This window comes from Amia ocellicauda, chromosome 23, assembly GCF_036373705.1.
Source record: "Amia ocellicauda isolate fAmiCal2 chromosome 23, fAmiCal2.hap1, whole genome shotgun sequence".
NCBI classification, from domain to species: Eukaryota; Metazoa; Chordata; class Actinopteri; order Amiiformes; family Amiidae; genus Amia; species Amia ocellicauda.
This window is the reverse complement of record NC_089872.1, coordinates 1,040,657-1,184,835: the sequence shown is the minus strand read 5'-3', so window position 1 is coordinate 1,184,835 and position 144,179 is coordinate 1,040,657. Positions and strand designations below refer to the sequence as shown.

The following is a 144,179-nucleotide window of genomic DNA, read 5'->3' as shown; positions in this document are numbered from 1 at the left end:
GCTGCATGCTCACACAAGAGCCAACCGAACCACGATCAAAGACGACGTAGATACGTAATACATTGTAACACATTTTCCCCAAGCCATATGGGCCTTTTGCTGGCTCGAGCCTTGGTAAGCCCTTGCATTAATTAGGGCCTGTGTATACATGCAAGCATTTTTATGTATGTATGTATGTATATGTATTTATTTATTTATTTATTTAAAAAATGTATGTGCATACATAAAAGTTCTAGAACACCTACATTTTTCCAGTTTTCATAGAATTTTACGCAGTTTATTGTCTCAATGTCTCAGTGTTTACGGTGTACTAATACACAACAATTTTACATAATTGGATCTGAAGTTCTCTTTGCTTGACAGAACATATAATATACTGGATTAATCGTTAGGTTGTTCTGAACAAAACAAGCCTATTTGCAAAGAAATCCGATCAAAACTGAGTGATCTGTGACTGTCTGAATGTGACCCCCCCAAACACAGCGCGTTTACCCCCCGGGCTCTGAATGATGGTGGGCGACACAGGAACTGTAAATCGGATACGCTTGATAATGAAATGTGCTGGTAGCCAAGAGAATAAGCTTTCAAACAATGTGCGCGTTGTAGGAATATAGTGTTACTTCTATGCACAGGAGTTGCATGTAACACTGTCAAATAATGCTTAAGAGGGTGTAGTAACACAATGTATAACTCTCAAATGTACATTATTTTTCAGCTTTTGGTAACCTAAACCTAACCTATGTTACCTTTTGGAAGTTTACCACTTACCTTTGTACCACTTCAGGTTATTCACTGGACTGCTTGAATTTCAATACAAAAATTGTACATGGGGGTGATCTAAAGCTTTTGACCGGTAGTGTACATATAAACATAATTACTGTGTCATCATTTCCTTTTATGAGAAAGGGTGCTGTTTATAACATTAATTAGATCTGATTTATTGGAGCCAACAAACATAGACTATATAGCCTGTGTGCAGTCTATTTACCATTTTAGGCTAATTCCTCTCCAGTTATTATGTCAGAACTGGTTCCTTTGGACGTGTACAGTTGTTAGTGTCATATTTAATACCTGTAAGGGTTGCACCATCAAATTTGCAATCCCATTATGGTGTCTGTGTTGCCATGGATACTCCCAATGTATGCAGAGTGAATATAGATAATAACCCTCACCTTTACATATTTCAACACACTTATATTTCATGTAGAAATGTCTATGAAGTCATGTTGTACCCAGGGCAAGCATTAGTCAAGATCGTAATGGAGTTTTCTGTTTTACCACAGGATGGCTTCGCAAGGCAGCTGAAATTGATATCCTGGTTTTGGCAGGTATACATTTAAGAGGTATATGATAATGCAATGAGTATCTGAAGCCTCGCTAAGAGGCCTGGGTAAGGTCATAGTGTGGCACAGGAGAATGAGGTTCAAGCCCCCAGTCCCCACCATTGCTCCCCCCAAAGTATTACAATATTAAATTCTACAGGAACCTATTTGCCATTCTTTAAAGGGGACAGACAGACTAGCAAACAGAATTATACATTTTACAGACCTTTGATTACTCTCAGCAACAGCACAGTATTAATATGTGCTGCATTCCAAGTGGTAATTCAAAGTGATGAATGAACTCAAAATGTTGACCTTTCATCTACACATTTACACATTTTGTACAGTATAACCTGTGATGTACATCTGATGGAAATTAATCCATCCCAAAGTATCCTGGTGAAGACAAGGCCATACTGTCACTAAGTAGACAAATCCTGTGCTCTATTTATAGGCATAGGTTTAGGGGGGACAGGGGAGACACGTCCCCCCCAATGTTGAGAGAACGTGAAATTGTCCCTCCCAATATTGTATGCTTGGGTCCATAGGCGTAGTGGTGGCGTTGCATTATTTTGAAACCCACTCCTTCAGCAGGGAAGCTACACCCACGCAAGCCCACAAATGCCCACAAAGGTTTCAAAACACTGGTATTGGTCATTGAGTAACTGTCAATCATATTGCATGCAATCAATCACTTTGCATCTCAATAATTTTTGTATGCGTCCAATCACCTGCAGAGGGAACTTGTCAGTACATTTCTTATTTGGCCAGTCACCTTGTTCATTTATAACAGTAAGGCAGGAGAAAAAAGAAGAGCAAATGTGTCTCCGTGGTGTATTTCTAATTAAAAGTTGGCATTGCTGTTAGTAAATGGATAGCAAGTAGTTTTGAGTAAGTTAGCTGTAAGCAAGGCTAGTTTGATTGAAAAGCATATTAACCTGGAAGGTATTGACCTCCTTTACAATGAGATATTCAGTAAGCATACTTGACCTGCCATTAGCATTAGCCCCAAAGAAGAGGCAATAAACCCAGTGATATCTTTACAGGAGAGCTCTAGGTTTAAATCCCTAAAGAATAACAAATATAAAGACAATTCATTTTTTGGATTAGTTTTAGGGGTAATGGTGTATATCACTCAGCTCTGTTGATGTAAGTTGGATACTTTTGTGGTGACAATGACAGAAAGTCATATATTGAACTGCTGAAACTTGTCTGCTTTATGTAATATATAGACAAATAACTTAAATCACTGAACTTTGGCTTTGAAGGCATTCCTAATAAGTGGCTAAAGATCATGTTAAACTTGACTAATTTAGCCAGTAAGTGCTTCGATTAAGTAATTCAGCACTTGGTTTTCCCTGTAACTCACCAGGACCAGTGTTGTAGACCTCTGCCTTAAATGTATTAAAAGGCATACATTAATAAATGGCTCTGTTAAACCAGTATAACAAAAGAAAATTTGCCTATAGACATTGTCATCTCAGGGATCCCTAATATGCACCCAATTCCTTTGAAATTTAAGACAGTCAGTAGCTTTTTAATGATTTAAAATCCTAACCTAAGCAGAAGACAACACCGCTGTTAAAAAGTACTTCAAGGATATGAATATGGTAAGTTATAATAGAGGTTCAGAACAGTGAAACATCACAGTGTTAGTTATAGTTCAGGAGGTTATTGAAAGTCTTTTCTTTTCTTTTTTTAACTCCTGCCCCTTATTACATACGCATGTTATCACATCTATGTGTAAGACGATACAACTGCACATGTAATAATTGAGAGACAGGAAACACATGTGTAAAAGCATCTGATTAATTTAATACATTTGTGATTTAATGAATCTGTGCCCATAACAGCATTGTGCAAAACTGGGTACACATAGAGACAGTAACCCTCTTCTGACAGTGTCTCAGCAGCCCATGTCCAGGTCCTGGTTTACCACTGATCTCATTCACCTTCTAAAGAGATACTTCAGAGTGCACCCATTTTGAACCGGCGCCAGTACAACAGAAGCACCATACGGATCATCAAAATCCTGGTCTCTGCTGTCTATCAACGTTACTTTCTCCATAATGTCAATTACATTATCTCTGCTAATTATGTAATAATATAGTGCCCAGAGGGGGTTCAGCCACAGGCCTAGGAGAATATTTTTTTCTCTCCCCCATGCCTGCAGGCTATATATTAACACCGTATTGCGTATTGTAACAGAGATGGAAAGGCAGAGCCGCCACTCTTGATTAATATGTGGCCATTTCTGTAAGGGCTGCTGGGAGATGAGTAAAAGGACTGTAAAAATGTATTTAAGTGCTTGTTAATTGTTGTGTATTGATTATGTTCTGTACCATTGTGTACTGTTGTTGGATGTCTCCTGTTCCTGTACATCTGATTTGTCTTTGGTTTTCCCCCCTGTGCTTGAATAATTGGGCTCTGAAAAGCCCCAGCGTTTCTCCTGCAGTTTTTCAGTTCTTTCCACTGTTAGTGCTGACTTAATTTGTGTGAAATTATTGTGCAAGTGTAGATAAATGTGGGATTCATACAAGCAGTCTGTATAATATCATTATCCATTATTCTCCACTTGCATGTATGTCCTTTAAGAAAACAATGATCGCAGAGATCATGTATTTAGGTATTTTAAGGTGAGTCTATTAGTACTATCTGGTGATGAAAGGATGCATCATGTGACTGAAAACCCATAATGGAGACCTATCCGAGATCAATAGCACCAGGCAACAGCTGGTTGAGACTAGGGTGCAAAAATAAATGTTACTAGAACTGTATATTAGGTCTGCATAGACACACAGTTTTCTGCTGTAAAGCTTCTACTCCCTTCTGCAGTATACCCTTAACAGAAACAAACCATATATTTTAACTTCTGGATTGCTGTTAAGCTGTAATGACTCAGAGGACAGCAGAGGTGGACCCAAGTGCAAGCTCACAAACAGAGGAAGCACAGCTAACAATACAAAGGGGAAATTCAAGAGACAAGGTTGAAAGACCAGGAGTCAATAGATGGGGCAAACAAGGTGAAACAGGAAATCCAAAGGGGTGGTGAAAAAGGAAAGGCAGGAGGTCAAGTACACAAGGAGGTCAATAGCCAGGGGTAGTGCTTAGAAATGCTACAATGAAGGAGACAAGACTTAGCAGTGACTGAAGGACACACAGGGGTTTACGTGCAGGGCAAAGTGGAGTCAGTGGAGCTGGTAGGGGGAGGTAGAACCAATGAGTGTAGAGGGTTATTGGGACACATGGTATGAAGGAATATTAATTGGATGATTGCAGGGTTAGTATTCAGGGGATGATGGCCTCTGGTGGTGAATAGTGGCTGACAGGTGTGATATAAGCAAGCTCTTTGCTTGAATCATGAACTCAATAGATTACAGGTCACTTTGAAATCGAGTAGCTTTAGGGAGTTTCCCTAAGATGAAAGAAAGTAATGCATACATTGACTATTAAATGGTAAATGTCTAATAATTACTACTTAGCTGATGTGTATGAGTGTGTGCAAATAAGGGCCATACAGTCATTTACAAGATATAAAGTACATTTTAAATGTGGGTAATGGCAACATGTAATTATATAGAGAGAGATAGAGAGATATCAATATAAATCTCAGACTGCGTTTATTTCTGGAATTGCATAAAAGACTAATGTAGTGTCATGATACCTTCTGGCAAGAAAGCCACAATATCAGTTTAGCATGGGTTTACTTTCCAATTTACATTCAGCTTAATTGCAAGGTTAAAAACCTGTCCTATCTCAAAGTGTCCTGAAATGATGGGATCAGGGAATAACGCTGTACAGTGGCTCTCAAAAGTATTCACCCCCGTTACAACATTAAATCAGAATTGTTTTAATCAGGAGTTTTTGCCACTGATCAACACAGAAAATGTCCATATCAAACTGAAAAATATAACCTGCAAATTGTTATAAATTAATTACAAATACAAAAACAGAAAATACTAGAATGAATAAATAATCACCCCCTTCAGTCAATATTTGAGAGGCACCTTTGGCAGCAATTACAGACATGAGTCTATGTGGATAAGTCTCTACCAGCTTTGCACATCTGGACACAGTAATTTTTGCCCATTCTTCTTTGAAAAGCTCCATCAATTTGGAAGGGGAACAGCAATTTTGGATTGAGGTCTGGGCTTTGACTGGGCCACTCCAGGACATTGACCTTTTTGTTTTTAAGCCATTCCAATGTGGCTTTGGCTGTATGTTTGGGGTCATTGGCCTGCTGGAAGTTTAATCTTCTCCCAAGTCCCAGGTCTCTTGCACATTTCAGCAGGATTTCTTCCAAGATTTCTCTGTACTTTGCTGCATCCATTTTGCCCTCTATCTTTACAGCGTTTCCAGGCCCTGAGAAGCAGAGAAGCATCCCCATAGCATGATGCTGCCACCACCATGCTTCACGGTAGGGATGGTGTTCTCAGGATGATGTGCAATGTTAGGCTTGCACCAAACGTAGCGCTTAGCATTGAGGCCAAAAAGCTCTATTTTGGTATAATCAGACCATAGAATCTTCCTCCACTTGGTCTCAGAGTCTCCCACATGCCTTCTGGCAAACTCTAGCCAAGATTTGATGTGAGTTTTTTTCAACAATGGCTTTGGTTTTGCCACTCTACCATAAAGGCCACTTTTGTGAAGCACCAGGGCTTTGTTGCAGTAGCACAGTGTCTCCCAGCTCATGGAAGACTAACTCCTTCAGAGTTGCCATAGGCCTCTTGGTGGCGTCCCTGGCTAGTGCCCTTCGCACCCGGATACTCAGTTTATGAGGATGGTCTGATCTAGGCAGATTCACAGTTGTGCCATATTCTCTCAATTTCTTAATAATAGACTTTACTGTGCTCTGGGGGATATTCAATGCCTTGGAAATGCCAAATGCCATCCCTGATTGGTGCTTCTGAAGAAGCATATTCCAGATTTGCATTGAATGTTCCTTCATCTTCATGATGTAGTTTTTGTTAGGAATTGTATTTATTAACTGTGGGACCTCCCAGAGACAGCTGTATTTAACATGAAATAATGTGACACACCTTAATTGCACAGAGGTGGACTCCATTAAACTAATTACATGACTACAAGACAATTGGTTTCACCACAGCTCAATCAGGTGTGTCATAGCAAAGGGGGTGATTACTTATGGATTGAATTTATTTCTGTTTTGTATTTGTAATTCATTTAGAACAATATGCAGATCATATTTTTCACTTTGACATTATGGACATTTTCTGTGTTGATCAGTGGCAAAAACTCCTGATTAAATCCATTCTGATTTAATGTTGTAACACAATGAAATGTGGAAACGTCCAAGGGGGGTGAATTCTTTTGAGAGCCACTGTAGTGTTACAATTGTACAACTGTATTATAATCTGAATTCCTTTGCCGGTCTCTGTTTGATGGACTGAAAAGTCTTTGTTACCAATTCTTCTAGCACAAGCTAAGAACCCTAATCTTGGATTTGTAACATTAGCCTACCTTTGCTCTTGGATTACTTTCCCAGTTGCCTAGAATGGGAATTGTCTCCCATAAGCACAGTGGTACTGTTGGCAACTTGTCTTCGTACAGCAGTGTCATTATGGTCTTGAATGACTTTAGAACCATCAGCTTTGAATTCCATGGAGTGGAACTCACCTCTCCCACTCACCTCTTCCTTCTAGTTCTCTACCGTCCACCCGGTCCATTCGCCTCCTTCCTGGATGAACTCGACTTTCTTCTCTCCTCCCTCCCCTCGCTGTCCTCACCTACCATCCTCCTGGGAGACTTCAACATCAACCTCTCCAACCCCTCCCACTGTGCCGGATTTCTTCCTCTCCTTCACTCCTTTAACTTCTCTCTCTCCCTGTCTCCCCCTACTCACAGAGCAGGCCACCAGCTAGACCTCATCTTCTCTAGAGGCTGCTCCCCTTCGACACTCTCCGTGTCAGCCCTGGACATCTAAGACCACCACTTCATCTCCTTCTCCCTTTATCTCCCCTCACTCCCCACCCTACCCACTCTTTCTGTCAGCTTCCGCCGTAATCTCTGCTCCGTCTCCCCCTCCACCCTTGCCTCCACTGCTCTCACTCTCTTACCTTCCATTGACTGTTTTTCCCATCTATCTGTCAACTGCGCTACCTCCTCTTTGTTCTCCTCCCCCACCTCCTCCCTTGATTCTCTCTGTCCTCTCACATCTCGTCCTGTCCGTCCCTCCCCTCCTCAGACTTGGATCTCTTCCGTTCTACGCTCAACCTGATCCAGTCTGCGTGTCGCTGAACAGAAGTGGAAAAGGACCAAACTTCCAGCTGCCCTCGAACTCTACCGCTCTCTACTGTCTACAATCTCCTCCTCACTCCCCTCAGCCAAGAAGTTTTACTTCCAATCACTCTTTGAATCCTCTCTCAACAACCCCCACAAACTGTACTCTACCTTCTCCGCCCTCTTCACCCCTCCTCCCCCTCCTTCCTCTCTCACTGCAAATTATTTTGATTTGATGATTCCTCCAAGATCCCAGACATCCGCAAGCTCTTCAACAGTTTCCCCTCCCCTCCCATCACACTCAAACCTCCCAACGATCAAGCTTCCTTTTCTTCATTCTCACCTCTCTCGGACTCTGAAGTTTCCTCTCTCCTCCTAAGTCACAAACCTACAACGTGCGCCCTGGACCCTCTCCCTACTCGCCTCCTCCAAGCCACTGCTCCTGATCTACTCCCCTTCATCTTCTCTCTCAACTCCTCACTCCACTCTGGCTGTTTCCCATATCCATTTGAACAAGCTGCTGTCATCCCACTCCTCAGGAAACGTACCCTTGATCCCACCTCTCCTCAGAACTACCGCCCTGTCTCCCTACTCCCCTTCCTCTCAAAGACCCTCAAGTGTGTGGTCCACCGTCAGCTCTCTGAATTTCTTTCCCATCACTCACTTCTTGATCCTCTGCAATGCGGCTTCCGCACAGCTCACTCCACTGAGACGGCTCTCCTGGCAGTCACTGACTCCCTCAGCTGTGCTTGGGCAGCCTCCCTCTCCTCAGTCCTCATCCTCCTTGATCTCTCCGCAGCATTTGACACTGTCGATCACTCCATCCTCCTCTCCTGCCTCGCTGACCTTGGAATCTCTGGAACTGCTCTCACCTGGTTCTCCTCCTACCTCAGCGACCGGACCTATCAAGTGACATGGCCAGGTTCCTCATCCACCCCCCCCAAAGGCTCCGTCCTGGGCCTCCTCCTGTTCTCTCTCTACACTTGCTCCCTGGGCCCCCTCATTGCATCCCATGGTTTCTCCTACCACTTCTACGCAGATGATGCCCAGATCTTCCTGTCTTTTCCCTCTTCTGACCCTCTCATCCCCTCTTGCATCTCTTCCTGTTTGTCTGCTATCTCGGCCTGGATGCACTCACACCACCTCAAGCTCAACCTCTCAAAATCAGATCTCCTCTTTTTTCCCCACTCTTCCTCACCTTCTGCTGATCTTTCCATCTCAATCCCCTTGGAATCCACAACACTCTCTCCTTCTTCCCCTAAAAACCCAGGAGTCACCCTCGATCCTGTGCTCTCCTACACCCTATCACCACGCTGACACGAGCAACATATGCCAAATCCGTCCTTTCCTCACCAACTACTCGACTCAGCTGCTTGTCCAGTCATTGGTCCTGGCTGGCCTGCTTGCAACTACTACCCACCTGCTCCAGCTCATCCAGAACTCTGCTGCTTGTCTGGTATTCTCTCTGCCCCGATTCGCACACACTACTCCACTGCTCTGCTCCTTCCACTGGCTCCCGATACCGGCACACATTCAGTTCATGACATTGACCCTCGCCTAATGCTGTCTCCACCACACTGCACCAAGCTACCTTCAGTCCATCGTCTCCCCATACATCCCCTCCAGACCGCTGCGGTTTTCTGTTGCCAGAAGACTAACTCTGCCTCCTCTCCACTCCCTTTCCTCCAGAGCCCGCTCCTTCTCATCCCAGGAGTGACCTTGTGGTGGTGGAACGACCTTCCCACTGAAGTCAAAACAGCAGAGTTCTTGACCTCCTTCTGGCGCTTACTCAAGACACATCTTTTCAGACACTACATGTAATTTTAGTCCTTTACACTCCTGTAGGATAGCACTTTACAACGTTTTAACATGCTTCTTGCGTTACTTGTACTCCTATTATTTTGATTTCCCCTTTGCTCCCTTTGCCGTACCCCTTGACTGTGACCTAACATCTTGTCCGCACTTAGCTTGTACAGTCCAGGATGTAAGACCTCATTTATTGTATTCACTTGTGTAAATTGGAATTTGTATTATGCTTTGAATTGCTTTGTATTATTTAAATCTGAATTGTATTTTTGCACTTTGTAATGCACTTATGTTTTGTAAGTCGCCCTGGATAAGGGCGTCTGCCAAGAAATAAATAATAATAATAATAATGATGTCCTCTTGCACTTTTTCAAATTTCTGTTTTAATGACTGTCACTGCCACAGGTTCAATAACTTCAAGGTAACATTCTAACATGTAGCATGTACTTGCAAATGCAGTATGTGTCTTGCAAATAATTATTCAATAATTATCCCAGTCTAATTGACTCTGCATCACACCTGAACCACGCTTTCCTGATCATGAGCCATATTATTTAAACCCTTCTATCTCACTCACTTTTGCTAAGTTTTGTCTTGCCATTCCAGCAGCAACTCCAAGCCTTTCTTGAATACTTACCTCCTGAATCTCCGTGTCGTGAGTCTAGCCTGTCCTTTGTTTACCGTTCTCCGGATTGCCATGTCTGTTTGGTTTGCCTGATCGATTGACCTGTTGCCTGTTTCTTTGACTACGCCTCTCACCTCAGCCCTCTTGTTAAGTCCGCTATTGGATCCTACCTTCCCTGTCCCTTCTGCACCTGACAGTCTAACATGTTTTGGGGAGGGATGATTTAATCACCTTTGACAGAAGTACAGGTATGGGGAAGTCTTTACCCTGGAATGTGTGAAAGTGGATGAGGGTTCCATTGTCACCTTGTATTCCAATAAGCAGCTGCTATTGGCTACTCTGAGTGGGGTGGTAACCCTGGAAGGTGGAGAGGAGGTTCAACTTCTAAAAGATTTATATTGTTTATCAAGTCTTTGTAATACTGTTGCCTTGCTGTACCAATTGTACTTACATGATCTACTCTATCATAAATCACATTTAACCTGAATTGTGTTTGGGTGATGCCTGTAAGTTGACATGTATTGTATTGCTGTTGTTATTCTGTTGTTTTCATAATAAACAGGAAACCTGAATTATTTCTATAATACTGACTTGTAACTAACAGGAGGTGTTTCTAATTCAAGGTTCCTGGCTGTTCCTGTATCAAAACTTTGGCTTGGCATAACTTTTTCTCCACCCACAAGTTTTTGCAGTTCACATTGCACAATGGGATATTGCTAGGGAGTTTATGTTTAAATTACACAACTTATTTATTTCTTCTCATGATCAGCAGTTATACAAATATTATATTAAACCAATTTTAAACATATAGTATGATGCATGATACAACAATGGTGTATTGTATCCTATGGAGAAGTATCATGATTAATCAACACACAATTGTCTCACCCCTACTTATTCCTCTTCCTAGAACAAAGAAAAAGACAGTTGGATACTCACATGCACTGCTTTAAATATATTTATTTGAAATCTAAAACACTCCCACGCTTTGGCACAATAATGCATTTTCAGGGTAAAACAAACTACCTAAAACATGTAATAAATGCTTATAGCAGTAGGTGAGCACAATTAAGAGAGAATTACATAACATTAGACAACCTAAACTTATTATATTACAATTATCACAGTGTATCCCACTTATTGTTCTGAATTCCTTTCATAGGCCATTTTCATTTGTGTTCCTGGCTCCCTGGATTGTCATTTTATTATTCAACACCAATTTATTATTCAGTTCATGAATGATGTTGAATTTGAGATCTCTATAGACCTAGAGATATTCTGGTTGCTCTCTGTTCAACTGTCTCTAGAGCATTGATTTTGGTAACTAGAAGAACATAATAATGCTAAGTATGTATATATACACTCACCTAAAGGATTATTAGGAACACCATACTAATACTGTGTTTGACCCCCTTTCGCCTTCAGAACTGCCTTAATTCTACGTGGCATTGATTCAACAAGGTGCTGAAAGCATTCTTTAGAAATGTTGGCCCATATTGATAGGATAGCATCTTGCAGTTGATGGAGATTTGTGGGATGCACATCCAGGGCACGAAGCTCCCGTTCCACCACATCCCAAAGATGCTCTATTGGGTTGAGATCTGGTGACTGTGGGGGCCAGTTTAGTACAGTGAACTCATTGTCATGTTCAAGAAACCAATTTGAAATTTTTCGACCTTTGTGACATGGTGCATTATCCTGCTGGAAGTAGCCATCAGAGGATGGGTACATGGTGGTCATAAAGGGATGGACATGGTCAGAAACAATGCTCAGGTAGGCCGTGGCATTTAAACGATGCCCAATTGGCACTAAGGGGCCTAAAGTGTGCCAAGAAAACATCCCCCACACCATTACACCACCACCACCAGCCTGCACAGTGGTAACAAGGCATGATGGATCCATGTTCTCATTCTGTTTATGCCAAATTCTGACTCTACCATCTGAATGTCTCAACAGAAATCGAGACTCATCAGACCAGGCAACATTTTTCCAGTCTTCAACTGTCCAATTTTGGTGAGCTTGTGCAAATTGTAGCCTCTTTTTCCTATTTGTAGTGGAGATGAGTGGTACCCGGTGGGGTCTTCTGCTGTTGTAGCCCATCCGCCTCAAGGTTGTACGTGTTGTGGCTTCACAAATGCTTGGCTGCATACCTCGGTTGTAACGAGTGGTTATTTCAGTCAAAGTTGCTCTTCTATCAGCTTGAATCAGTCGGCCCATTCTCCTCTGACCTCTAGCATCAACAAGGCATTTTCGCCCACAGGACTGCCGCATACTGGATGTTTTTCCCTTTTCACACCATTCTTTGTAAACCCTAGAAATGGTTGTGCGTGAAAATCCCAGTAACTGAGCAGATTGTGAAATACTCAGACCGGCCCGTCTGGCACCAACAACCATGCCACGCTCAAAATTGCTTAAATCACCTTTCTTTCCCATTCAGACATTCAGTTTGGAGTTCAGGAGATTGTCTTGACCAGGACCACACCCCTAAATGCATTGAAGCAACTGCCATGTGATTGGTTGGTTAGATAATCGCATTAATGAGAAATTGAACAGGTGTTCCTAATAATCCTTTAGGTGAGTGTATATATATATATATATACACAATTCTATGTCCATCACACAACAGTCCCTGTCCCATCTGCTACTACAATAAGAGCCTGTCTGTCTAGTTTTAATAAAGTTTGATGCTGCCTCTAGAACATATTTACAGTTAATTCCCATCCACATGTACAAAGGCGGCGAGTTCTGTCTGAAAGGACAGTCCCAGGTAATAAACGTGTAATAAGACATTATATTTTCCAATAATAAGGTAGATGACACGGGGAAACTATCCAAATAAACACCGTATTAAAGAGTTAACAAATGCATACCTTTGTGTTCAAAAGTGTCTGAAAAACCCTATTTACAGTGGAGCTGCATTCACTGACCCACATCCTCATGGCCTGCAGTATGATACAGAAACGCTTTTGAGAGTGATAGGCAAAAGTTCTCTTCAGACATCTATGGCAGACAATAGCGAAACAGTCCAGATTTCGTTTGACCTCAGGCACCAAATGTGATTTTATTTAGTCCTCTTAGTCTAACCTCCCCAAATCCATGTTCACATCTTCTCTTAATATAATAATAATATTGAGCCTGAGGGTCATGTTTTATTTGAGTACCACAATACTGACATACTGAGATCAGGGGGTTCAGTTTATTATTCTCTTTTCTTGCTTCAGCAACACCTTATTAATAAAAAAATGAATTCACTAAGTCTCTGTGGATTATTATGGATGCACATATTTCAGGAAAGTTATTTCAGTCAACAGAGATACACTGATCAGCCATAACATTATGACCACTGACAGGGGAAGTGAATAACTGATAATCTCATTATCATGGCAACTGTCAGTGGGTGGGATATATTAGGCAACAAGTAAAGATTTTGTCCTCAAAGTTGATGTGTTAGAAGCAGGAAAAATGGTCAAGCATATGGATCTGAGCGACTTTGACAAGGGTCAAATTGTGTTTCCTAGATGACTGGGTCAGAGCATCTCCAAAACTGCAGCTCTTGTGGGGTGTTTCCGGTCTGCAGTGGTCAGTACCTATCAAAAGTGGTCCAAGGAAGGAAAAGCGGTGAACTGGAGACAGGGTCATGGGCGGCCAAGGCTCATTGATGCACGTGGGGAGCGAAGGCTGGCCCGTGTGGTCCAATCCAACAGACGAGCTACTGTAGCTCAAATTGCTGAAAAAGTTAATGCTGTTCTGATAGAAAGGTGTCAGAACACACAGTGCTTCACAGTTTGTTGCATATGGAGCTGCGTAGCCACAGACCAGTCAGGGTGCCCATGCTGACCCCTGTCCACTGCCGAAAGCACCTACAATGGGCACGTGAGCATCAGAACTGGACCACGGAGCAATGGAAGAAGGTGACCTGGTCTGATGAATCACGAGTTCAAGGTGTTGACTTGGCCTCCAAATTCCCCAGATCTCAATCCAATCGAGCATCTGTGGGATGTGCTGGACAAACGAGTCCGATCCATGGAGGCCCCACCTGGCAACTTACAGAACTTAAAGGATCTGCTGCTAACGTCTTGGTGCCAGATACCACAGCACACCTTCAGAGGTCTAGTGGAGTCCATGCCTCGATGGGTCAGGGCTGTTTTGGTGGCAAAAGGGGGACCTACACAATATTAGGCAGGTGGTCATAATGTTATGGCTGATCGGTGTACATACAGTATAACCTACATGTAGCCTATTTACCATTTGATTCTGATTTCTTTCCAATTATTATGTTATAATTGGTTTCTGTGAACATGTAAGATTTTCAGTTTTTTAATAAATGCCATTATTAATAAATGTGTTTGGTATTTGTGAAGCTGTGCCAGCGGCTTCGTAAAGAGACCGCACTAGGAGGCAATGCCCTTCCCGGGATCCTGGGGGATGCAGACTGAGAGAAGCAGCATTTTATGGGCTGCTTTCCTGTGAATGGCTCCCTGCCATGATAAAGCAGGAAGTGGCTGGTTTCCTGGTGTGGAGTGCAAGTGGTGTGGAGAGTGAGACCACTGCAAGACAGAACTCAAATGGGAAGATTAGGATAAAAAACTTAGGACATGAAGTCAGGACAACTCATGTGATAACATAAGAACATAAGAAAGTTTACAAATGAGAGGAGGCCAATCGACCCATCGTGCTCGTTTGGTGTCCATTAATAACTAAGTGATCCAAGGATCCTATCCAGTCTATTTTTGAATGTTCCAAATTGTCGCTTCAACCACATCGCTGGGGAGTTTGTTCAGATTGTGACAACTCTCTGTATGAAGTGTCTCCTGTTTTCTGTTTTGAATGCCTTGAAGCCCAATTTCCATTTGTGTCCCTGGGTGCGTGTGTCCCTGCTGATCTGGAAAAGCTCCTCTGGTTTGATGTGGTCAATGCCTTTCATGATTTTGAAGACTTGAATCAAGTCCCCATGTAGTCTCCTCTGTTCCAGGGTGAAAAGGTTCAGTTCCTCAGTCTCTCAGCAGGACATTCCCTTCAGACCTGGAATAAGTCTGGTTGCTCTCCTCTGAACTGCCTCTAGAGCAGCGATATCTTTCTTGAAGTGTGGAGACCAGAACTGTACACAGTATCCAGATGAGCTCTAACTAGTGCATTGTACAGTCTGAACATTACTGCCCTTGTTTTAAATTCTACACTTTTGACAATATTATTGTAGCACATGTTTATTAACGATGTGCTATAATTATTTTACATTATCTTGTGGCTTTGGCCTCACCCTTCATAGGGGCCCCTCCTTCACTGGTAATTTTGCAACATTATCATGCATGACCAGCAGCAACCCGAGAGAAGGTGGCAGCGTAGTGCCACATCCCCTTTAGCAGGAAAGTCAGAACGCAGGTGAAGGCTGGGGAGGGGTATTCAAACACACGGCGGGGGATGCTGTTTCATTGGAACAGCAGCTGGTATTGGTATCCTGGTTTTGAACGGACAACATTTAGCTTATGATTAGGCTTAGGCTTACGATTATGTAAAGTGTATTTGTATAATATAGATAGGTAAAAATATTAAATTCTATAGAAACCTCAATGCCATTTTCTTAAGAGGACAGATGGACCAACAAGGCTCATAGTAATATATAGTAAATGTACAGACTTTTAATTGCTCTCAATAACAGCACAGTATCTATGCATATATTCTGGTGACTGAACTTTTATCTCAAAATGTGGATCTGCCATTTGCACATATCTTTAGCATTGTTCCAGTGTTGTTCATCTGATTGAAATTAAAACAACCTCACTCACCTTTTCTCTTCAAGTACTGACACAACACTGTCAAACCATTTTTGTATCTGGACTAATGTGGATTTTATATTGTGGTATACACACTCAAAGATACATAGTACATGGGGTTTTGATACAGATGTCAGTATATAAAGCATGTCCCTGTATTTCAGAAAATATTTGGATTTGACAAATATTTGGCATGGGCACATATGTTCAATGAAAAGCACTTTTATTTGAGAAAGAGCATACAATTAGACCTTTTAAAGAATGTTATATATTCATAGATTTCCATTTGGGATGAAAAGCTGAATACACTTGATAGAAATTCACCTGTAGCTTTATTTCAGATTTCTTCTCCCACTTCTTTTCCAAAACTATGGGAATTTCTTATTAAACTATAGTTACTGGTCTGTTATTAGGAAGAATCCTCATTATCATTAAAATTCAGCTGAAGTGGCCAGGTCTTCCAATTGCACCAATCAACTGATGCAATTAATGAGCATTTCATCCAGCAGGGCCTCCTGAAAATAATTATCCTTACCAAGTAAATCCAATTAAAACTATAATGACAACAGGAGTCAAAACACATCCAAAAAAATAAAAAAGAAGAACAAAACAAATCTCAGGTTTTTGAGTCTCAATTTGTCTCAGTTAAGAAAACAGCACTTCAATATCAGCCAAGTATGAGGATAGTTACATAGCTGATCCAAGGTAGATGGAGATTAGAAGGTTAAAATGTCTTTCTGTGAGCACAAAATACACTGTAATTATGTTGCTCATGCTGCTGAGTGAAGCCTCATCTATATTAACACTTTTCATTTTCAAGATAACATTACCTGAGGGATAAATCACAATAATGGAGTGCATTTTGTTCATCTGCATTGCACTTCATATTTTATTTTCTATCATTTTTTTCTATTATTGCTTATCTATACATTACATTACAGTGAATCAAATTAGGTATAAGATAATTTGAATGGTTGACAGATGTAAACTAAAGAGATGTGTACTAAAGAGTGTATTATTGCACTTTGTATTGCGCTTATATTTTGCAAGTCGCCCTGAACAAGGGTGTCTGATAAGAAATAAATAATAATAATAATAATAATAATAATAATAATAATAATAATAATAATAATAATAATAATAACAATAATCACCCTGAAAATAATCCACATATAAAGATTACTACAAATATTAAGCAAGTCTTCGGTAAATTCAGTCATTTCAAAATAATTTGGCACAAAACACCTGGTTAACCTTCAGCCTTCATGGACCAGAGTTTGGTTAAATGAGCAAGTGACTAAGTAAGTAATGTGTGTTCTCTGCCATTAGAACTGGTTGAATTGGCATGTCTTATAAAACTAAATGGATTAGGTCTCTTCAGGGCCAGGGTTGTAGACAAACTTAGCCCCATCTTAGAATCATATAATTCAGTACTGAGTTACTTTCCAATACTGAGTCCTTCCACGTAGGGATTCGTCTTTTTAAAAGTGGTTTCTGCTGGAGGAAAATAACCATCTAGAAAATTAAACAAAAGCAGAGAATAACTAGAAAAACAGGACATGACAAATAAAATGCAATAACGGAAAAAGATGGACCACATATTTATAGAAATGATTGGAAAAAGAAGTGTGCAATTTGTAATGTGTTTTTTAAATTTATACTGGGTTGACTAATGTATGTTTTTTTTAGGTGAAATGTGGAAGATAACACAGACTTTACTGAAAGACACTTGTCAAGGCCTGATTTCGAAGAGCTCTAAATCTCAATTGTTGGGTCAAAGACAATTCCACATGAAGGAAATGGACAAATCAACAGCTTCAAGGCAAATCAGAAGACTTACTGTTTTCTAGTGATGTTACGTACAATACTCGAAGCGTGTGTCGAGTACGTAGGACAGTCTCTGCTGAAGCCCCACTTAGAGACTTGTATTGTTTTCAGAGAAGCACATGACCAATGACAAACGAGGCCTCGCTTTCTGTAGAACCACATGATCGGTTTGTGTTGAGTGTCGGGTTGTATATAAGGAAGCAAACCCACCCTTACTTCATGAGTTGTTGTTGGTTGGTTGTTGCAATATTGTTTTTTGGAGGAGATTTTTTGATGGATTTTTAAGAAGGATCAAATGAAAGATATGTGCAATGGACAGTTGTACAGTCATAAATTATTATAAATATCAGGGATATGTACAGCTAGAGTGCAAATGGAGCGTTAGGTACAGTTATATATAAATATCAGATATGTACACTTAAGAGTAAATGTACAACTGGTCAAAGAGTAGGGATGTGGGAATGGACCTTATTTGTGAGGGTTATGGCTTGGGCAAGGACGTTGCAACGGGGTAGGCAAACCAGGCAATTGCCTGGTGCCCCGAGCTGGAAGGGGGCCCCCAAAGACTAAAATGGGGACCCCGAGGTGCAACTAAACGGAATCCACAGTAGCGACCGCAACACAAACAGAAAAAGTCCGCTACCGGACAAAACACCTTTAGCACCCCCCTGCTCTCACAGGAGAATATACGCCGTCAGCATATCCCGGCCCCCCCACTCTCACCGGAGAAAACACCACACACCCAGGAAATATTCTGCCTAGGGCGCCTACAGACTCTAGAATCGCCACTGGGCCTGGGGAAAAAAGCTGTGCAGGTGGCAGTTGTGATTCTTAGTATATTACTATATTGTTCTTTACCACTCTTTACCACTTGACTTCCCTATAGTGACATTAAGCAATGGAAATAAATAATATGACATATGATTATAATACAGTATTATTAACTATGCCACAGCATGCATTACTACAGGCTTTTCAGATTAAATCCAAATATTATTATTATGGCATTAGCGACAATGTAGTGTCTGAGCCAAGTTAAATACTTGAAATGAATACAGTGAGCAGCCCTCTACAATGTGAATACACAGGTTCACATAGCCTATACATAAAGTTACTAAAGTAAGGAATGCACATATAATGCTTACTTTCAACTGACTATTCACAACTGAACATAAAAATCATACTATTATAAACAAACCGATTCCCTTGTACGCAATTATTTACTAGGGCAAATTATACTAAACGGAAAGGTTTCCATGGGATCATCCATGGGATCATCTCCAGTGTGCTGCTTTCAGTTCGTTGCAACTGACCCTAAATGTTCAATACATTATTTAGCATATCATTTTTTTATCAAAGCAAAGAATAATCAAACTGGATGGGCACCAGCTTCACTGTGGACTGGCAATGCCCCCAAGTGCCCCCCATGGCACCGGCCATGATATTACTAATTACTTTCTTTAACCTAGCCAAATGATAATTATTACTATAGGTTATGAGTATATTATAAAGTGATATCACAAGAATCCTTATTGGTTACTGTGGTAGTACTTGTACCTACAACATGTCAGTAATGTTTCTGCACTTATCTATAATGATTTAGCTGCTATAAATTATTTTTACAAGCAGGTGTCACTAGTGTACATTGTGTTGGATGAGGACTCGAGGAATGTGTGATACAATTGGCTAGAAAGCCTCAGTGCTTCACAAAGCCTCATTTAAAAATCACTGCTGTTGTCTACAACCTCCATTCTCTGAAAGAAACCCCAAATACTTTTTAAACAAGCTTTAGTGCTCCCCAAACCCAGTCCTCAAGGGCCCCTGTCCGACAGGTTTTGTAGGTATCCTTTAATCAGCAGTCTCTTAACACCTGGAACAACTTCAATATGATCAATTAAGCATGTGATTTGCAAAATGACAATGTAGAGATCTGGTGTGAAGAAATTGAATTACCCTTTTCAGCCCTCAGTGACCAGAGTTCCCTTAATTGAACAAGTTATTTCCCTAATTGATCAATAACATGTGGTCCCAGTCTGTCAAATTTAGCAATTTATGGTGACTGACAAAACTGACTGGATAGGGGCTCTCCAGGATCATGTTTGGGCATCACTGATCTATAGAAATACCAAAAGAACCCATGTGAGGCTCCAGGTAAACAGGACTGCCAAACAGCAGGGACTGTGTTTTGTTTTGTTTCTTTTCTTTTTAAAATCTGAGTATCATAAAATACACATACCTAAGTGCATCCAAAAATAATTTAAGTAATTGTACACACAGGGAACTACCTTACCATATCATTCAGTATTACACTATGTGCTGATGTACTTTCAGAGATGGGAAGGCTCACTGAACATCAAAAAACAAAGGTTAACTGAATGACTCACCTCCCTTCTGAGTAGGATACCTTCCAAGTTAATGGGTTAGACAGGATGACTTTGTCACAACAAAAGGTGCATGCCTGTGCTGCATAATGTATCACAGACAGTAAAAATGTCTCTAGCTTCTTGTTAAATTTAGCAAATATGCTGTCCCCTGGAGCTGTGTGCTCTGAGCATGAATCTTTTTGCTTCTGACATTGTTTCAAAACCTTGGCTACTCAATGGAGAACAGTAGCAACCACCACTAATTGTATCTTTCTTCAGGCTTGATCACAAAAGCTTTTTGAGTTGATGTTTTTTGAGTTTTGGAGTGAGGAGATTAAGCCCAGTACTTATAGAGTATTATAGAGAGAGAATGATTATATGTCACGGCAGACACCCTTATCCAGGGCGACTTACAATTGTTACAATATGCCACATTATTTTTACATACAATTATCGATTTATAAATACAGCTGGGTTTTGGCTGGAGCAATCCTCTGAAACATACTGTCAAAGCCATTTGCCTTTCTTCACAGTGTATGCCCAGAATGCCCACTGCCTGCCAGTATTACACCAATTAGAAGTCTTCATATAGCCTAAACAATTCGAACCTGCGGATACCAGAGAAGTCATGGGGAGTTGCTGGTGTGTGAGGATTGGCCAACTGACTTCTACCCACCTTACCTAGGCAGTGCACAACCAATTGTGCATCAACCATTGGAAGGTTGCAGATAAAGCTGCATAGTGGGGTTTGATTCAGACAACAGGACAGATCTCACTCCAGGCAGTGCCGTTTGAGAGCATGTCAATTGTTCCCCGTCGATTCGCCTCACGACAATGGCATTCAACTGAACTAACAAGCCTCTATGAAAAGCATTTGTGCAGCTTGTTTAGTTTGGCAGCACACTGTGGATACTCCAAAACAACTCAGGCCTTTTCAGGGTTTACCCTAACCAAACCCAAACCTTCTCAAGAAGTGGTCAAAGGGACTGTATCTGATTTCTCTTTTTTGTGTAATATGAATGCACAGCCATCAAAGGTCCTTTTCTATGTGAACCATCCTGAGCAGTGGTGTTTATTTTTATGTGGCCCTTAACTTTAAAGAACACACAGGTGTAAAAAGACTCATTGTGTAGATACATAAGTCTGGTACAGTGATAACATTCCCCAAGACTGGAAATAGTGTTCAATTGAGGAGCCAGTCTTTGTACAGACCAGGTGCTCGGAGGTGTGCCCTAGATGGCTTTTCAAATCCAAGCAAGGTCATAATGAAATGTGAAAAAGAAATCTCTATTCTCTACAATTACATTGAAGGAACATGGATACCCTACCCTGGCTATACTTTGGACCCAATAAGAAACAGGCTAATATACTAAAAGAGGGGCAAAATGCATATAGGCACAAGAAAATGCAGATGTCAGTGGCAAGCACCATTTGTTTTTTAACAATTCCCTTTCCAAAAACTGATGTGAATGCAAAAGGAACAGAGTTCATCTGAATGCTGAAGTGACACACCAAAAATAATTGTCTGCTTTAAAGCAAATTCAATTCTTCAGCACAGAAGGACATTATTTTTACCCTAAAGGTATTTTCAAGTGAACTGAGCTTGGTTAGCTATGAAGAACACTATATGAGAAACAGATCTCAAACTATGACAACGTCTTCCAAAGTAGACTTCCTGCTTTATAGCACTATTAGAACGTTTGGAAAAGCTTTGAAAGCTTCCAGCTAAAAAGATGTTTTGGAGCTTCAAGATTAATCTGGTTTGCTTTGCAGCTACACCCGTCTGGACTGTGGCCAGGCAAGAATAAAAGCTGGCCATGTGTTTCTCTCAGATACTGTTTTCAAGAGTTAAAATAACTTTTCAAAAGCCATGGATGCACTGCTGCACAGCTAATAAATTGCACAACTAATAAACAAGAATGCTGCATTGCCACCTGGGACCCATTGTCTTAAATCAGTCATATCCATTTCTAGTCTTTTTCTCTTGCTAAAAAAGTAATTACCTGCAAAATAACTCTCATAGGATAGAATATCAAAGAATCAATCTGGTTTACTGGAAAGACAGATAGGATTGTGAAAGATCACATCTATTCCAGATGGTATCCTTTTTAATAACATTGAGACAATGTCCTTCAGAATAATACAGGTAGGGCGGTTTACGTTTTTAGAAAAGTGTGTGAAGCAGTAATAATGTCATAGAAGGGCGACTACTAACAATAATCCTGCTGAAATAAGATATCCCAAGTTTTTGAAAATAAAAATGGAATGATTAAATTAAAACATTTAATTTAGGAAACGAACAGGCTGTGTTTGTTACTAACTTGTGTGTATCTATATATATGTACGTACGTACATACATACATACATGTATATATAGTAACACCATGTGGGGTTGCCACAGTGCTGGGCTGGGTCTAGATACACAAAGGCAAGGAATACAGTGCAAAGTGATCATTTATAAACAGTACCAGGTGAAAGTGCAGGACAAAATAGAACCAAACCAAAACCCTAGCTCCTTTCTTAGCCTTCCTTTATTTCTCTCATAGGTTCCTCTCTAAGTCAAGGAGATAAGCTGCTATTGACACACAAACAAACAAACAAACAAACAAACACACAGACAAATGGAGCCAACAAATAGTCTTGAAATAAATCACAGCCCAAGGTGGTGCTAGTTTTCTTTTCCCGAAGGTAGCACTTGAAATCTGACATACTGAGAAAACAATAATATATACACATACAAAAATTGATTTCTGTGCATAATACAAATACAGCTAGAGCTCATTTGTATGCCTGCCAGCATTCAATATTAATGTCCGCCCTCTATCCACCTTCGAAATAATAATTACAAATATTTCAAAACATCTCTCTCTTACTTAAATAAAGGCTTACCAAGAATTCCAACAAAACTATAGTATGTGTCCAGCTGTTGCTTAGTTTTCATTCCACAAGAGAATGGTTTCCCTACACATTACACTTAATGTTATATTTGGCAAATAAAACAAATACATAAATATGACATTATTTGGGGCTTGCTCCTGAGGACACCATTTACATTGGATATCAGACAGCACTGCACTTTTTTGGAGCAATGAAATTGTGCCTCATGAAAAGAGGACAATTTATATTGACTGGTTTCTTTTCATGTATACAAGAGAGATACTTAAATGCAAGTGATTTGGTAGGAATTAACATGGCAAGATAACAGCCCTATTTGTTTTCCTATAAAAGACAAGAGGGTGGGCACGCTCTTGTCCATTACTCTGTATTAGTATTTCGGTCAGACTTTACAATAGGGGTCAGTGCTTATACATGTGATCAACACCTGAACTCAGTGGAAGTGCATGAGGCATTCATATGTTATTCCTAGGGGATTCATACATTAATTCATTACAAAATGGTGTCCATTATTGTAAAGTGTAAACAGAATTTCAGAAGACTAGAATGGAATGGAATTACATTCCATAATAATACATTTTTGTCATACAACAAATGTAGTAGAAGGCACTACAAGCCTTTACCTTCAAATTATTCTTTTTTTTTTCTTGTTCTTTCAGAATTTCAGAAGACTATTTCCAATTCAAATGGATTCATGTTACGTACTAAAACATTTCTGTAATATAATTAATGTAGTAGAAGACACTCTTAGCTTAGTACAGTCCTCACCTGCTTTGCTTTATCACTGTACATTTGACTGTATTATCCATATGGTTTAAATTGTGTACTACTAGATTCAAGATTCTCTCAACATACGCAATTTGTTTTAGTTTCTAGCAAGTAGAAAAAGATTAAACTACTATTCACTAAAGTGAGTTTTAAACTGAAAAACGGGATAATAATTGTAATATTTTGATAGTTATCCATCAATGCTGATAATTCATTAACTAGTTTTGCCGACACATATCTTACAAAGAATAATGTCTTTGAGGGGAGGGGTGCCTTAAAAGCTAAGTCATCTGAATTTGAAAGCATTGTAAACATCCAGATGGAGACAGACCCTCCACAGCATTCGTCAACTGAACAGCACATGGCTGCTGTTACTGGGAATCAATGCGCTTGCATGTAAACATTACTGAACACCGGGCTCCTTTATCTCATAGATGATGGATTCGTCGCTGTCTAAATTGCGCTTGTCACGGAGCCCAGGGGAAATTATCAGTGCTCCCGGTGACAGCCAGCGATGCAGAGAGATTTCCCTTTAACAGCTGCTTCTAGTGGCTTATCACCGCAAACATGTCAGACACCTTATTTACTGTCTCCCTTTACCACCATCATAACTCCTAATTAAAAACCCTTCTATGTCAATCCTTCTGGTCCATTTAGTTATGAAGATCACTTTTCAGTAGGTTATATCATTTATTTATCACACAGTTTTTTTTCAATAGCTTAATCTGTAGGCTTTTAAGACTAGGGTGAGCAGTATGAAAGAACGTGGAATGAAAAATGTTCAAGCCAGGGAAGAATACGGCTTTTCTAATTAGGGAGAGGTTAGGGCAGCGGGGGTAGGGGGCATTCCCTTGCTTGATTTTGCCATATCCACCTCTTTAAGTATTTAGTTAGTTAATTCATTCATTCTCATTATGCCAGCACTGGCCTTGACTAAAACCCGTGCTGAAGAAGCAGTTACAAGACAGGCCCTTTGTGTACGGAGACAACTGTCTCTTTGCAACAGGCCAGCAAGAGCAAAACAGGCCATCTGAACTATAGCAGTTAACCTGAGTAATTTAAAGATACTTTAAAATCAATACAGGCTCCACTTTTAGAGTGCAGATGAAAACCCATTACCAGCACTGTCTGTTGTCCTGTCCCTTTGAGGAATGTGTACCAAAAAATGTCCAGCAGTTCAGTATCACTTGCATTAAAAGCTATTCAGAAATGAGGCGAAAAATCCGATGCATTGTTAAACTGTACAATAACTTCTACACAATGTCAAGGTTAGGAAACTTTGGTATAGGGCCTACTGCTTCAGCGCGGCATAACCTGTGTATTGCATACGAACATGTTCACGATTGCACAAACCCCCCAAAACTATTAAAATATGAACAAACATGATGATGATGATATAATGATGATGATAGCGTTATTCTACATTTCCTGCAGAAAACCATGTGAATAGTCAAATGAACGTTTTGTTTAACACTAATCCAGGGAATAATTGAATTCCCACATAGAAGACCAAAACACAAAAATAGAAAAACGTTAAATAGGTCATCCAGTAATGCAGAAAACAATCGGTAGATCAACAACAGTAACTTTTTCATAAGATACTTAAGAACATAAGAACATAAGAAAGTTTACAAACGAGAGGAGGCCATTTGACCCATCGTGCTCGTTTGGTGTTCATTAATATCTAAGTGATCCAAGGATCCTATCCAGTCTATTTTTAAATGGTCCCAAACTTTTAGCTTCTACCACATCGCTGGGTAGTTTATTCCAGATTGTGACAACTCTCTGTGTAAAGAAGTGTCTCCTGTTTTCCGTTTTGAATGCCTTGAAGCCCAATTTCCATTTGTGTCCCCGGGTGCGTGTGTCCCTGCTGATCTGGAAAAGCTCCTCTGGTTTGATGTGGTCGATGCCTTTCATGATTTTGAAGACTTGGATCAAGTCCCCACGTAGTCTCCTCTGTTCCAGGGTGAAAAGGTTCTGTTCCCTCAGTCTCTCAGTAGGACTTTCCCTTCAGACCTGGAATAAGTCTGGTTGCTCTCCTCTTAACTGCCTCTAAAGCAGCGATATCCTTCTTGAAGTGTGGAGCCCAGAACTGTACACAGTATTCCAGATGAGCTCTAACTAGCGCATTGTACAGTCTTAACATTACTTCCCTTGGTTTAAATTCTACACTTTTGACAATATACCCTAGCATTCTGTTTGCCTTTTTTATTGCTTCACCATAAAAAAGGCAAACAGAATGCTAGGGTATATTGTCAAAAGTGTAGAATTCAAGCATCATAGCTTTTAAATTTTAGATTTAACATTAGATACAGACAAATGTACTGTAGTAGAAACAATACATTCTCCTACATTGAGAAATGTTACACTGTACAGAGAAAACAAAGTCATGTCATTTGCTCAAATTCTTTTGGTGTGGATCGGACATCCTTGTTAATGTGCTTAGTGAATTTAAACAATGGCTCCCTCTGCTGGTAATAAGACCCCATCTTGCTTTCCCACTCTGAAAATAAAAATGCAAGCCACACTGCAGGCAGAGCAAAGAGCATCAAGGAAGCATAACCTGGCATTTTTTCAATAAGTTATTTGTATTCTGTAGACAAAATATATTTATAGGATTTTTTTTGTCTCATCCTGTAGGTGCAGTGCAGCTTTTAGGGATGCATGGTGCACTGCAATGGTATACTTCTATGCATAATGTACCACTCTTACAAATGCAACTGCGACATCTTTTATCAATCTCTTGTTTAGGCTATAGCAAATGTATTGACATGGCTACCTTGGCTTACAAAATACACAAAAGTGCTGCTGCTTTAAAATAGTCAACTGTGGAAAGGGGTTGCTTACAATTAATTGTTAAAAGCCTTCCATACCCCAAACAAATACAGTTGTTGTTAAAAGTGTTTCATTTATTCAGTGATTTGGATCATGTAATATTGTTCACTTGAGCATACAATGGTATCATTTCTGTCTGCTGAACACTGACCCACCTCACAGAAAACTCCAGTTTACATACATGTGCTGTGAAAACATTTGACTGCAACCCCTTAAATAATTTCAGCTGCAACTGTGTTTCTATCTATCTATCTATATCCGGATGTGTATAAACAAAGGAGGTTGCAAGGAAGGTGATTTGTAAAGTGCTACCCAAATGAATACCCACATTAATACTGTGAATCACCTGTTAAGAAAAATAAGATTCAAACAGCTGGGCGCAAAGACAGACCCATTATGTCCTTTACACTAAATACTAATCTTTTAATGGTTCACATAGAACTAAAGACAGCAAGGCTTCACATATGTGCTACCCAGATATGCACATGGAACAAAATGGAAAAGTGAAAGTCTAGTGGGCAATCAATCACTTGATCAGCAGCAAAAGAACAGAATATACCCCTACGATTAAGATGTGAAATAAACAACAGCTGATTTCTGAAGGCATGCATTCAGGAAGGATACACAGCTTTGAGAGAGAGAGAGGAAGAAAATGTTTTCTATCTAGTGTTTCTGCAGAATAATTTAAATGTAACAAGACAAAGAATACATAGCACTTTCTGCCGGTATGTGTGCAAAAAAACATTTCACACAAATTATATGTACCCCTGACTCCTAGCAAACATCTATTTCTTGCAGTTCTTTGACCTGCTTTGCCTTAAGGCTGATATTTGCACCAGAATAATTTCCTCACTCTACCATCCCCAACACCGTAGTATAAGGTTTAACACCTGTTTCAAGAGAAAATTGATTACTCAGTTCAATTAGAGGCTTTATTGGTCCCTGGTGCCCTCATTAGGAATGTAAAATCTGAAAATCAATTGTGCACTGTAGAGAGGCATGTATATTGATGTTTGATGAAACCATACAGTCTAAGCTTTAAATTTTATCTAAATGCTTCGTGATTTATTGCAGAGTTGACTTTACAAGAATGCTAAAGGAGGCGTTTATCCGCCCTCGGAAAAGGTTCCTTCCATCCTTCTAATTCAGTCATGAAATCCATTAATTATAACAATGAATTTAGTCCTGTTCCAAAGCAGCTGGCACGCTAATTGTTGTATATTAAAGCAATCAACTGCTTCACTGGTAAACCATTGTTTGGATAACAATTATCATTATGAAGATAGACTGCACACAGGTTAACATTTCAATTCTTTTTATTTCCTCTATTAAATCCAGTTTGAATTCAGCTTAAAAAATTTTAATGAAAGACTAATCAGAAAACTTCAGTTCCAGAACAAATGACCGTATTTACACACCCCAACAAAGATGTAGGTTCTAATTTTAAATATTTATTGTTGACAGAAGAACACTGATCCTTATTCCATTGAAAGAAAACAGCATCAAACATTTTAACCATATATGTACAAACTAATTTTACAAAATAATGAAATATTACATTTCTGAGTTCTTTATTGAGAATGTATATTTCCCTAAAGAGCTGTATAACTAGTATGGTTGCATCGGCACTGGAGGTCATAAGGTAATGCTATACAACATATTATGTATTCCACATGTCGACAGCCTCGAATCTGAAAGGAACTGTTGACTGCCCTCCAGAATGCAATTCTTTGGAAAATTATCAAATTATACTCCATCATTCGTGCCTCCAGACAAGTTAGGAGACATATTTAACATTATATTGACAGGTTTATATGAAGCCTTTAAGGTACTGCTGATTCAACAAGACCAATAAACTTTGCTGGAGAGCAGCCCTCCAGGGCCAAACCTGGGCCCCACTGCCGTACTCAGCCCTCTGTGTTAAACTGCACAGTGCACATTCACTGGTCTTTCTGATTGAATGGCAATTTCTTTCTGTCTTTGATGGCATTACGTTTCCTCTTTTTGCCCAGGAAGTTCTCCAGCTTACCACTCTTCTTCAGCTCGCTGTATTTATCTGCCAGCTCCAGCTTCCTCTTGTCAGCTGTGGGAATGAAGAAAAGTGCAGGCTGTGAGTAGCAAAGAACAGAGCGCAGCTGTTCAAGTAAGTGGCTTCACTGTGGCATTGATGGCACTTTCAGACTGATAGGGCAACATTTTGTCCGTCAATAGACAGGCAGATAAGTCTCAGAGTACTCAGAGTCCGATTAATTCGAATAATGCCGAACTCATATATTCAACAATAACAAAGTGCTCCAGAGACGGCCAGTGGGGAAGACTCGTCTAAAGTTTTTCTTAAGAACATACCATCATATAGAAGATTATTCCCTTGGTTTGATAAGCAACTAAAGGACATCAATGAGGTACCCCAGACTTTACCACACTTCTTTTGTCTTTGGTTTGGTGGATGAAAAAGTGCTTCTACAATTCAACTACACAGAACCTAGTCTCTCCAGAGCTATACACAAAACTGATATTCATACATGGGTTACACAATAGTGCAAACAGAATATGTTTGGCATCTAGACAGGGCACCTTAAACACACATGACAGAATCAGCCAGGTGACTGAGCCGCCAAGGTGCGTTCATATTAAACATGTGGAATGCTTTTAATTCATACTCACATTTCTTCAAGAAGAATGGCCTCTTGCCCTGTTGTGCAAGCTCTCGCTGCTGCTTCTTGAATTCCAGCTCCTTCTCCCTTTGGAGCTGCTTCATCTGTTGCGCTTTCTCTTGGTTTTCCTACCAAAAATAACCAAATGTGATGAAAAGGTGCATAGGTTTCTTTTTCTCTATACATTTATTTTAATCTGTACTGTCATTTTCCCTATTTGGAAGAAAATAAATGTTATGTATATATATTCCTGTACTGTCCACAAACAATTTTGTTTTGTTGAAAATTATGTTTGTGGAAAGTATAGGAATATATGTACATAACATTTATTTTTCTTTTACCTTGGATAAAGGCATTTAACAAATTAATATTATTTTATGTATTTCTCTTGAAAAGTGGATTTACAGCTGCATTACAAGCTCAGCATCTGGCCGCCATAAAACAGGAAACAGAAGGAAGGATGTAAAAGTGACTGTCTGATAAGAGGAACTCACCACTCTCCGTAGCAGCAGCTGCAGCTGTTCTTTACGCTCTGCTGCTTTGACTGTCTTTAGCTTCTTCAGGATCAGCTAAAACAGAGAAAGCGTCTCAATTAAAACTTTTTCCAAAGTTTTATCTTACTCTGAAGGAAAGCTAAGTTCACATTTATCACCTACATAGGCAGACCTGACAATTATAAAGGGAAATCCTAACCACTGACCCCACCACAGCATGAATGCAAACAGATGGAATGGTAAGAAATGGTTATGGTATCATTAAAAAATGTAGTTTATCTAAAACAAATTAATAGTAGCTTGACTACTAATTATGGTCATGGATTCTTAAAAATGTGCAAAAATAATAGATGTATCTTTTACTTTTTTCCCCATCACTGCTTGGCACTAAGCTAAGTAAAAAGGTCACCTTAAATGGCAGCAGTCAAATGCTATGTTATATGGAATGTTAATTTTTTCTTACAACCATTAATAAACACATAAAAACCAAACAGAAATAGGTATTTCCCATAAGAATGCTGTTGAAAAGACTTCTATACCTCTTTTTCTTTTCTCTTGATGTCATCAATAAAGCTGTAAGTCTTTTCAAATATCTCTGGCTTGAATTCTCCTGACAGATCATCAAACCGAGGATCTCTGGATATCTGGAAGATTACATCATAATTAATTACATACAATGTAAAATATAATTTGATACAATGCACTGAAAAGTCCTTTATATCCTAAAACCCTGGTCCCTATGTTTATTGAGCTCGTTATTAGACTTAATTAGAAACGTAAAGTATATTATTTGTCAGCTGATAAAAAAGAGATAGTTCAGCAAAGGATTTAAAGAACAGAGCTCAGTTAGAACAAAAACCAAAAGAGACAGGAATACCCCAGGACCAGGGTTGAGAGCCACTGTCCTAAATCATTAAGTGGATTTTCATCAAGACCAATGGGGTGTAAAAAAATAAAATATAAAATAAAAATTAGTACGGTTTTAATATGACATTCAAAATACATTATTCCAATTAAGCAATTTAACTTTAAATATAAGGCCCTTTCCAGTACTCACAAAACAGCCCAAAGTAAAGGCAAAAACATATGCAGGCTTCATGCTACACAGAAAAGTTGATAATTTTTGCTCTACTTTTTCCCCCGCTGAACAATGGAACACAAAGGATGTTACCTTCTCAGAAAACCTAAAATAACACTGACTTTGTAAGATAATACCTATGGTGGAATGATTGATTTGTAAATTTAAAAAGTAAAAAATGCATTTCAAGCAAAGCCAGTAGTAATTGATTCGTATCTAAATAAATCCTCTTACTGCTTTTTTGACTGGCACCACTTGTCTAAGAAAAGGAACATGCCTCTTTGCTGATGTCTCCATTGGCCTAGGAGTGAACAAGAAAGCATAGAATTGTTTTATTAAAAGGCAACAAATCAAAGCAGTCTTGGTTAGTGAGAGTAATGCAGGGAAGCATTCACAGCAGGTCTGGCATTAATTAGGAACTATCTATACAACAACTGCCAGGCTTTGACATTGCTTTACTTAACAGAAAGCACAGGATGAAAATTGCACTGCCTAAAAATAGTATCTCTGCTGCTGTTACAATAAGCATTTAAAACAAAAACATACAGATCAAGCATAGCATTACATAATTTAATGAATTTTGCACAATATGTAAAGAGAGTAAAACACGCATTTACTTATTCTTGTTCTGACGTTTCACCTTCTTTGGGGCAGATTTGCTTTCGGAACCATAAGCCATCTTGTTATAAACTTTTGTTCCCACTTTATTTTGAAGCTTCATTATGTCTTCGAAAGACATGGTTGAAAGCTCTACAATAGGAAGGAAAGGAGAATTAATACATATTCAGAAAAACTCGGTGAAACAATATTGTGCATTGCCACTTCTTGGGTGTTAACTTTAAAGGTTTTTCTACACAACTCTCATATACCTGCTATATTTTACTGTAATTGAGGGTGCAACACTAATAAATATTTGGAAAATGTAACTTTTAATTTTAAGGCTATAAATAAAAGATTTTTCCATATAAAAAGTTACATTTACAACACATTTAGTGGCATTGCCCCCTCAATTTTAATAATGTTCTTCTAAAGGAAATGTGACTCTCACAGTTGGCATGACAATATATTAAAATCATTACATTTGCTTATTAACATCTTCACTGTCTCTAGAGAACAATGTGATTTTCTGTAGTGACAAGTTGAAGTCCCAGGACAGATTTTCCTAATTAAGTTCCTAATGAATTTACAAAAGTTATATCATAATACAGGGGTTTTCAAACCGGTCCTGGAGTACCCCCTGCCCTGTTGGTTTTTGTTCCAACCTATGTCTTAATTCATTAATTGAATGGTATATTGCTTTGTTAGGTCAATTAAGGATTCGATTAAGCAATTAAGACCTCAGTTGGAACAAAAACCAGCAGGGCAGGGAGTACTCCAGGACCGGTTTGAAAACCACTGGCATAATACATACATCAAAACAAATACAATACTTAAACAATAATAACGATTGGACTTTCAGGTTTTTTGAGGAGCATGCTTATGTACACAAATTGAACCAATGATGTGTAAATGCAGTGTGTTTAAAATGGTGATAAAACAAGTCTCCTAACAAGTCTGAAATATCACACATGTGATTTTGTCTGGTTGTAAAAATCATGCCCAAAACACTATGCTATGGGAGTTGTATCTTTCCTAGGCATGTTTTAAATTAAAGGTATCACTTAAGCAGTACTACTTTGCATGTCAACAGTGAGATGGTCAGGGGCCAACTCATTGGCTTTAGAAGTTGTATTGGCTGAACCATAACCTAGCAGATTGTGAAATTCAGATGCCCGATTTTAAATATAGATTTACAATATATAGCACTTGCACATAAGAACTGACCTCAGCTCACTGTACCAAACAGAGGTGAGATTGAAGTCTCTACTTTACTTAAGAAGAGAGTTTCATCTTGTTGAATTAAGATTTGACTAAAAACTGTTTCTTTCACTTAGATTTTCAGCAAATAAAAGGAAATAGATAGAAAATTGTGTGCGTGTGTGTGTGTATAAATATATAATTTAGCCACATCTTGAATTTTCCCCAGTATTGGAACTGTATTAGTTTAAACTTTTCATTTAGTGTCCCTGACTCTAAGCCTGTGTAAACTAAAGCCAGGGATTTGCAGAGTGAGGCAATGACCTTCCCAAGCTATCTGCAGATGGATTTCCTTCCAGTACTGCAGGAAACAAACTAATTGAATGCTAAACCATCCCAACTTCTGACCTTAATCTCCAACTTCAAATTGTCAATCTAATGTAGATGTGTGTGCCCCCCCCCCCCTCACCCCCATCCCACTTCAAAGCTTAGCTCAATTTTTAGACGTTCGTAAAGAAATCTGAAGCCATTAGGAGATCTCTTCTGATCCAAAAGATACATAATTATCCATTCACAGGAAAGGTCCATTGTGGTATGGGATGCATGGCTGGATCTCTTTTACTTTCCACGTGTATTACATACAAAACTACCAATATCCTAACCTTTCTTGATATCTTCCTCAGTTTGTATTGTGGCATTGCTGGCTTTTAAGTTTGACTGGCCAGGGTCGTCATCTTCTGCAAAATCACAGTCCGAGTCCTCCGTCCCATCGCTGCCGGACGCCCTGCGCCCTTCGCGGGGCTCGCTGCTCTCCTCCTCGGCGCTGCTGTCTGAGGCTGCCGGCCCGGGGAGGCCCGGTTTGCTGATCAGAGCAAAGTTGCTTTCCAGGTCCTGCTCCGAGTCGTCGCTGTCGGGCTCTTCTACAGCGTCCACACGTTCACTTTTCTGAACACGCTTTTTCATTGGGGACATCTTGAGCTGAAAATAATAATCAAGTGTTATGATACTTACAGCACGGTTTTTTATTATCTGTAAGGTTTAAGGTTAAATCCCTGAATCCCAGATGTATTTGTATTCGGCTGTCCGGCATACAGGCTAATTTGATTTTTTTTTTCCGTCAATATTATTATTTCGGAATAATTCCGTATTTTGCGAATATATGCGTAGCACAACATACAGCAATCTTAAAATAAAACCGTTATGAAGCATACTGAGTAAGCCTTATCATTAAGAGTCAGTATAGCTTGTGATAAACGAGAGACTCGTTTTACCCTGATATACCCGACATAGAGACTGTTTTCCAGGTGGTTCCCATTCAATCAAATCCCCGGCTTGAGTCAGGCCTTTCGTTTAAGCAAAGCATACTAAGGAATTATACTTATAATAGTCTTACAATACCTTAGATAGTGATTTTCTACAGGAGTACGTTTATGGAATTGTATTTACATGTGAAAATCGCAATTTTAAATACTTACATTGCACCAAAAGCCAAAAGAATAAAGTTATGTCTCAGTAGCCACATGGATCCATGTGCAAAGCTCTGAAATGAGACCGAGGCAGCAACACAGCTGCTTTCCAAAAGAGGGCGCTAACAGCGGCAGCAAATGCGCTTGGTGCTGTTTAATGCTGAATATTACAGAAGCGTAATGCTGCCACCAAACAAACAAACACAAAGTAGTAGTAGAGTACGCAGTATGAAAATGAATGATTGCGTATAGTATATGTTATGTGACCTCACGTCAGCCGAGCGTAAAGCATGATGTGATGCAGTATTCATTGTAGTGAGAGAGATATATGAGTGACCTCTGGTTGTATACTGCATATGTTGAGGAATGTAGCAAGCCACCCGTACCATACTACAAATGAATATACTGCGTCCAACTGAAATGTCGGAAAGCACTGAAGGTACGTGTAGTATGCGGTTATATCTAAGGACAGGGCTGGGGAACCTTTTTCCTATCCAGGGCCATTCCAGTGATCACAAATGTATTCACGGGCCACAACCTTAATTAATACACCTACATCTAAACATGAATACAGATTAAACTTACATTCTAATGCAAGAACAAATCACTTTTTTCTAAACGCACTAACGGCAGTCAAAACATGAATATCTATATAGCTTACAATAAGCAAAAAGCTCAAAAACGGCATACAATAAGAGAATGAAACAAGTGTAAAAGTAAATATTGGAATAATGCTCAAAAGCAATATTTTGTAGTTCAAAAATACCTATTGCATTTATCAAAACATAATTGTACACTAAAGTAAACATTTTCAACACCGTGCAAACTTTGTTTTCAACATACACTGCTTTTATTCACTGTGGCTTTGTATTTCAATAAATTATTTACTATATATATTTAGCCTGCAGCTCGTACAGTCACACAGGACACGTTTCTGCACTTTCCCTGCATGAGCTCGTCCCTCACACTGCAGTTTGACAGCCTCTCCAGGTAAAACTTTTACTCCGCGAATATACAGCATCGCAATAAATGCTGCTCCGCTGATAATGTCCGTGAATCATTATTTTGGTGGATGTGCTGCGCTATTGCACTCTGCAGTAGCATCGCGTATTGATCAGTGGAGTAAAAGCACTCGGTGCCATTTGGACCTGCGTTTCACTCGCAATGTTTTCACAGCACTGGCACAAACCCACGAATGATCTGCCATTCCCAGTATCACTGGTGCCCCTGAATCAGTCATGTTCATATACACGGCATTTCCAAAACCAGCTCTCTTCAGTCTCCATTTCGAATCCATGTTTATTTGTGGGTAATCACTGTATCCACTCAATCTGACTACAGAAAACACCTGTAATGCTGTACAATGTATTTCAAGCACATGAAAGACTGCTAGAGATCGCTAGAGGGCAGGCAGGATTATGGGTTATATTTGATGTATTATGTATTTAAATGACCGGTGAAAATAACACGATTTTGGCTATTCTAGATAAATGTGTTTATAACTTATTTATTTTCGTGTTTATGCAGTTAAAACGCAGTAGACATGTTTATTACATAAGCTCGGCGCTTCAAGTGTTAAGTGTATGTCGCAGAAATATTTGTTTTCAAATGGACTCTAGGGCTGGAGCAAAGCCTCAGGGGCCGCATACAGTCTGGAGGCCGGACGATCCCCACCCCGTCTTAGGATTTTATGAACTTATATTAAGTGTAACTGCACATGCATTTTGTGCTTCCATATTTTATTTTATGATAAAGAGTCTTAACTCTGGAAGGACACCGGGTCCCGATGGGATCCCTGCTGAATTCTACAAGATTTATTGGGAGGTGCTTAGGGAAGATCTGGCCCAGGTCTTGGGGTCGGTGTGGAGAGAGAGTGGACTGACCCCTTCTATGAAGAAGAGTATTCTCTCTCCTTCATAAGAAGGGAGATCCGAGAGATCTGAAGAACTGGCGGCCGGTCAGCCTCCTGTGCACCGACTACAAAATACTGGCCAAAGCACTGACGCTCCAGCTGCAGCGGCCACTCCCTCAAGTCGTGGGTCCCGACCAGGTCTGCGGTGCCCGGGGGAGATCGGCGGCCGACAACGCCATGCTGCTCAGGGATGTCATGAACATCGAACGAGAGAAGGCTTCCCCTGGCCCTAATCAGTCTGGACCAGGAGAAAGCCTTCGAAAGAGTGGGCCACGAATACCTGCAGCTAGTGATGGAGAGGATGGGTCTCGCTCTTGGCCTGAGGAAATGGATTAAGATCATCTACAGCGGCCTAAGCAGCAGGGTCCTCGTGAACCGCCACCTGACCGAACCATTTCCGGTCAGGTTGGGGGTTCGACAGGGTTGTCCCCTCTCGGCCCTGCTGTACGTCCTCTGTTTGGAGCCGTTCATGCAGGCGATCCGCCGGGACGTCCGGGTGACAGGTTTCCGTCTCCCGGGTTCCGGCAGAGAGCAACTGAAAGCCCTGGCCTATATGGACGACGTGGCCATGGTCTGCACAGACGCACCGTCCATGGCCAGGGTTGAGTAACTGCTGGATGGCTTCTGCAGGGCGACGGGGGCCACTGTCAATAGGGCCAAGAGCGAGGTCTACCTCTCCAAGGCATGGCCTGTCGGCCGGGGCCCGCCAACCGTGTTCCCTGTGAAGCCGTCCATCAAGGTTCTGGGGATCACGATCGACAGGACAAACACAAGCACCCGGAGCTGGGAGGAAGCCTTATCCAAGGTTCAAAGGAAGATCCACGGCTGGAGTACAAGGACCTTGACGATGGCTGGTAAGGTGCAGGTCATAAAGGCCATCCTCTTCCCGATACTGCTCTACGTTGGCATGATCTTCCCCCCAGACAAGGTCGTCGCAAAACTAGTGACCAGAATTATATTTCCGTTTGTCTGGGGGAGCAAAATGGAGAGGCTGAAAAGAGTGCAGATGGTGAAGGGTACCCTGGATGGAGGCAGGGGGGTCCCGGACGTTGTGCTGCTTATAAAGGCGCAGGGGCTGGCATATGTGGTCAAGAACATCCTGGCTGCTGGCAAGAAAGTGAGTTTCATTAACCGCTTTTATTTTGCCAGCAGCCTGAGACCATTCGGCCTCTGCACCATGGATAAAACCAGGCCGCACTCGTGGTATCCCCCGCCGTTCTACAGGGCGTTCCGAGCCTTTGCGCTCGAAGTAGGCCTCCATAAAGTCGTGCTGGCCTCCTGGGATTACAAGACCATCTGTAGTCAGATGAGATCTACCCAGGAGACCAGCCGGATAGAAGATTTCCCTCCCGAAACCTGCCAGTTTATCTGGGCTAACGCTACGCACGTTTGCCTTACAAACACGCAAAAAGATGTCTCCTGGATGGCTGTGAGTCGGTGTCTCCCCACCCGAGTGTTCATGTACAGAAGGGGCCTGGCCCTTTTTGACACCTGCCCCTATAAGAATGCCTGGGAAGGGAGACAGAGGCTCATATCTTTAGGGATTTCCCCTCTGCTCGCAGGGTCTGGCTCCTGTTTTTCCCGTTCCTCCGCAGGTTTGCCTTTCCTGTGCGGGCGACCGCCCAGCAGATCCTTTATGGACCAGCCAGGGGAATCACATCTCCAACCCTGAGGTGCTGGTGGCGTGTCGTCTGCGCATTAAAGCAGGCCCTGTGGGAGGGACGGAACATCTGTTTGTTTAATAAGCAGGAGCTGGACCCAGTTGTCATCGCAAGGAGGGGCATGGTACTAGTGAGGGATTATGGCAATCTGGAGGTCCATCAGAGGGGCCAGGAGGAAGCCTTCAAAAGCTGGCACTTTCAAGATCTGGGGGAGCTCAGGATCCCGTGATGGGCCCCACCTCCAGGGACGGCCATTTCCCCCTGCTGGAGCCTGAGTCCGAGATCTTTTAACCTTTTATTAATGATTGATTGTTTTTAGATATAAGTAGATATTTGTGCAGCACATTTTTCAAAACACTTGGTGATTATACACCAGTGTGCATATATGAAAAGTGTTTTTTTGTTTGTTTGTTTTAATTCTATGTGGTAATATCAATTACATTTTTATTATATATGTGATTATTAAACAAAATTACCCACATCCAAAGTACTGCAGTCATTTTATTTTTATTCACCTCATTTCTGATACAAAAATACAAAATCAAATGTAAAAGTAATATTTATATATATATATTTATCTGTACCTTAATATATAAACACATTCTAGCCATTATATTACATCACACTTTTAGCAGCTAGAAAACATAAGACCTAAGTGTTTATTAATTTCTGAATGGTTTCAAATGTATGATTAACTATTGTGACAATACAGCTGGTTTCACAGACCTTGATCTCACTAGTCTAGGACTACTCTATGTAAAATAACATTGAATAGTCCAAGACTAGTGCTAAACTGGGTCTGTGAAACCAGTGTTGAAATCTGTTTTCATTCAAATTTAAAAATTTAAAAAATGGATGACAAAAGATGTTGCCAGAGTCAATTTGACAGTTCAAGAATACTATCCAGTAAGACTGTTTTATAATAGAGCTTTTTAAAAGATCATCCATTCACTTTTCGCATCCTTGGTGACCTCAAAACCTGTACATTCGGGAGATATAGAATAGTAGGAAAACACTACAAAACAAAAACTTGGATTTCACTTGATTATTTCATTTGATTTGATTTTGTTTGAGATTATGGATGGACTTCTATATTTCCACTGCCTTTGCAGATTTAAGTAAACCATGCTTGCTTTTAAGTGCTCAGGAGAGAATTCCAAGTTATTTAAGTAATAATACTGTAAGGTTTTAAATTGATAGTATAGATCAAGTGTCTCCATCTCTGGTCCTGGAGAGCTTATATATATTTATTTGAAACAAGCTCTTAATTACATAATTGAGCTAATTTTTATCCTCTTTATTCATGATTAATACATACTTTAGTTACTGATTGAAGATGCCTAGTATTAGACTTGACAGATTGGAGATCATAAATATAGATAGTGATCAATGAAAAGGCCTGGTTTTATTGTATTTGTATATCACTCTGTACCATATGCTTCTGCAGCAGACATTAATGCAGCACATTGAATAAAAGTTCTAAAGATAAAAAAATACTCTAATACTAAATTATTCTAGTCATTTGGCTAGTATTATCAATTTGGTTCACCAAACATACAGTTTAACAAAAAAATATGTTTGAATTAAATACATTCCTGTTTAATTTTTGAAACCTCCATCTTCTTGCCATTGTTGCTTCTGTTTTTTATGTAACAAACTTTTTTTTTTTAGGGGGACACCTGTTCCCAGTTTAAAAGTCGTTTGCAAACAAGATATAGAAAGTCATCAGATCAAATGCATTGAAATTCTTCTTTGAATCCAGCGAAGAAGCTTCAGGTTGTTATGACAATATGCCATACAAGGTGAAGTACGGTAAGTCACAGACTTATTTCAGTACATGGATTCTTCAACAAGTCCATCTGGAATGATACAGAGAAAAATAAACATGAATACAAATAAGCGTGAAAACAGTAATATTGCATACAAAACATTTTTTCAGGAACATGCTAGTATTAGTATTTGTTCTGTACTTCTCTATTTCTAGGGCATCAGAGTTAACTTATTAATGTTCCTACATTAACAAAATGGGATTACATATTTGAAGAGAAATCTTTAACAACACATTTCTGCGTAATTTGACACATCAGTTACAAAAGGATTTTTGACATGTTGAACATTTTAGGACATAATGACATGATGGTCCAATTTTAATGGACTGTGCGAGTGCAGTGGAACTGTGACTACATATTTACCTTGCTGGAGGCTACTGTGCAGGTATTGGCTGAGTTGATGCAACTCACTGTCGGACCCATTGCATGTAGAGCTCGTGATGCAGGAGTCCAATGCTGGGTGGATATCGATGGATGGATGGTTCTGGGATAGGTGGTTGTCAAGTACGAGGTGCAGGAGAACTGACGGATCTGTTGTGTGGACATCCGGGAGGCTGTGATTGCTCTGGAGCCCACATGCATCCATAGTACTAGGGGGCTCAGAGTTGGAACAGCTGCTGGGGCAGGGATTGCTCTCTATGTCTGGAACCATGTCCAGATCCTTCAAGATGCTGTCAATGACTCCTTCATCCAAGACAGCTTTGGGTTCAGGAGCTGATGGTCTGGGCCAGCTGAAGGGGGGATGCTGGGTCTCCTGGGATAGGGGAGAGACACTCCTATTGGAGGGGCTATCCAAGTTGTCCCCCAAGCCAGACATGCTTTGGTACATGTCGAAGTTGGTGGCAAGTGAAGAGATCTGTTGGGCTAAAATGCTGATTTCTGCCTGCTCTTTCGCATTGTACTGGAAGGTGCTCTCCGCATTGGGAGAAGGTTCAGGGGTCAGTAAGCCCTGAGGCTCCATGTAAGAGCTGACGCCTAGAATACTTTGAGGAATGCTGAAGTCTTCCAGGTGAAAACTGTAATCAGACTCTCCTCCGCAGATATCTTTGACTGGCTGGATATCGGGGACCAGCTGAACGTCACCAGGGCAGCTTGAGAAATTGTAGGAAGGGGAACTGCCAGCTGGTGGAGATAGCATCGACTCAATGCTTAAGCTGTCTAGTCTGTAATTATTGTCTACAAGGGCTGGGAAAGGGCCTGAAGCTGGGAGATGCCCACTTTCTACAGGAAAGACTGCTTGGTCATGGGCAGGGTAGTAAGAAGGGGAGCTTTCTGGGGTTAGGAGTAAGTCTTGTGGGAACCTGTAGGAGTCCAGGAGAAAGTCTGTGCTAGGGAAGGATGAGGAGTTTGTTTCCTCTTGCAGACTGGGAGAACAGTGGGATACTGGGCTATAGGGAGGGGTGGAGGGTAATACAGGACAGTCACCCTGCACTGTTGGTGGGCTGCTTCCACTAACCCGGTTAAACATATAATACATATAGGTGCTGGAATTGGACATCCTGCTTGCTTTGTTCACAGGCTCTTCAGTCAAGTTGCTTTCCTCCATGTGCCTCTTCAGGTTTTTTGCAGTATCGTCAGAGTGGCGGCGAGTGCCATCTGCCACGGATGTGCTGTTCCCACAGTGGTTTGAGGAGATGTGCTGGAAGTCTGATGATCTGCTGTTGACTTGAGCATGGATTTGCTGAATGAGGAAAGTTGCTTCCACTTGGCTGTAAATTAAATCAAGCAAAAGTATTTTAATAATGACAAGTTTTTACCAAGGGAATTTCTGCAACAATAACAGAGCTGGTTCCCTGAAAATGTAATTGGGGGGGACCTCTGTTGGGAAGAAGTGGAAGTGCACTTTGTTGGCACAATAGGGCAAAGGCCTGCTGACCACTAAAAACAGGTTCAATCATGTTGTGAAGCATTTATGTGCCCACCTGCAGCTCCTGGCTACCAGCATTCAAATCGCTTTGTCCCTGGCTCAACTACATCCTGACCAATCTCTTCAATCCTTCAATAGCTATTTTTCTTCTTAAGTATGTTTGAAGTCAACATAACTAAAATATCTGGAGCTAATCAATCTACCCGCAGCCTTAAATATTGACTAAAGTCTTAATTTCAATGCAGTAATATTAGTTGCATACCTAATGATGTAGTTAATGCAGCACACACTCTGCCTCCCAGAATCCTTAACAGCCACTACATAGAGCCAGGCCCAGGAGAAATCCTTGCATTGCATTCTCAGCACCATTTCCACAGGAGTGTCTTCATCCTGTAACACTGGGAAACACACAAAGGAAGACTTTAGACTGTGTTTTTTTATTTCTTTTTTATACTGGCTGTTACAAATAGATTTATTCAGCATTAAGTATTTATGAACACCAAGTAGATCAGTCAGATTGGTACATTTAATACAACAGCCTTAACGGCCCATAGGGTTCCCATGTGGCTCAGCTAGTAAACCAGGTTGAGTTCTATAATCCAGACAGTGCTCGTGCAATCAGCAATTATGATTAATTTAAAAATTGGTCTATATTATAAACAGTAAACAAGGCTTCATATATTGAAGAATGAAATTACATTATTAATTATAGACTTACACAAACGTTTGTGTTGAACTGCTACAAAACTGATGTCAGCAGGATGCAGCAGACTGTACCAGGACTGGCTAATCATTTCCTCTCTGCAGTATCCCAGGAGTGGAGGCAAACTGTGAACAAAGTAAAGAGTGACAAACATTAAGCATAATGCACACTCCTTAGCTTGAAAGGGAATTGCCTGAGTTTTTTACACTAATAATGACACATTTGGCAGAAATGCGCCAAAATGATATTGGGATCCAGCATTTTCAAAACTGCCATATCAATCTATTTGGCATAAGAAATAACATCATTAAAATGCAAAACTGTTATATGTAAGTTGTAATTCTACCCACATATACATACACAAATTAAAAATGCATTATCAGGGTCTGACCTGTCAGGGATGTCAGTGAATGTCATATCAGGCTGATGGAGGCTCTGGAATTGTGGCATGAAGCAATGACTGTCAATGTCCTGTAAACGGTTGACAGTCGGGGAACAAAGTGCCACAAAAACTCTTCTGGAGCTGGTGCAGGAAGGTGCAGATCCTGGGACAGTCTGAAACCTCCCTCTGATTAATATAGAGTTGCTACTGCCATGCCTGAGGCGAAATGCTTTTGAAGTATGCATCCGGCAAATAAAGATTCTCTCTGGAAAGAATGGGACAAGAGAAGAGATTTAAGAAAACTTTGCCAGCATTGAGGAGTCTTTCTATTCCACTGACTTGGCAAGTGTCAAACTGTTCACAATCAACTATAATGCATAGTTTTAGAATCTCGGTTGTCAAAAAAGACAAAATTGAAAAAGTTAACCACATTATAATGCAGTGAATACTTGGCATCATGTGAGATTACTGGGACTGGCACAAATTTAATAATTGGGATTAGAGAATCTATGTTTTGTATGTTTGCATTGAAATACTTCAACTTTCATAACGTATTTTCTTTTTATTTAATCAATAGAAAAAGCTCTTACCTGTTTCTGAGGATGAGTCTGTTTGCAGGTGATTTTTTGCTGCCTCCAGGTCTGCACTTTCTACCATATCATAGAAACTATCTCCTTGAAGTAGATCCACCTGATAGAAAAAAAATAATAATAATCCCATAAACAAAGGTGATTATTTGTCTGTCATCGTGAGACTGGACATATATCTATTTACACCCAAGTGGAATTTTATAGAGCATGTAAATGAGTTCACATTTTCAAGACAAGAGTTATTATTCAAAGTTGCTCTGGATTTGCATGATACATATCATTTGACATAAAAAATAAAATCAATTTGGTTAATAAGTAAACTAACCTATAGGCTGTAATTTAGCTCTAAAACCTTCCATTCTAGAACCCAGTGGAAAATTATCATTTTCCAGTAAAACTTAATGAATATTTTTAAAATACATTTTTTTTTAAACCAAGTGCTATGTTGGGTAGATGTTTGGAAAAATACAAAATAAGTTATCGCCCAATAATGTATATTGTACTGTATACAAAGCCAAGCCAGTATATAGCTATATAATAATAATAATAATAATAATAATAATAATAATAATAATAATAATAATAATAATAATAAAACATATGACATAACCTTGGCTAATGCAATTTGATAAGTCAAAGCATGGTAAATCACCAGAACTACATTTTTTTTTTTGCAATTGTTCATAATGGCAAAGTAACTAAGCAAAGCTGAGAGAGAGTTTCAGGCTGAGCTGTGAATTACCTACCATTGAGTAGCCGAGGTACGTGCTGACATTCTCCGACACATAAATCAGTTTCCCCTCGCCCGTCATGGCCACAATAAAGCCTGGCAGAGCTGGCAAAAAATCCTCGTAAGGAAAAAGGGAGCTTTCTCCCACGTCACTCTGCAGCTCTACAGCAGACGAGAAAGAAACAGAATCAGCTGTTTAGCTCAAAGGTACAGGCTGGTGTTAGCAGTGGGAGGCGGAGGAAAAAGTGATGTTCAAGAAATCTCAGTTCCCTTACCTTGGTAGAAGACTGACTTCCTGATGTAGATGCAGATGGCAGACATGGTGTGCAGGTAGGAGAGTCGCTCTTTCTCCTCCTCTGAAATGGGCAGGAGAGCTCGCATTCTCCTGATCTCCGTGTTAATGTGATCCCTCCTGGCTTTGGATGCCCCTTTGGTAGACCTGTACGAAACCATGGCCGGGAAGCCAGAAATGACTTTAGTTACAGAACAGTCTTCTAGCCCAACAATTCTTGGGCCTTACTTAGTTACTGCCTTCAACAACATGAACAGAGCCCTGTATTGAGTCATTGTCTTCATCAAATTCAGCTTATCTGTATATCTTGACTGACACTCTCATGTTTTTGTATTTGACAAGTAAATAAATAAAATATTTTGAAAGACATTGAGGTATTTTTCTTTTTTGGATTTCAGTGACCCCAGAAATAATTTGAGTGGATTGAGAAGATTATGAAAGGGGACAAAATATCTACCATAACAAACAGGAGTTCTACAGAGAGCTGAGGTTTGTTAGTTCAGTCTGAGAGGTATCCTTACATTATATAGCAACTGAGTGGGAGGTAGGAGCAAGGAGGACGGGCTTGCGTTTAATCTCAATGCCATAAAAAGAGGATGCCCCATGAGCTACCTACCGACGTCACCCACTAAACACAATGACGCTCTCACAGGGCTTTCTCTCTGTCCAATTATGTCCTGCAGACGAGAGGCTCTGAATCACTGCAGCTCTGTGTTTTTTTTTAAGTAGGTTTAGCAGCAGCAGCCTGTATGCCAGGTCTGTCATTTGCAGCATTGATTACCACTATTCACACCATCAGGGCTGATAACAAGAATACTGAAGAAGAAAAAACCTGTGACTCACAGCCCTCAACACTACACATCACTTTGCTGCAGCATGTGAGTTGGGCTGATGCTGGTGCAGGGGAAGTAACCATCTCTGCAAATATGCTTACCGCTCGCTATATATATATATATATATATATATATATATACACACACACACACACACAGAATAATACAATATTAAAGGTAATGATAACAATGAGGTTTAAATGCAATTTTAAAGCATATATTATATATATGTGCATATATATTATTATTATTATTATTATTATTATTATTATTATTATTATTGCACTTTTAAAGTGTTCTGAAAGCTTATTTGGTATGGCAAGCCGTTTTAATATTTAATCATCACATATCAAAACTACAATTGTCGATATCAGCAATTGTGCCACATTTTTATATCAAAATTACAATTGCTGATATCAAACATAGAATTGTTGATATTAAAAAAAATATTTTTGATACCAAACATTGTAATTGTTGCAATTTAATTTGTGATATCACAAATATACTTGTTTATATCACTAATTTCACGATTAAATGTGAAAACGGCTTGCCATATGTATAGTATACATTCAATAACCACCACTGCCTCGACTAATATATATATATATATATATATAACTTTCTTGATTACACAACCATGGATGAAAATGATCAAATGAACATGAATTGTTTTGAAGTACCGCTAGAGGGAGCACAATATAGCAGAAAGGCCAGCCGGCAGGCAGCCGCTGCAGTCACTGACCTGAATCGCTTGAAGGAGAGCTCCTGGGTCCCGTCCGCCTTAGCGCAGGATGCTTTACAAAAAGGAAGAGCCGTTTTAGCGTCTAGAGGACGTTTGCAGTACTCACAGCCCACCGTCATGTTTAGTTTTGATTCCTGTTACACTAAAACATGAAGCCTAAAGTTAAATCCCAATTTTCACTGGAAAAAAAGACATTATTGTTTATTCCCCTTTTCATCCTGGTTGACCAACTTTTAAAGTTAAAAAAGTTCGAGACTACTGTATCAGCAGGGAATACTGTAAAAAATTATAATACAAATACTAACCAAAACTGCGTCACGTATGAATTATTATTATTATTATTATTATTATTATTATTATTATTATTATTATTATTATTATTATCACTATTATACTATAATAACGTTAGGCTATATTACATTGATACAACGTTGTGGTAATGTTGTGTTAGCAGGGTATTACTAGTATTATTATATGCACTTTTATGCATTCATTTTTAAATGCAGTTATTTATGTAGAATACTGTATAAAAACGTCTCACAATGGCAGAGACGTGCATCTCAAATGATGCAAGGCGTAAACAGCAATGCCCTTACCTTGATAGGAGGCCTGTCTTAATGCTTCTGTGTCCTGCCTCTGTCTTCGCTGCCTTTTATATCCCCGCATAGGGTTAATCTGATATCTCCGCACACTGCTGCGTGAACGACCCAAAAAAAAAACGGCTAAAGTTACTTGTTGTGACGCAATAACAAGGAGAAGATATTTTTAGTAACTCTCACTCTAAAAATAACTCAGACTGGCTCCGAGGGGGGCATTACAGGCTGCCAGCGCTATCAATACAGTAGAGGCGTGGAATTGAAGTATGTATGGGATAAACTTGATAAACGTGTCCTTTCTCCTTTAACTTTAATAAAAAAAGTTTAGTTTTTTGTTTGACGGTGTCTGGACCAAATCATGCCCTTTTGTTATCTTTTTATTAAAGGCTTAAATCTAGAGCTGCAGAAAACAAATACAAATTGACGGGAGATGATCAATCAGCGTGGAGGGGGGGGGATGTTGACAAACCTCTGAACAGGAGTTGAAACAAGTGACCCCCTACGCCACAACAATACATTTATTTGTAGTGTGGAGATAAACGGGGCCCACGTACATATTTCAGTGAGCAAAGGGCAAGACTCTGCGAGTCCATCAATTAATTAGTTAACACAAATATTATAATTAATAAATTGATGGATTTGCATTTGCATATTAGTGTCATTGAATAAACTGTACTTCATCTTGTGTGTAACTATAATTCAGCCCAAAAATAAAGAGAAACCTCCCCGTTTCTATTAATTATGACCAAATAAAAGTCAACATGAAATATATATATATATATATATATATATATATGCATGTCGTTAGAATGTGCTTTGGCTCTGGGAGAATGTAGCAATACACCATTGCAATGTTGAATAGTTATCTCAATTGCATTACATTGCATGTTTTCATACTGAACGTTTATTTGGATGTATTTTCGGTCTGAAAGTGACTTGTCGACTAGAGGTTTTTTAATGCGATAGACAACACCGCGGGAGTCGCTGCTAACACTAATCTAGCTTTGGGCAGCCAGTCCAGCTCAGTAGCTAGGGCACCCTCTGGTATAGGACCGATTTAAAATGATGAAAGTCTCTAAACAGATAACATATCAGAGCAAATATTAAATCTCAAGATAGCACAGTAACTTGTTTTAATTTCCAATTTAGTGTTAGAATTTCACACCGGACTTAAGCATTTTCATTTTCATTTACGCCTTGGGTGTGTCAAATGATTTGGACAGATCAGAAGAGGCGGCAGTCATAAAATATCAACGCATTGTGATTAGATCTGAAGAACTGAGATTTTTTAAGTTTAACTCACCCTAATGCAATATTTGCATTATTAATCAAGTGTATGTGATCTGTATTTCATTGAGATGGACAATAATAATAATAATAATAATAATAATAATAATAATAATAATAATAATAATCAATATCTGTATTTTACCTGTATTAGCATAAATATAGGCATTAAACAAAAAAGCAAACACATTTACAAAACTTTTTATTCAACCCTAATTACTTGCTGTTTGTGCTCAGCTACATTTTTATTTCATTCAGGCCTGCAATACACAGAGTCCTTATTTTCACCCTCATTCATTATTCCAGACATCTTAGCATGTTGTCCTTTGTTTATAATAGATGAAACCATCGTGCCCCTTACACTTTACATATAAGCACCTTGTATAAGAAAAACATGCTTTTCCTAATTGTCCTGTGGCCATTTTTTAAAAGATTTTAATCAAAAAGGCAGTTGTCTTAAGCTGCTTCCATCCATCGGTGTCAAAGCAGCATCATTTCCGTCAGAGAAAGAGAAGTCGTGGAGCATTCACAGTCAAGTTTGCCCTGAGATTCAGATCAGCAGCAGTCTGGCGTCAATGTGCAGGAGCTGCAATCCTCTGCTGAAAGGCATCTGCAAACTGTCAGCAGAAAGTGAGGACACAGGTCCAGGGGGAGACAGAACAGAGGCTGGGGGAGTGTGGGGTGTTTTCACTAATGTGTCCCTTGCTGGCGGAGAAAAAGATGATACCGACAAGAAACTGATCTAGAACTGATCTAGAAACTCCCCTGTCTATTGATTTTAACTGTACATAGCAGTCCATGATAGTCCTCTAACTTCATTGTGTGATTGCGATTCACTGGAAAAATTGTAAATGGCATTGTTTCAGATACCAGCTGTCTGGCTGATAAATTAACTAATTTATGTTTTTATATGTTAATTAAATTCAGTTCAATTAAATGTAGTACTCCTAATTCTATCATGACATATGAAACAACAATTGAATTGTATGCCAGTTTTGTTTGTATTGTTCTTAAATGTAATTGTATGTCAAGGGTAAAATGCTGGTTAAGATTTCTCTTTTTTCTCATTTCTCAATATACTATATACAAATTTACATTTATTTCAGAAATGCAAAGAGCCAAAAAATTTGTTATTGGACATGTATGCTGTAAATAGTTGTATTAGTAAATATTAAATAGTTGTCAGCTAGTCCCGATAACGACTGTGTGTTGTTGCAATGTTTTTGAAACATAATTTGCAGTCTATGTACAGATAGGTCAGATATGATTTTGCTTGAAAACTTGATCAGCAATATAGTCACTCAGTCTACAAAGAGTCAGGCTGAAGCGTTTGGTTCACCAAGACAAAAATAACTTTTTAAACCATTTAAAAAAAGGACACAGAGAAGTATTTACAATTTTCTTTTTTGTAAAAGAGCCACTAATTGCTTTTCAGCAACCTACACAGATATATGTATCCTTACAAGGGATACATTAGCTAAAATGAGTCTGCATATTGGCTTTCAAGACCCATGATTGCTCTTTAAACCAAAAGGGAAATTAAAAAGCAATTTTCCAGCAAATCTCTTCAGTATTCACACTTGAAATGACCACTCTCTTTGGGGCCTGACCAAACAGCAGTATGCTTACTTCCTCTGTGCTGCGTAATATATGTGTTCGATATGGGACTACATGTCTCTTCGGCCAGTCTATGTGACCTCCCGTCTGCAGGCTGCACTTAACACTGGAGATAACATTTGCTTTATAGCACCACACTGGCTCTCAGCATGCTGAGAGACATGAACCGACTGCTGCTCTGAAATGACCCTGTTCTCGTTACTGAGAACCAAAAAAATGGTCTAGTGAAGGCAATTTTTTAATGGCACATATATACCTACCATTCACACATTATAGGACATCTGCCAGGCCAGACAGTTTGTCTGTCTCCAGATTGGATTGGGACAAGTATCTCAGATAATACATCCCCCTCCTGTTACTTCTGAAGAAGAGCTAAAGACTTAATTAAAGTGGTCGAAAAGAGTCAGTATTCTCACCTTTCTTTGGAAACTATTTTATTCAGTCACTTGGTTGATAAATAATTTTAGTTAAATAAAACATATCTGTGATACAGTGTTACAGTTTGTTGAACACTAATTCAACCCAGAGATGACAGAAAATATTCCAGTTGATTGAAGGTAACCAAGACTTTGGACCACCATGTAATTTCTGTGGAGTGGTAGCTAGTTAAATGTTTATACCTTTCCTGTCTTAACTTTATTAAATCAATTGGAAACTTTACAGTAGGCTGAATTGGTGTTCGACAAACTGTAGAAATATATCACTGATAAATTCATGTAATGGGTTGGAACCTACGAGTAGGTTGACTCCCACAATCACAATCACTCAAATTGACTGTGGGAAATTAAACAATTTAGCTGTCTTCTTTTAATTTTAAAACCAGACTATTCTACTATACTGTTGTGGGTTTTTACATGCTTATAGTGGAATATCTGAGAAATATATATCTAAATACTTATATCAGCAATCCAGATAAACTAGAACTAAAGGTACAATAAAATGTCCTGTAGTGTAGTGTATCCAGACCTATAAAAACTTTAAAATTAAAAATCTATGATAAGCTGAGGAGACATAATTTTGTCCCTATCCAGACATCTGTCTAAGAACTCTTGGCCATGTTTGTCTATGGCCTGCAAATTGCTAAAGAAGATCCAAGACAGATCAGCAGTTTCCCTATAGCAGAATCAGTACTGGGGAAAGCTAACCCCATGCAGCTGAATCCAGCACCAACAATTATCAAGGAAAGCCTATTTTATTGTACACATTTTGTATAATTTTTGTTGTTTTTATGTATCTATGATTATTTATACTATTTTAATTGCATCTTACTATTTTAATGTTACTGCCCCTTTTTTAAGCTTTGCATGGTCTAATACTTTTAATTCTAAGGTATTGTTGTATTTTATTTCTATGTTTACAGCTCCTGGTTCCTTATTTGGGAATTTTTGGGGGTCTGTGTGTTCTAAAGCAGGCGTCCAAACTTATTTTGCACCTTACATGTTCAGTATTCCCACAGACCGGCTAGAATGCCAATCAGGATATGATGCATGTAATAATGCAAACTTGCACCCATGAAGCCACAGGGTGTCACTGGCGTGCGATGATCTGAGGAGTCCTCGATTCTACTCACCTGACCCCTGGCAAAGCTTGGGCAAAATTGTGTGCTGTTGTGCGGGAACTCCTAGTGCAGATGTACAGGTACAGTATATCCTATCAGAAATAAACCTCTACCCCTCCATCTGTTAGACATGTAGGGCTGAATGTATTAACAGAGGTAAAATAATTATACAGTGAGGGAAAAAAGTATTTGATCCCCTGCTGATTTTGTACGTTTGGCCACTGACAAAGAAATGACCAGTCTATAATTTTAATGGTCGGTGTATTTTAACAGTGAGAGACAGAATAACAACAAAACAATCCAGAAAAACGCATTTCAAAAAAGTTATACATTGATTTGCATGTTAATGAGGGAAATAAGTATTTGACACCTTCGACTTAGTACTTGATGGCAAAACCCTTGTTGGCAATCACAGAGGTCAGACGTTTCTTGTAGTTGGCCACCAGGTTTGCACACATCTCAGGAGGGATTTTGTCCCACTCCTCTTTGTAGATCCTCTCCAAGTCATTAAGGTTTCGAGGCTGACATTTGGCAACTCGAACCTTCAGCTCCCTCCACAGATTTTCTATGGGATTATGGTCTGGAGACTGGCTAGGCCACTCCAGGACCTTAATGTGCTTCTTCTTGAGCCACTCCTTTGTTGCCTTGGCTGTGTGTTTTGGGTCATTGTCATGCTGGAATACCCATCCACAACCCATTTTCAATGCCCTGGCTGAGGGAAGGAGGTTCTCACCCAAGATTTGACGGTACATGGCCCCATGTTTGATGGTGGGGGTGGTGTTCTTGGGGTCATTCCTCCTCCTCCAAACATGGCGAGTTGAGTTGATGCCAAAGAGCTCGATTTTGGTCTCATCTGACCACAACACTTTCACCCAGTTCTCCTCTGAATCATTCAGATGTTCATTGGCAATCTTCAGATGGGCCTGTACATGTGCTTTCTTGAGCAGGGGGACCTTGCAGCCACTGCAGGATTTCAGTCCTTCACGGCGTAGTGTGTTACCAATTGTTTTCTTGGTGACTATGGTCCCAGCTGCCTTGAGATCATTAACAAGATCCTCCCGTGTAGTTCTGGGCTGATTCCTCACCGTTCTCATGATCATTGAAACTCCACGAGGTGAGATCTTGCATGGAGCCCCAGACCGAGGGAGACTGACAGTTATTTTGTGTTTCTTCCATTTGCGAATAATCGCACCAACTGTTGTCACCTTCTCACCAAGCTGCTTGGCAATGGTCTTGTAGCCAATTCCAGCCTTGTGTAGGTCTACAATCTTGTCCCTGACATCCTTGGACAGCTCTTTGGTCTTGGCCATGGTGGAGAGTTTGGAATCTGATTGATTGATTGCTTCTGTGGACAGGTGTCTTTTATACAGATAACGAGCTGAGATTAGGAGCTCTCCCTTTAAGAGAGTGCTCCTAATCTCAGCTCGTTACCTGTACAAAACACACCTGGGAGCCAGAAATCTTTCTGATTGATAGGGGATCAAATACTTATTTCCCTCATTAACATGCAAATCAATTTATAACTTTTTTTAAACGCATTTTCTGGATTTTTGTTGTTGTTATTCTGTCTCTCACTGTTAAAATACACCTACCATTAAAATTATAGACTGATCATTTCTTTGTCAGTGGGCAAACGTACAAAATCAGCAGGGGATCAAATACTTTTTTCCCTCACTGTACCTTCCCCAGTTGCACTTAAGCAACTCAGTTGCCTTAATTGAAACTCAATGCATGATCAAAGGGGAGTACTTATTTGAAAACACAGAAACTCTGAAGGTATTAGAGTCCAAATGGCCATTCTCTGTAAACGTGTCCCTGAAGTGAAAAACTGTCATCTTCAATAAACTGTATTCCTGCAAGCTGCACAATGTGATACAGGAGTGGTATTACAGAGGGGAACAAATCATAAGCTTTTTAAATAATTATAGACAATCAGCTGCAATAGCGTATTGCAATTTATTTATTATATCCAGGTCAAGAAGGTGGTTTACAGAATATCCTCAGCACTCTTCAGTATTAAAACCAGTATCTGTGTGAGCATGTGCATTCTCACAGCAGATGTTTAATACAAATACAATGTATAGTAATTTTTAAATTAAATATATGTCTCCTAAAAGTAAATGGGTTAAAAATAGTAATTTGCACAGCAACTTTACCAGCCCAGAAGTGCCAGATTCATGGCATTACATTTAATTACATTTATGTAGTTTGATAATCCAGTGAGGTCAGTCCAATATCCATTTCCATCCTTTGCATCACAAAGATGCAAAAAAGTTTGAAGCAAATTATTACCATGGTGGGTGCTACCGCTATTGTCAAATATTACGAAATGTAAAATGCTTCATGACTAAGGTATGTGTAATCAGTGCTAATTGTTATTTTTAAGTGATCCAAAGTAGTGATTTACCTACAGGCTCTAAATATGCTCTTTCCTTGAAAAAGACTGATGAGGTGAATCCAGGTGAGAGCTATGATCCCTTATTGATGTAACCTGTTAAATGCAATCAGTGTAGATCAGGGGTGTCAGACTCCAGTCATGGGGGGCCGCAGTGTCTGCTGGGTTTCGTTCCAGCCCAACTCTTAGCTCCTTAATTGGTCTAATTAAACAATTAACTGGGTGAATTTAACACTTCTCTCCAGACTCTGAAATGTTATTACTCTGAAATGTAATTTATTGATTATGCAAAACATTGAACCCACAGAACATTTCAGGGTCTGGAGAGAAGTGTTAAAAAGGTATACAAAAAGTAAAATAAAATATGAACATTTTATATAGGACTACCTGAGTAAATAATTACTTATGAAATGGGGAGGTCCTGTTGGAAGAACAATCAGCAGACACTGCAGCCCCCAAGGACACAACTGAGACGTGTGCCATTCTGAGGGTAAATGGGCAAGACAAAAGATTTAAGTGCATTTGAACAGAGTATGGGAGTAGGTGCCAGGTGCGTCGGTTTGAGTGTGTCAAGAATTGCAAATGCTCTCACATGGTTTTTATCAGGTGGTGTGTCAACATGGCAGGCTGGAGGCGACAGTGTGACGGTGTGGGGTGTGAATTCAGCTCATTGCAGTGCCTTGCCCAGTCACTAGATCTCAATCCAATTGAGCATCTGTGGGATGAGATGGGATGAGCTATTCAGAGGTCCATTACTTGACACTTAAAATTCTTCTTCTTTTTCCAGAGAATTAGTAAAACAAAAAATATACCAGAGATTGTTTTTGCGTGTTTAATGCTTTCAACTTCAAAGCAGCAGCAACTCCTCACTCCTCACAGGTTGAATGGTGGCATTATTAATTAACGTCATGCTTTAACCGACATCTGCTTTCAAAGATCTTTGATTGTCTTCTTGTAGCAGAGATTTCTTCATTTCTGCATGGCTTTCCATTATATTAACTCCATAGATGAAAGCATTCATTCTAAAATATATACAATTTATTTTAACAGTTTTTTTTGTATATATATATATATATATCTTTCATGATCTGGACTTTAAGGCTTTGAGATCAACCAGTAGCAGGCAAATTGACTGGTTGGAGACCACTGCAGTACCTGTTAGACACACTTTATAGTAAGCATTGGTGGTTACTGAATACAGTGGATATAAAATGTATCATATCCATTACCGTCTTTAAGCTCAGTTAGTGTTGAGTGCAATGGTGCAAAGGCAGTTTCTGCAGAAAGACATATAGTTTTGTACTGTGCAGTGAAAGCAAAGGCAACAAATTGCACTGAAACACAGCCCCACAACATTTCCTCCAAGGTTAAAAATTATCTGTTGGCTGAGCTTCATATACCAAGAGACCCTGAATGAGAAGCACATTTAATAAGGTATTTGGCAACTAAGGTGTAAGAAACCAAGAAACACCTTATATATGAGGTAGGCTTTAAGGGGGACCATAATTGCATTGCTGTAGAAGGGAACATTTCATGTAATGACATTGGACCTACTTGTTTATATCACAGACAATTATTCATTTTGGGCAATATTTCAGGGAGGTTTTCAAATTATGTTTCCCAAGAGGGCTTTAGCTAAGTAGAAAATGACCACTTATTTCAGTCAGCAGCACTGTGTATCTACTCAACACCTAGGCTATTGGGTTAAAGTAAAAGGCTGCAGTGGACATCATTTGGAAACCCGATAGGACCTGCAGACAGGGTCATCAAGGCATACTGACATTGCCACTTAACCTTTAGCTTTCACAACAGTAACTATACATCGGACACTGAGGCCGAAACCCTAATGATTGAACTATGTCGTCTATGTTCTAAAGAATGGCATTTTACATCACAGTGGTCCTTTCCCACAGCCCAGAACACTGCCAATACAGCATATGTGATTGATAATGGCTTAAATTACATTTGAAACACATCTGAAACTGAAATGAACTCTTATCAACAGGTTATATATATATATATATATATATATATATATATATATATATATATATATATATATATATATATATATATATATATATATATATATATATACACTCACCTAAAGGATTATTAGGAACACCATACTAATACTGTGTTTGACCCCCTTTCGCCTTCAGAACTGCCTTAATTCTACGTGGCATTGATTCAACAAGGTGCTGAAAGCATTCTTTAGAAATGTTGGCCCATATTGATAGGACAGCATCTTGCAGTTGATGGAGATTTGTGGGATGCACATCCAGGGCACGAAGCTCCCGTTCCAACACATCCCAAAGATGCTCTATTGGGTTGAGATCTGGTGACTGTGGGGGCCAGTTTACTACAGTGAACTCATTGTCATGTTGAAGAAACCAATTTGAAATGATTCGACCTTTGTGACATGGTGCATTATCCTGCTGGAAGTAGCCATCAGAGGATGGGTACATGGTGGTCATAAAGGGATGGACATGGTCAGAAACAATGCTCAGGTAGGCCGTGGCATTTAAACGATGCCCAATTGGCACTAAGGGGCCTAAAGTGTGCCAAGAAAACATCCCCCACACCATTACACCACCACCACCAGCCTGCACAGTGGTAACAAGGCATGATGGATCCATGTTCTCATTCTGTTTACGCCAAATTCTGACTCTACCATCTGAATGTCTCAACAGAAATCGAGACTCATCAGACCAGGCAACATTTTTCCAGTCTTCAACTGTCCAATTTTGGTGAGCTTGTGCAAATTGTAGCCTCTTTTTCCTATTTGTAGTGGAGATGAGTGGTACCCGGTGGGGTCTTCTGCTGTTGTAGCCCATCCGCCTCAAGGTTGTACGTGTTGTGGCTTCACAAATGCTTTGCTGCATACCTCGGTTGTAACGAGTGGTTATTTCAGTCAAAGTTGCTCTTCTATCAGCTTGAATCAGTCGGCCCATTCTCCTCTGACCTCTAGCATCAACAAGGCATTTTCGCCCACAGGACTGCCGCATACTGGATGTTTTTCCCTTTTCACACCATTCTTTGTAAACCCTAGAAATGGTTGTGCATGAAAATCCCAGTAACTGAGCAGATTGTGAAATACTCAGACCGGCCCGTCTGGCACCAACAACCATGCCACGCTCAAAATTGCTTAAATCACCTTTCTTTCCCATTCAGACATTCAGTTTGGAGTTCAGGAGATTGTCTAGACCAGGACCACACCCCTAAATGCATTGAAGCAACTGTCATGTGATTGGTTGGTTAGATAATTGCATTAATGAGAAATTGAACAGGTGTTCCTAATAATCCTTTAGGTGAGTGTATATATATATATATATATATATATATATATTAGTTGTTGCTCTATAGCAATCTGATTTACAATGAAACTTGGCTCTCAAAAGTATTCACCCCCCTTGGACTTTTCCACATATCATTGTGTTACAACATGACATCAGAAGTGATTTAATCACGAATTTTTGCCACTGATCAACACAGAAAATGTCTGTAGGAGATCTGAGATTCATCTTCCAAGTCCCAGTGCCATCTTGCAACAGATTCTGAATCGGATTAAAGTCTGGGCTTTGACTCGGCCAAAACAGGACATTCGCTTTCTTGTTTGTAAGCCACATGTTCCTTTGGCTGTGTGCCAGTCCTGCTGAAATGAATCTCTGTCTCTGTCTTTGGTCTTTTGGTTTTCCTCAAAGATTTGCCTTTATTTAGAGCCATCCACTTTGCCTTCTACCGTGACAAGCTTCCCAGTCCCTGCCAATGCGAAGTATCCCCATATCACGATGCTGCCACCACTTCAAAGTAGGGATGGTGTTATCTGGGTGATGTGGTTTGCTGGGTTTGCGTCAGACATAAGGCTTTGCATGTAGGCCAAATAGTTCAGTTTTTGTTTCACCAGACCTCAGAATCATGTCACCCATCCTTTGTCTCCCACATGCCTATTTGCAAATTCCACACAGGATTTTACATGGGCGTTTTTTCTTAAATGTTTTTCTTGCCACACTTTCATACAGGCAAGATTTGTGGAGTACCTGAGCTATTGTTGACACATGGACAGCTGACATGGACATGGACTGTGGGACCTTACAGAGACAGGTGTACTTAATCTGAAATCATATGAACCAATTTTATTGCACACAGATGGCCTCCATTAAATGTATTGTGTGAATTCTGAACTGTGCAATTGGTTGCACCTAAGCTTATTTTGGAGTGTCATAGCAAAGGAGGTAAAAACTTATCTAATGAAGACTTTTCAGGTTTGAATGTTTAATTGATCCACCCCCAATTGTACAGATTTCAGGTTGTAAGAAAATGTGAAAAATAAGTTAAAAGGGGGTGAATATATATAACTATCTTCAACACAGTGCTCAATGAAGGCCTCCCCAAGATGTTTCCACATGCTTTGTTCTATATCTTCCCTTTTCCATGTCAAGCTTTCAAAATGTATTTCATCTTTTCATTGTTCAACAGCTTCCTTTCTTCCATGTTTGATCTCATCTTCTTGCAATGTATCCAGCCCATTTGAACATTTTCACAGTTTCAATTATGTCACATTTTGTTTGTTCTTGGATCCATTAATTAATTTTTCTATTTCTTGTTACTCCAAGCATACATCTTCCCATGCTTCTTAGTGTCACAGTACACAGGAGACTTGGGGAAATATGCTTCCCCTACCGGTAACTTCATGATGGGAGTACTGAGTAAGATGGCTTACAAAACAGATAAGCATGAGCATTCACACTACCAAGTTTTGTCCAAATGATTTCCTGCATGGCTTTGAGTGTGGATGGCCCTGGCCACTGGACTCTCCAGATTTGAACCCATGCGACTCTGATGGGATTTTTTTTAAGAATACCATTTACAGAAACAATCCACAAGCAGTCCAAGAACTGAAGCAAGACATTTTAAAAGCATAGCTGCAGTAATATATCCAAAGACAACCAAGGAACCTAAATATTTGTTTATAATACATGATGCCACGCTGGGTGGTGCGGTGAGGGACCACCCCGAACTGCCCTGCACCTCCCCGAAACCCGGGGGAAGAAATTACTGGGGGAACACCCAACCCGCTGTTCCCTCTATAACTGGCATCCCCCTTAATAAAAAGCAATCTGCTTCCTGCTGTGGAGAGGCAAGGAGGAGAGCCTGTGAGTGTGTGGTGAGAAGACAAAGTGAAAGAGAAAGAAGCTATAGTAACGAATGAACTTGGCACTGAACTTTAACTACGGCACTGGATCACAAACTTACCTGTTCACAGTGTGTGCTTGTCTTTATTGTTAAATTACATTTTTAGAGAGGGATCTGTGTTCATGTTTAGACTTGAAGAAAAGTTTTGGATTGGTTTTTTGTATGTCCGTTTGGTTTGAGCACTCGTGCACTGAATACAATAAATACGCACTTTCCTTGCCTCGCATTTCCTAAACCCCACCTGAGAATCCAAGATGCCGTGTCCAAGCTCACATGGTGTTACAATATATAAATGGCTGTCCTTTTCATTCTGTCCTTTTCTGTGTCTATCCATCTTAAATATCAAGTCAATAGAAACAAAGAAACAACAATAATAATAATAATTCATAGCACATATTGCAAATAAAAATAGGACAGAAAAAAAAACAAAATATTCTTAAATAAAATCTCATCCATTTTTATTTTGTATACAATTAAAGAGCATATTGCACTGTAAAATTGGTTTTACCTCGGCAGAGAAATCTTAAATGGAAAAAAACATACACAAATAATGACAGTATGCCCTTTGGGCTCGGCTAGCCCCAGGTGATTCAGTTTAACGTCAGTATGGAACACCTGGTTCTTGCGAAAAGTCCTCAACTTTTCCTTGGGTTGTTCTGAACACCTGTCTTTGTGGTTATCAATTCATTTAAGTTACCAACTTCACACGTTATCTTTGTACGTTCAATTATTACGTGAAAAATACTCTTCAGAAGGAATTCTCTGTCTAAATCTCTGAGGGCAGTATTCATAAAATGAGCTAATGAACACTTACTATATATGCTAGTTTGGCAATTTTCACCCGAACTTGAAACCAGCTGTAAACCAGTCACACAATCACTTACGCATACACAGAATTCTAACGGAAACCTTTGCTAAAGAAATCAACAACCTCCCCCCCCCCCCCACACTGTATTTATCATATTGTATTGTACATTTTTAAATGATTTCAAGTGCCAAAACTTTGAGAACGAGACGGATTAATGAAAAAAAGAAGAGATCATGCTTTTTTGGTCACTTGATTTTACCATGTTATGTTTTGTTATATTTATAAGAGTAAATAAAGAAAACTATACGTGCCATTTGCAGATTGGGGTGAATCTAGTGAGTTTAATGAGGATGCTGTAAATGGCTGAGATCTGGGTTAGACCCAAACATGTGACACAGCACTGCTTTTCCTATTTCTGTCTCCTAGTTTGAAATCCATATACATTCATCTTGTCAATTTGCACTGACCTTCATAAACGTCCTTCTTAAAAGCATCAGTTTAAGTCAGTTACTATATTCTCTTTTCAGCAACACAATCTTTCATAATATTCCACATCTGTGATAATAAAGTCCATAATTGGATTTAGTTCAAATCAGAATTTCATGCAGAACAAAATGCTACATATGTATATCATTTTCCTCAAAAATACTGTTCATGATCGAGTAGGATACTGTACATTTAACAGGATATGTATGCAGTAATTAATTTACTATAAATGCAAACCAAGCAAAAAGGCCTCATTGTCCAACAGGTAGCCCAAAAACCATGATATAATTTGGGTTTCCGAGACATTTCCCAATGAACGTTAGGAAAAAGGAATTTCTGAAGTGAAACTATAAAAAGTACAATACTGTTTGTTTTTCCCCAATGAAGAATGAATTCAAGTAAATCCACCATGAAAAGCTAAAAATAGAGAACAATTTGTGTTGTCTTGGAAAGATACACCAATTGCTTGACAATAAAAAATATGGAAAAATGAAAAAAAAAAAAAAAAAGCTTCTTTTGGGTTTGATTAAAGTTGGTTTCTTTTTTTTTTTTTATGAAAGCATAAATTGCTATCGATCACATCTTCAAATAAACGTAGCCCACTACCTAAAGACCACCTTTCAAGTAACATTACTTTCTTTCTTTCAGAAGATTATATTTCAAGCAGGTTTCACCACTAAAATATCCCTTGATACACCAGCTGTCAAAACAAATATTGTACATTCATAAAATAAATTACAAATGCAGTTGTCAGCAAATATGGTTAACATCAAATAAAAGTCAAATTTACTGAAAAAGTTAGATTAAATGTTATTTTGATCAGAAATGTGCGCTTTTCTTTTCTGGTGACCATATGATTATGTGTGTGTGTAAATTTAAATTACATTATGGCTTCCTATGTAATAGTAAAATGGTTTAATTAAAAATATAACTGCCAGTGTCTGATGGCAAAATAATCTTCCATTAAACTATGTTTATGAGGTTAAATTATGTCCAAAGAGAACTATATGAGCATTTCTGATTATCGCAAGGAAAAATATTGATGACGAGATTTCTCATTTTATGTTCCATCCAATTATTTTGAATTAATTGATCAATAATAAGTACCTTGTTTTATTCAAGTTAAAACATAATGAATACAAAGACTCACAAAATCACTGGCCCATATTCAAGGATGTTTTAAGATCATGTTAAATTTACCATAGCTTTTTTGAGACATAAAAACCAACACTGAATGGTACACAAATATTTTTTTTTCTTTTTTTTTCTTAAATTAGTACTCAAACTGCTTTAACATACCTTGAATATCACTAGTGTACCTAAAGTAACACCGGGTAGTCCAGGACTATTGTCAGGGTCTGTGAAATCAGCTCTGAAAGCTTAATGTGACACTTCTCCAATTATTTTAGATTTTTCCTTATGCAGAAAGTCAGGTATTAGCATGACAGTAAATGGTTTTATGAATATGGTGCACTCCATGGCTTAATACATCTTACGGGATTATGAATTCACTACAAGTTGTAGTAGGTCAAATACAACTAAACTAAAAAAATGCAACTTTTATTAAACAGGAGAAAAAAACAAAAACAAAAAAAAAAAAAACACCTCAAGAACAATAACAACAACAAAAACAACAAATCCTTCGACAACTACAGCAGAACATACAGATGAATGTATGGTGTCCATTCTGTAGAAATACCATAGTTCAAAATAAAGTCTACTGCTGTGAATTTATCATTAAAACATTCAGTATTAAAAATTAGAATAAAGGACTGGACACAGCATATCTAGCCCTGAAAAGATTTTAAGGGGTAACACTTCAAGGTACATGGTTGGTATTATTATTATTATTATTATTTTTTTAATTTATGAAAAATAATATTAAAGGTTTGTCAGTGGAAACATGTTGAAACTAAAACACAAGTAGACCTTCAGCACGCAAGCTTTTACTTCTTGAATTCTTCAGATCGTCAAACAGCCCAACCCTGAAACTCCTGGAGTATACTGGGAAAGCCATCTGATTTGTAAAAATTATGGGAAGGGCAGAGGTAGTGTGGAGGGAGCGAAAAAAACAACAACAAAACTTAAAGCAACCACCTGTTTTATGAACTACAAGTAACATTTGGTGAACTACAGTAAATCGTAACCAGAACTGTCAATGCGATTCTGCAAGAAGAAGATGTTAAACAGCACACCTCTTGCATTTTGTACTAAAGAGAAAATCAATGGAGCAGAAATATATATATTCATCTTGATGACATGGATTTGATTTATAGTCAATAAGTCTGGAAGATAACATCAAATTTGAAAGGAATTACCTGGGGTATTTATCTATATATCCTTTATATGCAGAATCTATGTGTGCTTTTTTCTTTAAAACTCAGTTGTTAAAATGATTACTATAGGATCGATCTATTGACTATTTAAAAGGCGACGCATGCATGTTGCTCTGTCATCCCTCATTTGCATTTTGGAACTGGCGCCATATGAACACACAGATGTCGCTGAAGAAATGTGTGCTGTTTTTTTTTTTTTTCTCCCCATATACAGTGGACTGAACCAAACTTTAAACTTTATTTTCTCTTGTTTTTTTTGTTTTTTAACTATCCACTCCATTAGTTTCCCATGAATATTTGTTCCTTTTCAACTATAAAAACATAAGAGCCCTTCAGGAAACAAAAATGTTAAAACAAAAACAAAAGCATCTTATGAATATCGTGGAGGTAATATGAGATGTAAAAAGCATCATTTTCAGAAAGATCCGCTCCACATAAAATCCTTTGAGGAATTTTCCGAAATGTTAATCTCTTCAGTTTTGTTCTTGTTCTCTTCTGGACTTGAAAACATGGTGTAAATATCCAGCTGAGAGGCAATGGATTTAGGTAGAAAAAGAAAAGAAAAGTTTTTTGGACAGATTTGTCTTAACTGTTTTTGTTGTTGTTTTTGTTGTGAATACAACCTAGTTCTGCAAAGGTAAGAACGGTATACTTTCTTGTCTGTGTTGTGTGCGTTTCTGTGGCTGTTGAGGTGCAGATCTCCAGGGCTAGGGGGCTCAGCCATGAGAGGAGAAGATGGGGCGGCTGATGTTGCTGTTAGTTGTCATAGCTGTTAGCTCCCACCTGCAGAAAAGTGTAAAAATGAAAAAAGGCACACTGTGGCAAGACGTAAAGGTCACCTGAACTGTATTTCTAGAAAACAACAATAAACAGAAAAACATGTATCCTTATTTAGGATTAGGATTATTAATTATTTGTTTGCTATATTGCAGCCTTTCTCTCTCTCTATTTCTATACATAGAGTATAGACGTAGCCTACTTAAATAGATAAATCAGGACAGATAAAATGCTTACACAGTACTATACTTTGTATAGGATGGGGGAAGAGTTGTGTCAAGGGGGCGGGGTTGCTCCCTGCATGTGACATAATATGCAAACATTTATTTATTTATTATTCCCTGAAATGAGTAGATGCTGAAAACAAACACCACTCAATCTAAATACTAACAAGAAAATCAGTTTTTTTTTTTTTTTTTTTTTAATACTGTTCAGTTCACCTTTAGACCCCCAGTTCTCCTCCAGCATTGCTTCATTTGAAGACTTTTTTTAGTTCAATTGTGATGTCAGACTTTTAGTGCTGCCAAGAGTCCAGCTGTTTAGAATAATTTTCCTTTAACACTTTCTCTGCACCGACACACAAACTGAATTGAGCTAGCCAGTAGAGACACACAATAAATACATGTAGGCTAAACAAATACAGTGTTACAAACGTGTCAGACAATAAATACAGCACTGATCCTGGTCCCATTCATAGCTTCAATGACCCATGTTTTCCTTATGGGATTTAAAAGTTTTATGTGAAGTATAGTGAAGTGGTGATGAAAATAATTACACAGTAAGCAGCTGACAAATCCCTTTTGAATAGAAAGCGTGTGTGGTTTAAGAATGAAACTGGGTTAAATTGTTATGTGTCGATTCAGACAATGTCTTAAATTAAAATAAATTGGAGCAGCTGGACTCCTGTCAGCACTATTGATTATATTACAGGTAAAACATGTCCAATTACAGGCCTGGCAGGAGAACCGTACAGCTATCCCCCTCCATCCTCATTAACAAATGAGCAGACAAGGTAACTCAACTGCATCATATACAGTAAGTAATATTATGTGGAATGCTTTGTTTGCTGCTGTTCATTATTCTTAAGTACACCTTTAATACATGTACAAGAGATTTACAAAGAAAAATGTTGGCATCAAGGCCTACGTTAGAACATATACAGCTGGTTTCACAGACCTTGATTAGTACTAGTCTTGCACTACTCTACCTAAAATACGTGCTAATCTGGGTCTGTGAAACCAGGCCTGAATGCTAATAAATCCAGTTCAAAAGAAGAAACAGACAATAAGACGAGAGATGAAAAATGAGAGGAAGAAAACCTCAGTTACCTTCCAAATAAATGAGCAGCATACCATATTAAAATACACACACGAACATATAAACAGTGGTAGTCAAAAATATTCACACCCTTCACTTACACCTACACTTCTTTAATCTCCAGTTAATATGGTGGTTGTTGTTTCATTCCTTGCTATTATGATACATGTACACACACAAACAAAACATTGTGTTCTTTTTTGGTCAGGAACACAACTTAATAAGTAAAGAAAAAAATAAAAGATAGAAAAGAACAAAAAACACATGAAAGACTTATTTTTGTTAAAGCGGTGTTCTTTCTCGTGATGTGTAACTATTCTGTGTCATGTAGTGCTGTCTGTTTTCTTTCGCAGCCTTGATAAACAACTCCAAGACGGCCCAGAAGAAAAAAAAAGAAAAAGCACAGCAGGGGGAAGCTGCAGAGTAGGGACCACTTTGCCTGTTGAATAACTATCTGTGCTGGGTTAGACGCATTGCCTCCCCGTCCCCACAACATCTCTGGAAAGCTTTAACATTAAGCTGCTGTAACCCGATAACCAGAAGCTGGCTGCTGACGAGGTCTAGTGGTGACCTGATGGGAGGTGAAAGGTCAGGCCTCAGATTGTTATCTAGGGCTCTGGTTTCAGACTCCATCACACTCACTGTGTGCACAGCAGCCCTTGGGTAAGAGGGAGTAGGTGCCCTCTCGGACAGGTTAGGGAACCCTTCAGAACAGCATTGGGAGTTCATTCGACTGACCTGACTGTGCCCAAACACCTAAAAGCTTCTTAAGCCTCAGTAATGCAGCCACTAAAATACAGGGGTAACCATAAGCACTTGGGTGTCCACATGAGCTCTAATATATTTCCAATTAATTGCATAACATTTTCAGAAAACCTTGGAATATTCCAAAGCGAATCTGCTATATTCTCCCATGCAAATGTGCTTTTCCAAAATTGTATTCAAACAGTGTAAGGCACACTTGCAAACTTTACATATCTACTTGACCAGCTATGGCAAATGCACAAGTGCTCAGTCTTCCAAAAATGTATATACACTGGGGATTGTTTTCAAACAAAATATTTGAGAATCTCATGTAAACACACAGACTGTTGCTTTTGCTTATTGGAAACCAAAGCCTCTTTTCCCTTTCAATAAACAAACAACCTACTGGTCAGTTTATCTGCCTTAAAAGCAAATGCAAAATGTCTTCAAATATATCAAAATAGATCAGGGCCGCAAAGGAATTTTAAATGAAAAGAAAATGTGAACAGTTACTTTCATGTGAAATAAGTAAGTACTCTTTACCTGATGTCATGTGGAAGTCCAGACTGCTCCAGACTGTAGTGAATAACAGCTAATTTGCATAATGTCTTCAGATTAGGGCCTAATTAGAGACAAAAGACAACAAAAATAAACCATAAATAATACAAAAAATTAAATTAAAATAATATGAAACTCCTATCCAGGCTTTTAGTATGCTATTTTACTTTTCACCTCACTTTGCACTGTTTTAATGATTTGATTTAAGTGATAGACCCAATGCCATGGGAAGCAATAATTAGAATGACTTAAAGGAATCACTCAGAAGCACTTAGCTCTAAGGGCCAGGGCGCATTGCAAATTATCTGCTGCTCGTTACAGCTTCCAAACCTAGTGACTCCACAGTTTGTTCAAGCAATTAAGCAACATTGGTAGGAAGAAAGGAGCCTTTCGGAAAAGAGGACGAGATGCACACTTGTTCAAAGTTGCTTTTATTGAGAGGTGGTCTCCAAATCTCAAAGCTGTGAATTGTGAGGAAACTGCCACAAAGGAGTCCTTAAGATCAAAACATTGGATAAGATACTATTACTCCAGAGACGCCGATTTGGAGGAATTAATTCATAATCCTGAACGAGAAACAAACATGAGCTGCACCCCAGTGTCATGGTGTCAGTTAGCAAGCTTCAAGATTTATTCCCCACCAGTACACACTGTATCTTCACAGGTATTCCATCTGGGAAAGGTGACTTCAATGGTTCAAAAAGGGGGGAGCTTTTACTGTGACATTGTAGGAAGTTTGAAGGAGGTTTAAATGGGAAAAAATTAAAAATAAAATAAAACGTGCAATCTGTATTATGCTTCTTGATAAAATGTGCATGCAGCTTTGAAAGGCTGGACAATCCAACCGACTTGTGAGAGTATGTCATTGGGCTGGAGGAGGTGGTGGACAGTAACAGATGCAAACAGGACTGTTATGTATATAAAGAGAAAGATTACATACTGAAGTCTAGGATGTACAGGTCAGAATGATCCATGAGGTTATATTCATCTCCCATTCCCTGTTCTGGACACGGGCTGAAGACGGGGAAAAACATGAACAATTAGAAAAAAACAGCGCCTATCAGCAGGTCCCATGGTAAACAGGATTCTAACCCAATCCCTCCTGCCGAGTGTACTTCAATATATAGGGCTACAGGGTGCTTATAAACAACATTATCCTGAAAAAAGCTCTGTGTGACAACCCTTTGTGTCCATGATGGAATAAAATACAAGGCTGTGTAAAACCGTTCAGTGATCAGGAAGGAAACGTTGGCTGGATGGCATGTCCTCTATGGCACCACTTGTATGTGTACAGTCTTTTGCATATTCTGATAAACTTTATAAGCAACCCTGTATGTTTTTCTACATTCTTACTTTAAGTAAAATGGAAAAATCATGAATGTAAAAAAAATTAATAAAAACAGTTATATTTGAAAACCAGAGTGCAGTAACAAGAACACAATCTCCCCCAGTCGATTTCAAAGACAACATTGCAACCACTCATGCAAAAGTGCACTAAACTACAGATGAAGCATTGCTCGACATTCTGTGTGATATGAATATCAACCAGTATGACAGTTTATGTAGGTGGCCATAGGTACAGGTGAAGGATAGATACACATACACTGTAATGTAAATGACCTGGAGTAACCCATGTCGTCTGTGACCTCCCCACTTCACAAAAATAAAATTAACAAAGAAAGAAACCATTAACTGCCAGGAACACTACACCAGTCTAATACTCTCAAAACCATTCCACTACTGCTTCAAATCGACTTTCTTGACTGACTGATCTATGGTGCTAGCAAACGAGATACTTTACTGGATTATGTATATTCCATTGTATGCTCCATTGTTTTATTAAATGACAAATACAAGGATTAAAAAAAAAAAAATACAAATATGCTTATTACAAGATTCCAGTTTTTGATATTGTCCTCCAAACAACAGCCACAGGAAGCAGAGCCAGTCAAGCTGGTAACGGTGTTTTTAGAGATGCTGCATCACTGCCCTGCTGTTAATGACTGTTATGAGCAGACCTGTCTTGGCACAGCTTTCTCTGTTTAGGATTGGAGAGCCCTGCTGGGAATCACTGCCTTTTCCCAGGTAAGAGGGTTATGGCAGCACTGGTGACTTCAAAAAAAAAAAAAGCTCCCAAAGCCCAGCAATGCACACAATGAAACAGTGCTTAAAAGTACAAAAACATATATATATATATAGCTCTGGAAAAAATTGAGACCGCTACAAGTTCAGAAATCAATGTTAAGTGGTCTCCCCTCTGGAGATCTCTAAAATGTCGTGATTATGCCAAGTCAAGTATCAAAGCCTCTACAAGGGGTAGAAAACCAGTGACATATATTTTTAACATGATCATATTTATATATGAGCCTACATGCAATATTGGTAAATAGGCATATTAGACCACACTATTTTATATCCTGATTTGGCACCATGGTAACTCACAATACAATTATAAAAGGGAAAACGCTTCCATAAAAATAAAATGCCAAACCACTGTGATGTTTTCACATAAATGAATGGTTTTGATGTAGTTTTCTTTTCTCATTCAGATTTTCAGAAATGTTTCCAAGCAAATTAATATTATGTGACTGACGGTGTGTCTGCACAGAACTTACAAACACACACAGACTCAGGACAAAGCCTTCTGTCACATGCTTCCTTGATTTTAATTCATCTTCAGCTATTGACTTTGGTTTGGTCCATGATGACCACTAACACCAAGGAAAGATATGGTCTCAAACCACAGGCAGGACTAGAGCGGAGAAATCTGAATGTGAGCCAAAGCAAGGTGTCCTATTGACCGTGAGTGATGGCTGACATCATGGCTCCCTCCCTTCTGCACCATGTCATCGGTGCCTTTATCTCGGCGGTACAAATTCAAGAACAAATGTGGTACAAGCCTTGAAAAAGACATGTTTAGGCTCATGCGTAAAAACCCCTCACACACAGATCGACAGATCAAATAGTGCAGCAGAGCAGCAGTGATTATCAGGTGGGCTGCTCATTAGGTACAAAGGAAGCAAACAGGGAGTCTCACATTGAAGACAGCCTGGCCTGTGCTGATAACACACTCTCTCCCCAGGAGTGCAGTGCAGCCCCGAGTCTCTGGCCACTATCACACAGCATCTGTTTCCTGTTGAAATGTGAGCAAGATTCCTCAGTTTAACACCTGCTCTGCTTAAAGAGGAAGGTTATTGCATGATCCTTAATGCTGCAGGATTCCCCAATCCCAAGAAACAAATGAGTAAAAGTCTCACAGGAGGCTCTTACAAGCCAAGCAGGAAAGGAAAGGAAAGTTCCATCCAAGTCACAAAGCCTAAAAGCTACAGGAATACTTGTCCTGTTTATGGTAATGCTTCTTGTCATAGCACACTGACAAACTACTTGTACAGATTTTAGCCATTAAAGTTTTTTTTAAGCCTTTCTTCCCTCTTACCTAAATAGGAAAATTCTATAATAGTAGATGTTAGTCCCAATGTGAACTATCCATTTTGATAATGTCTTCCAATTGGCCCCACTTAAAGTCATAGTGCCTTCTAGTATGTTCAGGGTTTCATATAAATAATACACTCATTTCTGCCTAATTCTGTGAATGACCCACATTTACAAGAATATGGACATCATCCAAAAATAAAGCAGAATCTGAAAGTAATTATCTTGCAAACTTTTCAGTCCTTTCAATCACAAACTGACTCCAGGGGTGCTCCCATGCTGAAATGGGTCATATAAAGTAATATGACTCTAGGGTAGAAAGTCTGTTTATCTATCAATTTGATGATGTTAATTTATTACAAATGTACATATTTCATCCTCCCACTTAATAATGGTGTTGAAAAGGGTATACATGCTTTGTTAATGTAATAGCTGGGAATTAGAATGCTCCTTAAATACAGATTTATTGATGAAAGATATGGTGGTCTGAAACTAAACTAAACAAAAACAAAAAGGACTAGAATTTTTCAGCCAACTTTTTGAAAAAATCCTCCAATTGTATTCACTGAAAAGCTATGTTATTTCATGGCCTTGTCTAAGAAGACGGAAATATTTTTATGGTACTGTACTTCCCAACAGTGCAAAATGGGGTTGGAGAATAATCACCAAAGTAAAAATCAGGGAGAAGGAAAAGCTGCCACCGTAATAACCAAGTTCATTGTGGTCCTGTTCTTTCCTGATGATCGATGCTGATGGGAAACAACTAGGGCTGTACATAATCCGTTTCAAAGACAAGGACAAAATCAAATTCAGTTTGGACAAATTAATCACATAACAATAATACAAAATATATACTATTTAATACTTGGTAAGAAGACCCAAAGTAGAAGAAAACAAGCTATTATGAGTGCTTGCAAATATTGAAATGGGGAAAATAGGAAATGGCTGCTTCCTATTTCAATTCCAGCTTTCTGTATTTCGAACTAGGCTTTGCCAACACAAGGCAAAACATTTTAATGTTTTTTTTGGGATACCTTAATTGTCAACCCATGTTAAGAGTTTGGATCTTCTCATTTAAAATGCTTAACTGGCAGGTCATTCTTCATGTGAAGTGCTATCCCCCCACTGCTCCTGTTTTAGTGGTCTTTCGTAAAAACTGAATAACCACCAAGACTATATTCATCCCAAATATTATGTCATCACATTCAGTAGGTTCTAGTTAATACCATTAAAGAATTAGCTTCCTTATTATTTGTTTGAGGATTGTTGATAAATTCATCCCCTTTCATGTCTAGTAAAGACTCCTTGCCGGGTTGTTCCCTTCTTATTTAAAATGTAGCAAACTGTTCCAAAGTACAAAGCCATCCTGGTGAATTCTCCACATTTTGCATGAGGTTTATTCTTCACGTTTTACAAGAACACTCAGAACTGTTACAGTGAATTAATTAAACAGAACTAAATACATAAATACTTTTTAAAAACCTCACAAGAACAAAATCATCATAACACAGCAACACATTTTAGCTTCAGACACGTTCATTCCGAGATCTTCTCTATCAAACCAATTCATTAGGCTCTAAAATCAATTTTTAGTTGCAATCAAACATTTACAATCCCCCAGTTTTAACTGTAATTAGTACATAGTTATGTTATATTTATAATAAAAAACAGGAAAACAAATTGCTGATTAACCTTCAAATGAAGAGTGTGAATGCTTTCAACAATTAATGGATTTTACCTCCATAATTCATGCTTTTCCTTTGTCATTCTAGCTTATACATCGTTCTAGAATTTGCTGGGGAACACTGACATTTGTAACATGTGGAAAAAACTCTGTTCTCAAAATCCTAGCTTTCTGCCCAGGATGTTGTAAGGCTTTAACGTTACTAATCTTACCTAAACAAACAAATGGGAGGGCAGAGAACACCTCAGTGAAGGGGAGGCACGACTGGAGGAATCCAGGGCCCAGCTGGGGAACTCATTACACGCCCAGCTACTCAGGGGGTCAAACACCCAGGATTAAGCTGGAATCTTTTATCATCTTTTTTTCCTCGTTGCTTTCAGAACAGAAACCATGTTTATATCAGAAACAGGGATTAACAGAAGAACATTAACCAGAAGGAAAAGAGGGGGTTTTCCCCCACCATTTAGCTCACTCAAAATGTATCAGTTGGTCTCGTCTCATCCCACACCCACCAATTGTAAGAAAGCATCTGCATGTAATCTATTTAAAAAATCCAGTAAAAGAACCGCAGTCTGTATATAGTTTGATTTTTTTTACCTGTTGGTTTTCTACTGTAACCATTTGACAGCAAGATTGCAAACGATAAAAGTTAATTCTCCAGTCCTGCATGGTGTAACCAACTACCAAAGAACATCAGAACCACACCTCCCCTGAAATGATACCGAGCACCACCTCAAACTAACTACTCAGACTGTGTATCCATCTCACAAAAGATCTGGTCAGAAACTCTGATCTCCCTCTGATACATGTGGGCTATTCAATCCAATTATATCCATGGTTCACCTCTTCTGCTGCATCTTGTCCTGTATTTATGCCTTACCGTGTCAACTTATGGCATTGTGCTGCATTCTACACTCTTATACTTTTGACAATCTCCTATATGTTTATATTGCCAACGTACCGTGAATGGGAGATGCCTTGGATAAAAAATATCAACCAAGGCAAATCAATAATACTGATTCTTTAAAGTGTATTCCATAATAAGAACAAACAGACCTTAAAAACCAGTACAAACTTGTACTGATGCAGCTAAATTGAGACCCCACTTCACAGTGGACTATATTCCAGCTTGCTCTGTGTATCACATGAAACATCAGGATTGAGAATCTGAGTATACCATTGTATTTAAGTATACTGGATGGCACAATACAAACTAAATGTCAAAAAAATGAACACACACACACACCAGTGGAAGATTGTAACCATACCACTAAACAACTTTGTATTTTTGCCTTATATCTTGCTATGGAGCATAAACATAAGGAGCATATTCTGCTATTGCCGTACAACAGACTGCCAGTCAAAAGATTTGGGCTGTTTTAAGCACAGCATTTATTATCCATGTGAAGGCATGAACCTGACCTAGCCTCTTTAATGGGTTTACTTTAGCAATGTGTTGTTGGAGCCTTGTTCCTTGGTGACTGTTTTTTGCACTCCCCATCAACACAGTGTGCCGGCGTGTGATTAATGAGAAAAGGCAGAGTGGTCTCTCAGCCTCAGCACCTGCCTGTGACAGTGCCCATCTGCTACCTCAAAAAAACTGGTCATCAGTCAGAAACTCTCAGCCCCAGTTGCACATTAAGGGGAATATCTGATCACACTTTGCTGGACCCAGAATCACTGATATTGACACACACAAAAGCATGGAAAATATATTTTCACTGCAAGCAAGAAACAAAAGACAAAAACAACCTCACAAACTGCAATAATGATGTCCATGTCTACAACAGACAATAGTGTCAGTTCTAGAGACTGACATAACAGTGGAGTTTACATTTGCAGAGAATCTCTGAAAATGGTTCCCTTTTCTACACAATTCTATGCGATTAACCGCATATTTAATCACTTTAAAATTACATGAAACATTTACATGTATGAGTATAATTTTAGCTGAATGGGTGTAAAATAATGCCAAGGAAATGCTTAAATCCAATCTTTTTTAATACCAATTCCGTCACAAGACGTTGCCATAGTCTCAAGAGTTTCCTGATTCTTCATTATAAATGAACAGGGAGGTCATGCTTAACACAACTTCCTTTACCTCTGTTGTTTCAGAACAACATGGTAATATATTTAAGGAACAAATTCACTTTGCACGGTCAAGAAAATTCTCTTACAACATTTGTATATTATAAATTACATACCTTATATATAAAGCTAATATGTTAAGTTTCCTACACTTATTTCCCATTTACATCTTGCTGGCTTCCATTGGAACACATTGTTATGTATAACGTATTCATCCAGAGAAATGGGTTTCGTTTTACAGGATTTCAGATGCACGGCCATTTTCTGGAACACATCTACCGTGTCAAGTGAGACCTTCCTTGACTGAAAAACGACCCCTATAAATGCAGTAAAATTATCAGCTTAAATTTAACTAAACTGAAAAAGTTAATAAAGTTAAAAAGAAAATCCACACTGCATCTTATAGACTTTTAAAGGCATAGGCTCAGTAAGAACTAAAAGCATAGCACTTCTCACTGAGCCAGTTGCTCAGACAAACTAGTCTGTTAACATTTTCAGAAGATAATCCTGCCGTCTTCTATATTATATTACTGATGCTGTACAGTGCCCTTTGAACATTAGCATGTTTGGCTTTTAGGCGATAGCTCAAACTTGATGTGCTTCTACAATATTGAAATTCACCTTCACAGAGATTACATATCACTCCGTTTGTGTCCGTTGAACTATCCGGAAGTGTTTTAAAGCGGAAACAGACATTCATTAATCCACCTCTCTCCTGCTTCACAATCGCATCTGTGGTTCAACTACGGGTGCACAGATCGATCAAAATAGAGAAACATGATTAATTGCATTAAAAAAATATGAGCGCGGTATTGATTTTAAATTAATCACGTGTTGTCAATTGTCAGAGAAGTATTGGAAAGATACAGAGAATCTGAGCTTCCTCAGTATAATACATAAATATCTATCTATCTATAAATCTATCCAAAGAGGTATGCACCAACTAATCTGGCCAACGTTATAAAAAATGCATTATGTTGAAATAAAGTCCCCAGCAGCAGGATTGCCACTGACCAAGGCAGCAGTCAGGAGAGCATGAAAGCAGAGGCTGCTAACAGAATAACAAATCACCGGGTATGGACAGGATGCCATAGAACTGCAGAACTTTCTGTGAAGCAGCAGAACTCAATTTAAAGAGCTCAGAAAAGTTAAATGGGATATCATAGGACTGAATTGAATTGAAAAGTGGACTATTTTACTTCATCATAGAACCAAAAATGGCCACACAAGTGGTGTTGGATTAATTATACACAGGAGACTGAAGAATAACATCGAATTTGACAGCACTTCTGACAGAGCAGCAAGAATAGTTAGGCTATATAGCTAACAAAGATATATCAACTTCAGATTGCCCAAGCCTATGCACCTACATCAAGTTACTTAGATGAGGAAACGGAAGATTTTGATGAAGAAATAACAACATGAAAAAGGAAGAGTACACTTTACAATCATCATGTGAGACTTCAATGCAAGAATTGGAAAACAAAAACATGATGCGACCTCAGGAGGTAAAATGGATATGGAGACAGGAATGAAAGACGTGATTAGTGGATTTTTTTTATCACAAATTCTCTCCAAGAAAAGGAAAACAAAGATAGTGAGGAAATAGTGAACTTCAACGAACCTTAGACTGCACAGTCCTGAAGAGATTCAATACAGGATGGGAACACAGAATGGTTTGGCGCAGAATTCATCTCAATGCCAAAGCGGGGAGAAGACTACTGATGAAGAACCCAAACAAGCCAAATCGACATCATGAACCCCAGAAATCATCAAGCAGAATACAAATTTGAATTGAAGAACCAATGTAGTGTACTTCATGATCAAGAAGAAGACCTAGATACATTCATAATTATGTGATAAAAAAAATCAAGTGACACCATGACTCAACACATCAGAAGATAAGATCTCTTGAGAAAAAAGAGAACTTAAGAAGGAGAGACATGAAATACAGTGAAAATCCCAAATTAAACATTAATTACATTGAGCTGTGCAATAACATAAGGAAACATTTCAAAAATGTGACCACTGAAAATAATGTGAACATCAAAAATGCAAAATAACGTCTCGAAAGAACGTTTCAAAAACACCTGAAGATCTGCAGCTTCATTTTCAAGAACTCTCAGATGCAAATAAGAAAACCGGACTAAAAATGTAGATCAAGGGGTACTTGAAAAGTTATGTCTACCATGGACAACAAATCAGCACAGACGGAGATATGCAAGTCATCAAAAGAAGAGTAAAAATGGGATGGAGAGCATTTGGAAGAAACCGCATGTTGTTGAAAGGAAATTTACACATCTGACTGAAGAGAAATGTATTTGATCAATGCATACTAACAGTGCTCACGTACGACTGTGAAACCTTCTCACTTTTTGCAAAAATGATGCAGAAACTGTGGACGACACAAAGCAGCATAGAAAGACGTATGCTTGGAATATCAAGAAGAGCTTGACTAACACATGAATGGATCCGAGAACAAATGGAAATGTGATATCATTGAAAGAGTAAAAATGTTAAAATGGCAATGGGCCGGACACATTGAAAGAAGAACAGATCAAAGGTATACAAAGGAAGCTATTGAATGGATATCCTGGAAGATGAAAAAAGACCTAGAAGACGACACAGAATATGGGAAAATGAAATAAACACATTATATATATATATATATACACACACACACACACACACACACACACACATATATGTATGTGTGTGTGTGTGTATACATACCCACACACATATCACCACCTTTAGCCTCCCCAAAACATTTATTGAGGAGCAGTAATTACCTCTGAATGTGAAAATGTGATCACATGATGCAAAGAGATGCAGAAAAAATATCTAATGCTAAATATGAGTAGCATTAGAAACAGTCAGTAATCAAAAGAGGTTTGTGGTTATGGACAAAATGCAGGGAAATCACTCAAGATTAACTTCTTTGTTCTCTCTAGTGTTAAATAGGTTGTTTCGTTATATGATCAGCCATGTATCATTACGTGTGAATCTGCTCCTGACCCACCGATTAGCTACGCTGGGAATAAGTTAAAAGATCCTTGACCCACCGAGAGCCCTTAAGGACTCTGTGTAAGAGCCTGAGTCTCCTTGTGTTAGAAAAATAGGGCTTGCTTTTTCACACAACACCCTGCGCAAAGGGTGTCTAATTGGGACTTCCACTTAGGGTCGTTCCCTTAAAACATCACAGTTATGTTTCTCACGGGACTCCATATTTGTAAGGGAGGTTGTAAAGCAAGCAAGAATGGCTTGCAATAAAACTTTAAGAGGCAAGATCAAAACTGCCTTTACACATCATACACCAGGCACACTAAAGTAGCACAGGAATGGTTTGACATCCAGGTTAATAGAGAAATATTGTAGATTATAGGTACTATAAAGAATTGTGGTTGAGAGGAAGGAACATGAGTGTACACACATGTGGTCTAATTGTGCATTATTGCCTGTGTCTTTAAGAAGTTAATTGTAGGTATTTAGGAGATTGTAAAAGTATCTGAGTAGTTTCATAGCTAGAACAAAGTATAAAGCAGTATAAAATGTTATGGAAGTGCATCTGTGCATAGTATTACAAGGTCTGAAACACTATGCTAAAATGTACAGTAAAATAAGTAAACCTACTTCACTGCTGACAGAGCTCCCTTACCCCTGCCTTCAGAGAAATACTACTCCCATTGACCACTGGTCTAATCCAAGAAGGAGCAGGAAACTCGCATTGTGTATAAAGAGAAGAAACAAAAAGTGACACAGCAATTCATTTACATTACTGCTAAAACAAACATTCAAACTCTCTTCCCTGGCCATTTCAGAACCCTGCTGACCCAATGACCATTCGATTTGTTATGCCTTTATGGATTTTATCTGTACGATCCTCATCCTCAGAGATTTTTTTCTTTTTATCTGTGCCCCTTTCCTGTTCCCACTTCCTGATGACCTGTAACCCTAAGACCACTTGGGCTGTAAGGAACTCTTCATGTGCAATAACTTCCTGAAAAACAACTTATCTGCTGGTCCAGATGCATGCTGAGCTTGATAGCCACAACACACTGGCCTTCTGACTGCACCGACTGCTCTTGCTCAGCCCTTTCACCTATCGAAACACCTTCAATAGTCTTGAGGACTAGTGAATGATTTAAGAATCATCACAGTTTTGAAAGTTTAACCCGAGCAAAAAAAACTCAATTCAGTTAATGAGCTGAAAGTGTATTATTATTACTATTAAAGTAGTAGTAGTAAACCATACAGCTGTAATATACACTTGGTCATATAGTTCTGAATGAAATAATTTTCATTGCAAACAGAATGGTACATAAATTCCCATGAAAGCAAAAACAAATACACATTATTATTATTTACTTTTTTAGCATTACCAAGTTGCAAGCATGTGATTATTGTGAATATTGTTTTGAAAAACAAAACACATACACATATATTGGGTGGTGTTAAGAGAGTTCCCCACTTGCCTAGTTTCACACTTCAGCCACCACTAAAGGGAGCAATGGAAAAATTATGTATTTCCTGAACAAAACACTGCTCCAGCTCTTAAATGTGGCATTCAAGGTCAGCTCACAAGAGGAAATGGAAATGAATGGTGTGATGTAAAGCAGGACCTGTCATCTGAAGGGCTCCGGCACCCGCTGTACCGGTAGAGCATTTTCTGTTTCGCTTATTGGCCATTAGACCTCTTCAGGGCTCCTGCAGGTTTCCTTCCTCTACTGTAAGACACTACTGGGTCATTGACATTGACATGTCTCGGCCAGGAACAGCAGCTATACATGTACTCTACAAGAAGGTGCAAATCAACAGCAATGCAAATGTTGTTTTATGTTAAATAATCCATGCTACACAATACACAGCTATAGCAGAATGGATTAAACAATTAAGCCTTCTGAACTACCACTGATTTGCTGATGAAAAAAAAAAAAGAAACGTTAAATTACACAGGAATTTAACCCAGTTCTTGAGGGTCTTTTTAAATCATCCCCTGCATTAAGACTCAGGAAAGGAGCTAAATGGGTTAATTTTGATGGATACTGAATTTGGGTAACTACGCAATAGCCTAGGTGAAGTAAGAAACAGAAGCTCTTTGACCAATGAGAAATGGACTTGAATTACACTGATCTGCAACAAATGGGGGACCTACAATGCTAGATTCCAGCCTTAATTCTGATCATCCTTTCATCAGCTATAAATGCTGCTTTTGTAATGCACTAAAACCCACAAAAGCACTATCAAATGTAACCAAAGGTCTGTCAAAGGAACCCAAAGAGATAAACATGCACGTATTTTGAAGATCAATTAAACTAGCTTCACTTGAATGTGTTTACATATGAAGACGGCCACTTTCCAGCGATACCTATTACACTAGATATATAAATATATCTTTCGGTGTTTGTGTGTAGATATGGTGCACTTAAAAATCAGCAATTTGTCTTTGAAGAATAAGACCAGGAGGTGGAGGTGAAAGAAGATTTGCGCCCTTTCGCGTATCGATTGCATTAAAAAAAAAATAATGTGGCTGTGCTTATCACCGTCTGTCATTTTCTGCCACGTGCTAGGTGCTCCACATCCTGGCAAGGTCGCTTTCAATGTTTGACAAGTAAATCTCCAGTGTTGAACCCCCTACCCCTGCCCCCATAGCACAAGAATGGAAACTTCTGTCAACTCCACTCTGACCTTGACTAGAACTAAACGTGTGCTTAATCCAAACCGGGAGAGGAATCGCCTTTCAGATGAGTGTGTCCAAGCTTTATCTTCCTAGGATACCTCAACCCAATCCTTGTCTGCATGGATTAACAAAATTGTTAAACAGACAAATAGAGGCAAGGAAGGAATACAAAAATAGGAAACCTTATATGATCAGACCTTTATGCCCCCAATGTGCTCATTTCCTCACGATAAATAAATAACGCAAAACGTTTTTTTCTTTCTTTCTTTTTTTTTTTTACTACTTGAAACACAATCATGTTTTAGCCCTGGCTAATGTAGCATGTGTTTAGTCTACTCTTTGAATTTCAAGTTTAACCTTCCGATGTCACCCTAGGGGGGTCTGCACTGACCTTTCTGGGTGGACAACATATACAGGTCCTGGTCTGATAAGATATAAGAATCCAAAAAGAATATATATATATATATATATATATATATATGCTAATTCTGTGATATTCCTTGGACGTCCAAGGAATGTTTCATGCATTGTCAACTCATATTTTAACCCTAACCTTCCTGGTGTGTCAAGAACTTACTGAAGAAGCTAAGAATAGTCTAGGCTAGACTTTTTAAGAGGTCTGTGGTGAACAATTAAATTTTAACTACAAATTGAACAGGCAATTCAACAAATAAATCCTGCCCAAACAATAAAAATCAACCAGTTTCAACTACAACAGAAAACTACTGTTGTTAGTGAGCTACATGGAGAATAAGGATTATTTTCATTTGTGGAGAACTGTAAATAAATATGTGCACGTTACATCAAATGATGCTATACATTAGATTTCTGGGCTGCTGAGTGACACATTCATTCAGGGGATTCACAAGTTAGCTGGGGACTCCTGGGATCATCACAGACCAGCGTCCCCCCATAGCTTCTTCTGTACCTACATGTTCAGATTGTTAGCTAGTCAACCTACATCACTTCATCCGATTGGTGTAATAGCTGGGCTGTGGGCATACTGAACTTGTAATGTGAAAAAAAGAGGATGGCTTCGTCAACATGCTTGCTTTGTCTCATTCCTCCTGAAGAAGCAGATCTATACGGAATCACAGCCATGGTGCAAGATCAATAAATGGGATAACAAACTGGGATGAATAAAGAAAAAAGTAAATAAGAGATTCCACATTCATTTAAACAAATCTAACAAACGATCAAGAACAATTTGGGATCTGTGCAGTTTCCACTTGGCTTGCAAGAGTAGTAACTCTGACAGGGCTGAATGGGTCAATCCCTTAATATCTTTTGATGTAATATTATTTTGCATTGGCGCTGCCTAGGTATGCCAATTTCCCAGCAGTAACTGGGAATGAGAGATTAATAACTCCCATGAAGTGGTGTGAGTTTTACCTGCAGTTGTGAAAGACTTCACGTAAACTTGCAAAGCGGTGTTCGCAAATTCAGCAAATAATGACCCTTTTCTCCAGCCCTTTCAAGAGTGAAAGCGAAACATAATCTAGTCATTTATTTTGAGAAATCAAACAAAAAGTTTGTTTTCTGTGGTGCCTTAAGAGGGCTGGTTTGTTTTGGCTAACTGGAAGATTACGTGCAATGCGGTCCCTCAGTGAACTCACACAGCTGTGTCAAAGGCCTGTGACCTCCCAGGACTGGGGCTTTGCACACTCGGCCAGCACACACGCTGTTTGGACAGAAACCAAACTCTCCACCTTAGAAAGCTTTCAACAGGAAACAGTCTCACATGTTGGCAAAGGGAGTACCGGAAAGCAGTGTTCAAATAAAGTGATTATAATATATTTCCTGCCCTCATGTGTTATATCTAGGACACCGGGTTATCATCACTGTAAAATACAAGTAAACAAATATAATGTTTAAACTATTATACCACTGATGTATTATAAAGCTGTTATGAGACTTAGCCGTAAATATAGAAACATGAAATACTTTATCAACATTGCGTAACAGGGTATCTATCTGTTGTCATTTATAATTGCAAATAAACATATTTGAACAATGTAACATGGTATTTCAATTACTTTTTCATTATATAGTGCAATATAATGGTTTACACACTAAACAATACACTGCAATAAATACAGGAGTGCAACCCTATCTTTTCCCTAGCCATTGTTATTGATTCTGGGGTTTAGTAATTTTAAGTTGTTAAGGTGGTCAATTTGTATATTGTTAAAAGCGGTTATCCCTTAATCCACCATTAAGCCATGATTCTGAACTCAAGAGCCACACATACAGAAGAGCAAACGTTTCACCCCAACCCTGACAGGGAGCAGCAGAAACTAAGCAGATTGGATTGATGGGCATGTTAACAGAGCACGAGCATTTAAAGCTCACCTCTAGCTTGCCTACAGAGCGTGACAAACAAAGTCATACAGAACCCTTGTAAAGGTCGGTTCTGAACAGAATTGCAAAAGCAAGAGGTGTTATGTTAAATCAACAGCTTGCAGAGGTCTGCATTTTGAAATGGGGAAGAAATGGCTTGAAGATGGTTTTCTATACAGATTCTATTTATTAAAGTTAATGTAGTATTATGAAATATAAAATATATTCCTGTTGTTGTGGATCCTGGTATTATTAAATTCGAAGCCACATAAAGGGGTTACTATGAAAAAATATATAAAATCGAAATCATAGGGACAAAAAAAAAGTTTATAAAAAGTTGAATTTAACACAGGAGTTTACATACAGAACACAATTGCACAGAGAATATTATGAAATATGAAATAAATAACCCATGCTGGTCTTTTGTATGATCTACACCTCAAACACTTTTCACATTCACACTGTGAATTTCAACACAGTTCAAAACGTGCAAACTGGGTAAAACTCAACCCTGCTCCTGACCAGTTTCACCCAACATTGAAAAGTGTAATGTTAAAGAAACTAGGGTCATGCAAGGGGTTGAAAATTGGGACATAAATGTTGGATATTTAAGGTAGAATGTAGTTGACTATAGTCAAGATAGTTGCTATGGAAATTGTGTCACACATCAGGAATTGTAGCTGATTTGTATGTGTGAAAGGATCGTAGAAAAATGGTATTATTAAAATTATGATGTTATCAGTTTGGTAGCACCTGTTTTGAACAATAGATGACTGCAATTCTGTCTAGAATTGACATGTTTTTAAGACTTCCCAAGATGAAAACACAATCTTTTGAGATTAATACCTTTTGATTTTGATATATACATATATTCTTCAGAAGATACATGCGATTCTGAATTCTCCTTATTATCAATATATATATATATATTCATAATAAGGATAATTCAGAATCACATGCATCTTCTGAAGGATATATGTTATAACTTTTAGTCAATGCACTAGTTAGAGCTCATCTGGATACTGTGTACAGTTCTGGGCTCCACACTTCAAGAAAGATATCACTGCTATAGAGGCAGTTCAGAGAAGAGCAACCAGACTTATTCCAGGTCTGAAGGGAATGTCCTACTGAGAGACTGAGGGGACTGAACGTTTTCACCCTGGAACAGAGGAGACTACGTGAGGACTTCATTCAAGTCTTCAAAATCATGAAATGCATTGACCACATCAAACCACAGGAGCTTTTCCAGATCAGCAGGCACCCGGGGACACAAATTGGGCTTCAAGGCATTCAAGACGGAAAACAGGAGACACTTCTTTCACAGAGAGGCGTCACAATCTGGAACAAACTCCCCAGCGATGTGGCTGAAGCTGAAAACTTGGGAAAATTCAAAAATAGACTGGATAGGATCCTTGGATCACTTAGTTATTAATGGACACCAAATAAGCACGATGGGTAAAATTGCCTCCTCTCGTTTGTAAACTCTTATGTTCATATGATATGAATAGCTTCTCAGACAGAAGCATTTTGGTAAAAGTTCAAAATGTGGCAAGGTATAATCAGAATAGGCATGCAGGCTGAACTGGCTGACTAATCGCTGACAGCACCTGTTCAGTTGAAAGGTAGTTTGGTCTGTAAAACAGCAGAAGATCCCAACAAAACAGCATGGGAGATTTTGAGATCTGAAGAAGAAAACCAGGTACAATACTTGTTGCTTTTGTCCAGTAAGATCCCCATCAGATCACCAACTTTCAATTAAGAGATGAGCATAGATAAATTGTTCTTTACAGATACAGAAGCTGAATTGTTTGTATTTATTTATTTATTTATTTATCCAAAGCAACTTAAATTGGTACCCATTTTTGCCATTGGGTTTTCACTGGAACAATTTTATCAAGGGTACATCATCAATTTCTGTAAACTACATTTTTATTTATTCAAAAATCCTCAGGTGTCAAAAATCCTGTTTTAGAGACAATAATGTAAAAGGCAGTGTGCCACACCATGTGGCTGTATGGTATTAATGATGACAAAATTGACCTGAACATTGTTGGAGTGAAGGCCTCCCCAGATATTTCAATATGTTATGGACAAGGCTGGTGCTTAATCAGGGCACTCCTGCTGTGCACAAACCCCATCTTGTAAATGAGATAAGCAGAGCTGCAATAGCCGGCTAAGGTTGCAGATTGTGTGATTCTAGGCTCCCCAAGGTAATAAATCAGATGTCCCAGTGAATTTCACGCTGCTCTGCAACCCAGCAGGCCTGTTTACATTAGTGTAAGTGGCGTTGAATGGCCAGGGCCTCTGCTCTGAGCGGCCCACTAACATGGAGCTCGTCACTGCTGGTCACTTCAGGAATGCCGAAATAACTTGTTGTGTTACTTGTTGCAGTTCTTTTTACAGCAGATATCAATCTTAATTAAACTTAATTATTACTGTTCATCGAATTAGAGGTACTGTTTCACCACTCAAATGTGATAATCAATAATAAAAAAAAAAAAAATCTATTAAAATGAATATCTGCCACCTGTTATAGTTAATTATTTCACATACTGCACAAGTTGGGGATTAAAAATTTGTTTTAACCATATACAGCTAAAGCTACCATACTGTATTTGTTCAAAATGTAGCTAAAACTAGACTCAGACTAATACCACTTTTCGACACAGTCCTAAATCTGACACCTTTGGGCACAGTAGGCTTTAGGCTTAAAAACGGTTTATGGTGCTTCACTAAAGCAATAAATTACATTTAACAAATTCCTCTCCCAAAGTAAATATCATAAACAGTAAGAAAATATAAAATAGGATGCAACGTTTTGGAACGGAATAAAAAAAAAAAAAAAAAATTCTCGGGCACATCAGCAAAATGTTTCATGGCACTTTCCAAGTGAAAACTGACACTTTGAGAAAATACCTTTATTGTAACAGAGTGGCTTAGGTTTCCAACAGACATTTTGGCATTAGTTAGCCTGGAAACAAAAAACAATAAAAGGGATGGGTGAATGTACATTAACGGCTGAATTCTGCTGGTTTCATAATTTAAGGTACAGAGAATATTTGTAAACAATGGTTAGTTATTATAAATAATATATTCAATGGAAAGCATTCAAAATGTCAATGTGGAATTACAAGTACATTGACTACAGACTAGAAAATCCAAAGCCGCATTAGCAGATTTTGTTCCAGTTAACTGAAACTTGGGTAGTGTAATAAAGTGTCAATTAAATACCGGGACATGTAGTTCACTTATATTCCCTTTCAAACAGATTCATTAACACATGCACTGCCTTCAGTAACCAAAAGAACAATCTTATCTTCTTAAACTTCCACTGCCACCACATTTGCCTACTGGTATATGGTACTTCTAGATATTGTATAAGTGACCTTTTTAGAAAAAAGTTGTAATAAACACATACATTCATGCATTAATGTCCAGTCTTATAACCTAAATACCCCTCACAGATTAAAATCTCTACTCTCAATAGACAGCTCACTTGGAAATGTGGACAAGAATTATTTTTGCCTAAAAATGTTCTACTCAAAAAAAGCCCACAAACAAAAAAACAAAAACACCAGGCCTTCATTCAAGCAAGACAGCCACCTACTGTATCCCTGTTGGAGTGTTTAAAGCCAAACAAACAAACAAGACAACGCAGCAGGTCCGCAGTCTCTGTGTGGTCTGTCTTGCTACCCAGTGCTTAAGGATCAGGGTCTATTTTGCACTGTATCTGGAAACTCACTCTCTCAGACTTACAGAAGCTTGGGCACACATAGGGGCACATACACTGTACTGATACATTCAGAATCTTCACTGTCGCTTTATTTCTTTTAAGGAATCAATCAAATAAAAATAAAATAAAAAAAAAAAACTGCCTTCCTGTGTCAAAGTTATATCGAGACTGATCATCTGTACTCAAGCCATGCGTCTACATTTCCTGTATCGGTCTGCACTCCCCCAATTCTTGAAAGATGCTGCTGTGTTTCGGAGCTCGATCATTTGTAGAACGTCGGAGATGGTGCGTTTCATTTCCCCTTTTTATGACACTGGTTTCAATTAATCAGCACATCTAAACTCTCTTCTTTCACAAACCTAAGGGCTCCCACTATCTTTTGCGGACAGGAAATCATGAGTCCTGAAAACAAATACTGCCTTAATCCCCCTGAGGAATAAGTTCTAGTCCTGTCGGTTCCAAATTATTAATAACAACATTATTTTTTTTTTGTCATTTGTTTTCTGACAAGGAAGACCCTAAATTTACACTTGAGCTTACTTAGAAATCCCCCATCTGCCCCTCTCAGTCCTAATAAATTATATTTACTTTTTGTACAGCTTGACAGGTACTTTTACATTTTAAATGGACACATAAGTCAGATTGCAATCAATCCTGAATGAAACAAAATACTATACATACTTTGCCTAAAAATCACTTGTTTCTCTGCAGTCCTCTGTCTCAGTAGGTACTTGCCCAGATGATGACGCAATGTGTTACTGACCTAGACGGTTAGGATGCTGCGAATCTCTGCCCAGTCTGCCCATTAAGAAGACTCAGTCCTGTTATCAATACTGCCCGATTCAGACAATCAGAAATGCCCAGTGGGGTATGCGTGATAAGAGGCTACCTTGTCCTCAGACAGTTGATAAGTGTCCCTTGATTCGGGGCAGAGGCCGAGGGGACAAGTCTGGCCGTTAACTACCTTGTTACGCAGCTACTGTACTATCAGAGGGGCTCCGGGGCGAGGGTCCCCATACTCCCAGACCCTTTCCCCTCGCCTATCACAGGCTCATATCTTCAGTGCCTGGAGATGCAGGAAGCACTACAAAAGCTCAAAAAGACTTCGAGTGAACCTTTCTGATGAAAGGAATCTCCACATTCTCCTTGCTATAAAGAGCACAATATAAACCCCACAGGATGCACTACATTCTCTTTCTTTTTTTCCCTCCTTTGTTTGTTTCCAATGAAGGTAGGATGATAGGTTTTTTATTTATTTTATATATATATATATATATATATATATATATTTTGTATTGTTCCTTTTGTTTTGAATTGAAATAAAGGCTTGAGATCCTAAAATATCAGATAATTTAGGAATGCACCTCACTTACAACACACAGTAATTACAAAGGTGTGCTGATTGCACCTTTCTATGTATTGAAAGTTTTCATTAATACATGTAAATAAAACAATTCTGCTGATACACATTAAAAAGCAATTGTTAAATGCCTATACCATTTATGCCATCTGAATTTTAGTTCAATATTATGTTGCAAGCCAAAGGTACATATGCCAAGAAGGGTGAAACGAACATTATATGCTTATACAAAATGAACTAACAACAGAAATAATACAGCAGAACAGTTAACAGAAAATACAAGTATTTTTTTATGCATCATAAGAGTTCTGGTACATTCAAATCCAGTACCTGAAAAGGCACAGCTGTTGAAAATATGCTCCTTAAGAAAATATTTTCTTTCTTTTAAATCCATTAATGCATTCAGCGAGGTGAAATTAAAAGCCTTGATTGCCTAGCAACTCAGTGCTTTGAGTTTGTAACCAAAGGGGAGCTGAATGACACAAACCTAGCTCTTCAAATTAGCATTTTCTGAAAACCTGAGCAGCACATTAGGCTTAAAAAAAAAAAAACAATTCTTCAGTTCTAGGTCTTTAAAGGAATACAGAGCTATACTTTCCCTGAGCCAATCTGTTCTCTTTAACTCACTTCACTACCAAATACAAACATCCTTATCAAAAAGGTGTTTTTATGTTGTCTATTAAATCATGTCCATATATCATATCTACAAGATGTAAAAAAGAGCAATTCAACCTAATGTATGCAAGATATAAAGAAAGTATTAAACTTGGAATTATGTATACCACTTCAAATAATTCTACCCAATTGATGCATGTCCCATGACTAGATTCATTCAATTATTAATTTGGTAACAGGATTTATTTTGTCTCTTTTATTATCCTTTCTACAAGCACTTAATATAAAATGTATGTGTAAGTCATGGGGAGTTTAATTAAAAAAGTGAAATAAAAAAAAAAAATCACAAAATGGTTAACTGAAGTCAGTTAAGTGTTAGTCCTGAAGTTGTGTTTGCTTTGACACAATTTTGTTTGTCTTGCCCACTAGGTAGACCATTTTTTAAACATTCACCCTGAAATTAGAGTAGGCCCTTTTAACACTATAATTAACTAATGGTTTAAATTGTTTTTGTCTGAAAATGGAAGACTCTGGTTTTCTGTAAGATTTGTAGCAAAGTCATTTATTCACTTTTAGGTAGCAGATTCATAGACTGAAACAATCCAGAAACCAGAAACACATTAAGTAACACCACATACAACATAAAAGTGACTACTAGAAGGCTATGATGTGTCTATTGGATTGCATGGTGAAATGAGGAACGTATTGCTAGGAGACCACCTTAAGATTAATTAAGAAACTCTCAATGCCTGCTTCTGTAGGACTGAGTTTACTTCATTCTGCATAAGTGATGTTCTGATTCAAAATCAACACGTAATGAAAACAATAGCAGACAAAATCTACTGCTGAGAAAAGCTGTACAAATTAACCATTTTAGTCAACTAAACTGTTTTATCAATTGATGCAAATGTTGGAAGAACTGATGGAACAATATACATATACATACTTTTGGTGAAGTGTGAAATGTATTATTTATTTGAACTTTAAGCTCCTGCCTCTGGCGCAGAATTGAGTGGGTTGTGCCTCAATTCAACCTTTCAGATAGCCGTGTAGATCATTTTTACCCCACATCCCTAACACAACTCCTTCTCCCTCTCTCTAATTTTATATGGTATAGAATTGCATTATTACATTGATAAAATATTTGAATACACAGATGTATGTCCTGTTTTAGGGGGCTCAAGAAGTAGATCACACAAATAGAGCTCCAAAAAGACAACAGAGCAAACAAAAGGTATATATAACACTAATCAGGATATATATATATATATATATATATATACACTTTAGTGTTTTAACAGACATTTCAGAGTGTTCCAACTGTGAGAGAGACTTCCTTACAGCCAAAGACTTGAGTGGAAAAGTCCAAATTGTACATATACTTGAATCAGATTGTGACTAAAATGACAGAACCGTAGACTAAATGAAAAATGCTCAGAACAGACATTTCCTGAGATAGCATAAACCAGATTCTGAAATACCTGACATCAGCTCAAAGATGTGCACAGGCATTGACTTTTGTCACAGTTAAATTAAAATATAGAGAAAAGAACATGATTTTGGTTACTCTGTCTAGAACCTGGAGTTTTTTCTTTGAGCACTACCTGGCTGTTTACAGCAAATGGTTTAATCTCAGTTGCCTTTCAGGAATTACTTCTTTGAAGAGAATGGACTAAAGAAAATGAAACACAAGAGAGTGATTCAAATGCATTCGAATCATGTTGGAGACAATTTCTGCAATGTTTCATTTTACACAAAAACACATTCTGAGGTGAAAAACAAATTTTGTTTCTATTTACAGATAGTCGATATGTCTAGAAATCATTATTTCGAGAGGTACAACTCATTACAAAAGCAGACTTTTTTGATTCCCCCTTAGATGGATCATGCATAAGCTGTGTTCAAAATGCACAAAACAAATAAGTATGTTAAAAAAAAAGTCCTTCTTATGCACATCCCACTGCAAGTTAACTCAGTTAAGTGACAAAAGGAGCGGTCTGGCATCCCTCTGTTATTACCTGGTGCCTCCAAACAGGATAATCTTGTCCCCCACCATGCAGCAGCACTGTCTCCTACGTGGACATGGACCTTTCCCCTTGGGGTCGATCTTCTTCCAGGAGAATCTTTCTGCAATGCACACGCACACACACGCTTTCAGGGGAGGCTTTTCTCTCACTGTTCATATAATAGTACCCATATCTTTGTGCAGTAGTAAAGCACACAGAAGGTACATAATACATTATATATCCATAACATGGATGATTTTAGATTTGTTCAAACTTTAGCTCTGACCACTGCATGAAAGGAATACTGATAATGCTAAAAACTATTAAGGCTTTTCATCAGATTTGCATAGTTTAGTTTTGTTTCTTTCATGTTCATTGCAAGAGTGTCATTTCTGGTCATTTAAGGTAATTTTTCAGAAGTTTCGATGTTCCCCTTCCCTCTTTATATCATATTAAAAGCAAGCATAAAAAAGCAAACAAGAATAAAGAAAAAACATGAATGTTACCTAAAGGTCTTTTTTTTTTTTTTTCAACCCCATAACTTAAAAAAAGCTTTTCTGATATGCTTCTAAAAGGGTATGCATCTGATCATTCAAACATTCCATATAAGGAAGGGACCGATATTCCTTGCAATTCCCTTCCATCAATTTAGCAAATGCATCACATTGTTGCTATGGTAACACATGAAGCATCCTTTCTGAGGGAAATGTCAAACATTTAAGATGGGGTGGCGGGCTGGGGGGACTGAATGCTGCCATCTCTTGGTTGATTTAGTAAATGCAATAGTTAATGAAAAGCACAGTAATATTGTAAGACAGCGCAGAATTCTCTGAATTCAAGTAATTCACAAAAAGTTTAAATTGTCCAGGACCTGCACAGATTTTATGTCTGCTGTATTTTAAATCACTGCTGTGGTAGTTCAAACTTTACACTCCTCCTTTCTTTTCTCTAGGATTAATTTGTGTGCAACAAACTCTAGAAGTGTAGACAAATAAACAATATTAAATCAATAAAATCATGGACAATTTACTGTACACAGAAGCTGTTTGAGGCCTGTGTTGAGTTCTTGAGCACAGTGAAGACAAACTATTCTTTATTTGTCTTGCAACTAGTATTCTTAAAATGCATTTTAAGAATACTTATGGACAGGGTCTTAATTATCCAACTGTGACTAGATTTTAATAGTCCAACTCAAAGATGATTAATGATTCATATATGGTAATGGGGGTGTTGGGGAACCTTCAACTGGATGTTAAACGTGTAGATTCATATGCAACTTCCAGTAGTGGCCACATTCGATGAGGAATTGTGTAGCCTGCTAAATCCTAGTTCTTTTGAATGGATAAAAATTGTGTTTGGAAATTATTACAGGGCTCAACAATTGTGGTATTATTGATATCGTGTTTAAATTATAAAAAGAACATGTAGTGTACTGTGTACCATCACTTCTTGTATACCTGAAGTTCAAAGTAGATTTCAACAACAGTGTTTCCTTTACTTGATTTAAGTAGTTGATATGGGAATCAATGATTAAAGGTTAAAATACAGTTCACATATTATTTCTCATCCCCATCAATAGAGAATCCTTCACCAAGCCATACTTCTTGTCTACAGTAACCTACGAACACTAGAATCTTTGAGACCAGCAAGCCATTTTTACTGAAAACATAGGTTGAATATTAGTATAGATATGTCAGGAGGATGCTATCACTAAGAGAGATCAGATAAAGGAAATACCTGGGTTGAACTTCCAGAGATCGTTGAAGTGTCGATCAAGCCGTGCATTGTAGCCACCAAATATGTACAATTCACCGTTGTAGGCAACTACAATAAAAAAAAGAAAACATGAAAAAAAAAAAAATATTTTACAGACAAAGACAACTTCTTTTCAGGAAAGTTAATGATCTATATAATACTATTCAAATCATTTATATCAATTACATTGTTTGCTATATATGGACAAATTCACTTGCTTTGACCAAAATTAGATTGAATTGAATTAAACAGCATCTAGATAGATAAAAAAAACATAATTTTTATTACAGTGTGTAGAATCATTAGTATTGAGTGTAATATTGTACATGTGTTTTCCAGCAGCTCCTTAGAGCAAAATGGGATTTCTCTGCAGCTGTGAGTTGCACGCGCTCTGAATCCGTGTAGAATCAAGATTAAGCAAACTGCTTTAAATTTCATACATCCCACTGAGAGTACGTCGGTGTCTTAAACCTTCTTTTTAAATAAATTATAAATCTTTGTTGACATCCCACTCAGAACTAGAGTCTTAATGTCTTAAACATGTTTCAAGAAAGGGTTGAGAGGAGAGTTACAGAGAGAAGAAAAATGATTTGGCTGCAGAGAATCTAAATTATTTAGGACATTTCTGAGCTGACAGGTTTTGTTGGTGACGTCAAACAAGGAAGATCTTTACTGTGAGATGAGAAAGCATTGGCCATGATTAAGATAAGTGCTTTTTATTGACTTCTATAAAGAATAGAGCAGGATATAGGGCTGAATAAACTGATTATATACACTTCCCTGGATGGCTCTCAAAATCCCTGCTTGTGAATGAAATGATGCTCCTTGGTGTTTTCTTTTCACACTTCATATGTTAACAAGGTCACTTATTGACCCAGTCTTCTCAAAATAACTATAATACGGTGCCAAATATAGAGCACGCCACATGCAACAAAAGCACAAAATTCAAAGGTCACAATGGAAGTTAGTGTGACTAAACTGCTCGATAACATTTTAAAAGGAAGATGGATGGAAATTCAGTTTCCTTGCTGCATTATCATTCCAAAAAGAAATATACCTGACCTGAGTCCGCTCGTTGTTGTTGTTTTGGTGATTTGTCTTTTATACCTTTAGCTATGCTTATTTATCAACTTGGCTCACTGCAAACGACTTAACATGGGAGTGATGGAGACAGAATATACTGCTTCTTTTCACATTGCAAATCCAATGCACAACCAGCAAAGCTATAGCACCGTAAGCAGGATTAGTTTAGTTCTCTAGGGTTGTATTGAAGAGGAAATCCTGGTTCACTACAACCACTACTAACCCTCAGTTCTGCCAATTGAGTTTCACCACCCTTGGGAATCCTGTATGACAGATATGACAAAGTCCAGACTGGAATCAGCACAGTATAGTCTGCAAGACCTAATCTGCGCTTTGAGCACAGGCTTTGACCAGGAGCCACTTGGGACCCTTCCAGGTTTCAGGTTTTAGGTTTTAAAAAGGATAGACAGGAGGCCTACCTAGTATTGTGGTGTAGAGTTCTATAGAAAAGAAGCAGAAAGACAAGTTGAGGCACTTCTATTTGCAGGAGCAAGCAGTGCACTACCATGAGGGGAGCTTGACTGGCCTCTAGTGGTACATAGTGGTAATAATAATGGAAATATGTGAGGTAGTGCTGATCAGTCTACTTTTCCTACGATGAGGTAGCGTAGCGCTACAGTTTTGCAATGTTGCAGACAATGTGACATGGCATGTTTTTGAGGACATGTGTTGTGTGTGTGTGCGTGCAGGAAGCCCAGGGGTCGTAGCAGCGAGCAGAGTTTATTAGCAGCAGCTCACCACATTGCAGATAAGGTGTCGAGGGCAGGAATTATTTAGCCAATTAAAATAGAGGGAATTTGTCTTGTAACTTGCATTGAGAAAACTTGGTTTGGAATTTAGCCAGAACATCAGGGTTAGGACACCAACTCTTTTTCGAAAAAATGACATAGGATCTTCGGTTTTAATGTCTTATCCAAAAGACAGTACCTCCTACAGCACAGTACACCCTCTCACTGTACTGGGGAGTTGATTCTAGAGGGAACAGTGCCCCCGACTAGTCCACCAACACCACTTCTAACCTGACATTCTTTAGAGGTCTCCCCTCCAAATACTGACCATAGTCCAGCCCTACACAGCCTCCTGGATCTAATGAGATCAGGCTTCAGGGTGGTCTGAATGCCGTCTACCATTGTTGCAAAATAATTAAAGCGCCGTTACCCACACAGCCCACAGGTACAGTACTCACAGGCAGAGTGGCTTCTCCTGCCTTCTGGAAGGAGCTGGCTGGTGGGGGAGTCCAGCCAACAGTTGGATTCGGTATCATACACTTTTATCTTATTACAGTAGATTTCGTTGTTCGAGTGGAAAGGTCCAAACCGGTCAGCCCTGCCCCCAAACACGTACATCTTGGTGCCAATGATGGTGGCTGAGTGGAAATCTCTCCAGCGAGCTGGGGTGCCCTGAGGAAAAAACAACAGTAGGTGCTATAAATGGCAGGTATCCTTAATCAAAAGCCCATGTCCGGCCCAGACACCGTTAACTGTTTCTCAATAACACTAAACAACCCAGAGGTATCTCACTTCCACAGCAGCTCCATCTGTAAACCTTCAGGATTATCCTTGCACATTGTACTGTACATCATCCCAGGCTGACTTAGCCTTTATTTCTAAAATCAGTCCTGCAAGGCCCCCTTGTGGCAGTCATCCAACCAACAGGCTTGTTTACAAAAGTAGGTCCCATGGGGTAAAATAATTTAATTTCTTGAAAAACATATTTACACATTTAATGATGAATCAATAAATCAATACATACATACATATATATATATATATATATATATATATATATATATATATATATATATATAAATATAAATAAATGATGATGATGATGATGATGGATAGATAGAGAATAAGAGAGAGACACCACCCCCCCCCGTGAAAAGTCTGCACCCTCCTGAACATTTTCATGGATTTAAATTAGGCTTTTTTTCCCCTACATATTCACACACCATATTCCACACTGTTAAAGGGAAAGCATCGCTGGCAGCAATTACAGCTGTGAGTCTGTTGGGATAGGTCTCTACCAACTTTGAACACATAGATTTGGCAATCTTTGTCCATTCATAATTACAAAAGCTTTCAAGTTTGGTTCCTTGGCCACACATTTTAAATTCAAATAGGTAGGGGCACTGACTGGGCCACTCAAGGACATTTACCTTCTGGTTCCTTCACTATAGCTTTGGCTGTGTGTTTTGGCTTGTTTTCATGCTAAACAGTGAACTTGCATCCTAATTTCAGCTTTCTTGCAGAGGGCAGCAAGTTCTCTTTAAGGACTTTTCTGTACTTTGCTCCATCAACTTTCCCTTCTATCCTGACAAGTGTCCCAGTCCCTGCCGATGAGAAACATCCCCATAATATGATCCTGCCACCACCCTTCCACCATTCCATACAGGCCAGATTTGTGGAGTGCTAGAGATATTGTTGTCACAGTGACACTTTCACCAGTCTTGACCAACTATTGCAAAGTTGCCATTGGCTGCGTGGTAGCCTCTATGATCAGTCTAATTTTTCCTCGGTCATCCAGTTTGGAGGGACAGCCTGATCTAGGCAGGATCTTGGTGGCGCCATACACCTTCAACTTCTTAATAATCATCTTGACTGCACTCCAAGGGATATTCAAGGCCTTTGATATATTTTTAATACCCATCCAATGATGTGTGCATTTCAACAACTTTGTCCTGGAGTCCTTTTGAAAGCTCCTTGGTGCTCATGGTTCAGTCCTTGCTTTGAAATGCACTACCCAGCATAGAGAACATACAGGAACTGCTGGGGAGTAATATATGATTACACCAGGTAATATGGATCTTGACAGCTGAAATCGTGTGAGTCCCAAATGTACTGTCCTGAAGGGACATTATTTAGGTTGCTTTATGTTTTTTTTTTTTTTTGTTTAATTTAAACTCCAGAAGTAAATCACTTTTATGCTCTACACATATATCACAATCATGATGACAGAGAAAGAACACACTTCAGGGCTAATTTTATTTGAACTGTTTATCAGTGTGAGTAGCAGCAGATAGAAGCATCAGCCAAATAAAATACAAATCAAAACAGTGTAATCTTTCAAATGTATTCTAAACACAAAAGCATTCTTCTTTAAACATAACCAGCTTATGGGCCAAATGCCCAGACCTGTAACTTCTAAATGGTCAAAGTTCAGACCAGAAAGACTGATCAAAATCAGGATTTTTTTTTTTTTTATATAGTTCAGTGAGTAAATAACTAGCCAGACAAAGCAGAGCTCCAGAGCTTTTGTTTCCAATTAACAAAGCAAGTCTATTTTGAAAGGTACAGAGGCATCAAGAAGAATTTGTTATCCTTTGTTATAAAATTTAAGTAATTCAACTTTTTTTTAATTACAGACCACACACTGGGATTGATACTGACAAGAAAGCCAACCTGAGGCAGCAGTTTTACCTTAAGATGCAGAATTTAAAGAGACTGCAGTGAGAGAATGGAAGTGTAAGTGCAGTTTCATTCATATTCATAGCCTTCATTTAATTTAATACATGCAAATTTAAATACACCTATTAATCAATGTCAAAATGTTCAGCATTTTTTGCACACTGATTCAGTCTAGATAAGAAAACTGTTACGATTCCAGTTGAATTAGTGTTTAGTGTCTAGATTCCTCAACTGGATTCTTACAGTTTTCTCTAGATTGATGTTGCTTAAAAAAGTACTATTTAAGGAAAAATACTTCTTGAACAAAATGGATAAAAAAATATTCTTTCAAATGACAGGTGTGAATACTTTTGACAACTGCATTCACTTATATTACCATTACTTACCACTGCAGTCTCTAATTTGCTCCGCAAGCGAATATTAATCGTTATTAATACACTAGACATACCAAATTAAGTCCCTTACTATCACCTCCATTTACAGACAAGAAAATATGTATTATAATGTTCATAATGATTACAAATAAGAAAAATAGTATTTATTAATATATGAATATAAATTTACGAATACGAATTTACAAATAAGTAGTAAGACATGTTTATTATAATAAAAGTGCTATAGATATAAATACAAAAACAATAACTAGAAAAAAAAATGAATTCCCACAATCTATCTTTATAATGATTTCATTTTAAAGCCTGTACTGTTGATTGGCTCTCTGTGTACCTGTAATAAAGATTGATTGGAGGGTGGGATTTGTTATTTCTTGTCTGTGATTGGCTAACAATGGTCAGATCTGCACGGCTCCACCAATGGGATCGGTGGAATTCTACAGATCTGCACATATTTGCAGAAATCTGTGCTACAAGAATGTGACCAATGGCTTCCTCACAAAGACATTTTGCATGGAAATCCATGACAAAGTAACTTAAAACACTGTTAAGTGTATAACATGTGTGATGCAATTAATCTACCACAAATCTACAGCTGGTATGTTAGAAACTAGCAATGACAGAAAAGGAAAGAGCAACAAACAAATTAATATTAAGCTACATCCACAGCCAGCTATTGCTATTTATTTTTAAACAAATAATCACAACTGTTATAGAAATCATGGTAAAAAAAGTTGTGACAATATCGGGAAACAGTACTAATACAAGAGTCTGACACGAGATGCGGGAGAGTTGACAGGTCTGCTTATTGCTGCTGTCATTATGCAATCTCTAAGTCTTCCAGGAATGTTTTTTTTTACATAGCTTATTTAACAAAGTTGTTGTATTAGATAAGTATTTTAAAATGAAGTTCACAACTTTTTGCAATTGCAAACATTGTCACATTGCATTATTTCACATTTAATGTATGTTGCATTTGGAGTGGGTGGCGGGTGGGTGGGACTATCCGAATAGTAGTGGACAACAGCTGTGGAATTAGTATAAATATTTGTCATGCACATCCCTACTGATATATGACTACATAGGACTGATATACCGGAGTAAAGTGGCACGAGTCACTCTTGTTGGTCTGTAGTAGTAGCGTGCGCTCTAGACTAGTAGGGCAATGCAGCTTCCCTGCTAACACACAATGTTGCCACAACATTGTAGCAACATAATATAACTTAATTTATGTTTCTTGAACTTTGTTGCAATGTTGTGTGTTAGCAAGGTTGTGAGCACCGCACATTGCCTAGCAACCCCACGTTTGTAAAGGTAATGCTGACAATAACACAGAGTTAAACTCAGACTGCACGCTCGCTACTCTGACAAAATATAAAATTGTTTTGCTGTGGCGGTGTAGATTCAGCAGCGTACCGCAGTTCCAGAATAGCAATGTAGGAAACACCGGTGTGATGATCAGTGTTTGACGGAGGTGGTGTGTCAATTACCGATTGATTGAGGATTAAAGCTGTTCAGAATCATACATAACTATGAAATACTAAGACTCTCAGATGACGCCATGCAATTTACTATTTACGACTAATTCCAGTATGAAAGTGCAGAGCAAACCATACTCACTCTGGACAGCTGCTAAATCAAGCATGCTATCACATGCCCTTAACAAAAACATGACTGCCACTTACCTTTGCATTGATTAAAGACCAGCACATTGTCGTGGTGTCCAGCTTATGAATATCATTAGAGAAACAGTCAGCCTAGACAGGGAAAGAAAGATTCTTCAGACCTCCCAACTGAAGCAACAAAAATGTACACATCTTTGTTTTCATTCATGCATGAACAGAAGGTTTCAAACATTAGCCCAAACTAATCCTGAATTGCAACAAACTGTAAAATACAAATAAAATCACAATATCTGTGAATCTTTTCAGAATATTTTCCTGTACCCTTTGATTGTAATATTATTACTATTACTTAATGGGATCATTGCTTTGACTCTGTGCTTCTTCAGGAGAGATGAGACAATGTACATTTATTTCAAAACATATGTGGTCAAAGTCATCTGTTATTTTTCTCATTACAAGCTTAGTATGCCCACTTATTCCAACAACCGAAACAAATGATGCAGCTGTGACTGACTGGGTAACAAAGGGAAATTCTGGCATTCACTGATCCAAGGAACCCCCAACCCACTTCGGTTTATCATTAGACAATTTGAGTACACCCCTGAGGAACCCCTAGCTAATTAGAAGGGGCCATGATTGCATTGTGCACTGTGGTTGGAGGCATTTACTAGAAGCACTACTCAAGAACCCCATACTATTACGATATTTATGGAGCATTACAATGATGGGCATCTTAAGTATTCCTCCAATAGCAAAGCACAGAGAAAACTAGAACCAGAAAGGGCATTTTTGCTGGCAAATTGATCAAACAATGCACAGCGAAGAAAGAAATCACATGGCTAGCAAAGTCGGGTTTGAGGTTTAAGGGCAGCCACACAATCAGACACAACAAGCAAAGCCAGCAGTTTTCCTGGATGCAGAAGCAGCTTTTAAAATCCACCTACAAGTTGCTCATATCCTCCAAAGATGTACATGGTCTTTCCCAGGACACAGGCTGAGTGACCATCTCGTGCTCCCGGAACTGTCCCAGAGATCTTTGGAGTGAACCATCTGTGATTGCCTTTAACAGAGAGAGAGAGATGTAATATTACAATCTGTGAAAATGGGAGTCTCTTGGTAGGAATAAACTGCAATACCTAAATTCCCCTTTTTGATAATCACTAATAGCAGAACACGTCTGAAAAATCACATTAATTTTCCTTCATGGAGCCCTATGAATGCTAACAATGTATTCAATGTGTTTTATGAATGAGCGACTTTATAGGCATGGGTCAGTTGTAGGCCAGCTGTCCAAACTAATTCAGCTACTTTAGTGGGAGACCCTGAATAAACTAAGCCACATCTTTTGAACTTGTAACGTAATAAAAGGATCCCAATTATCCTGTTTGCTTACATGATTCAATTAAGTAATTCATTGGTGACTTGGATAAAACAAGAGAGAAGGCTGGATTTCATCACAAGCCAATAAGATTTTGCCTTAATTAGGAAAACAAATCAAGAGTTGTGTAAATCCCGAGATGGTGAGGATTAAAAGACAGTTTAGACAGTCCTCAAAATAAATCTCCCTGGTATTAGCTAATCTGTTTCATACTACCATATTATTCACAAGCCTCTCTCAGTGTGTCAGGGGTGCACAATTTGTAAGACTGAACACTACCAATGTAACTGAAAGATCATCAGAAAATCGCTTACACAGACTTTTTTCACAAAGTCTGTTAAAGTCGTGGGAGACCAGGGGTGTTTTCATTCTGCAAAGAGAATCAAACGTGGGTACTGCCATAATATGGAAACTGCCTAAAGGACAATGAAAACAGCTTCATCTGCTACAGAATGTCTGCTTTACTCTTCTAGTACAAAGCACAAATATAATGGTGTTTTTCAGAAAAGTAGGAATACGGTTTGTAAGTAGCTCAGCAGGTATAAAACCCTACACTCAGAAGATGGACTGAGACCTATTGTGCAGAAATCATTCCAGTTTGGGCTATTTCCTCAGCTTGCTGCTCAATAGCAACCCCTGCAGATTACTGGCTGCCTGTGAGATCCACCACTGGTCCTTCTTAAAGTGCTATAGCTCCACTGTTTGTGCTGTGGATCAAGAAGATGACTGGCAGTGTGTGGTCTTCGTATGAAGGCTGTAATAACCTGCAAATTGGTTATTATATACTTCCTCCATCTCAGTTACATTTTTTTTCCGAGCCTCTTGATAATAAATACAATAAAGGACTGGATAAAATTTGGATTTGGTCTTTGATTTGGTGTAGGTAAACGTTGAAAAAAAATAGATGCATCTTTTCATGTATCCATCAGTTCCAAGTTGACAGTCATACTTACTGACATCAAAGGCGTAGAGTACATTGCAGGCTCCCTCCGTGTCATTCCTTCCTCCCCAGATGTAGATAGTGTCATCTACTAGCACAGCCGTATGCCCGTATCTCATGTAGGGCACTTCCCTCGCATGTTCCCTGCCACTCGTCCTCACCGGGGGCAGCTTCGTCCAGCGAAGAGACACTGGCAAGGGAAACGAGCAGGAATCCATCAACGATTCATAGAAATTAAAATACTTACTTTGTAAATAACTTTCAAAACTCAAAGCTCTTTAAGTAAGCAACAGCTAAACAGCATTTAAGTAGATAACATTTTAAAAAACGGATCCAAAAAGACGGTCTTCAAGATCAATAGGAAATTAGACAAGTGGATTTTTTTTTTTTTTTGAGATTTCTGATTGGAAAAAAGGAGACGCTTATCCACAGAGTTTTGGGTGTATAAAACAAACTGCCCAGCCACACTGCTGAAGCCTTTGCCATAGGATATTTAAAGAAACAGCCAGAAGACATGTGTGGATATGTAAACTATGCAAGCATATACTGTGGATTTTTCCCCGATATACCTGCACAGCCGAGTACTGTGCTGGCTATTGAGGACACGCCATTAATAAAAGATAAAACTGAGAAAGCACCGTAGATACAGCAGAATATATGCAAGGTAAAAATAGAACACACCCCTTTTACAACTCCTTTTGTAATACACCTTGTGTTGTGTAATAATCATTGCAATAACGATGGCAAAGTATCTTTTTGAGAGAAAAAAAACATGCTACAATATCCTACTCTAGCACCAGAATTTTGTTTATCCATTACAGTAATACTGCAACTGCAGTTACAAAGAGCAGCTGTTCTGCGATAACCTTATTGCTAAATGCCACTCTTTGCAGTCACAGAGAATGGAATTCAATACTAGTTATTGCAATAAAGGCTTTCAAACAATGCCTTTTTGCAGTGATTGTTACAAAACACCATTAGAGAGCAGCATTTTGAAATCACACTATTAAAGTCACTCTTAGCAATAAAATATTTAGTAATAATTAACAAAAGTTTGAACACCTCCCTTTCAGTAGTTATCAGTGCATTTCAATACATTGTTCATATAATCAGAAGTTTAAGACAGGAAGCAGTTCAGTTCCACAAATTCAACTCCAATTCAACTTCAAATGGTTCTAGTTTCATTGCTTTAAGGGCTGTCTCATTACAAATGTTTTGCACTTTGTTTTACACTTATGTTGTAAGTCGCCCTGGATTTCTGCCAAGAAATAAAAATAATAATAATTACAATGTTTTCATTGCAGCCAATTGTATAATTGCAGAATTATGTGCATCTAAAATAGAAATTGATATTTAAACATATTGCAAAATTAGGACATGTGGTGGTTTCATTTATGTTTAATATGACACTCTCTTCTATGTGTATAAACACATACTATTAAATTCTGATGAGTATCATGCCATGCTCATTCTAATTCATTATGATCAATAAATAATATTCACATTACTTTTTGACTTTAAATAGAGAAAAGGTTCACATGACAACAATAATAAGAGCAAAGTGATTTCAGGGTCCTCTTCCATTATGACACTTTTTGTCACTGTATGAATTACAGTGACAACAATTATATGAATTGGGTCAGGTTACTCTGAGAAAAATATAACTCAGTTTAAAAAAAAATAACTGCAAATCCTAGGAATAGTTCACTAAAAATATTGCTATTGCTATTGCTTAGCAGAATTTAAATGTAATTGACTTTTGCAGTCCCTACAAAATGCCAATTCCAATTTAAATCTTTATGATGTCTCTCAATCCCAATGTATTATCAATTTCACACTTGATCACAATTGAACTGGATTTAACCTCAGAATTTCAATTAAATTGAAAACTAGCATATCCCAAATAACGTGAGCTGTGACATGTGTCATGGTGCTGTACTGTCAACAGCATTGTTTTCATTCGTATATGAAAGTCATGCAAGTTCCATCCAGTTATTGTTTTAATTATTGCTTGTTTGTTGTAAAGCAGTGTTTAACTGCCTCTAAAATTATTGCCCTGATCATTATTTATACACAGTGAGTAATTTGTAAATGACTAGGTGCCAGAGCTAAATACGAATTTGAGAGAGCAGATGTACAAGGGGTAGAGGAGGAACCGGAGCGCTAAGTTTGTAAAATGCGACCAGGGGGTGGGGGGGAGTTGAGTGCTACCAAGTTGAGTTACATTTTTAATGTCACGAGGAGGTGTCAGAGCTGTGCTTGGAGGTTCCAGAGCGTGAACACTCAGCAAGCTCCGGCACAAATTAAGCTATGCTTATATACAAGCTAAGTGCGTATTTATTTTTCCGATTCTAACTGCGGTGGTTGGTTGCTAGTGCTGCCACCTACTGCACTTTTCAGGAAAAGTCTGTTGTACTGTGGATTAGATAAGTGTTGTTTTTTTTCCAGTCCGTAACTTGAATTCGTGAAACAAAATAGATCATTACTTTATTGTATATTTTCTCCAGATTTGAATAATGTGTCTATTATCTGAATATATAGCAGTTGGTATGTTTTTATTCAATTCAAAGTCTGTTTTATTTGACCTTTAAGGGTGATAATACTTGATAATGATATAAATTAATTCTTGCTGATCCTCTTCAGTCTCTCCTTCAATAAGGAATACAGATGCAAACAGCACAGCAAACAAACGTAAAAATGTCACCATTTCAATAGAGACTCTTGCGTACAAAAAATTAATTAAGTTTAAAGCAGGTGTAAGTGCAGGTGTTACTGCAGTAACAATGCCATTATTAGGCTCAGCTTTGCATATTGTTTATACCAGTTACAGAAACCTGCAAAACCTCTAAGATGGATGATGCAGAAAAATGTTTTTATGTTTCTATTATTATTTTTGGATGTGGTGTATGACACCTTCAAAGAACTTTCTGACTTAGAATTTCATAGCTAAAGTGCTGCAAATAACTTTGTAACTGGCACTTAAAATAGCTAAACAATGCTCATTTACAATCCTCTGAAAATGTGATCCATTAAGAAAAAGCAGGTTGGCTGTCTAAAAAGCAAATATTCTTTCACACTCCCTCTCACACCGAAGTGTCTTGCTGATGAAATCACTCTGCGATACCTCTCTGAAGGTGCCCGAGAAGTAATCCTCGCAAAACATACAAACCTGAATCCTTACAAAGGCTGTCCTACCTGCGTTGAAGACATGCACGTCGATCTGCCTGAGGGTCTCGTAGTCCTCCCCCGAGCAGTAACCGCCAAAAGAGTACACCTTGTGCCCGACGGCCACTGCTGCATGGTTGACCCTCCTTGGTCCCCCTTCCAGGTGCACTGTCCACCGTAACATTCCCCTACAGGCGACTCTGACCAGCCTCTTAAACCATCACTGCCACGCCAATGCCCTCCGTCATCATACGCCAGGCATCACTGTTCCTGAACCAGACACAGAAACCAAAAACACACAAATCAAGACAGAGTTACTTGCTCAGAAACCTAACCTCTACAACCTTTACAGTCCAAAGGCAATACCACTGAGAAGCCACTAACGGCCCCCCGTTATCTCGCCTGGAAGTGGGAACATGAAAAATGAAAAAAGACAGACAGACAAGGAAGGCATAGACATTATATTGCAACAGAGGAGGGAAATTAAAATTTAATCTATTAATATTTTAAGTGTGTGCTTATGTGTGTATTAAAATTATAGAATTAATTGCTTCATTAGTCTTTAAATGGATAACAGAATTGCTGGCTCAATATTACATCTATAGATAAATCATACAGTGCCCTTCTACTTCTGAATTTCAGCTGAATACTTAAATCATTATTGAATACAAGTATAATTTTGTTGCTTTTTTATTTAAAATCCTAATATAAGCAGTCTATGTTATTGTTCCTCAGGTACTTTACTGTAGCATTAATGCATCAAATAAAGCATTTTGCTTCCACAACATTAAATCAGCTTTAGAACAAACAAACTTTGATCCCTACCACTCACCGCTCAAAGTGACATTGAGGTAGGTCAGTTTCCAAGGTTTTTTTCCACGCTGATCTGCAGCACGACTTGTGTAACAAACAAACCTGCTTTTCACAAGGCTGTGGTTTATTATTTTTTTAAGCACTCCTCTAGGTTTTCGTTTACAAATCCCATGTTTATATATAGAAAGAATCTGATAGCTCTTCAATCTGCAAGTGTCACTGCGACTCAACATGACCAACCCTGGTATGTAGACTCACTATTAATCTCCACTTAGAGCTAGCCAGATAATGTCAGTGCTATGTGAGCCAAAAAAAGGCACCTGGGTCAGCAACTACAGTTTGAATAGGCTAATTTAAAACAAACTAGCCTATTCAATTCAGACAACCTTCTAAACCCTGCTATGTGATTGTAGGAATCCTCTTACAATTTTTTCACAATGCCTTAATTTTTTCCCGCCTCTGACAACCACACAATCTTTTCCCTTCTTCAGTTTACCATACATTTTGATATATTTACCCATTCTGTTACCTTTGTTATCAGCTGGGGTATTATACAGCAGTGGTCTACAACCCTGGAGAGCACTGATTAGGTTAAATATAGGTCACCCTCAAATGACCAATTTCAAAAGAAAGGTTAGTTGTTCAGCATTCATGAGGTAGCAATACAATTTTAATGTTTCAAAAAGACTACCTGTAACTGGAAGGTCGAAGGTTCAAATCCCACCTTGGAATGCGGTGTCCTTAGGCTAGAAACTTAATAGACACATTCACTACAAACACAAAATAGTCATACTACTTTTACTTCTACTACTACTACTACTACTACTACTACTACTACTACTATGTTACACACGCTACGCTGCCACCGTTAACACTTCTGGGTATTTTCAGTCTTGCCTGCATTCCCTCAGATTGTGTCGCTCAGCTTTTCCTTGCTTTTAGTCAGCTACAGCACTTTGATTTAGTTTACATAAAAATATATGACTTAAAAATGTTTCCAAAAGAAAATAAGCTGTTGACAGCTTCTTTGTGTGATATGTTGACGTTCACCTCCACTAACAAGGGGGCAGCAGAAGATTTAATTCAGCTGAGCACGTCCCTCTTGATCTCTATGGAATGCCGTTTGAGTCAATATTAAATAAATAAATAAGGCTAATAAATAAATAAAAATAAATGGGCCAATAAATATATAAATGAGTCAATATATAAATAAATAGTATTTTTGTATTATGTTTTTCATAATGCCACATTTCAGAATTTCATGGCACTATTACATAATGGCACATTTCCATTTGGTATATTCAAATGAATGGGCGTGGTTTCTCACAGATTCAGACCAAAGCAGCAGCACATCGAGTCTGTATCGCTGCTGTGCGGACAATACGGAGGACAGCGGAGGCTCCGACACGCCCTGCTGTTCTTAGCACATCAAATTGTGGTGGCGTCGAATACAACACAGACGATATTCATTACAACATTATCTGTACTTAGAAATTAAAGAGAATCGTGCTGTAGTGCCGTGATATTTGCGGGAGAGTCTAAAAGGCCTAACGCTGAACAAAGCTTAATGTGCTTTAAACATGACCATTACTTTTCTAACTGTGTATGTTTACTTTTTGAAACTTCCTAATGCCATCATTAAAGTATGGAGACATTTAAGTAAATTAACAATACGAGTATGACGTTAAGCGCTGCATATATGTGAATATCGCTTAATGTGGAAAGGGCTTAAGGTGGTTAACTACTTAAAACGTAACCACGTGTTAATCCCTATTGTAATCAAGGTGAATTGTGCTTAATGTTAAATGTGGTGAATGTGGAAATAGTTTAACGTGGTTTACTCTACTAACCAATCGGATCCTAACTTTTCTTATGACAAGACCCACACCTACCAGTCCTGTACAAAAGAGTAGGCACTTAACTGAACATAATCAATATCAAATGCACGTTACATACACAGTACGAAGTGCGCAGAACCTCAGAGGACCTCGCAAAATCTGGTTTAATTTTCAAACATATCAGCAGTTCATACCCAAGCTTTATATTTGATATAACTTCGCAATACCATTCAAATCACCTGTGGTGTTTTTTTTCTGACATCTGCAATTGGCGGTATTGATGAAAGGCCTACGAGTAAAATTGCTTAACCCGTCTCAGTTCATAAGCTTCATGAAAGTGGCTTTAGAATTTTCTCTCACATTTATCTACTTATATATGTGTGTTTATGGGTTTTTTGTATTTCAAATCATTTGAAAACGTTAATGTATTTAATTGCTAAAAGTACCAAAATAAACTATAAAATGTGAACTGACTGGCTGCTGTCTCACAGCGCGGCTCCCGCCCGACTGAGGTCGCGGGGCTACATACTCGTGAGAGCGTTACTATAGGGTGCTGTCCTCCAAATGTGTCAATATGTCAGTTTTTATGCAAAGAGATACCGATTTTTACAAACCATATCTGTTGTTTCAATGCATTTTAAAAACAAATAATTGTCTAAGCCATCGGTACATATTTCCAATGTGTTAGCCATGCGTATACTGCTACATTTAGTTTGTCTTTCTCCACATTAAACAAATGTGCGTAACAGTTTCATACAAAACATATCGTCTGCAGGGAAATAGGCAGAAATATTTTTTACTTAAAAAGCCTTTAAGTTAATGATATTCGAAAACTCGTGTCTGGTGTTTAAATTTGGATGTGTGCAGGCCGACTATATTTTTTCAGTATTCAAATGTATATTCTTAAAAGTAATCTTTGGAAATGTATAATGTGCCTGCAATAAACTAATGTAACATTGTGGTTTTGCTGCTGTACAATTAAGACGATCCATGTAATGTTATATGTAGACAGGCTTTCTGTGCTTGTTACTAAATTTTGAGTTTTACAAATAGCCAGTCATTACAATGTAATGATTTATGTCATTCATTAATACTGACCAGTAATTACCTCGGGAGACTGATTGCCCTACATGTTAGATAATGGAATTCAAATTATATTGTCTGTTTTCCATCACACATTTTAACATATATTTTAGGTGACGACCATACTTGTGTGCGCAAAGCATCAGGGGTTCGAGAGTTTGCATTGCTTGCAAGGTGTGCGTGTTGTTTTGTTATAACACAGTGAAGACTGTTTCCATCCTGTGTGTAGTTTGTTTTGTTCACTTTTGTTTTGGCCTTCATGCCAGTTTACTTAGTGTTTCTTCAATAAATGTGTTGTTTTTGTTACCTGTGGTTCTGTCTTTGAGCCTCAATTCCCGGCCACCCCATCACTCACACTTTTGTGGGGCTTCTTCTATTAATTCAGCATTGAATACTTTTTCAACAGTAGTTGGTACATATGTTAACCTTGCATGTATTATAGAGGTGAACTCATTGTTAGAAGTCACAACTGTATTACCACACTTGCTACGAGTATTGACGTGTCTTGCTTGTACCTGTGTACAGAAGTCGGTAGTATTTACCAATTTTTTTAAATTGTAAAATTAAATCAGTACAATCATGCTCTCCGTTAAACTCAGAGTGATGAATCTCCTTGTTTAAAAAGTATTAATCTTAAATCAGACCAAATCAGAATAACAGGAAGAAAGTAACCAAACAACTTCTAGGTAATGAATATGTATAAGTGTCAGCAGTTGCCTTTGTTTTTTGTATATTCTTCTCCCTAGTACTGTGGAGAAATTTATTTAATTTTGACTTCTATTTCATATTACAATAATTTCCTTATTTTACAGTCAAAAAGTCAGTTTTTATAATTTTACCCGGGCACCACTAGATGCCCAGCAACAATTGCAATGACATAAATCTGATGCATCTAACCCCTTGAGCTATTCAATTTGGGTCTGTACATTGCATTTCTCCCCCCATTGTCTGAGTTACAATCCTTATTTTTTTCTGGAATTGCACAAATACACCAGCCAGCAGTGAAAACGTGTATTTCCCCTATATTTATATATTACATATATAATGGAATAAAAATATAAATAAACAGAATAAGTAGATATGTACAGAGCACCGCAGATTATGGTTAAAAAGCAACTTAATCCTTATACTTTTATTTTAATGCGCGTTCGCCGTCGTTCATCCCTCTTCGACTCCCAAAGCGCAGGTTGCGTTGTGTTGCCAGCAGCTGCTGCTCACGTCACACAGGAATCCTGCCCCGCGCCTGCGCAGTGCCTCCACACCGTCACATCCGGAGCCAAGAGAATCAGCCGAAATCAAATCAAATCGCATCCCCCGCCCCACGCTAATCGGGTGTTGTGAAACTACTGAAACATACATTATGAAAATACAGACTCGATGTGCTGCTGCTTTGGTCTGAATCTGTGAGAAACCACGCCCATTCATTTGAATATACCAAATGGAAATGTGCCATTATGTAATAGTGCCATGAAATTCTGAAATGTGGCATTATGAAAAACATAATAAAACAATACTATTTATTTATATATTGACTCATTTATATATTTATTTTTATATTTATTTATATATTTATTGCCCCATTTATTTCATAGCCATATTTATTTATTTATTTATTTAATATGGACTCAAACGGCATTCCATAGATCTCTGCATCATCTCTTTCGTCTCAAAGCCACAGCTCGCCTTCCGCAGCAACTCCTCAGAGCTGTGCTGGACTGCGGCGATTCTGCACTGATTTCTGCGGGTGGGGCTAAGTGACGTCACGCAGAAACAGTCCAAGAACGCGCATCTCTGAATTTCTGCGCAGAACTGCGTTTCTCGAAAGCGACCCTTGGTTTTAAATATTAACACACACAAAAAGTATTATGTAGTATTTAGTAATTGTAAATGTGTGAATAAGACAGTACCACACGTAGGCCTATGTGTAGGACAGGGAACAAGGTATTCCTTCTCAGTCTCAGACTGAGAAACTATAGACATAAGTTAATAGACACCCAGATATTAAAATGCTTTTAAACATTAACATTGAAGTATTATGTAGTTAAGAAATAACCAAGATTTTCTGAATTATCCAAGACTAGTCCTGGACTGGAAACAAAATTCATGGTTTCCTAGTTTTTCCAGGACACGGGAAGCCTAATTAAGTGTGCTCTTTGTTTAACCTACCAAGGTTAAAGAAACAGAACCTCTCACATAATAAATACAGATTTGGAAGGGAGACAAATGCTTGTGGACCTGTTGTAAAGATACAACAGAAGTGTGCTAAAATCCAAAGGTTTAAAGGTCTTACTTTAAGCCAGGATGTCAAAGGGAAAACTGCACTTTCGTTAACAAACACAGCAAGTGTTTCAGCACTACGGAAACCAAAACAAGTCTACAATCATATTAAACTTGAATATTGCATATATAGTCGCACTAAATAATTTAACAATAAATATGTGAAGGCAACTTTCTTGGTAGAACATACATTTTTAACAGACTATATATTAAATGCATATAATCAGCTGTTGTTAAACTAAATGACGTCATATGTGTACTGTTACACTTCTCATACAAGAAACTTTTAAATTGATTTCCTCAATTAGTTATTGGATACTATAGTAAAAAACAGACATTTAAAACCATCATAAAAAAATCATAAAAAAATGTATTATAAAATATAGATACAATCACTGAAAGTATGATTTTTTTAATAATGTATTAGGGTATGATCATTAAGTACATTAATTTGATAAGGATACATTTGTAAATGTTCTACAAAGTATTTTAAGAATATATTTTATAAAACGTTTATAAAAAAGTGTTAAATAATATGAAGCACAAAGACAAAAACAGATGACCGAGCAGATATAAAATATGATTAATGGCAGAAATGACAAGTCTAAAATAAGTTTTCTTTTCTCAGAAATCTGAATGAGAAAACCACTGAACCAGTAAAGAGAACCAGGGGAAATTTCCTGGAATTTAAAAGTAGGGCTATAGCAAACAAAGCTGTTTCTGCCATTTCACCTGGATTACACCTGTTGATATGAATTCATTTTTAAGTTTTCTTCAATTTAATATTTTTAGAATTCCAACATGTTGTCTGGCATATAGCCTAATTGGTAGAAGATAGACAACAGGGGAAATTTAAAAAATGTAGGTCTCCAAAAGGTAAATAAATAAACAAATGTTGAGGGCAAATCGTGTTAGTCAAATTATTTATATAATCTATGCGATTTCCCCTAAATTATTCATTCTTTTCACATGCAATGGCATATTGACTGACATGTTCATTACTCATAAAGGTGCATAACTCTTTTAATGTAAAGCAGTTATTCATATAAGCAATGATTTCCCATCAGATCTCCTTGATTGAACTGACAAGTGGACATGGATTAACACATCTTGTTATAGCTGAAATAATCATTGAAAACTATCTGTGAAATAGTGAGTGAAATTAAAAGTCATGACGTCTAGCCTAGGTATTCATTATCTGTACCATGTGTGAAAAGTTAAAAAAGAAGAACAGCGTGCACAGTGTTCAACAAGTCAATATAGATTGAGCAATGTTCTACCCATGTTGGGGTCCATTGTCAAGCAACTCAAGTCCATATTTGCACTCTGCTAATTGAAGAACGAGGTTGGAGCCGGCATCACAGAAGCAATGGTCACATGACCATCCTTTTAATCTGCTGAATTTTCTTCACTACTCCATATCAGAGCATGTGCAAGCAATTTGAGATTGAGTGCTTTGTTATGGATGACTGCTATGCATCCAAACTTCAATGTCCTAACTGAGTAGCCCCAAAGTTCACACAATAGGGGCTCACATGTTCAAATGCAAGACCCTCATCCTGACCTAGCATTCTTTACACCACTCTGCTCCCTGCTACCTCCAGTCTCTTATCTCTCCTTGTAGCCCTTCTCATTCCCTCTGCTCATTTCCTCCTCTGCAGCTCAACATCTCAGTGACTTCCCCCCAAATGTTCTGTTGAGCGTGCTCAGTACTGCTCCATCTTTGCTCCTCAATTATGGAAATAGCTGCTTGTGAACATCAGTACTGTGGCACTTCTTACAACAGAAACTCCTCAAAACCCAACAGGCCAAATATCAGTGCCGCCTGGCCTTAAAAATGCATGAACGTTGGACAAAAATAAAAAGCACACAAAACAAAATGTGCTCTTGCTCCACGATCCATCATCAGCCCAATCCCCACCCCACCCAAGGCTACACCGCCCACATCACCCCCACTCTCGTTCACTACGGCTACACAAACCCCACACTCTCGTTTGTTACAGATACAAACTCACCCTCACGGTTAACAAATCTGAAACAGTACGCCATGCTGATGCAATTTTCTGGGGGAAACCCTGCCCTGCATACCCGTTGAATTCATAATTTGTTAAGGACACATATTTACTCTTTGTATACTTACACAGGTTACTTGATTAGTATCATATAATGTTGTAAATATAGTATAGAGATAATGCTAAACTCCTATAGGCCTATATCTTGCAAGTTTGGAAAACATCATAAATTCTAAAGGTGTATCACTGTCTATGCACTTAATAATCCATGAGGCCACACCAGCAGGAACTGAGACCTGGGATCCTAAAACTTAGCTCTCTGCTCCTCTTCTAGTTGCTGTCCATTATGTGAATATCTACCAGTTTCACACACAAGATTCCATTCCAAAATGTCAAAACAATGAGTAGATCAATTTATTAACAATACTTGACCAGATTAGTACTGGTTTCCAAGGCTCTTAAAAGTAGGGCCCGACAGATATATCGGAGCACCAATATTACTACTGAGCGCCGTGGTGAAACAAACACACCCACTGAGAAACACATTGCTTATAAACCAATGAACACGTTTTACTAAAACCCTCATAACGAATAGAAAGTATGTTTGAAAACTGTGCTGCATTTTGTTATCCATTGTTTTGATTGTTTATTTTTGTCCTAACTGAAGATTAACGAATACTATAGCACACAGGCAAATTTTTACTGAAAAGTTAATAAAATTGCTTTTCAAAATTCACAAAATAAATAAAAACAGTAAATGTTCGCTGAAGATGTTGACTTGGATATCCACAAACAAAAACTGTCTCCAAATCACATGCAAGTTCAGATCACAGTAAAAAATCTAAAGAAAATTTGTGAAAAATGCATCTCTCTGACAATGTTAGATAAAACAAACTATACATTATATTTATACAACTATCTCAAATCCTACATCGTGTTTTGGCTTTGATTCGTATTGCAATACGTACATAACATAATTCATACTTATTAGATACACTTTTGATGGAATTTTTAAATATAAAAAAAAAAAAAAAAATGCAGCTGTGCTGTGCTGCCTGCACTATAATAACCTGCCTCGTGTGATCGGCAGTACTGAGCACTGAGCAGGACTTGTGAACCTGAGAGAACATGATGCATGTAAAATGCAAATATAAGCCAGACCAGCACTTAAAATTGCTTATATCTTGGTCTTTGTTCTAATGTATAGAACATGCATATTTTTATTCAAACTTATTTAATGTCTTTTTACAATGTTTGATTTGTGGTTGTTTAGGATGAAAATTAATGTTAAGTTTATTATGTAAAATCAAAAAATGTAAAAAAAAAAAAGCCTGCGTTCAGTGCATATTTGGCAATTTCTCTCTGACAGGGAGAGATTTGAGGGATCCATGCTAGAAAATGTCTATTTTGCATTCTAACAAAAAAGTAAATATTGGCAGATATATCGGTAATCAGGAAATTTAGCTTCCCAATTATCGGTATTGGACCCAAAAAACCTGTATTGGTCGGGCTGTATTTAAAAGGTCTTTTAAAGTCGAAAGAATACAAATTAAAAAACAGTCTTGATTCCATTAGCCTTTTAAAATTCTAAACGGCAACTGCTTCCGAGAACTCTTTGAAGCCAATGGTTCATAAACTGGAAAAAATAATAGCCAAGCCTCTTGGCGAATACAGAAGGACTCAAATTTCTCAAAACAAAAAATATATATACAGGAGAATCATGGAAAGTAAATTTTTATATTGTACCACAAAACAGCTCTATTCTCCATCTGCAAATTGTACCATGCCTCCTCTCTCAGGTGCTCTGCGACATGAAAACTACAAACCTGTACATCATAGCGGTTACATTTATGATTAGAAGAAAGTAGCATCTAACTAAAAATGAAGCCACAACGGAGTACAGTTCTGTAGTTTTCTATTAGTGGGTGGCTAAAAATTTTGATTTAATCCCAGCCCTAATCTACGATTTCTCTACCAGCCCCTTTGAAACCTACTGACAGTCTCAATCCTACTTCAGGGACCCCAAGGAAACAATAACCCAAGTGGAAAAGAAGGGCATTTGATAGAAAAAATAGGAGGTGCTACTTTACACAAAGGGTAGTGGGAGACTGGAACAAAATCACCAAGCCAAAGTTGTCTGGATGAGATCTTCAGATCACTAAGCTTCTACAGTAGATACCAAATTAAACCAGATTTTTACCATAACCAAATGGAGGAAAATGGGTCAAATGGCCTCCTCCCACTTATAACCTCTCTCTGCTTACATTTTCCTTTTTGTTCTACATAGCATGTCTTAATCTTTAATCTAAAAACATATCTTTTATTCTGTCAAAGGTTTCTGGAATCGTTCCTTTACAGCTGCAGGCAAATGTGGTTGCAAACTGTGTGCACGATAAAGATCAGTCAAGGTTTAAAGCATTTAATAGCAGTGAGACTTTGACCATGTTTGGAATGCTCTGTAAACTGTGATGCAGGTTTTTGGTCTAAGTTTATAGTAATCTTTCTCGATTAGTCAGTGGCTTTGGATACAGCAAAGCATTTGATTTTGCCTGATCTGAGGAATTGCTCAGAATTGCCAGTCTTGAACTGGATTCGATCTTACTTCATTGACTGTGTCCATTATGTCTCCACTGAGGGTTGTTTTAATCAGTAATGTCAAGATAACCTCTGGAGTACCCCAAGAATCTATCTTAGGCACTATCCTTTTTTGATTTATTTGTCACCTCTTGTTGAATAAAAACACATAATAAAGGGTATTATCTTTCATATGTAAGCCAATGACATTCAACTTTATATTTCTATCAGAACTCTGACATTTGGACAAGTCTCAGTGCTGTTAGAAGGTTTGTTTAATATCCGAAAATGGGATGAGTCATATTTCTATAGTTCAGTGCTAATCAAATTGAAGCTTTATGTACAGGATCTGTAAAAAAGATTTCAGGTAGTTAGTCTATTATTCATTTTAGTCTTTACATAATATGACATATAATACAATGCAACATACTGCAAATTGATATATATTCATATATTCATATTGTCAATCCTTGTCAGAACTTTTAATATTCTTTTAATCTCCTAAATTCAAGACTAGTCTAAACTAGTTTAGTCATTACAATTGCGCCTTTTTATTTCAGGACATAGTTTTTTCTTCTTTTACTTTTATGTAAACATAGGGAAAAAAGTTAAAAATGTCAAATTCCTGACCTGTCCATCACAGTGACAAAGTGATTCTATGGAAAGTTAAGATGTAGGCCTAAACCACAAACACGTGAACGATACATATTGTGATATAGCACAGACTCTAGCTTTTCATAACTGGAGGAGCCATTGAGATTTATAGTGGGGCCATAACATTTCTATAGTAAAATAAGTATTTTAATTTGATTATACTTTTAGACTTTTTCAAGTTTTCATAGGTTCAATGCAATGTATAGTGATTTTTAACCTATTGTGTTTTATGACCTTGTAAATCACCTTGGATAAAGGTGAACAACTAAATGAAATATTATGAAAATTATGATTATTATTATTATTATTATTATTATTATTATGATTAATAATAATAATACTAATGTGATGCATAACCATATGGTTGGTAATCTAATCATTCTTAGGTATAGGATGTTATGAACAGTAGCCTATTATTAGTTAGAAAACAGGAAAGAAGAATATCTTTATAGAGTGTTGTTTCTTTTACATCAAAACAAACACATTAATTGTAGGCAATTGCCGCTGCACAAGCACATAAACAATTCTTAATACACAAAGCTTTATACAAGCGATGTGGGTGAATGTAGGCTTGAACCTATTCCTGTTTCAACTGAGTTATTGGTAAAATAAAATATTTTGTTTGCGTAGAAAAAAGCCCCATGTCTTAGAAATGCTATAACACTTAAGGCATCAAGCTTTCTATATAAAATGTTACTTTTGGTTTTGTACTGACCAATTAGTATTCCCTAAAATGTCACCTGGTTTCACAATGTTTTCAGAAGAAAGGTAAAGATGTTACGCACTTGTTTTCCTATGTATAATATCTGCACTAGATATCCCCCCAAAAAACTAAACACGACATTTAAAACCAACATTTTAAAATCTATAACACTCAGGAGTTAATCATATCGTTGAATCATACATTGAAATCTGACTGTTAAAAAACAATTTTAAATACTGAAAAGCTGGCTGACTAGGCACAGCACTAGAAGTACTGATTGATGAGATGTGAAAAAATCAATTAATGAAGTGTATTACTTTAGGGCAATGACATTTCTGGGAGGGGAGGAGGCGGCGACATACATAGCCAGCCCTGTTCTTAAATATGGAGGACTGGGGAGCTCAACTCATTAAATAGTAGTAGTAGTAGTAGTATCTAGATGAAGGAAACACAACTAAAACCGTAATCAAATAAAGATCACTGAAAAAAAAGTTTTACTCACATGCTGAAGGAGCTGGAATTGGAGTGAGCACTTTGAGACTTTGAGCACTCAAGCCAAATGCCAAACAATATTATTCTACATATACTCTACAAACTTTGCCACAAGTCCTATTGTGACACATTATATATATATATAAAAAAAGCTTAAGTACTCAATATTCATCATTTAGCCATAGGCCGACCTTCACCTCACCACGCTCAAGTACCAGACCACAACTCAATCAGGGAGTTAGAGATAGCCTAAAAATATATATTCATAGTCATTTAGCAGATGCCTTTGCACGTTTTATTATACTGTAACAGGCTGCCCTGTCTCGGCACAGGTGTTAGTGGGTTGTGCTGCTTGGCCCAGCAGAGACACTTGGCTGATGACACACATAGCTGCTAGCAATGAGCGTGATCGTGAGAACCACAAACAGCACCTGGGCTTTCCCTTATTTAACCTCTCCTTGTCTTTACAGAAGCCCCACAAACCCCCCGTTGCCCATTTTTTTTTTCACCCCACATGACACCGCCAAGAAGCCTAACCCGTTATGCCGGAGCCTTAGCGTTTCCTTTTTCCCCATTCTTTATTAGTACATCCTTTGTTCTTTTTGCTTTTATTTTGAACTAGTAACACTAGTGTGTTTTATGCTTCCCCATATTCTGCCTCTGTGTCCTCCCAGCCATGCGTAGCAGCTACAAACTAACACAAATTATAGTAAATGCACAATATTACAAGGGGTTACAAATTCACAACCAAAATAGATTGTACAGAAACATTGCAGAGAACAGCATATACAAATGTAGTAGATTTCTATTACAGATCCTTAGCCGGCATACAACTATAAGAGTTCAACCAGTCAAATTGAAAAACAGAGCAGGGATATGAACTTTAAACTTGAGAGGCCGAATGAAAATACACCTAGGTGCACAAGATAGGAGCAGGACACATAAGATAGCAAAGTTAAGACAAGTAGTAGATTTATAAACAATGTTCAGTGTTAGACAAAACACAATGAATAATAAAATTATAAAATTGAGCTTTAAGATCAGATCAAAATGGTTTACAAGTGTAATCTAAACAGTCTTTATGAGGCACTGTAGCCTACATTCCTAATGCTGTTATACGTGCATAGTTTAAACAAACATTTCATATTTATATTGATCAGGAGACATTATCGATACTTCTTCAGGTAAGGTAGTCAGGTTATTCAAGCAACCAGGCGATACATCTAGTGCTCCAATAATTCTGAGTACTCAAAATCATTAATATGCAGTCACTCTTATCTGGCAACATGAACTATTATTGACCGCTACTTAAAAACTATACGGCTAGATCTGAGATTTTCTCACATCACATTGATGGCTAATGGGAAATTTTTATTGTAGCAGTGCAAAAACAGAGTTCCTAAAAAAAGTTACACTGACTAACCCCAAATGAATGACAAATACAAAATGTAGTATTATTTGTGTAAACTAATAAATCAATTACATTATGCTGTGTGGAACATTTGCATTTGTATTTAGTTTTAGTAAATTAAGGTATAACATCACCATTTCAACAAGCTAACGTCATTTGGATTTGCATTTAAATGCATGTATGTTTTCAAATACAGATACAGATGAGACAAGTCATTATCTGCAGCTTTAATGCCATAATTCTGGAAAAGACTAATAACCCAGAGAAGAGAAATAATACAGCAATCTGCATAAAACATTTAAATAACTAATAAAATGCACAGTAATGGTTGCATTTAATTTATATTTGTATTATAGTCTTTAATGTTAACAAAGTTGGTTGCTGAAATGTCACTAGCAAATACCCATCAATCAAAAAGGCCTCACTATTACCCCAATAAAGTACAGCGCACGGACAGCAGTAAGAATACAAAAACACACAGCCAGAGTTACATACCCTTCCACCTCTGGGTCAACTGTTAATGTGCTTTCAAACCTTTCCTTCCACTTTAAATAAACCTCAGCACTGTGTATTCCATATAGACTACTCTATTTCAAGGCACATACATCATCCACTGAACTGCACAACACAAGACAGGCTTCAACTCGACATTTGACATTTATAAAAGAGCTACATTTAGCCACTAGAAAAGATGGGCTGCCCTTATTCTAAATGATGGTCCAGCACTTCATTATGTTTTAAGATTGACATTCACTGTGGTACAATCTAAATATGCCATACATAGCACAAATCAATGAACCTGGTTTGGTGGTGTTAACAAATGACTTGTCAGGCAAATGGTTTTGTATATGGACACATATACAAAACACACAATGCAAAATATGAACTAATTCATAATGCAAACCAGCTATGTATTGTACACCTGAAACAATGTTGCTTATTGTGACAGTGATCAGAAAAAAAAAATTAAAAGAACAATGAAAACTTTAATAAAAAGCTAAGAACAAATACTTACTAGGCTAAAGCCCCTTTCAAGATTTGCAGTTGCTATTTTCTCTCTGTTATGCTATGTTTGCAGAAGCTAAAAAGGATTGTGATTCAGCAACTAAGTGATAATGTGCTAAATCCCGAGCTATCAGAGTGCAGCACACTGTGGCAAACCGCTGCAGAGGATCCAAAGTAAAGTAGTAATAATGTTTCTTGACTGTGCCCTTCAAACGGATCAGGTGAAAACCAAGAAAATGAAATATAAAACTGTTTCCTTGACAGCTGTGCATGCTTGCGGCGAGAGTTAAGCTTTCTGCAAACGATGTGCATTTTATGGGTGGGGGGGGGGGGGGGGGGGGGGGGGGGGAGGTTGATGTAGCCTTTGTATTTTTTTTAATGATAATTGTAGATATAATGACTGGAGAGGCAAGTTTCGCTGAGGAAATCCATTTGATTTAATCCGAAAAGCAATTGTTTTCAGTGACACAACAAACCCTGTGCTCCGATTTAGCACATTGATAAAGACAGTGCGTTCTACTAGATACTCGTGTAAGTGTAAATATACAATGGATACGTTGTTAAAGTACCTACCTTTGACTTCTGTTGCCCACTGCTGTTTCGGCCTCGCTGATTGCCGCCTGTTTACTAGCGAGCAGTTGACAATATATAAAGTTGCTGTCAAAACCAAAAGAGAAAACATATAGGCAATCGATTTAAATCAGTTTTCGATCGTTCGAACACAGCCTGCAAATAGAAATTATTCAATGAATTACAAAAAAAATAACATTAAGCCATATGCATTATTTAACAGAATGACAGAAAACAAACTACATTTTATTTACTATTTTTCCTGGGAGATCGTGATATCTGACCAGACGCATGCGTACTGACACGGACTGTTGCATGCTGAGCCTTGTCGTTTTTAAAACAGTCTCTCGTAACGTTGCGTAAGAAATACGACAGGGTGTTAAAACTACAAATCCCATAATGCATTAGCTATGCTTCCTCCGCGTGCGTATCGACATCTACAGTGTGGGCTACACTCAAGTCTGAGGACAGAAACATATCGAAGAGGCCATTTTGAGAAGGTCAAAGTTTAATCGATTTAACTTTAATTGTGCGTGTTTCGAAGTTTAAGTGGTTTTGGAAGCTAAATATTAAGCATAGAAATACATGTTTAATTTATATCTTAAATCTTTGACTTACAAACTAATAATTAAAAGTAATTTCCTGCATCTGTTGTTATAATCACTGGTATCGATTTCTTGGAAAAGTTCATTTAGACTGTACTGAACTAAGTGTAAGTAGAATATTATGGTATCATGGTGTAGCCTATTTCATATATTGATGGTTTCAGAGTGCTAGGGTTTGCTCCGAAAGTGTACTTTAAATAGCTTTTAATTGTAAAAAAGAAAAAGATTAACAGGAAAGACAAAACTGTAATCTAAATGTCAGAAAGCAATTTGGTGTAAATTAAGCTACACTAGACGATCCACAATAAGTTGGTTAATGTTTAGGACAGTAATTGTGTGCAATGATAATAATAATTAAGAAGAAGAATATGTGAAATAAAAAGGGGAGCACATAGTACATAGTATGGATTTTTCATTTCTGAAGTAACCCTCAAACTCCATAGAATACTGAATGACATCAATTACTTCCACTTTATTCTTTGTCAGATTTATATCCCTGTGGATTTATTGTTGTTTTTGTTTTCCTGGCTCCACCAGTAAACACATACACTGTTCAAATTTGTTAGATAAAATGCATTGTGGAGAAGCGTCTCAGAGGTTGTGTCTAAGTGAGCTGTCATTATCTTCTGAAACAATTGTAATTTGGACTCCATGTGTGGGGAAGAAGGTAAACTGGTCATTTCTCAAGGAATTTTCCTTTTACAAAACTTTGTACAAATGATTATGCATTGCACACTTAATGAGGTGCCATGACTTCTGCTTTTCCAAAAGCATTTTAATTTTTATGATGGAAAATGGGTTTCAGTTAAGGACAGGCACTGAAACTCATAATAATTATACAGTGCCTATAGGAAGTATTCACCCCCCTGCAATTTAAATTCAATTAAATGGCTATGAATAAACTTGGTGGACAATGTATGTGTGTGTGTGTGTGTGTGTGTGTGTGTACATAGTCTATTTTAACTGTGGCAACGTGTTATTCAAATACTTGATTAATTGTAACTAAAATATGATTTAACAGAAGAGACTCAAGTGTGCAATTTTATTTCTCAAATAAATACAAATATGTAACATATTTATAATTACATAACTGTGCAGAGCAACACACAGTGCAGCGCAGTTTGTTTTGCGTATGGGGCTGCGTAGCCGCAGACCACTCAGGGTGCCCATGCTGACCCCTGTCCACTGCCGAAAGTGCCTACAATGGGCATGTGAGCATCAGAACTGGACCACGGAGCAATGGAAGAAGGTGGCCTGGTCTGATGAATCACAAGTTCAAGGTGTTGACTTGGCCTCCAAATTCCCCAGACCTCAATCCAATTGAGCATCTGTGGGATGTGCTGGACAAACAAGTCCGATCCATGGAGGCCCCACCTCGCAACTTACAGGACTTAAAGGATCTGCTGCTAACGTCTTGGTGCCAGATACCACAGCACACCTTCAGAGGTCTAGTGGAGTCCATGCCTCGATGGGTCAGGGCTGTTTTGGCGGCAAAAGGGCGACCTACACAATATTAGGCAGGTGGTCATAATGTTATGGCTGATCGGTGTATATACACAGTGGCCTCCACATTTATTAATTGTAAACTGTTAGAAAATAGAATTTAACAGAAGAAATGCAAGTGTGTTTTTTAAAAATACATGAATATGTAAAAATGTAATGCTAACAACACTGCAAAGCGCAGTATCATATATTTAAGCAATAACATGTTTGTCAAAAAACACTAAAATCACATTTATTCACATCCCCTCATTCAGCAAGTATTGCATCTTACAGTAACTTTGATGACATTGAGTTGTTTCCTGTAGTCTTTTATAAGGTTCTCACTTCTTACGAGGGATTTTGATCACTACTCTTGTCAGAATTCCCCTTCCTCCCGCAGACTGTGCCATATTGTATTTCAATCAGAATTCTGATTAGTCAATCATGTTTAACAGTTTTTAAAAGAGCTGCTCTAACTAGGTAGGAGAGCATGAGACAGTTTAGACATGATCTTTGATGATGATGTAATCAACAAGAGCCTTTGAAAGCAGCTGTTGGCACAATTTTGTTTATTAACTTTTTTTTTTGTGGTAGATGAAACATTCGTCTTCTCAAGCTATTATTCTTTTGGTTTTGTTTTGTTTGTTTATGGGACAATGGTGACCGGACTAACAACCACTGATCACATACTTCCTGTATGACCTGAGACACAAATTGAGGGCCATGATCTGAAAGGACTGAATCAGGTGAACCCCACCTTGTAAAAATCTCTTTAGTATTGTACTGACCATTTTAGCTGTTGCTCTATGCAATGGAAACAGTTCCACCCACTTGCACATGCTTTTCCACATCAATCCACATTTTTGGACAGAATGCCACTTCTGTTATTCTCTTCAATCAATCTCTTTAAATCTTCCAAAGCGACCACTGAAAGGATTATCATGGTAAGCAGCCATAATTTGGGTATGCAGTGTCTGAGGAATAAGGACTTGATAACAATGACAGTGATCTCTGGGCTTTATTTTCCTGTAGACTTTGTTTTCTAGAATTGTATATGAAACAGTGACATTACTACCTGGGGAATTTTCTTCAACTTTGGCAAGAAGTCAGTCTTCTGGGCTATCCAGATGTCCTCATCCCTGAGTGAGAAAGGCTCAAATACTGCTTGCGATTTAGTTGACAGTTGTACACTCAGCAATATATTTTCCTTGACATCCGCGGGTGCAAGGAAGAGCATCAGGAACACAATGAGATTTACCTTTCCAGTACTCTACCAAGACGTTGAATTCTTGTAGGCGAGAATTAGTTTTGGTATTATTGAACACCCACAACAGTGACAAATGATCAGTGATGACAGTGAAGCGTGTTCCTTCCAAGTAGTGTCCCAAACCACAGCGAAGCACTCCCGTTCGGTCGTCGAGTAATTTCTTTCAGGCGCTGTCAAAGACCTGCTAACATAGGCAATTACCTTCTCCAATGCCTGAGAGGCTTGTTGTGATGTATGATGTATTGTTTACAACACAAATGAAAAGACATGTACATGTGTGAGATGGGGCATATTATAATCTTGTAAAATGACAACAGGTTGCGTGAAAGTATACAACTATTTCAGAGTGTTGATCCTGTTACTGTTTGCAATCCCCGTATTAAAAGGTAACGTTTAAAGGAGCGCGCGCACGCACATTATGGTAATTCACATCGGAGGCTTGGAAGGAGGAAGCAATGTGTTTTGAAAGGGGGAGTGGGTAATAAGGTAATAAGTAAAAAGTAAACGTGAAATGTATATCTACCATTTTACTCCTTGCCAATAATGAGTTTGGAATAGATCTGTGGTTTTCAAACCAGTCCTGGAGTTCCCAATGCCCTGCTGGTTTTTGTTCCAACTGAGGTCATAATTGCTTAATTGAATAATTAATTGCCCTAACAAAGCAATATACTATTAAATTAAGTAATTAAGACCTAGATTGGAACAAAAACCAGAAGGGCAGGGGGTACTCCAGGACCGGTTTGAAATCCCCTGGAATAGACTGACATGTACATGTACATAGTAGTGTTATTATTGTTCATGATGGTTTTGAACTGTGAAGAATGTAGTGCATCTTGTATCCCTGGTAGAAAATGGTATGAGCTAGTGGGAGGGGCATCCCCATTATATAAAAGGCCTCAGTTTTCCAGGAGCAAGGGAGTGTTACAAGTCAGAGCAAGTGGATGAGCTCTGGGAGGGTCTGCTTAAAACACTAATTCTAAGCTGACAAAAAACGTGTTTGCTTGCTTGCTTGTTTTGTTTTTGTTTGCACTCTATATATCGAGAGTGAGTATTTATTTTGTTATTCAAGTTATTATTTTCATTTTGTTTTATTTTGCCATTTACTTTGTTTTGTTCCTGTGTACAGTCTGAGACATGTTTTTCCCGTCAACTCTCCTAATACCCTTTCCATTAGGCAGTGGAAGGTAGCTGGTCACTTCTGTGAACAAAATGGCATTACTTTGAACTGGTAAAGACCAAATGGTGAAATAAAAGCTGTTTTGTCTTTACTATCCTCACGCATTTCCACTTGCCAGTATCCACTATTCAAATCCAGAGTGGTAAAGATAGTGGCTCCACACAGGGATTCAAGAATCTCAGTGCTGGATGGCATAGGAAAAGCATCGTCTTCATCATATCACTCAGTGGATCACAGTGGACACAAATGAGTCCACTTGAGTTTTAAGATGGTGTCTGATTGTTACTTACAACATTATTTCTATCTGTTTGCTTAGCAACATAATGTGGACAATGTCGTGGAAGCTGTTGTTCACCACACCTCCAACAGACAATTGTAAAAACATGGCTTACACCTATTAATGAGAGGCATATGCACACTGGTACACTAGTATATTGCGGTTCTTTGTGCTGTTGTTGTGGGCAGATACATGGTTGCTGATATCCAGTTTAGTGTAAATACAGTATAATCGTAAATCTTGAAAAACTACTCACTTCTAAATCTTTTGTAGTCATTTTTGAATCACTTTAGTATAAATACATGTTAATTTGAATTCACATTCGCCCGTTTTCTCATTGGAAATAGTTAAATTTCAAAACATCACTGTCCTGGTCACAAAAGCAAAGTTTGTGGGGAATAATAGCCATTTTCTATACTTTTGAGGCATAAACAATTAGGAAATAACACTTACTACCCAGGATCTAAAATAAAGTAAATTAACATTTAAATAAATAAACCATTTGGGCATGGAGGAGAGAAAAATAAAAAACTCCTATGGATGGAATGTACAGTGAGGGAAAAAAGTATTTGATCCCCTGCTGATTTTGTATGTTTGCCCACTGACAAAGAAATGATCAGTCTATAATTTTAATGGTAGGTGTATTTTAACAGTGAGAGACAGAATAACAACAAAAAAATCCAGAAAAACGCATTTCAAAAAAGTTATAAATTGATTTGCATGTTAATGAGGGAAATAAGTATTTGACCCCTTCGACTTAGTATTTGGTGGCAAAACCCTTGTTGGCAATCACAGAAGTCAGACGTTTCTTGTAGTTGGCCACCAGGTTTGCACACATCTCAGGAGGGATTTTGTCTCACTCCTCTTTGCAGATCCTCTCCAAGTCATTAAGGTTTCGAGGCTGACATTTGGCAACTCGACCCTTCAGCTCCCTCCACAGATTTTCTATGGAATTAAGGTCTGGAGACTGGCTAGGCCACTCCAGGACTTTAATGTGCTTCTTCTTCAGCCACTCCTTTGTTGCCTTGGCTGTGTGTTTTGGGTCATTGTCATGCTGGAATACCATCAACGACCCATTTTCAATGCCCTGGCTGAGGGAAGGAGGTTCTCACCCAAGATTTGACGGTACATGACCCCGTCCATCGTCCCTTTGATGCGGTGCAGTTGTCCTGTCCCCTTAGCAGAAAAACACCCCCAAAGCATAATGTTTCCACCTCCATGTTTGACGGTGGGGATGGTGTTCTTGGGGTCATAGGCAGCATTCCTCTTCCTCCAAACACGGCGAGTTGAGTTGATGCCAAAGAGCTTGATTTTGGTCTCATCTGACCACAACACTTTCACCCAGTTCTCCTCTGAATCATTCAGATGTTCATTGGCAAACTTCAGACGGGCCTGTACATGTGCTTTCTTGAGCAGGGGGACCTTGCGGGTGCTGCAGGATTTCAGTCCTTCACGGCGTAGTGTGTTACCAATTGTTTTCTTGGTGACTATGGTCCCAGCTGCCTTGAGATCATTAACAAGATCCTCCTGTGTAGTTCTGGGCTGATTCCTCACCGTTCTCATGATCATTGATACTCAGTAAGGTGAGATCTTGCATGGAGCCCCAGACCGAGGGAGACTGACAGTTATTTTGTGTTTCTTCCATTTGCGAATAATCTCACCAAGCTGCTTGGCCATGGTCTTGTAGCCCATTCCAGCCTTGTGTACGTCTACAATCTTGTCCCTGACATCCTTGGACAGCTCTTTGGTCTTGGCCATGGTGGAGAGTTTGGAATCTGATTGATTGATTGCTTCTGTGGACAGGTATCTTTTATACAGATAACGAGCTGAGATTAGGAGCTCTCCCTTTAAGAGAGTGCTCCTAATCTCAGCTCGTTATCTGTATAAAAGACACCTGGGAGCCAGAAATCTTGCTGATTGATAAGGGATCAAATACTTATTTCCCTCATTAACATGCAAATCAATGTATAACTTTTTTGAAATGCGTTTTTCTGGATTTTTTTGTTGTTATTCTGTCTCTCACTGTTAAAATACACCTACCATTAAAATTATAGACTGATCATTTCTTTGTCAGTGGGCAAACGTACAAAATCAGCAGGGGATCAAATACTTTTTTCCCTCACTGTAGGTGAAAATTAATCTCTGGGGGTCCACAGCTTAGGGCCCGGACCTAATGGTTGCCTCCCCTCCAGGCAGTATAGTTATTAAAGCAGCAAGGATATCAGAAAGTTCTTGATAGGTGCTGCTGGCTGTTGTTTCCCTCTCAAGGGGGCTTCTCGCCGGCCTTCGGGGGTGGGGGGGGTTGGACCATCAATAGCCTTTGGGTGGTGATGGCTCGTCGGACCTTGGGTGTGGAAGCCCCGTTGGCTCTCCGTGGTGGGGTGCCCCAGAGGAGGGTTGTGCTCGTCAGACTTCCATGGTGCCTCGTTGGACCCTCAGAGGGGGCTGTTGCTGGAAGACAAAAAGACGGTTGTGCTCAGATACTGGTCATGCAATGCAGGACATTTCCAGGAACAGTTGTGCATTGCATGTCCATGGCACACCGGTGGCACTATCTTTTACATTGGATGGAAGATCGTTCCACAGTACTGTGTCCATGTGTTTGCATTGTGATCTGCATATTTGCACAATTCTTGAGTGGTTATGCTAATGACCTGTTCTATACAATGCCTGCATATGTCCATGTGTTGCCTGTAATATGCTTATTTGCACATTACTAGAGCTGTGATAGGCTAATATGTTCTATACAATGCAATATGTATGCTGATATGTTCATGCTTTGCCTGTGATATATACGTTTTATACAAATGCTTGCATTGATGACTATATATGTTGTCCGTCATACAAATAATCATCTCTAATATACAACATAACTGGATGAGCGTGGTTGACTGTGATTTCTTATAGTTCTCTGTGTCTCATCAATCTCAGTCAGTGAGTACCATATAATGTGGGTTTAAAGGTTCTTCCATGGGGGTTCTGTAGGTAGAAACGTTGTTTTGCTACAGGGTCCTACATAACTGGTTTGTATGGTCTTTTTATTTCATTTGGTGGGATTAATACAGTGAGGGAAAAAAGTATTTGATCCCCTGCTGATTTTGTATGTTTGCCCACTGACAAAGAAATGATCAGTCTATAATTTTAATGGTAGGTGTATTTTAACAGTGAGAGACAGAATAACAACAAAAAAATCCAGCAAACGCATTTCAAAAAAGTTATAACTTGATTTGCATGTTAATGAGTGAAATAAGTATTTAACCCCTTCAACTTAGTACTTGGTGGCAAAACCCTTGTTGGCAATCACAGAGGTCAGACGTTTCTTGTAGTTGGCCACCAGGTTTGCACACATCTCAGGAGGGATTTTGTCCCACTCCTCTTTGCAGATCCTCTCCAAGTCATTAAGGTTTCGAGGCTGACGATTGGCAACTCGAACCTTCAGCTCCCTCCACAGATTTTCTATGGGATTATGGTCTGGAGACTGGCTAGGCCACTCCAGGACCTTAATGTGCTTCTTCTTGAGCCACTCCTTTGTTGCCTTGGCTGTGTGTTTTGGGTCATTGTCATGCTGGAATACCCATCCACGACCCATTTTCAATGCCCTGGCTGAGGGAAGGAGGTTCTCACCCAAGATTTGACGGTACATGACCCCGTCCATCGTCCCTTTGATGCGGTGCAGTTGTCCTGTCCCCTTAGCAGAAAAACACCCCCAAAGCATAATGTTTCCACCTCCATGTTTGACGGTGGGGATGGTGTTCTTGGGGTCATTCCTCCTCCTCCTAACACGGCGAGTTGAGTTGATGCCAAAGAGCTTGATTTTGGTCTCATCTGACCACAACACTTTCACTCAGTTCTCCTCTGAATCATTCAGATGTTCATTGGCAAACTTCAGACGGGCCTGTACATGTGCTTTCTTGAGCAGGGGGACCTTGCGGGCGCTGCAGGATTTCAGTCCTTCACGGCATAGTGTGTTACCAATTGTTTTCTTGGTGACTACGGTCCCAGCTGCATTGAGATCATTAACAAGATCCTCCCGTGTAGTTCTGGGCTGATTCCTCACCGTTCTCATGATCATTGAAACTCAATGAGGTGAGATCTTGCATGGAGCCCCAGACCGAGGGAGACTGACAGTTATTTTGTGTTTCTTCCATTTGCGAATAATCGCACCAACTGTTGTCACCTTCTCACCAAGCTGCTTGGCGATGGTCTTGTAGCCCATTCCAGCCTTGTGTAGGTCTACAATCTTGTCCCTGACATCCTTGGACAGCTCTTTGGTCTTGGCCATGGTGGAGAGTTTGGAATCTGATTGATTGATTGTTTCTGTGGACAGGTGTCTTTTATACAGGTAACAAGCTGAGATTAGGACCACTCCCTTTAAGAGAGTGCCCCTAATCTCAGCTCGTTACCTGTATAAAAGACACCTGGGAGCCAGAAATCTTGCTGATTGATAGGGGATCAAATACTTATTTCCCTCATTAACATGCAAATCAATGTATAACTTTTTTGAAATGCTTTTTTTCTGGATTTTGTTGTTGTTATTCTGTCTCTCACTGTTAAAATACACCTACCATTAAAATTATAGACTGATCATTTCTTTGTCAGTGGGCAAACGTACAAAATCAGCAGGGGATCAAATACTTTTTTCCCTCACTGTATGCTCACCTGGCACCCAGCTTTGTTCAACCCATACATATTCTGTTACAAGACTTACTTTACAAAACAACAGACAAATTCTTGATTGGATTTAGGTCTGGAGATTCATTCAAAAATGTTGATTTTGTATTCATTTATCGATTTATTTGGTTCCTGGTTTGGATCATTATCATGCTGGAATATCAATTTTTAACCAAGTCAAAGCTTCTTAGCAGCAGGAACCAAGTTTTTGGCAAGTATGTCCTGGAACATGCTTGAATCTATCTTTCCCTCTATTCTAACAAGGGCACCAGGCCCAGAAGATGTAAAACAACCCCAAAGCAAAACAGATCCACCTATATATGTCACAACATGAGTTTCACCATTTTGGCACCAATACTGATGAGCATGTCCATAAATTCCTGTTTTTTTTCATGTAACCATAAAACAGGGTCCCACGTGTCATTGAGATGCAAATGTGTAAAACTTATTTTTGGGTTCTGCTGTCAGAAGAGTGTGCCATTAATATTATTAATGTTGTATCCTGGATGTTGCCTGCATATCTGGGAGAAATGCAACCATTGCCCTGTGCCTCCAAACCTACGTTTCTCACAGCACATAGTGGTAATATTTTATTGCATCCTTTTCCTACTAAAGTAGTGACTGTCATAATAGCCCTGAACTTATTGATAATGGATTCTATAGTGGGCACTGGTAGATTTTGCTTTTTGTGTATATATAGCCATCACCTGACTTGTGGAGGTCAGTACCCCTTCACCTGAAATTGTGTGGACAGCTCTAACTTTGCTCATGAAAAGGAATGTTAATTATTGATTGCTTCTGTGTGCAACTTCCTTTTATATCCCATGGAAAGTACTGACCTTTGGAAGCTTCTATAAAACTTCCAAAAGCTTCCTATTAACTTACATACAACAGAAAGTTTATGTTGGATTTTATTTGAGACCCTTAGAGGTTGAATACATGTGATGTGAGGCGGTTAAAATGCCCCGTGAGAATTTAATTTCTTATCTGTTTGTTATAATTTACAGTGAATTTTGTTAGGACAGCACCACCTTCTGGCAGTTACTCCAGACACATCTGTTCATACTGTACTTGTAATATGGCATCTTATTCTCCTCAGCTGTTCAGTACTGCTGTAATTTGACACTTTATACATTGTTAGAACTCCTATTGTTTTATTGTGATAGAACTTCACCGCATGCACTTGCTACCTCTTTGAACTAGGATGTGTGAGTGTATGATGATGTATGATGTATGTACCACACTATTGTAATGCTTGGGTAAACTGTAAGTCACCCTGGCTAAGGGTGTCTGCCAAGAAATAAATAGTAGTAATAATATATATATAGAGGCCACTGTGTATATATGTAGATGTATGTTTGTGTGTGTGTATATATATATATATATATATATATATAGACACATATATATCTTCTTGACATATTTGTTTATTCTTTAGACTGTTCTTATCTAAATTTATCTTGCTTGAGGAATGTGTTAGAAAAATGAGAAGATACAAGACATCATCCTACTGATCACTGTAACTCCACCTCTTGACCACTAGCGGTCTCCCAAACTCCAGTTGATGAGAAACATATTGGTATGGAAAAGAAACATATGTTAACCCAACATAATTAAGTGTATTTAATGATGTAATGCATAATTCTCAGTCATCAGGTTTTCATTTCACAACATGATATTGCAGGACACAACTGAAAAATTGCCATATGTGATTTTTTTTTTTAAACCAGCATTAAAAGAGGCTTAGATATGTGCCTAGTTTCTTTGCTTTTTAAGAGCATGGGACACATGAGGAAATATAGGCTTACTGTGTTCTAAGCTAAGTTGGGGTTGTATTTTACTCCAGGGATGAGTTTCAACATTGAATGTTTGAATGTAGCTACTGAAGTATACTGATTAAATTGACTTTAAAATCAAAGGATGGTTACCCTGCTCTTCGCTTTCATTTCAGTTCAGTGAAACATAATTCAATAAATTCTACCAAATTTATATTGCTTAAAGAAAAATGGATTGGGAGTTAAATAGTGTTTCTTACATTTTTTCATAAAATGGAAATCATTGTCATTCAAAAAAATGAATATTATACATTTCAAAAGTGTTCTGTCATGGTCTCTCAAGGAGGACCACAGGGCACGGAAGCTAAGGACCCAGGTGCAGCGCTCGCAGAGGCGGCTGACAGGACAAAAGGGCTAGGCAAGGATGTGGTCGAGGTCACTGGCAATGGTCAGGAACCAGAAGGCTGAGCGAGGGGCTGTGCTGGGCTGGGCTGGGCTGGGCTGGGCTGGGTGCGAGGGAGGGAGGGCAAGGAGCACAGCTAGGTGGAACTGACACCACTTCACCCCGAGTGAGGGCAGTGAGGGGCTTAAGAAGAGAAGCAGAAACTGGGAAGGCAGGTCAATGGGAGCAGAGGAAAGGAACAAAAGTGCACATGGGTGTGGAGGGATGTTAATTGGAAGAGTGACAAAGGAAAGCAGTGAGAAGAGAAAGGAAAGGCAGGGGAACAATGGTGGCCTCTAGTGGGGATAGAGGGTCAAGGCTAGGGAACCATAACAAGGTGTAGGTTTAGGGGGGGTGCATACCACCCAATATTGAGAGAGTACATGTTCCCTCCCACTTCAAAGATGCTTTAATTCATATTTATTATTTACAAGATGGACAGCTGAAATCAAACAACCTCCCCCCACTGCTTGACAACTCCATACTGGACTCTAGGGCTCAACCTGCACTCCATGTGGAGGTTTTTACCAGTTAATCCATTTGGGAGTCATAGCCAGAGGCTTTTACCAAACAGTGCAGAGATTTAACTTCCAAAGCCTTTCTTGGTACAGAAAAACATTTTCCTTTTATTAATTTTTACAAAGTATGTTTTGCCATAGACTTTCTATTCAGAGCTCCTAAATGGTTTATGCTCGAAATAAAATACAAAGAAACTGCGTTGGATTTGAAAAATAGCATCGGCACATAGAAGAGATTAAATGCATTTTAGAGGATTGGGCATAACTGAGTGCCACGATGTAACCTCACATGGGCACCACACAGCCCTACAATGTTAGCTCCTTCTGTCAAGCTGTCACACAACAAAGAAAATTTTAAATTTGCCCTGCCATATTTAGAAAAAACAAAAAACATATTTTGGAATGGCCGCATTTCTGGGTATTCCTTCCTTCTTTTTACAGACTAATTCTAAACTGCTATATCTTTGGCTGCAATATTATGTAAGTGGCTGAATAGATTCCTCCTTCCCAGTTAAGGCTAGAAAACCATTTTAATTGTTTATTTCTTTTTAAGGCTATTGACTGTTTCTGTGCAATTGGAGTCCTGCACAGCGAGAGTGTGAATATGAAGAATGCCCAGTCAGGGGACATAAGGGTGGCAGCTGGTGCCATGGTTAACAGGTGAGGCCTACCCAGCTGCATTGAGTTGAAAACAGAGGTCGTCCCTAGACTGCTTGTCCCTTCAGGCCCTATGATTGATTTTTGTTCAAAAGGCATTCAGATAGTGCCAGCTGCAGGACTTTTCCCGTGTTTTAAAACAATGCCATCATTGTGTGGCCTTGTACCCACGCAACAGCTGCCTGGGACCTACACCCTGGCTGTCTAATAACCAGACACATTCCGCTGCACAACTGACATCAAAAAATATTTTGAAAATAAAGCTATCCAATTGTTTCCATCAGAATGGTGTATTACATATTTATACAGTTGGAACCAGTTTCTGGTATTAAAAGCATATAGTCAATCTCTTATCACACCCCACATTTTACAAATACTTGAACCAACTCTCCTTATGAAAACCAAGCCCATTTTTTGCATACCATTCCAGATGCATACCCAACACACGTGCCCCAGTACGGCACAGAAAATATTGTACGTTTTAGGAGTTTTAGATGGAACATTCCATTAATAAATGTAAGAATTTTATGTATCTAAGAGTTAGTTTTTGCATTTAGAATTATGGATAAAAAAAACTCGTCTTCGGGGACATTGAGTGTGAATGTGTCTTTCACAGGAAACATTTTAAGAATTTGATAGATTATTATTATGTATTTCTTAGCAGACACCCTTATCCAGGGTGACTTACAGCATTTTAATTATTACAAAAGTGCATTAATACAATAAATACAAAATATAATAAGCATGCATCCCAGTACAATGAGGTAATAGTGATAAAATTAGGTAAAAGTGCAGACATAATACATAAGAACATAAGAAAGTTTGCAAATGAGAGGAGGCCATTCGACCCATCGTGCTCGTTTGGTGTCCATTAATAACTAAGTGATCCAAGGATTCTATCCAGTCTATTTTCAAATGTTACCAAATTTTCAGCTTCAACCACATCACTGGGGAGTTTGTTCCAGATTGTGACGCCTCTCTGTGTGAAGAAGTGTCTCCTGTTTTCCATCTTAAATGCCTTGAAGCCCAATTTCCATTTGTGTCCCCGGGTGCGTGTGTCCCTGCAGATCTGGAAAAGCTCCTCTGGTTTGATGTGGTCGATGCATTTCATGATTTTGAAGACTTGAATCAAGTCCCCACGTAGTCTCCTCTGTTTCAGGGTGAAAAGGTTCAGTTCCCTCAGTCTCTCAGTAGGACATTCCCTTCAGACCTGGAATAAGTCTGGTTGCTCTCCTCTGAACTGTCTCTAGAGCAGCGATATCTTTCTTGAAGTGTGGAGCCCAGAACTGTCCACAGTATCCAGATGAGGTCTATCTAGTGCATTGTACAGTCTGAACATTACTGCCCTTGTTCTCAATTCTACACTTTTGACAATATACCCTAGCATTGTGTTTGCCTTTTTTATTGCTTCGCCACACTATTTGGATGGAGAAAGTGAGGAGTACACATAGACTCCTAGGTCTTTCTCATGCATTACTTCACCTAGTTCTATTCCTCCCATAGTGTAATTATAGTGGACATTTTTGTTACCTGAATGTAATACCTTGCACTTGTCCAAATTGAATTTCATCTGCCAGGTGTCGGCCCACAACTGAATATTATCTAAGTCCCTTTGAATAACCTGTGCTGCCGAGATTGTATCTGCTGAGCCACCTATTTTAGTATCATCTGCAAATTTGACAAGCTTGCTAACTATCCCAGATTCCAGATCATTAATATAGATTAGAAAAAGCACAGGCCCTAATACTGACCTCTGTGGAACTCCAATAACAATCTCACTCCAGCTAGGTGTAGTCTGGTCAAGACAATGGTAGGTAAAAGTCAAAGACTTGAATTGGATGTGAGCCGAGATCGGAAACCAGTGTAGGGAGCAGAGTAGTGGAATAGCATGAGAAGATGAGTTCTGGATGAGCTGGAGCAGGCAGGTAGCAGTTAACAGATTGGAGATATGGTTGGAGTAGGATAGAGCAGGGCCAATGGTGACTCCAAGATTCATAACAGTAGAAGATGGATGGAGTGTGGTAGATTCTAGTGGAATGTAGGTGGAGAGACCAGTAGAAAGTTAAGAGCAAGATGGAAAGAAGAGAAGATCAAATTTGGAAATGTTAAGCTTGAGATGATACGAGTGCATCCAGAAAGAAATAGCAGAGAGATATGAGGTTGTGGAGATCAGAAGAGGGAAGAGAAAGGGAGATCTGGGCATCATCTGCATAGAAGTGGTAGGAGAACCCATGGGATGTAATGAGTGTGTCTAGCGACAGAACAGCAGGGGGCCCAGGAAAGAGCCTTTGGGCACACCAGTTAGAAGAGGTTGTGGTGTAGACAGAGATTCACACCATGTCACCTGGTTAGGTGCTGCCATTGAGGTTGGAGAAGAACCAGGTGAGAGCAGTGCCAGAGCACGATCAGCAAAGGAGGAGAGGAGAATGGAGAGGACAGTGTCAAAGGCTGCAGAAAGGTCAAGGAGAATCAGGACAGATGAGAGGGAGGCTATACAAGCAGAGTTAAGCAAGTCAGCAACCGCTAGAAGAAAAGTTTCAACAGCTTCATGAGTGGTGAGATCGAAATGCAGATTGCTGACGGCGAGGAGATGAAAGGGAGTAGATCAGGTGTATAGAGGCGGTGGGTTATTATTATTATTATTATTATTATTATTATTATTATTGTTGTTGTTCATTGTTTCATAAGTTTCTTTTCTTTTAGTATTCTAGTATTTCTAAGTATTATTATTTTTGTTTATTTTATATAGCCTATTTCCTCCCTCTCTTGCCCTCTGTATGTAAATCAAAGTTTTTTTTTCATGAGCAATATATAACTTTATTTTTCTATGCCTCTGAGCCTTCCCTTCATTTCCATTATCACCACTAGGTCTGTTATAACAGAAGTGTTATGAGGATCTGAATGTGGCGAAAGTCCATCATTTATCCTAGAGAGCTCCAAGCAGGATTTATGGGTCACACTTAGATCATTAAAGTTTACAAAGGTTTGGCAACATTTATTGCTGATTAGTTTGGCAGGTGCTTTGATGATTTTAGTTATTTAGGGATCATTTGGAGGATGCCCTTCTTCTACCAGGGACTGCAGTTCATTTTTTGAAGAAGAGATTTGCTTAATTGGTCAATAACTAACGTGTTGTGGATTTAGGAGTGACGTACAGAATTCATTAGATGTAGGCTCCCCAGGATAAACAATAACTCCCAAGGGACAAAGGTGTGCAGTCAATTAAATCAACACAATTGTATATGTCTGTGACAACATTTGCTACTTGACTAGATAAGTCCTTAATATTAATTTGGGAATGGTATTTGAGTGACCAACTTCTGTTACCCCTTTGTGGTAGTCATGTAATGTCAATTACTAAATGGTGATAAAATTGTTATTTTTCTTTACCTAAAATAAATAAAAAATAATAACATGGGAGGTTTATGTAGAACTAAATATCCCCCCCCCCAATTGTTAATGTTAATTAGACTTTCCTTTATAGCTTATATGCATCCTCATACATGTTACGTACACCAGTCTGTAGAATGTGATTAAATGTTCTATGTCCATCTCAACCTTTCACTCAAATAATTAAAATATATATTTTATTCCATGACACCCGATAGTTATATGGAAGACTTGTCTACCATGTCTGTTTTTAAAATGAAGTGCTGGGGTAGAAAGACAGCAAAAGCTTTTAAAGAAAGAAAGAAAGAACAAAACTCTTTCAAATAGTAGTTCACCCAACTGACAAAACGTGTATGGTATAATTTATTTATTAATTTACTTATTTATTTATTTAATTTGGCAGAGGCCTTGACCACCTGCACTCAACGAGGACCTGTAAAAGGAAAGGAGCCATATCGTAGACTGGTATATAGAAAATAATGATAAAAAAACGAATTCCATGCTCTCAAGATTAGATCGAGATATTGGGTTCTCGAGAGAGGAGAACTATTTTTAAAAAGAACAACTGCACCACTTTTGCTAAATCACTGATGTGCGTGTGATAAGGTTAGTCTTGTGTTTGGCAGAGAAACAGGTGTCTCTTTTCTCTCTGTGATGATGGACACCATATTCTTCTTTTAATTGAGTTCGTTCATGTTCTCGTGCAGACCGGCAGTCAGTCAGTCAGTCAGTCAGGCCCACCTGTTTGCAATTGTACAATTGACCCTGCCGAGACACCACAGAGTGCACCATAGCTGTGGCTTCACGCTCTTTAAAACGGCAGATGTGGCTGCTGCTTTAATAAGGATTTCTCTTCCTCACCACTTAAAGATTCCTTTGCAACTATGCAACATAATAACAACTGTGAAAGGCAACAGTTGCTTTTTCAGCATGGGCAGAGTGTTTACCACAAGACTTTTGAAATCCACTGCAGAAGGGAAAAAAAACACATCCTCTATTTTTAAAATGTGCTCAGTTAACCTTAAATGTGTCCTCCTCAACAGGGTGACAGACGCAGAGATTTAAAAATAAATAAATAAATAAATAAATACATGTTCCTGTGTCGGCAAATATTTTTTTCTTCTCTGGACAGCTACTTCTATGAGTGTCGAGTTTAAAAATACTTTCTGAGTTTTATATATTTACTTATTTAATTTATGTATTTATCAATTAGCCTAAAAGAATTACAGATTTAGTTTTTGGTTGTTTTTTTAGCCAATCCTTGTTTGGAAAATTTGACAAAATAGCTTTTCATTTACAAACACTTAAACAAAAACACTATGACACTGAAATTAAAACAGTGTGAAATGTTTATAACATTTATAAAATTCATTGTGTTCAAAGATGGAAAAAGCCACAACAAATTTCTTCATTAGAACCCCCTGTCAAAATTTACCAATGTAAAGCAGCCCAGTAATTTGACAGTTATGACAATTTTACTGTGCATGGACTTTGCTTTCTCATTAATTTGCATGGAATATATTATGGTTTTCAGTTCCTGTATATGGTGTCCTTTGCTTTCCTATACTTGAGGACGGTTTACCATGGTATACTTCCATAAAGGTTTATAAGGGAGTACCTCTTTATAATGTGCAGCCAGTGAACATGAATGGCATTTTTTTCCTTAAGAAACCATGTGAAACAAATTAAAAATGTCTGATCTCAGAACCTGATAGTTCTGTAGGGCTTATAGTCTAATCATTTCTCTAGAAAGTTGTTATTATGCCAGTTATTTAGTTCAATTAAGTTGGGCTGAGTCAAAACAAAAACCAGAAGGGCCCTCTCATGGGCCTTGAGATCCTTTAAAGCAGACAGTTTAAGCTTGGGGAAATGCAAACCTCTCCCCCCGATCTGTCACACAGTCTTATACCAGCACACTGCTCTGAGATGAGCACCCCAGATTAAATCTGACCTCCCCGTATCATCTTGTTTACAAAGCGAGGAAACTAGACCCAAAACAACCCTGGCATCAGTGTGTGTCCAGAAGAGCAACCTCAACCAAATTTTTCTGTGAGCAGAGGAGGGGTGGATTTGTTTATTTGTCTCGCTCTGGTTATGTTTGGTTCTGTTTTGCTTTCCTAACTGCGGTTTGAATGCAGCAGTGACCGACACTGCCTTTCCAAAAAGAAAAAAGAGGGGGCTGATGCATATGCAGACTGCCTGGGCAGCTACTATTCCAATGCAGAACCTTAATAACCTACATATTTTGGTCCTATACAAACTAGGATTGGTATTATGATTAGTGCGGCTGACAGCTTGAGTTTGTGTGATATTTATTTGCATTTAATGTACTCATTTGACTTCCCCATTAGCTCAACAGGATAGTTCAATCCAAGATGATGTCATAAAGCATGATCTAACTTGAGGGCATGGAGATTAAATCATACATTTTCCTTTAATTTAAGGTAATTAAAGGAACAGTCCTCCCTTTTTTAAGAAGCTTTTTTTGTCTTGTTGTTTTTATTGGATTTCACATGGAAAAGTAGACACTCCTCAAAAAAGGTGTTCTTTACAGGCTGACAAAAATCGAAATTATTTTATGTATCGAATAACCCATTTTAGGGCCAGGTAAAACCACACTTTTATTTTCTAAGTACCCTCTTATCCTCTTTCATCATACAAGGCACAACACAGATTAAATCAAAATCTAGACCCACCATCTAATAGCAAACTGCAAACCTGTATTTCATAGTTGTTACTTTTATAATTAGAAGAATGTATCTTCTTTTTCAAAGTGAAGCCGCAACTGAGAACAGTTTTGCATTTTTTGTATTAGCGGGTGGGTCAAAGTTTTCATTCAATCCCAGTCTTAGTTTAGTATATTCTTTAGTACATCATCTATCTGTCTGCATTTTTATTTCAGAACATCTGAATATAAACAAAGGAATTGGATTCCTCCAGTCATGTCCTGCAAAAACAAATGTACACGTGAAACTATACACACCTTCATTAACAAAAGCAAGCTGCACACGTAAAAGTTTCTTTGTTTTCAATTTTCAAAATATTTCTGTCACCGTGTTACTGTCCTCAGAGAACATGTTATTGCATGTCCATCGCAGAACAGTACTTAGCAGCGTGGGACCCAGTGATGTCATAGTACTGATGCCATTCATTTTACATGTCAGGACACTTCCATTAAGACAAATTTGCTGTTTAAACTGTTGATCTTAGTTTTGTACTTACAATTATGTAGGGTCTAACTACAAATCTAAAAGAGGAAAAGCCAGAAATATTGTTTTCATTTAACATTATTTAGAGAAAACCTAAAAACCATTAAAGTAGTATCCAACTATATATCCACTTGTAACTTCCTATACATATAGTGATGTCAGCTGATTTTACAGAAGTTGGAGACATGTCTACTCATGTTAAAACCATTTGACACGTCTACTCAAGTCATTCTCAGGTTTTGTTATGATTTGATTTTTTTTTTCTCAATGTGTTCCAATGCTTTCCTATACAACTCCATAGAAAAGTGCCATATCAGTAGAAGAGATACCAGGGAAAGTCACCAGAGTGCTGATGCATGCTTTCTTCCCAATGGGGTGCTTGGCCGCAGTTTGTTTGGTGACAGTTGTCTGTCATCTGCTGGCTGTTTCATTCCCACCAGCTGTCAGTGGCTGGGTTGTGGCCTCTAGACACCTGTCTTGGTCCAGCTATGACAGACCACTGCTGCAGGGCTGTCTGTTTTAACCTGATCCCTGGATTTTGAACAATCAGCAACCCAGCCCCAATGAATGCTGCTTGTGTCTTTTGTACAGCCTACACACCAAGAGACACTCCCAAGCCAAAAAAACACTCCCAGCCTTTAATTCTTGCCCCTTTAATTACCCTTATGGTGTTGTTTTAAGCACTTCTGAGTACCAGGGTAGACATCAGTTAAAGGGTACGGTAGTTCTTGAGTAGGTTTATGGGATGGTAAGGATAAGGGTTGGCATATATAAACAATTTGAAAAGTGACAGGTGTGGCTCTAGTTCCCAGGATTAAAAAATACTACAGTAATGTACATACTTTGGCACAACACTCCTAATGTTGTCCTGCCAATAATGTCCCATTGAGTTTGAATTTGAATTTGAATCTAGTAGGTTGCCTCTGTATTTTTGCAGGAACTATAGTCTTACAATTTACAACATTGTAAATTACTAGTTTTGCTATATTTTCAATTTCTTAAAGGTTTTTTAAGCCACCTCTGAACTACTTCAGACAGTTCAGACAACTTAGACCTTACATAACAGCTTGTGTAAAGACCTACATCAGTACTGTAGTACCGTTTTATGCATTTCAATAACACTTCTGAAAAGGTTACCAAATAAGCTAATGAGCACTGTCCCAATCACATATTTAATTCTTCAAATGCATATAAAATAGCGTATTATGCTTACAATTATTAAATCTTCCTAGGGTTTAACCTATTTTGAACTTTACATAAATAGCAAATTTGAACATTTTTAAATAAAGGGTGCTATGAACAATAAAGCATAATACTGCTGTCAGACTTGGGTGTCTGCCTATGTGGAGTTTGCATGGGTTTTCTCTGGGCATCCCAATACATGCTCTCAGGTTGATTGACTACTCCAAATTAAACTTTAAATTTCTCACATTTAGTACTTGCTCCCTTGTGAGTTTATTGTTAACTTCAGAAAGCCAAATCCTTACTTTGAAATTAATAATTTTACCACTAAGCATAGCCATGCAACTGTTAATCCTGTTCCCTGTTTCAGACAGACGCAGCATTTACTCCATATTTTAAACTATATTTCGGTCCTTCCCATTATATACAGAGGTGGAAAGAGTACTGAAAAATCCTACTCAAGTAGAAGTACTGTTACTTTGATGAAATTTACTCAAGTAGAAGTAAAAGTACTGGTATAAAAAAAACGACTCAAGTAAAAGTAAAAGTAGCTCATTTAAAAAGTACTTGATATTAAGTACATATTGTTGATATCAAAAATACCAGATCATTCTTGATATCAGAAATTGTATTTTGGATACCAGAAATTGAATTCTTGATATCAGCAATTATGGATTAAATGTTACAATGGCTTGCCATATGCCTTTCAACAAATCATACAATCATACATGTGTGTGTGCATGAAGCATTAGTTACAATGGTAAATGGAAAAAATTGTATGTAGCCTGTTTCTAATTATGTTTCATACCACAAAGTTGTGATTGTCGGAATTAAATATAATAATAATATAATGCTTCTTTATTCTCCTCATAGGTATAACTGCTACGAAGTACTTTTTTTAAATGATCAATTTATTTATTTAAGGAAAAAAGTTATCCAACACCAACTGGCCCTGTGTGAAAAAGTGAAGCAGCAACCCAAATGCACTTTCTCATGGCCTGTGTGGTGAGCCGAGCCCTGTGCATAGTGCCCAGGGCAGGGGGGATGTTTCTCGTGGCCCGCGTGGTGAGCCAAGCCCTGTGCATAGTGCCCAGGGCAGGGGGGATGTTTCTCGTGGCCCGCGTGGTGAGCCAAGCCCTGCCCATAGTGCCCGGGCGGGTGGGATGTTTCTCCTGGCCCATGTGGTGAGCCGAGCTCTGCCCATAGTGCCCGGCCTGGTGGGGTTGTAGAGTTGGGCGTCTGCTGCCGGTGCCTGTACGATGGTGGGGGTGATGACATCTGGCTGCCCACGGTGCCCTTCGTTCCCCTCTGCAGCCACGAGTTGCTGTGCCTGGTTGGGGGCAGCGTTGAGCTGGCTGTTGGATGTCGTGTTGGGGACAGCATTGAGCTGGCTGTTGGAGGTTGTGCTGGGGGCTGTGTTGGTATTGACTCGACTATAGCAGACCTCCATGTCCTGGGCACAAGACATGACATATGTGCTGGGGAAGAACTCAAATAGATGTGTCAAGGTGAAAAATTGATGGTTCTGGACTTATATGGGGGTAATCCTGTCATCTGGGTCCATCTTTAGCATCCTCTTCAGCAGGTCAATGAACTGCAGCCGGTCTGTCAATTCCCCCAGCAAGTCATTCCCTTCCAGATCCATTGGCACATGGAGCAGCGCCATGTCATCAAAACCACTGGACATGTACAGCCGCTGCTCCTTTGACTGGATTCCCGTCTCTCCCTCATGCTCCTCTGGCTTCTTCAGTCTCCACAGAGAGTCGGCCGAGTCTCTCTTAAAGAACTCTTCTGTCTTTGTCCCGGCACTTAGCAGGTTCTCCGCAGGCAAACCCTGCATCTCAACAATGTACCGGATTTGATCGTACACCGATGCCCCGGGCACAGAGGCCACCCCAGAAGCAGCTCAGCAAAGATGCAGCCCAGCGACCACATATCGATGGCTTGATTGTAGGGCAGGCCAAGGATGATCTCTCGAGCCCTGAAGTATGTGGCTTACATGCAGGCAGAGCGCACTGCCTCCGAGACATGGATGGCCAGGCTGAAGTCGATCAGCTTGACTTGGAGGGGCTACCTGGCTGAGTCCACCAGCATAATATTGTCAGGCTTGAGGTCAGTGTGGATCATCCCCAAACTCTCCAGCTTCATCAGGGCAGTGGTGACCTGCTGCAGGATGGGCCTGATGTGCTTGAGGGGCAGGGGCCCGAAGCTGAGGAAGTCAATACAGTTTCTGATCCAGCATCTCGAACACCAGGCACAAGTGGCCCTTGTACCTGAAGCACTCGTAGCTTATATTTATGTTGTGTGGTTAACTTAATCCAAGGTTTTTTATTCTTCCAGTAACATTTAGTAATTATTTAATAAAAAAATTTGAACCAATTGTCTTGTCTGCCTCGGGGGCTCGGGAACAGGGGACCCAAGTGCAGTGCTGGATTGCAGGATGGTCGGACAGGCGTGGGTCAAGTGCTGGAGGAACAGAGCAATGGAGGCTAAGCAGAGACGTGGTCCTGGTCACGGGCGATGGTCGAGGGAACAGGGCTCGGAGGAACAGGGCTCGGAGGAACAGGGCTCGGAGGAACAGGCAGAGCTGACGAAACTTCGCCCTAAGTGAAGGCAGTGAGGGGTTTATAAAGGGGAGCAGGAACCAGGCTTGGGAGGTGCAAGGCGAATGGGAACAGAGGGTGGAAGCAAGAGTGCACATGGTTGACCGGAATGTTAATAGACTGATTGATGACAGCAGGGAGAAGGCAGGAAAATGGCGGCCCCTAGTGGGGATAGAGGGGGAGCGCTAGGGGATATTGACACATTGGTTGTAGGTTGTACTAGGACCATAGTGAAGAGATAGTGAAGTGAAGTTCAATATGGGTAGAATAGATATTTTAACTGTTGTAATTCTGCCAATAATAGAGAGTGGTAAGTTCATCCGTTGGTTCAGATCATCTTCTATGGTTTTTATAAGTGGAGTAAAACTGAGATGGAATAAGTCTGACAAATTGGTAGAATTGATGCCGAGGTATTTGATATTACCAGTGCTGAATGGAAGAGCAGGCGTTTGGACTGCAGCATTCCAGGAGTCTCCACATAAAGGAAGGAAGACATTTTTTGTTGCCCTTACCTACCAATCCAAGACCGTTCGCAGCCAGGAGACAGACAGCCAGACAAACAACCAACAGAGTAAACAAACAACTACAAGACAAAACTCGTTTTAGATTAAACGTGAAAAGGGTACCCTCTAGGAATATATCCATAGCAAGAACCTGAATTATGTGTGGAATTGGCTTAATCATCACGTTTTTGCCACAAAGCTCTTCAAATGTTTGCTCATGGTGTAACGATTCCATACATTTTCGATTCGGTTCAATTTTCGATTGTAGTTGTTATTTTTCTTAACACACCTGTCTCCAAATGAATAACCTTTTTTTGATAAAAGTCGAACAATTATGTTAACACTGCCAGCCAGGAAATCAACAATAACTAAGTAAATTAACAGTAAGGGCTTTTGAAACGTAGTAGTTCTAACAGTTTTTCTGGAGTTGTCATGACTGAATTCCAAGGAGCATTAGAAACTCGCTGAGCCATCAGAGGACAGGCAGACGAGCTAGATCAGCTGCCATTCTTCAATTGTGTATCAAAACGTGCACATATACAAGAAAAATAATAATAAAACAAGCTTTACACAATAAATTATATAAATCGGTATACACATATCTTAGAAGACATATACAATTATAAAACAAAGAACCAATTATAAAATGAGCATGAATCTGAAATATTACATAGCCTATAGTATTATGCAACGTGAAAGCGCTTCGAAATGGCTCCGTCTCTATTACAGCTGTGTACATCAATGCAGTAAATGCGCTCTTCAACACTACAGTGCCTATAATATAAAATAATTAGCATCAAACAGGTGACTGATCAATCATTGATCCAGAGACCTGGGTTTGCAACGTGATTGAGGCTGAACTAAAGATAGAAACTGTCTGAGCCAATCACAGGGCAGGCAGACGAGCACTACAGCAGCTGCAAATCTGCTAACAAAATAATGACTATATGAATATATGACTTGTAGAAAATCACGTTTCTGGAATCAACACGATTATAACTGTTTCACAATGACTAATTTTTATTACAAAGCCCAGATTGTGGGCTATATTGTATTTAGTATATCCTACCACATGAACTGCGGGTTCTGCAGTTGGAGAAGAAAATGTTTATAACTTATTACATTTGAGGAGTTCACAGCTGAAATGCCATATAGGTATTTAATTCAAATATTTAGTGACATAGAAGAACGGATTATCGGGAGAAATGCACATACGCAGCGATATTTACTGTATGCTGTCGTTTGTTTTTTCTGATACTGATATTGGCTTGGTGAAGCCAAAGAAATAAATAAATAATCACAACCCTGTCTTTAAATTTGATGGTCGAAATGAAACACTCGTTTCGATTAAAAAATGTTCACACCTACTGACTAATACTGGTGGATAGCTAGCAAGTTAACTCACCTCACTGCTGCTGGACTGGATGACTGACTTCAAATCTTTATTGACTGACAAACCGTAACATCACGACACACACTGTGATTGGCCTGCTGAGTGTTGCGGGCGGAATGCTTGACATTTGAATGTATTGCTCCTTCATTTATGCGTCTATTTGTCTGTCATCCACATTTTTTTTTCTAAGACAGCCTACAAAATTTGTACTCTGTAACGAATGCCTTTTTAAAAGTAGTGAAGTACAATACTTAACTCAAAACATTCTTAAGTAAAAGTAAAATGACCAAATTTGAAAAATACTCCAAAAAGTGCAAGTACATGAAAAAGCTACTCAATTACAGGAACGAGAGTAGTTGTAATTTGTTACTTTACACCCCATATCATATATAATGCAGTCATAATACTTCTAAATAATAAACACATGATTGTAGTACCTATTCAAAGGGATTTCTCAAAGATTTGTCAGATCCAGATCCAGTGAACCAGGATTGACAAGACAATATTTAGTGTTTCTTTGTCAATCTTTAAAAAAAAATCTGAAAAAACAAATAACAAATCATCTGAAAACAAGCATTTGTCTAGACCAAATTCAAACTTTGACACATCCACAAATTGCAAATTACTATGAAGTTGTACTGTATCACATTTTTAAATATTAACAGGGTACAGATTTGTGGGTAGGTCAGCAGTTGGATTTGGTCTTGTCCTTAATTTGGTCCTCCTGTTGTTATTATTATTATTATTATTATTATTATTATTATTATTATTACTACTACTACTACTACTACTACTACTACAGTGAGGGAAAAAAGTATTTGATCCCCTGCTGATTTTGTACGTTTGCCCACTGACAAAGAAATGATCAGTCTATAATTTTAATGGTAGGTGTATTTAAACAGTGAGATACAGAATAACAACAAAAAAATCCAGAAAAATGCATTTCAAAAAAGTTATAAATTGATTTGCATGTTAATGAGGGAAATAAGTATTTGACCCCTTCAACTTAGTACTTGGTGGCAAAACCCTTGTTGGCAATCATAGAGGTCAGACGTTTCTTGTAGTTGGCCACCAGGTTTGCACACATCTCAGGAGGGATTTTGTCCCACTCCTCTTTGCAGATCCTCTCCAAGTCATTAAGGTTTCGAGGCTGACGTTTGGCAACTCGAACCTTCAGCTCCCTCCACAGATTTTCTATGGGATTAAGGTCTGGAGACTGGCTAGGCCACTCCAGGACCTTAATGTGCTTCTTCTTGAGCCACTCTTTTGTTCCCTTGGCTGTGTGTTTTGGGTCATTGTCATGCTGGAATACCCATCCACGACCCATTTTCAATGCCCTTGCTGAGGGAAGGAGGTTCTCAGCCAAGATTTGACGGTACATGGCCCCGTCCATCGTCCCTTTGATGCGGTGCAGTTGTCCTGTCCCCTTAGCAGAAAAACACCCCCAAAGCATAATGTTTCCACCTCCATATTTGACGGTGGGGATGGTGTTCTTGGGGACATAGGCAGCATTCCTCCTCCTCCAAACACAGCGAGTTGAGTTGATGCCAAAGAGCTTGATTTGGTCTCATCTGACCACAACACTTTGACCCAGTTCTCCTCTGAATCATTCAGATGTTCATTGGCAAACTTCAGACGGGCCTGTACATGTGCTTTCTTGAGCAGGGGGACCTTGCGAGCGCTGCAGGATTTCAGTCCTTCACGGCGTAGTGTGTTACCAATTGTTTTCTTGGTGACTATGGTCCCAGCTGCCTTG

General features: G+C 38.6%; 3 protein-coding genes and 1 pseudogene across 6 annotated transcripts; all 4 read right to left on the bottom strand.

Annotated features, from left to right (window-relative positions):
- Nucleotides 1-27,887: 27,887 nt before the first annotated feature.
- On the bottom strand, nucleotides 27,888-34,061 carry rrp36 (ribosomal RNA processing 36). Its single transcript, XM_066697365.1, has 8 exons — nucleotides 33,951-34,061; nucleotides 33,138-33,453; nucleotides 31,296-31,428; nucleotides 30,913-30,979; nucleotides 30,140-30,244; nucleotides 29,601-29,675; nucleotides 29,117-29,234; nucleotides 27,888-28,535 (listed from the first exon to the last, which is right to left on the bottom strand). The coding sequence occupies exons 2-8, from the start codon at nucleotides 33,445-33,447 to the stop codon at nucleotides 28,393-28,395; spliced, it is 951 nt and encodes a 316-aa protein (XP_066553462.1). The 5' UTR covers nucleotides 33,448-33,453; nucleotides 33,951-34,061; the 3' UTR covers nucleotides 27,888-28,392.
- Nucleotides 34,062-39,344: 5,283 nt separating this feature from the next.
- Nucleotides 39,345-45,609, bottom strand: npas4l (neuronal PAS domain protein 4 like). The gene is given in 9 exon segments (XM_066697290.1): nucleotides 39,345-39,373; nucleotides 39,707-41,052; nucleotides 41,473-41,608; nucleotides 41,929-42,038; nucleotides 42,305-42,560; nucleotides 42,886-42,985; nucleotides 43,632-43,874; nucleotides 43,877-44,054; nucleotides 45,483-45,609. Coding segments are annotated over 9 exon segments (2,517 nt in total). The 5' UTR covers nucleotides 45,602-45,609.
- Nucleotides 45,610-58,572: 12,963 nt separating this feature from the next.
- klhdc3 (kelch domain containing 3) lies at nucleotides 58,573-117,578 on the bottom strand. Of its 4 annotated transcripts, none has more exons than XM_066697363.1 (12): nucleotides 117,527-117,578; nucleotides 117,276-117,359; nucleotides 101,871-102,110; nucleotides 98,689-98,865; nucleotides 97,302-97,417; nucleotides 96,418-96,489; nucleotides 92,120-92,333; nucleotides 89,833-89,919; nucleotides 88,108-88,216; nucleotides 66,098-66,171; nucleotides 65,143-65,221; nucleotides 58,573-62,544 (listed from the first exon to the last, which is right to left on the bottom strand). In XM_066697363.1, the coding sequence occupies exons 3-12, from the start codon at nucleotides 102,022-102,024 to the stop codon at nucleotides 62,478-62,480; spliced, it is 1,149 nt and encodes a 382-aa protein (XP_066553460.1). In that variant the 5' UTR covers nucleotides 102,025-102,110; nucleotides 117,276-117,359; nucleotides 117,527-117,578; the 3' UTR covers nucleotides 58,573-62,477. The 4 variants fall into 4 exon arrangements, with proteins under 4 accessions (XP_066553460.1, XP_066553459.1, XP_066553458.1 ...); XM_066697362.1 differs by having other exon boundaries at nucleotides 117,516-117,564; XM_066697361.1 differs by having other exon boundaries at nucleotides 117,276-117,563.
- Nucleotides 117,579-138,915: 21,337 nt separating this feature from the next.
- LOC136719367 (homeodomain-interacting protein kinase 2-like) lies at nucleotides 138,916-139,859 on the bottom strand (annotated as a pseudogene).
- Between the last annotated feature and the right edge of the window lie 4,320 nt (nucleotides 139,860-144,179).

Bases quoted from the DNA above. Each gene is read 5' to 3' on its own strand.
- rrp36 (XM_066697365.1), bottom strand. From the start codon at position 33,447: ATGTCCCCAATGAAAAAGCGTGTTCAGAAAAGTGAACGTGTGGACGCT. The intron at 30,980-31,295 runs GTAAATGCGTGT...GTTCACTCCTAG, and splicing joins AAACGTCAGAACAAGAATAA to GCCAATGGAGACATCAGCAA. The intron at 29,676-30,139 runs GTATAGAAGTCT...TCTCTGTTTTAG, and splicing joins TCAAGAGAAAAGAAAAAGAG to CTGATCCTGAAGAAGCTAAA.
- klhdc3 (XM_066697363.1), bottom strand. From the start codon at position 102,024: ATGTTACGGTGGACAGTGCACCTGGAAGGGGGACCAAGGAGGGTCAAC. The intron at 89,920-92,119 runs GTGAGTACTGTA...TTTTTATTGTAG, and splicing joins CAGGAGAAGCCACTCTGCCT to TTGCCTACAACGGTGAATTG. The intron at 88,217-89,832 runs GTATTTCCTTTA...TGTGCATTGCAG, and splicing joins TCTCTGGAAGTTCAACCCAG to AAAGATTCTCCTGGAAGAAG.